The sequence below is a fragment of the Solanum dulcamara genome, chromosome 11, assembly GCF_947179165.1.
Source record: "Solanum dulcamara chromosome 11, daSolDulc1.2, whole genome shotgun sequence".
In the NCBI taxonomy this organism is placed as follows: domain Eukaryota; kingdom Viridiplantae; phylum Streptophyta; class Magnoliopsida; order Solanales; family Solanaceae; genus Solanum; species Solanum dulcamara.
In genome coordinates this window covers 52,245,314-52,387,214 of record NC_077247.1, presented here as the reverse complement: position 1 = coordinate 52,387,214, position 141,901 = coordinate 52,245,314, and the positions used below count along the sequence as shown (strand labels likewise).

At 33.4% G+C, this 141,901-nt stretch overlaps 10 protein-coding genes and 1 pseudogene across 15 annotated transcripts; 5 read left to right on the top strand and 6 right to left on the bottom strand.

Annotated features, from left to right (window-relative positions):
- The first annotated feature begins 7,095 nt into the window (after nt 1-7,095).
- Nucleotides 7,096-17,848, top strand: LOC129872060 (serine acetyltransferase 2-like). Its single transcript, XM_055946911.1, has 10 exons — nt 7,096-7,621; nt 8,486-8,683; nt 8,776-8,835; nt 9,288-9,383; nt 9,492-9,516; nt 9,695-9,789; nt 15,825-15,991; nt 16,090-16,163; nt 17,125-17,184; nt 17,537-17,848. The coding sequence occupies exons 1-10, from the start codon at nt 7,364-7,366 to the stop codon at nt 17,569-17,571; spliced, it is 1,068 nt and encodes a 355-aa protein (XP_055802886.1). The 5' UTR covers nt 7,096-7,363; the 3' UTR covers nt 17,572-17,848.
- Nucleotides 17,849-18,968: 1,120 nt separating this feature from the next.
- On the top strand, nt 18,969-32,420 carry LOC129872291 (protein GRIP). 2 transcript variants are annotated; one of them, XM_055947226.1, is made up of 23 exons: nt 18,969-19,221; nt 19,384-19,427; nt 19,909-20,417; nt 20,654-20,769; nt 21,775-21,944; nt 22,477-22,570; nt 24,999-25,085; nt 25,180-25,260; nt 25,520-25,645; nt 26,306-26,414; nt 26,490-26,569; nt 27,899-28,027; nt 28,123-28,223; nt 28,540-28,673; nt 28,772-28,869; nt 28,942-29,061; nt 29,192-29,219; nt 29,323-29,381; nt 30,822-30,893; nt 30,969-31,016; nt 31,254-31,359; nt 31,491-31,549; nt 32,045-32,420. In XM_055947226.1, the coding sequence occupies exons 3-23, from the start codon at nt 19,916-19,918 to the stop codon at nt 32,153-32,155; spliced, it is 2,430 nt and encodes an 809-aa protein (XP_055803201.1). In that variant the 5' UTR covers nt 18,969-19,221; nt 19,384-19,427; nt 19,909-19,915; the 3' UTR covers nt 32,156-32,420. The 2 variants fall into 2 exon arrangements, with proteins under 2 accessions (XP_055803201.1, XP_055803200.1); XM_055947225.1 differs by lacking the exon at nt 19,384-19,427.
- A 1,679-nt stretch (nt 32,421-34,099) lies between these two features.
- LOC129873921 (phosphoserine aminotransferase 2, chloroplastic-like) lies at nt 34,100-35,792 on the bottom strand. The gene has a single exon (XM_055949113.1). It carries the CDS (start codon nt 35,687-35,689, stop codon nt 34,376-34,378), a length of 1,314 nt encoding a protein of 437 aa, XP_055805088.1. The 5' UTR covers nt 35,690-35,792; the 3' UTR covers nt 34,100-34,375.
- Nucleotides 35,793-38,747: 2,955 nt separating this feature from the next.
- LOC129872379 (G2/mitotic-specific cyclin-2-like) lies at nt 38,748-42,251 on the bottom strand. Its single transcript, XM_055947366.1, has 11 exons — nt 41,983-42,251; nt 41,747-41,888; nt 41,580-41,636; nt 41,365-41,410; nt 41,126-41,263; nt 40,894-41,016; nt 39,999-40,088; nt 39,697-39,918; nt 39,507-39,605; nt 39,237-39,415; nt 38,748-39,135 (listed from the first exon to the last, which is right to left on the bottom strand). Exons 1-11 carry the CDS (start codon nt 42,035-42,037, stop codon nt 38,991-38,993), a joined length of 1,296 nt encoding a protein of 431 aa, XP_055803341.1. The 5' UTR covers nt 42,038-42,251; the 3' UTR covers nt 38,748-38,990.
- Nucleotides 42,252-47,023: 4,772 nt separating this feature from the next.
- LOC129872376 (uncharacterized) lies at nt 47,024-60,505 on the bottom strand. Of its 3 annotated transcripts, none has more exons than XM_055947362.1 (14): nt 60,197-60,504; nt 60,022-60,106; nt 59,601-59,711; nt 59,312-59,409; nt 59,120-59,203; nt 58,582-58,718; nt 56,692-56,764; nt 56,562-56,607; nt 54,884-54,993; nt 54,552-54,659; nt 54,394-54,453; nt 54,052-54,113; nt 52,056-52,368; nt 47,024-48,131 (listed from the first exon to the last, which is right to left on the bottom strand). In XM_055947362.1, the coding sequence occupies exons 1-14, from the start codon at nt 60,266-60,268 to the stop codon at nt 47,316-47,318; spliced, it is 2,175 nt and encodes a 724-aa protein (XP_055803337.1). In that variant the 5' UTR covers nt 60,269-60,504; the 3' UTR covers nt 47,024-47,315. The 3 variants fall into 3 exon arrangements, with proteins under 3 accessions (XP_055803337.1, XP_055803339.1, XP_055803338.1); XM_055947364.1 differs by having other exon boundaries at nt 60,022-60,122; nt 60,197-60,265; XM_055947363.1 differs by lacking the exon at nt 59,120-59,203 and having other exon boundaries at nt 60,197-60,505.
- Nucleotides 60,506-64,310: 3,805 nt separating this feature from the next.
- LOC129872378 (ubiquitin domain-containing protein DSK2b-like) lies at nt 64,311-72,154 on the top strand. Its single transcript, XM_055947365.1, has 8 exons — nt 64,311-64,777; nt 66,194-66,958; nt 67,585-67,799; nt 67,932-68,045; nt 69,267-69,325; nt 69,691-69,716; nt 71,546-71,638; nt 71,725-72,154. Exons 1-8 carry the CDS (start codon nt 64,528-64,530, stop codon nt 71,871-71,873), a joined length of 1,671 nt encoding a protein of 556 aa, XP_055803340.1. The 5' UTR covers nt 64,311-64,527; the 3' UTR covers nt 71,874-72,154.
- A 33,494-nt stretch (nt 72,155-105,648) lies between these two features.
- Nucleotides 105,649-109,996, top strand: LOC129871946 (catalase isozyme 2). Its single transcript, XM_055946768.1, has 8 exons — nt 105,649-105,795; nt 105,930-106,026; nt 106,916-107,193; nt 107,640-108,416; nt 108,854-108,943; nt 109,096-109,163; nt 109,272-109,365; nt 109,717-109,996. The coding sequence occupies exons 1-8, from the start codon at nt 105,781-105,783 to the stop codon at nt 109,774-109,776; spliced, it is 1,479 nt and encodes a 492-aa protein (XP_055802743.1). The 5' UTR covers nt 105,649-105,780; the 3' UTR covers nt 109,777-109,996.
- A 689-nt stretch (nt 109,997-110,685) lies between these two features.
- Nucleotides 110,686-122,715, top strand: LOC129874490 (phosphoinositide phosphatase SAC6-like). 3 transcript variants are annotated; one of them, XM_055949784.1, is made up of 21 exons: nt 110,686-110,787; nt 111,731-111,897; nt 111,991-112,074; nt 112,539-112,666; nt 112,770-112,861; nt 114,221-114,278; nt 114,430-114,486; nt 114,566-114,599; nt 114,717-114,797; nt 115,059-115,165; nt 117,598-117,684; nt 117,780-117,857; nt 118,079-118,149; nt 118,235-118,333; nt 119,170-119,269; nt 119,868-119,976; nt 120,079-120,151; nt 120,665-120,758; nt 121,153-121,245; nt 121,832-121,898; nt 122,372-122,715. In XM_055949784.1, exons 2-21 carry the CDS (start codon nt 111,750-111,752, stop codon nt 122,500-122,502), a joined length of 1,791 nt encoding a protein of 596 aa, XP_055805759.1. In that variant the 5' UTR covers nt 110,686-110,787; nt 111,731-111,749; the 3' UTR covers nt 122,503-122,715. The 3 variants fall into 3 exon arrangements, with proteins under 3 accessions (XP_055805759.1, XP_055805758.1, XP_055805757.1); XM_055949783.1 differs by lacking the exon at nt 110,686-110,787 and adding an exon at nt 110,861-110,994; XM_055949782.1 differs by lacking the exon at nt 110,686-110,787 and adding an exon at nt 111,554-111,653.
- LOC129874492 (dirigent protein 19-like) lies at nt 121,410-124,240 on the bottom strand. The gene is made up of 2 exons (XM_055949785.1): nt 123,357-124,240; nt 121,410-121,706 (listed from the first exon to the last, which is right to left on the bottom strand). Exons 1-2 carry the CDS (start codon nt 123,932-123,934, stop codon nt 121,703-121,705), a joined length of 582 nt encoding a protein of 193 aa, XP_055805760.1. The 5' UTR covers nt 123,935-124,240; the 3' UTR covers nt 121,410-121,702.
- A 402-nt stretch (nt 124,241-124,642) lies between these two features.
- Nucleotides 124,643-126,127, bottom strand: LOC129873743 (dehydrodolichyl diphosphate synthase CPT3-like; annotated as a pseudogene).
- Nucleotides 126,128-126,779: 652 nt separating this feature from the next.
- On the bottom strand, nt 126,780-133,570 carry LOC129873068 (rab escort protein 1). The gene is made up of 9 exons (XM_055948069.1): nt 132,733-133,570; nt 131,760-131,882; nt 130,974-131,073; nt 130,042-130,080; nt 129,719-129,950; nt 129,555-129,630; nt 128,841-129,039; nt 127,412-127,498; nt 126,780-127,207 (listed from the first exon to the last, which is right to left on the bottom strand). The coding sequence occupies exons 1-9, from the start codon at nt 133,446-133,448 to the stop codon at nt 127,121-127,123; spliced, it is 1,659 nt and encodes a 552-aa protein (XP_055804044.1). The 5' UTR covers nt 133,449-133,570; the 3' UTR covers nt 126,780-127,120.
- Nucleotides 133,571-141,901: the final 8,331 nt, after the last annotated feature.

The following is a 141,901-nucleotide window of genomic DNA, read 5'->3' as shown; positions in this document are numbered from 1 at the left end:
GGATTGAAAATCTGCCCAGATCAAGTGAAACAAAAGATCTAAAAGAGTTCACGATTTGGTGTGTTGATCCTCAAAGGACGGCTAAGAATGTCCATTAAAAAGAGAGAACCAATGGGGTCGTTTTTCAAGTACGAATAGAATGATCTAAAGGGGTTGTGCAACCTAGAGAGATGGTCATATCTTTTTGATGAATGTGAAATCAAAATTCAGTTTATTTGAAAAATAGGTCAAACTTAGGAGAGACCATTTGAATGGTTGAATTGTTGATTTCGGTTTGATCTTACGAAGGAGGAAGAAAAATTGATTAACTTTCAAAATTTCAAGGAGGGAGTAATTTGTTTCAAAAAGATAGAGTATATAATTAAAAAATAATTTAATTTTATCTATTATAATAACATAATTTACTGGTATATCTCAGATTACATGTTTTTAAACAAATTTTAAATTTTATCTCTTATTAAACTAAAAAATGGCAGTCCGGTGCACTAAAACTTCCTATGTGCAGGGTCCGAGAAAGGGTCTGACCACAAGGGTGTATTGTACGCAACCTTACCTTGCATTTTTGCCAGAGGCTGTTTTCAAGGCTTGAACCCATGACCTCTTGATCACATGGCAGCAACTTTATGAGTTACTCAAGGCTCTTATTAAACTATTTTACATAAATTAAAATAAAAGAAATAATTATTTATGTAAATAAATAATCTTTTATATCTTGAGAGAAATACTTATAAGTTTATAACATAACATATATCATTGCCATTTATTTAGGGTTGGGAAAAGAGGAAGGGGGGGGGGGGGGCGATTTACCATTATACTACTTGAAATTATTTGAATGTGTTTCCTGTTACATTTTTTATTCATTAATATTTTTATGATTAGTGAATGATTTTATATTTGCCTTTAACATTAATGACACATAAAATAAATGGAATCTATATGTTCAGATCTTTAAGAAAAAATATTTAAATTTATCCATTAACTTTTGATTGTGATCTAGAGTTAGGGTCACAAAATGAAAAATCGGCACGATAACATGCCAAAATGTTTTTTTTATTGACATCAAATAGGCATATTTGCCTTTTTTGGGTTGTAGTCCATAAACCTTTTTTTTTCTCTTCATTAAAAAAGAATAGTCACAGAAACTTCATCTTGATTGCTTTAAACATTTCAAAAAATTTCTATACCCCGTATATTTCTCCCCTTTCTTCAAATCTTCTTATCTCTTCGTTAAAAAAATATTTCAACAACCCCTACCACTTTAAAATATATCTGACATCTTTGTCCCCTTTCTTCAATATCTTCTTCTTTTTATGTTAAATTCAATAGGTAAGATTAATTCTTTTAAGAAATTTCTCAAAAATTAAGATTATAATTTTGATTTTCAAGATTCTTCACTTGTGATATTATTTTCAACACATGCAAACTCACTTCGATTTTAAAATTTTAAGTTCATCACATGTTAGATTTTGTGGAAACAAAAATTGAAGTAATTGTATATTTAAAAAATAAGAAACGAAGTGAAAATACAAATAGGATAAAAAGATTGATTATTAAGATTTTGTTTTCACGTTGAAGTGCCATGGGCTATGAAGGTATTGGTGAAGAAGAAGAGTTACATGTATATATTCTGATATATTTTATGAAGGATTGGTGTATATATATATTCTAATATGTATGTTTGAATTAATAAAATATACATTCATAAACACATTTTGTGAATTAACAAACTATGCATTCAGTTATAACCAGACAAACTTTTTAGATAAACCTGTTGTGAAGAATCGCTGTTAATGCATTATTTTCATTTATGTATACAAATGATGAGAATGTATACATGTAACACATACATTAAGTAAATTCATTTTAGATACTCATACATATTATATATATAAAAAATATGTATACGTTTAATTTAATGTAGACAATTTTATGATATCCATGTAATCTTTTTTTATTCAACAAATATATAAACATTAAGTTAATGTATGCAAAAAGTATATGTCTATGTTCAATTTAATGTAGGTAATTCTATGATATTCATGTGGTTCATGTATACATAAATATAATGAAATTTGTTTATCGCATATAAAGTAAATTTGTTATACATATATATATATATATATATATATATATATATTCAATTCAAGAATATAACTTTAATGAATTTAATATAGTGTAGACTAAATATGTTGTAAGCATTTGATCCATGTATACACTGATAATTTGGTATACATTTATTTGTACTTAGATTCGTCAAAAGAGATTTTTTTTTAAAAAAAAAAAGAAGAGGGAGAGCGAGAAAGAACGTGACTATCAAAATACTTAATTTTTGGGATAAAAGATAAGGGAAAAGGGGAGAACGTAACCTATCAAAATGCTTAAATTAGGTATTAAAAAAATTCATCCCTTAAAATGGGTTATTTTTGTTAGTTGGTTATTTAGTGCCAATTAAATGAGTTTTTCTTTTTTTGGAAAAACTATACAAAATAGACCCTTTAAACAAATTATTTATTACTTCATATCCACCACAAAATAATTTCTTCCAGTATCTATTCGGCCCAAACTAATTATCCTATACCCCTTTAATTATTTTGCGCGCTGACGTCATGCTGATGTCAGCACCCACTCTACATGATACCAATATAGTATCAACATACCGGCGGAATATCACAAAGAATGTATTTACTAATTAGTTTAATAAATAAGAATGTGATTTTAATAATTTTCTCTTAATTATTTTATTTTTATTTCTTAAAAAAAGAGCTCAATCCTATATGATACCGATATGGTATCAATATATTGTTATGGTATCATTGAGGATTTTAAAAGTGTCTCATTAAGGATTTTCAATATCATGATAGTATCATTCATGTAATATTAAATGACTTAGGAAAACCTTTATGATACCATCACAATATATATATTTACTATGATGGTATCATTCAACATTTGTATGAAACGTTCCTTAATGATACCATGCCAGGCGGCCAGCATATGATGATTTCATAGAAATGTAGCTAAAGAATTGAAGTAAACATCAATAATACCATAACAGTATATAGATATATTGTGGTGGTATCATTAAGGACTGAAGCAGTCTCAATGATACCATGCCAGTATATTGATACTGTGATAGTATCTTGGTTGCGAATCTCATGCTTTGGGGTATGAATTGTAAAGAAGTATTTATCTGTAATTATTTTGCTTTTATGAGACATGAGTTTAGTTTTTCCCCTTTTTTCTTTTGCTAATTATTTTTTACTATCAAACTGCCAATATTTTGTGGATGTTGTACTTGTATGTCAATTCCTCTCACAAAATTCTTTGCTTGACCCAATAGATTCACGGCCCCAAGAATTTTTTTTAGCAACGTTGACACTTCGAACAACATATACTAGCCAATAATATGTTATAAAGAGCAATAATGTCTAATTCAATTGAAGGAAAAAACAATAATGTGATTGAACATCAATGTCTAGGAATTCAGAGGCCAAGTTAGGAGCCTGGATATGAATTCGATTGAACTTAGTATTTTTTCTCAAATAATATATTTGTGTTAGAGAAATTTATTAAATGTATACAATCATTAGGGCATTAGGTTAGTGCCATAGGGTACGTAAACGAGAACATATCACATAGTTTTGTACTGGTCAATTTTGAGTCGTCGAGCGATAATTGCTCCATCTCTTAAGAAAGGATGCAGGAGTCTGTCTTATAATAAAGGGGGTACTCTCTTCTCTGATGTACACTACTTTAGAACTCAGATCATTCTACATAATCCATAAAATATAAATTATGAATTCACCTCTATCTAGAATATAGGTACAACATGCTTGATCTGCTCAACACTTATTGCTTCTGAAAAATTCAGTTCATTTTCCATATCGATATTCTGATTATAGAGCAATCTAACACATGATAGAGAATAACTTCATTGAAACAATATTCGAGTCATAAATAAATCTGTTGATACTTTACAATCTATCTGGAATATAATTAAGTGGGGGCATAATTGGTAATAAATTAAGTGTTTTTGGTCCTTTTTTTCTTTTCTATTCCTTTTTCTCAAATTAGTCAGTGCATTGTCATATAGTGGTTTAAGAAAATAAAGAAACAACACAAGTATGATATGTTACTTTGAAATTTAAAATGGTAGGTATATAAAACAGAAAAAAAATATGTTTATTTTTTTCCATGACATAAATTTTGCAACAAATTAAAAGGAAATGTATTATCACGTGAAAGGCAATTTTCAAGCCAAGTCTATGGCTATGAATCTCATTCATTAACTCTCTCTCAAGAAATGTTGAATATTCCAACATTTTTTGGTACAATATAATATGTCTCCTTGTGTATTTCTTTATATTTTATTTGGCTATGGCTATGATTCTGTGTACTTTTTGGATTATACGTCTCCTTTATTGAATTCATTTGATATAGAAATTCATTCTTTTATTAGGAAAAATGTAGGAAAAAATATATACGAAATTCTAACCATCATTCATTTAATTATTGGTAGGAATGACAATTTTGATAGTATCTATCAAAACTTTTTTATATTTTTATTTTTGATAAAAGGATATATATTAAATATAGTTAAACAGTTATTACAGCGTCATTATTAGTACTAGAGATTACAGACAGATTGTCAAAACATACTTACTTATTACATGTAAATCATAATAATAGTTTCGTAGATAGAATTCAATCCAGTCTTTTTTTAGCTGTGCCTCTACAGCCTCAAAAGGAGTTAGCAACAAGTGCCGCTGGTTGGTCATTGTTAGCTTGGAACCTAATTTGGACAAAAAGTCTGCTGCTTTGTTAGCTTGGCAAAAGCTATAGCCGACCACTAGACTATCCAACTTCTTCAAAGTTAACCATGGAGAAACTCCAACTTTTTTCATTTATTTTCAAAAAAAATCTACGAGAGAATTCTTTCGTAATCTTAATTAAGATATCCATTCTCCTTTGAGAGACAAATAAAAATAAAACCTTTTTAAACAAGTTTTTTTTTTCTTTTTTTTTTGGGTGCGTGTCCAAAGGGGGAACAGTAACAAAATTGATTAGAAATCGTAGTTGGACGTGATAGAGAAATGATGGGGGCTATTTTGTGAATTCAATATTAGTAATGTCTCTTCCAAGCCATTGTCATGAAGTATTAGGGAACAATAACTAACGGACAAATTAAGAAAATGGCTTTATATAGGGGTGGTTAGTGGTTACGTGATAATGTTTCTTCAATTGATTGATATTTTGTTGTCTAACAGAGCTACAGGTAAGTGGAAGACCTATTAAAATTCTACAACTTGTTAAACATATATATATTGTTTTGTTTCATTTTGTCTGAACTTGTTAAACCAAGCATATTATTTAAGATTAAATAATTATAACTACTTATATTCTTAAAAAGAGTCACGACTTGGAAGAAAGAAATAAATTTCTAATTAAATTATTTCTAAATAACAAATTACATTTCAATTTTGAAAGAAAGTAAAAATTATATATTCTTTCCGTCTTAATTTACGCAACAATATTTTATTGAACATGAACTTTATGAAATAAAATATTAAAACTTTTGAAACATATATATTCCTAATATGAAAAGCTCATTTTTTTTTTGAATTTAATTAAAAAAATAATATCATATAAATTGAGATCGAACCGATAAAATGAAAGAGAGGCTAGTTTGTTTTTTTCCTAAGGTTGATCATATGAAAAGATAAAGTTCCCTACTAAAAGGACTTTGCGCAGGGGCATTGGTGGCACACGTGATGTCCACGAAGGGACACTAGAATAAGGTCATGTTGAAATGTATCTGGTCGTATAAACGATCAGGTACATCAACAGTACTCCCCTAACTGGGACTATACGGTACCCTGTATACTATAAAGTTTTTAAAAAGGGTATCATGAATTTCTTGAACGTTTTGTCTTGCTAGTGTGATTATAATAAATCAGAATAATAGTAATTATATTACTATAATTACTATTTGTTTCTTGTTTGATTACTTGTGATAGCAGTTCTCATGTCCCACCAGCCAACATTAATAATTGCAACTATTAAATCTCCCTCTATTTTCTTTCCACACTAATATTTTCTGCATATATCAGCTTTGTTATATCGTTTACATTTTCAAAACAAATAAACAAGTTTTTCTTCATTTAAGGATACTAAAAATAAGTCTAAGATCAGATTTTGATCTAATCGATCTATTGAAAAATACAAGGGAAGGCTATTGAAGATATCCATCCGTTATATATTACTTCCACCAAATTTAAATTTGATTCAATGAAAAAACTAACCTTAAAATGAGTCTCAACAAAATGAGTTAATACGAATTTTCATCATTTACTTGACGCTTGAAACCTTTGTTGGTTTGGTGCAATGAGGATCAACTTTTTAGATAAAAAAATTGTTGATTTATTTATTTGATTGAACTTAGTTCACGAGAAAGAGTCCTTAGGTTTGATCTATAATTTGTGTGATAGCTACAAACTAAATCTTGTACATATAACTAGTTACGAATTTATTAGTAATTTATAAACTTTCTATTTTTAATTAGTTAAAGATGAATATCCTTTGAGATTTTCATTTAAATTATTTATCACTATGGTCTATAACATTATAAAAAATTGATTCTTTTGAATATTTTTTAAATACTAATAGTGTCATATGTGAATATTATTTATTATCCTTTTCTATCAATTTATTTATTTGATTTTGATTTAATACAGAATTTATAAAAATAATTAAATAAAACTTTTAGATTTTGAATGTTAAACTAAAGATATGTAAAATATAGTAGAATTAAGAGTCGCGAGAAACAAAGACCCAAAGAAAAAGTAGGATAAACTAATTGGAGTATTATATATACTCCTTCCATTTTTTTTAAAGTGAATTTTTTTTCCTTTTTAATCTGGTTTAATTTTAATTTTTTCACGTGACATATTTAAAACTACAAAATTAACAAACATTTTGATACATTTAATATAATTTTTTTCTTAAATTTGGGATGGTCATTCTTTGAGCAGGAAGAGTAAAAAAAATTCACACCTTTATTGCTATATTTGATTACATTTGAGAGTATAACTAGTCAAAAGAAAGTTCCTATGGTCCAAAAACATCCCAGATTTGCGTCTTTCTAAATCAACCACACCATACGCAATTCCAAAAATGAAAAGTTTCTAACCCCACCCCCACTCGTAGAAACTGAAAGAAAGTGTCTAGTGTGTGTTTATCACCATCATCATATGCTTCTTCTTTCTTTCTCAACGCTTCATAATTGCATGCACCCTATAATGGAACCCTAGGACTACGGTGTTCCTTCTATATATCAATACACTAAAAATAATAAATCTTTTGAATGGCTTGTTCTTGTTTGACCGACGGCACTTGGTTCGCTTTTTCTCAAATGCGCACCTCCTTAACAACCACCCTACAGGTGGAAGATCCACAACCCAATTCCGTCGGCATGCCCGAGTACCGCTTAGAAAAAGTATTCCCCGTTTACGCTGTTGGCGTTTCCGAACCCGACCCGAACTTGATCGTCTCTGTCGCTAACACCGCTTCTACTCTTGGTGACCCTATTTGGGATGCTGTTAAGCTTGAAGCTAAGCTTGAGGTCTCTTTTTTCTTCAGAAAGATTCTACCTTTTTCTTCTTTTAACCACTGTGTATTGACCAACTAGTGTGCACCTATCTGTTTTAATACTTATCCTTGATGCTTTCACAAGAATCAAGACATGTGAACGTTTAGACAGATGAAAAGAAATTACGATTTTGTTAGGATTTGAGGTTGCTTTACACATAATTTGACCTCAACAGAACTGTTTCATTCATGATACAAATAATCAGTTTTTTTCATTTCTTTTTTGCTAATATATAGTCTTTCTTGGGATTGGATTTACGTTAGTGTTATAGTTGCTAAGGACTTATAAATTAATATATACTGGAGTAATAGTTTAATCGTTTGAAGCAAGTTACTTATTCTTGTTTCCAGGTTACCCATTCACATGTGCTATAGACAGTCACTTGGAGCTTTTACTTTAAAGCTATGTTGTTCAGACCCTTCAAAAATTCTGCTTTTGGAGTCATATTCTATTTTTAAGAGTCTGAGCAACATAGCTTTTAAGTTATCTGATAGATTAATTTTCAACACTGACAGTGGTGGATATCAATGAAACTCAAGCTCTAGTACTCTTATGTTAGTCTTAGATCAAATGGATGTTTTCTAGTGTCTGGTGTTTGTAAGCTTTGATAGTGGAATTAATGTAACAATTTGATAGTTTGATAGGGGAGTTAATGTAACAATCGTTTCAGCTTTCCTTCATCAAGAGAACATGTGTAATAAAGATCTGAAATCTACTATGTAAATTTAGGAAGCTGGATTCTCTCGATTTGTTAGTTTTGTATAGACTTTGAAAATGTTATAATTAAGCTGATAGCTTTGTGGAACCATTTAATGTTGTTTCTATTATGCAATCCAGGCAGAGAAAGAGCCAATATTAAGCAGCTTCTTGTACGCGAGTATTTTGACACATGATTGTTTGGAGCGGGCATTGAGCTTTGTTCTTTCCAACCGGCTGCAAAATCCTACACTTTTAGCAACTCAATTAATGGACATATTTTCTGATGTAATAATGCACAATCGGTGCATCCAATGTTCTATTCGACTTGATTTACAGGTGCCCTCGCGATTCTATGAATCTCAAATATATTCTATCTTTATATTTTTTGACAAGGACTAACAGTTCCTATTGTCCCTTCTCCTTGACAGGCATGTAAAGATAGAGATCCTTCATGTTTGTCATACTGTTCTGCTCTTTTGTACCTTAAGGTGCTGTCTTTTGGTCTTTTATTCTATTTAGATGATTGTTGTTAATATTTTTGTTTTATTTGTTCCTATCTCTTCTTCCGTTGGGACCTAATTTTTTTCCCCTTTATTTTGTTGAATATTTGCTTGCAGTTACATCAACTTCTTTTCTAGATGCTAACAATTAAAATGCTAAATCAACTGAACTTGTAAAGGAGCCTCATTAAGTTTACCCTTGGTGTTTATTTGTTCTCCTAAATTTTTAGCAAGGCAAACTATCTTTTAGCAAGACCGTTTCTTATCTTAATAACCTCCATGCTTCATATCAGTGTTTCTTTATCACCGGCTTTTAGTTGATTTATAGAGAGAGGGACATATGACAAGAGAATTATGGTTCTCAATCTACTGAGAATTTTGCTTTTCTGATATTTGATTGCAAATTGTCAAAATCCTGAGATCAAAACTAATCTGTTTAGGGCTATCATGCTTTACAAACACATCGAGTTGCACATACGCTATGGAATCAAGGACGCAAAGTCTTGGCATTGGCGTTACAAAGTCGAGTTAGTGAGGTAATCTTATATCCTCTACTTGTTGATAGCCATCATTGTACTTTTCAACAGCACTGGACCTATTGCTCTATGTTGCTTCACTGTGATGTAACTGTCACTTCAATACAGGTTTTTGGAGTTGATATACATCCAGGTAATCATTCAGTTTCTCCACCCCATTATCTGCACCAAATGATATGGCTTCTGTTCTATTCCTGTCAGTTAAATTCTCACAAGAGTTACTTTTGTGAAAACTACCAGTCAATTATCTTATTAGTGGATCTACATCGATAATTATGACTAGGTTATACCTGTGTTTGCCTATAAAACAGCTGCCCAAATTGGAGAGGGAATTCTTCTGGATCATGCGACTGGTGTTGTAATTGGTGAAACCGCCGTCATAGGGAATAGAGTTTCACTTATGCAGGTGAGTTATGCCAATCCTCTATGTTGGGTGTTGGTGTGTCATTTAATACTAATTTCCTGCACTGTAGATTATGTGATTGAGGGAAGGATAAGATAATTAAGCTTTTGCTTATTCACTTTGCCTTCATATTAAAAGATCTAACTGAAATTTGAGTATCATGGCTATGGTAAAATTCAAATATATATAGGACTGACAACAATTATTAGAGTTCTTCGAGCATGCAGTTTTAACAGATCATTGATCAAAAGTTTCCATTGTCTTGTATTGGTACTATTTTTTATTTTATATTTTTTAATTAACGAAAAAATTGAAATTCTGCTATTGTAAAGGCTGGTACAGATGTTGCACAACTAGATCCTTTTTCTTTGGAGCTTGTCAGCAATGCTTTCCCAAGCCCTCTATGTGATTGTTTGAATCCGAGTAGATGTTCAGGAGTACCTTGCAATGAGTGGAGTGTGTTTTAAGTTTACTTTATACTTTTAAATTTACAAGTGAAAATTCAGTTCGTCATCTGTCACTTTTCAATCGTTTATCCTTATATGTCTTGAAATTTTTGAAAAACCCTTTCAAAAATACTCTAGAACATCCTTCTCTCTCCTCCCAACAACGAATCCTGAAAATCTTTTTAGCAAAATTTTCCTTGACGTCTGTTCCTACATAAGTCACCCCACCTCCAGAGCTCTGCCAGTTCATGAGGTGTGGATTCTTCTGCTTGAATTTGTTGAGGCAGGTAGGGTATACCATCTAATTTATGTGGCATGTGATGCAGAGAGTATAGATACAAGAATCAGTTCATACACCCACCAGAGCGCAAACGTATTTGTGGACACGAGGGAAAGCCTGTCAAAAGATTCTTCACATGAGGGCAATAGTATAGTTTTTGTGTAGTGATTTCTAGTGATGTCTTGAGGTGGCAACTAGCTGGAATCCTTCTATGTGAAAGGAAACGGATTCCTTATGATCTATTACCTAAAGAATTCATTACATCACGTAGAATATCATCAATCTGTGCTATATAAGCTGGGAAACTTGAATCTCATGGGAAAGTTCATACTCCCTCTATCTTGAAGATAGTCCAAATCTCCGTTTTGGTCTGTCTCAAAGCAGTGTCCACTTTTCCAAAATGGGAAGTTAATACACTTTGCACAACAAGAAGTTTGGATGCTTGTTACACCCATCTGTATTCCTCCATCTTATTCTTCTATAACATTAAACTCAAAATACGGCTCACATGTCCTTGCAACAAAATACTAAACAACTAGTATTTTTAAAGGCTTGTCCTAATAAGTGCAAAAAGTCTTTTACTTGTCATTTGACAAACTTAAACTTTTGAACCCCTGTATCGTATAATGAAGCCCATTTATTGGCTCCCAGGTACTGAGCGGGTAATATGTAGACAGTCCACCCCTGTGAACCTGTGCTCTGACCAGCTTAAACTTTCAATCTCCGAATCCTAATATGAAGCTCATTTATTGCCTCCCAGCTGCTGAGTGGGTTATGCAAAGAAAAGTCAGCAAAGGAAAAGAAAAGTAAAAAAAAAGGGCACCGTCCAAGAAAAAGAAGAAAAAGTTTCAAAAGTTGCTGCCTCTTTTGACAAAAACGCGTAGAAAATTAACGCGTAATTTTTTTTACGCGTGTTTGTTTCCTATAAATAGAGGGCCTCGTTCCCTCATTTAATTCATTCAAAAAAGGAGAGAGTAAGAATACAAAGAGAGTTATACACCAAGATAAATATTATAGTCTTGAGTGTCCTCTTTAGTAGTTGTTCCTTTTATAAAAGAGAAGTGTTTATTGTTGTTTTCTCCTTATATTTGAGAGCAGTGTACTCCCATATTATCATAGTAAAATCCTTCTACCCCGTGGTTTTTCCTCTCTATTTGTTTGAGGGGTTTTCACATAAAATTTTCGTGTTTAATTTATTTTCATTATAAAACATAGTTCTCTCTACGCTTACAAACTCTCTCTTCAATTTTTCTGCGCTTGCTGCCAAAACCAACAACACCACGAGGTGCGGAACACTCAGGCGAACAAACCCCAGTTAACTCCTCTAAGATCTGCTCAGCCACGCGCTGTCACGCGCCGTCAGAAGCCGCAAATCTGCGACGCCACGCGCTGCACGCACCGGCGCGTGTGGTAGTTTCCGACCATTTTTTGACTTCGTTTTTTCTCCCAGGGTGGTCGCCTCTACATTCCGAGGCTGACCATATATTTGTATCCAGTTTTTCGGCGAGTGAACAGTGCTCCGGCGGTGAACAGTGTTTTTCCGGCAGTGAACAGTGTTTCGACAGTGAACAGGTTTTACTAACTTGGAGTTGGTACCTCCAATAGCCCATTTTCGATATTTTAGCCTATAAATATTTATTGCATTACCAAATTAAGTACCTATCTCACTGTTATTAAACAATTGCTAACTTGTGCTATACTATTGATCGTTCGTTTATCTGAGAGTATCCTTTCAGTAGCGTATTTCTGCGTTTCTGGCTTTAGTGAGCGATGGTAGACTAGGGTCATGTTCTCGGTTGGGATCGAGGGCCAGGGTTGGGAGGGCTAAGGGGGCTGAGGGAGCTTTTAGATTGAGAGTAGGGTCTTGGAATATTGGGACCTTATCGGGAAAGTCCATAGAGTTAGTTAAGATTCTTAAGAAGAGGAAGATTAATATAGCTTGCGTCCAAGAGACTAAATGGGTAGGACCTAAAGCTAAGGAGGTGGATGGGTACAAACTTTGGTTTTCGGGCAAGTCGAGGTTTAAGAATGGAGTAGGGATCTTAGTAGATAGCGAGCTTAGAGATCAGGTGGTAGAGGTTAGGAGGACCAATGATAGGATGATGACGATTAAGTTAGTCGTTGGAGGGCTCACCTTGAACATTATTAGTGCCTATGCGCCGCAAGTGGGGTTGGACGAGGAGACAAAATGGCGCTTTTGGGAGGACTTGGACGAAGTGGTGGTCAGTATACCGCCTACTGAGAAGCTATTCATAGGAGGAGATTTCAATGGGCACATTGGGTCTGTTTCGACGGGCTATGACGAGGTGCATGGAGGATTTAGCTTCGGGTGCAGGAATAGTGGAAGAGCCTCACTCCTGGATTTCGCAAAAGCTTTTGGTTTAAGGGTGGCCAACTCGAGTTTCCCAAAAAAGGAGGAGCACTTGATAACCTTTCGTAGCTCGAGGGCGGCGACGCAAATAGACTTCTGGCTCCTTAGAAAAGATGATAAAAGCCTCTGTAAGGACTGCAAGGTCATACCAAGTGAGAATCTTACGACCCAACATAAACTATTGGTCATGGACTTGGAGATAAGAAGGAAGAAGAAGAAGAGGGTCGTGGATGACCGACCGAGGATTAGGTGGGGTCGTTTGATTCCGTCTAGTGCCCTAGAGATGGGGGAAAAACTGATGGCTATGGGGGCGTTGGATAGTAGGGGGGATGCGAGCAGTATTTGGGATAGGATGGCCAACTGCATTAGGAAAACAGCTAGAGAGGTGCTGGGGGTCTCACGAGGCCGCCATGGTAGGCACCGAGGGGATTGGTGGTGGAATGGAGAAATCTAGGGAAAGGTAGAAGCAAAGAAGCAGGCATATGTAAAGTTGGTAGATAGCAAGGATGATGAAGAGAAGCGAACGAACAGGAAAAAGTATAAGATGGCGAATAAGGAGGCGAAGATGGCAGTTTCGACGGCTAAAACGGCAGCCTTTGAACGCCTTTATGCAGAACTAGAGGACAAAGGCGAGGATAAGAAGCTATTTAAGTTTGCCAAGGCGAGAGAGAGGAAGGCACGCGACTTGGGTCAAGTGAAGTACATCAAGGACGAGGATGGTCAAGTACTGGTACAGGAATCCCGCATTAGACAGAGATGGCAGTCATACTTTCACGAACTCTTGAACGAAGGAGGGGACAGAGACTTTGTGTTGGGAGCCTTGGAGCACTTGGATAGGCGTCGCGACTTTGGGTATTGTAGGAGAATAAAGGTTGAGGAGGTTAAGGGAGCTGTTCGTAGGATGAGCAGGGGAAAAACGACCGGACCTGACGAGATCCCTGGGGAATTTTGGAAGAATGCAGGTAGGGTAGGATTGGAGTGGCTGACTGCGCTGTTTAATGTCATTTTCAGGACATCAAAGATGCCGGAAGAATGGAGGTGGAGTACAATCATTCCCGTGTACAAGAACAAGGGAGACATTCAAAGCTGCACCAACTATAGAGGTATCAAGCTGCTAAGTTACACTATGAAAGTGTGGGAAAGGGTGATGGAAATGAGGGTGAGGAGTAGTGTGTCTATTTCAGAGAATCAGTTTGGATTCATGCCGGGGCGCTCGACTACAGAAGCCATTCATATTGTAAGGAGATTGGTGGAGCAGTATAGGGAGCGAAAAAGGGACTTACACATGATATTCATTGACCTAGAAAAGGCCTATGACAAAGTTCCAAGAGAGGTCCTATGAAGATGCTTGGAGGCGAAATGTATACATGTGGCGTACATTAGAGTGATTAAAGACATGTATGATGGAGCTAAGACCACGGTAAGGACGGTAGGAGGGGACTCGGAGCACTTTCCTGTTACGATGGGGTTGCACCAGGGATCGACTCTTAGCCCGTTTCTATTCGCCCTGGTGATGGATTAATTGACAAGACAAATACAAGGTGAGGTGCCTTGGTGTATGTTGTTCGCGGATGACATAGTCCTGATTGACGAGACTCACAACGGAGTTAACGACAAGCTGGAGGGCTGGAGACAGACGTTGGAGTCTAAAGGATTTAAATTGAGTAGGACCAAGACAGAATACTTGGAGTGCAGTTTCAGTGGCCTGCCGCGTGAGGCTGACGGGGAAGTGAGGCTTGGTACCCAGGCCATTCAAAAGAAAAGAAGCTTCAAGTACCTTGGGTCTATTATACAGGAAGATGGAGATATCGACGACGATGTTTCACACCGTATCGGTGCAGGGTGGATGAAATGGAGGCTCGCCTCCGGAGTGCTGTGTGACAAGAAAGTGCCACCAAAACTCAAAGGCAAGTTCTACAAAGTGGTGGTTAGATCGACTCTATTGTACGGGGCAGAGTGTTGGCCAATCAAGAAACTTCATGTTCAGAAGATGAAAGTCGCGGAAATGCGAATGCTGCGGTGGATGTGTGGGCATACTAGGATGGATAGAATTAGAAATGAAGATATCCGAGACAAGGTGGGAGTGACATCGGTGGAGGACAAGATGCGGGAATCGAGACTGAGATGGTTTGGGCATGTGAAGAGGAGAGACACAGATGCTCCAGTGCGGAGGTGCGAGAGGTTGGCTATGGACGGTTTCAGGAGGGGCAAAAGGAGGCCGAAGAAGTATAGGGAAGAGGTGATTAGACATGATATGGCACAGTTGCAGCTCACCGAGGACATGACCTTAGATAGGAGGCTGTGGAGGACTCAGACTAAGATAGTGGGCTAGGTGGCCTATCTTTTCTCCATAGTAGTCGTAGTTGCGCTCATTTGTTTATTAACATTTGATTTTTGCATGGGATTACTGCTTATATTAGTTGGCCCAGTTTACTTTGGGTATCCTATTTTATCTATAGTAGTTAATGCTCCTTTATCCCCGATCTTTCCTACCCTGACTTTATCGCTCTCATTATTCATATTTTTATATTGTTTTCTATATGCTTGGCTTTACTGACCTATGTCTTGTTTTCCTTGTTTTCCTTGTTTTTCCTCCCTTGTTCTTCTCTCTTAAGCCGAGGGTCTTTCGGAAACAGCCGCCCTACCTTTCAAGGTGGGGGTTAGGTCTGCGTACACTTTACCCTCCCCAGACCCCACATGGTGGGACTATACTGGGTTTGTTGTTGTTGTTGTTGTATTATCATATCAAATTTTAGTTGTGGTGCTTCCTCCCCAAACAGGTTATTGTAGACCCCAGGCTCCTCCTCTTGTATTTGTATTTAACACAGCATACCTTATTATTCATTCTCCACATCGTGTCTGTAGATTCATTCGGTGGAGATGCTTGTCGGTAGAAATTCTGTTTAGTACTCTCTTTTTAACCTGAATATATTTTGCACAGGGTGTAACCTTGGGAGGAACTGGGAAAGAAATTGGTGATAGGCATCCCAAAATAGGTCAAGGTGCACTTATTGGAGCTAGTGCAACTATACTTGGAAATATAAGAATAGGGGAAGGTGCAATGGTTGGTGCTGGTTCCCTTGTAATGAAGGATGTTCCACCCCACAGGTTGAGTATTTATATATTTTAAACTTCTGGTTTATCTGTAAAGTAGTCTGATAAAACATGATATACTGTTTGCAATGTGCCGTCCTTTGGTTTTACAGTATGGTGACAGGAATACCAGCAAAGGTGATTGGTTATGTAGATGATCAAGATCCATCTTTAACTATGAAGCATGGTATGTCAAAGATGTTTGCTTTAGTAGCAGTATATTCTTTTCTCTCGTAACTCGCTCTATTGCGGTTAGTTATATTATGATATATATGCCACATATGCATGTATCTGTCCTCTCTTGCAAGAGTAAACTCTTTTGTACTATTTACTTGAGGAATAAGGAGGAACAATATGATGGATCTTCTTTATTAGGTTGTTTGGGTCTTGGAGGATGGTAAAAGGGGTATATTCTCTTACTCTTAAGAGGTTTTCCTGGATTATCTGATTGGAGTTGCTTTGTGTAAAATACATATGCTTGTCTACATGAATATGGGAACAATAAGGGGGATAAAAGTGATTCAACATTTAACCCTACTAATAAAAATGAAAAAGAAAAAAAGAGATTCAACACTTAAATCCCTTCCCAAGTTTTAAGTAAGCGGCACAATAGGTTTGGAAATATGAGAGAGAGAGAGAGAGAGAGTCTCCAAGTAGTTATTGAGCAGATTGATGTTATCCTTTTTACTATAAAGACACGGAGATAATGTCATAACATGAGTGAAGCCAGAAGGTGCCATGAATTAAAACAAACGAGATCCTAGATGGTAACTTTAAACAGAAACATAAAGGTGTAATACAATTGTAAAGAAAACGAAAGGCCGTGGACATATATGATCAGTACTCATCTTTATTCTTTACTCTATCAAATTATGATGATGTTTAATAATGTCGGAAGTAAAAGTCATAATGAGAAGACTTTCTCGATAAAAAATGTTTCTAATTTCTTTGAATTAGCAAGAGTTGACATATTAGACCCTGAATTCTCACCAGTCTAATATCCTGATGGCTCATACTGACTGTTATACTGAAACATGTAGTTTATAGTGATTGCTCATGAGCTACCAACAGGAAACTTTTACTGGCTTCTTTTTTCCCTTTGCGTAGAAGTGAACTGCTCATTGCTTTTTCACTGCCATATTTTGCAGATGCCAGCAAGGAGTTTTTTAAACAAGTAGCCATTAGCTGCAAGGAAGCAAGATCCAATGGTGAGATTTCATTATGCCAGTATGTTGTTTAAAGTAGGGATATATTCACCTTAGTTGGAACAAACCAAGAGTCATCCATTTGGGAGTCAAGCTTTGCCCCTACAGCAGCTTCTGCCTGGAAGCGAGCTATATCCTCTTTGCCACATCCAAATCAATGATAACGATGTTATAGATATTCCAATTAGGGGTGCTTCGTAAGTATATCCTATAGTACCTTTGCTGTTTCCAGACTCCTGTAGTCAAATCTGTTTGAAAAAGTTTTACTTGCCACTTTGAGCAGTCATTAGTGTTCAAGTTTGTCTTCATATTAGTAGCATCACATAATTCTTCTCTGTATCTCTCTTGTTGGCAGGAGCTGTTGCTTCAAAAGACGATGGCTCAACATGAGAGATTAATGAAGACACATCTTCATTTGACTTAATTAACCCCAATTCACTTCAATGTGTGAAAATGGTTTTAGTGTTTTCACCATCTTTAATACTATAGGATTTCTGAAAATAGAAAAATAAAGCTCCTTTAAAGATTGATCTTCATTCAATCGACGTGTAATGCCATGTAATGTGTGCTGATCTAAATTATGTATTTCTTTCTCCAGGATATTGTCACTTTGTATATTTGTTTGAATTGGTTCTCGAATGAAATATTGGGACATTCTGTTTATTAATGTTCACTGTGGATTCAGCCAGTACCTATATAATATCATCATATGTAACTTTCGCGCTTTCAATCATTCAGGTGAATGTAACTACTTCAAAACTGTCATATACCAGTTCTCAAACTAACTTTTTATCTCGGAGAAAAAAACAACTAATCTTTTTAAGAATTATTCAATATTTTCAACCTGTACTATTAATGTATTATTAGATCATCTCCCCGTGGAAATAGAAAAGGAAAAGAAAAAAGAATTACAGGTAGAACAGACCAGACAGAGGTTCTAACTTATTTATTTATTTATATTCTTACAGCTACTTATTGAGTATTTTGAGAAATTTGCCATAAGATAAGTTCGATTTGCCGACAACTACGTTTCTTTGCAAAAAATATCATATTAATCAAGTGTAGTAACTTTTAAATGGATACTTATAATTTATTCGATTTTAACTTATTACATATTTTTATTATATAATAATATGGCTTTGTGCTTTTTATAAAATATCTCAAGTAGCTCATACTATCATCTTACACAAAAAAGTACAAATAATATTCTTTTATTAATCAATTACACAAAAGAACATTACAATCAAAATAGTCGAAATACTAACATTACGTACTAATGTTAATTTATATATTAGCAATAGTAATAATATACATAAATTATATATGGTTTTTATTTTAATTTTCATCCGGTGTCTAGAGTCTGTATTGGAGCCTTCATGTAAATTCGGATTGCTCATTGCAGAGCTCATTTAAGAGTGACACTCTCAATAAATTTTTCTCTATATTCAGAACTCGAATTCGAAATCTCTAATTAAAAATAAAACAGTCTCAAAGTTATACATATTACTGTATTCTTCAATATAATATTTAATATTTTAATATTTCTTTTAATGAAATAAAAAAAAACTTAAATAATATATACTATCAAATATCATTATCAAATTGATAATTAATAATTCAATATCGTACCATCCCGCCCCTAACCCCTTGCCTAAAGAATATTTTCGTTAGTAACTACTAACATCATCTCTAACTCAACACTAAATTTTATATTAAATTCTATATTTGGAATTTACACCAAGAAAGTTGTAAAATGACAAATAGAACCGTAGATCCTATGCGGGAAGGTGTAGCAGGGAAAACGTGAGACTGCAAGCTCCCCCGCACCCCACCCCCTCATGCCCTACGCGATCTCAGAATTTTGCTTCCCCTGCTTTTTTCACGCCCTTTGCGGACTACTGAGATTTCTCCATTGATACTCATCAATAATAATAAAAGGATTTATTGATATACTTATCAATTCTCTCTTTTTGCCGCTTGTGCATTTTACCAGCATCTAGATCTGCAGTTCCTCACTGCTTCATCCATATTACTTCATAGGTCAGCCCTTTAATACTTTCCAATTTTATGTAAATGATGCTTCTGCATACATTTTTGCTCGTTTTTCTATGTTAGAGCATTGGTAATTTAGCTCTGTTGATGAAATTTGACGTCGGTGCAATTTAGTTAAGCGTAGGATCTGGTTGATACTGTAATCTGCAGGTGTTTAATGTCTTTGCAGCACAAATGTGAATTCAACTGTTGAAGTAAGCCTAAATTCTCTTCTGGGATTTTATCAAATTTCATTTTCTTTGCTTCCATTAGTGGAAAGGGTATTACATATATATATGCTACTGGTGATAAACCTCAACTACTATCGGGTTTCCAGTAGCTCATTGGAAAAAAATGGAGAAGGGGGCAATTTCCTGTGTGTTTGCGGAAACTAAAACTATGATCAATGTGAGATGGTGATAAAAAGATAGTCTGTGAAGTTTCGAATCTTGTACTAGCTTCGGTTTAATCAAATTAGCTTGCACGATGGATCTTACTATGAGACTTTTATTTTTATCTACTTTCCAGGCTTTGGCAATCAAAGTAGGATTTATTTTTTATTTTGTTGATATAAGGAGCTTTCGTAGCCAATATTTGTGTCATTATTATCGTGATTCTTTAATTTCAATGCTGAGTTACGCGATCAATTTATGTGGATTATTTTATCTTGTGTTTTGTGATTGTTACTCATTGCAGTTGATGGATGAAACAGTTTAGTCCCTACTTCTCAGAAGCAGAAGCGGAAATAATGGAGGGAGATATTAGTAGTGGGGCTGCAGATAATCACACGGAAGATGCTAGCAAAACGGAGGCACAGTTCAATAACTTTAATATTGAGAGTAATCATGTAAAGGAGAATGGAATTTATGATAGCCACCAACATACAGGTGATAGCCATGATGATCTTGTACAAATGCTCGAAGAACTTAATTTCCAGAATGAATATCTGAAATCTCAGATTGTGGGATGGCAAAACATCAACACTTATTCTGATGACTCTGGTCAACAAATTGAAACTGTTGTGCATGAAAATGTGGCAACTGATAATTCAGAAGACCTTAATGAGAAGATCAAATCTCTGAATACAGAACTTTTGGAGGAAAAGCAAACACGAGGTGCTGCAGAGGAAGCACTAAAGCATCTCCAAACTCTATACTTGGAAGCTGACACAAAGGTCCAAGAGTTGTCTGTCAAAGTTGCTGAAGGTTGTGATTTTCTTTGATTCCATTTTCTTCTTTAAATTTCTTGAATTCAACATCAGATATAGAACTCGGGTTTGTAATTGTCAAAAAATATAGAACTCGGGTTTGATGATAAGTCCTAAAAGTGTGGTGATGTACTTTCATCGGTAGTTGCAGATTCTTTTGGTTTTCTTTTTTTTAGTTGCAGTTGATAAAGCAGATATGCTATTCTGAAGTCTATAAATGGTTTGTTTGAATAGTACAACATAAGATGGATCAGGAAATAAAAGAACGTGATGAGAAGTACTCCGAGCTAGACTCGAAGTTCAACAGACTTCACAAACGGGCAAAGCAGCGTATTCAAGAAGTCCAGAAGGTAAATTCTGAGATTATCCTCTTTTATTTGATAAGTCTGATTTCTTTCATTAATTTTTCATCAAAACTTGGTCAACTTTACAAAAGGTGTTTTACATCTACAAAACCTTCCGAATTCTAGCAAAACCTTCTATAGATAACAGTATATTCTACAACAGCAACAAATGAAACCGGAGAGAACTTTTATTATAGATGTTTTTCATCTCCTTCAAATTTTACTACTCTTTTCTTTCTTAATCGTCCGAAGATGCAATAGGGGCTTCTCTTCCATTAGTCTTTCTTCCTCATATCCATCTTCATTGTCCTTCAGCTTATTGTTGCTTTTGCACAAGCGTACCATGGACCGTAACTATGACATGAAACTACCTACTAAAAACGAACAAACAAAAAGAAATACGAAGCAGAACTACATTCTAGAGGAAGATAGTCTGCTCTTCCCTATAGGTTAGGTATTGGTGTAAAGTTACTTACACTCAGTAGACTCTCCCTTAGCTTAAAACAATTGGACTATTTCACTTGTGACTCTGCCTTTCGTGAATTACAGTGTTGTGAACTGGTTGTAAGAGCTGCTGATTATAATTTGATTGTGTCCTTGACAAAAACAAGTCCAAAAGTAGAGCACAATTGTCTGAACTTGAAAACAGCTAAGGCTAAGCATGAAAACACTGTTTGAATGAAGTAGAGGAATCACGAAAGTGGTCATGATGTGGTCTTATTTTCTTCTCCTCCTAAAGCATTCATGTAGGTCCTGTTTGTATAGAGGATTGGGTGACTTTTGGTGAGAACCGTATTTTGTAGGTTTCTCCTTTTTTGTTATACCACTTGTATATCAATGAATTCTGTTACTTGATAAAAAAGAAGAAGATGTGATTGAATTTAGACATTGAGATAAATAATGTGGTGGACAAGTTATTCAAGTTGTACATTAATTGTTTACAATTTTTTTCATTTTTAAAGCAAGAATCACGATAATTAACTTTTCTTTGTTGAAATTCTGTTTCTTTAGGAAAAAGATGATCTTGAGGCCCAGTTTCGTGATGTCAATGAGAAATCTGAGCGCGCGTCCTCTCAACTATCTGCATTGCAGAAAGAGTTGGAACGCAGTAGACAACATGCTCAGGAGGCATTGAAAGCAATGGATTCGGATAGGCAACAGTTACGCAGTACAAACAACAAGTATGTCCTCCTTGTGAACTTAGTTGACTCTGCTCCTCTACAAGTGAATTTGATGGATTATCTGTTTGTGATTTGGATTAGCTTTGAAGAAAAAGAAAAAAGAACAAAGAGATATCATCAGAGCTACCTGTCGAACAACTTCTTGATTGAGCTACAACATTATCCCTTGAGCTATTCAAGTGTCCATATACTAAATGAGAAAATAACTTTTTAACATAATCACCTAGCATTTTGTCAGTCTGTCTCATCTTTTTCACGTCGAAATCGCTCACTGTAAAAATAGAATATGTTTACTCTTTTTTTGATGGAAGTCAAGTCTTTATTAAATAGTTGCATTAGGCTTTGGAATTGTCAATTTTGTTTAGATACAAAGCTTGTTCATGTCAACTGGTCCCAGATGTTCTATTGATTTTGTGATATCAATAAATTCAGTATTGCTTTTCTGAATTTGAAAGTTTTCTTTTAAGTTTTCTAGTCTTAAGATGCTTTCTATCATTATTTATTTTCAGTACACAAATTTGTTGATTTTTAGGCTCAGGGACAACATTGAAGAGCTGCGCCGTTCCTTGGCACCAAAAGAGATTGCTCTGGAGGAATCACAACAGGCACTTTTAGAGAAAGAGCAGGTGTGCAGCTGTGAGAAAGTTCACATCTTGTATCAAGTTAAATGCCTATAATGAGATAGTGTCGATTGTTTAATAGTTTCCTGAGTCAATCTTATGTCCTTACCTGTCTTCTAAGTATTTCTTAAATCCTTTTGGTTTTGTATTCAATTTTATGTACATAGGCGGTGAAGCTCTAAGTTGAAGCAGGAATATACCCTGCCACATTGGCAATCCCACCTGACGCACACACACCTGGGAAAAAACAAAAAAAGAAGAGACAGAAAAGAAGAAGATGAAGGTGGAACAAGGCAATAGGAAGAAATAGGACTACCAAATAGGACTGGGTTGTACCAATATTGCAAATCTACTTATCATGTTTGGTAAAATAAAGAAAACTTGACAATCCATAAACCTTCTGCATCACAGGTTAAAAAGGGATAGGGGAACGGAGGGGAGATAGGCAGTAGGCCCTGTAAATAAGGAGAGAGTACGAGACATTTAGGATGCTGTACTGGTCTGGAGGAGAGGATGGAGACAGTGAAAATGCACCATACATTTTTTCCAATATCACTGTAATGCACACTATTTTTCTTTATCAGTTCTGCATAAAAAATCTATCCCTTCAATCTACTCCGTAAAGCATCAATGACGGGCTATTTTTGGTGATTCGGATAAATAGCTCTGCTTACATTACGTCAAGGCAAGCTCTTATTAGCTCAATCTGGATCACCATTTGAGTTATCTTCACTTCCTCAGCATAAGGTTGTCAAAAGATCCAAAATTACTCTTAAAAATGCAGTGTTATCCAAAAATTAATACTAATGTCGATGTTGAAAATTTGAATTTGACATCAAGAAGTTTCAACTTCCTTGAAGCGTAGTGCAGAAGCCCTTTGACTTTTACTGTGGGTAAATTGCTACAATAGAAATATCAGTAGTAAAACTGAAACTAATAGGACAAGATCAGGCTCCAGTTTGAGGTGCACTCTGAAGAGGAGGGATGAGTAGAAATGAGTCTTTGATTATTACTTATTAGCATCAAGGTTGTGTTGAATGCTAAATGTTTCTATACCCAAAGCTGGTAGTATGTAATAGATTTTAGTGTTATTGGAGGCTTATGAAGTGTTATCCTTCCCAATGTCATTTTAATGTCGAGAAAGCTATTACGAAGTCTGTTAGCCTAAGTAATGTCGGAGGAATTAGATGAAAGTTTTCGGACTAGTAAATAGACAAGTTGATCTCCCAGAACCCATTAATAAAAACAGAGCAAGTTGATTTGGCAGATTGGCATTTTTAACTAATCTCTCCCTCACTTTTTTTCTTTTGTAAGAAAATTGTTGGTTAGTTAACTATTCAATTTTTTTTCACTTGCAAAAGGGCTTTTTAAAGTTCTTTTAATTTGTAAAAAGATATTGTCAAAGGAGAAATTGCTAGGAGAGTTCCAATTCTCAGCTGCGGCTCTGAGATGGTGCCCGAGAAAGCTTGTTTTGAGAAGAAAGGCAAGATTGAAAATAAAAAAGCATAATGTAAGAGAAAAATTAACTATAAACAATAAAGCAGTGGACTGCAAATAACTGAAATTTGTGAAGTAAATCTCATGTCAATCAAGTTAAGAACTGTTTTTAATCTCTAAATATACATTTTTAAGTTTCTAGTTCAGATACTTGCTGGTTTACATATACTAAATTCTAGCTTATGTACTTATTACTAAAATATTAATGCATAATTTTTTTAAACAAATCTGTGCATCACTTATCATCAATATTTATCATTTTACTCACTTCAAGATAGAGCCCATGGGTAGTCATGTTAGCTAGCCAGCTTTTTAGTTTCCGATTTTAGTGTTGCTCCCCTGTGTCATTACAGATAATTTTAATTCTTTTGAGATCTAGACAATATTAATGATACTTGTTCTTATTTGTACAAGATATCTAGTAAAAAGAATCCATTTCCCCAGTTACTTTTTTAGTTTTTCCTTAATAATTGCACTTCATGTGTGGTGACGTTTTATGATTTATTGTGTTTTGCATTTAGTCATCTGTAATATATTGCCAGCTGCCTAGCGGGGTTCGGATTCAAATTAGTGTGAATCTCTGCAGTCTTCAAGTGTAGATGGAGGTCCACAGTTTTATTCCAGTAGCAAAGACACATTTTATCTTTTAAATGGCCTCGTGTGCTTTCTTTCTTTTAAATGAATAAGATTAAATTGAAGTTTATCAAGGTCTACAGAGATGCTTATTTTATTTTTCAAGTAGAAATAGAAGATAATTTGAGGACCAGGAATCTCAGTTGACAGAAAAGGCTAGAAATAAAATGGTTGTTTAATTATGAAACCCAGGATATGTGTAAAGGTTCATGGCCTATTGTGGGTATATTTGGTCTATGTCTAAGTTCTCTCTCTGAAACACCTCTGGAACTTAAGAGGATCTTTGCTGAACCTTGGTTTGCAGAAATTGGAAGAGATGCGAGCATTGCTGCTGGCAGCAGATGAGAAGAGACAAGCTTCACTTGAAGACCTTTCTTCAAAGCACCAGAAGGTACAAGGGCAGTATTACTGTTGCCCCGGTGCTTTAGCTTCCTTCTTTAGTTCTGAATGGTTAATTTCCTAAATAAATTGCTCTTTTACATCAGCAAAAAGAGAGTCTGGAAGCTCAAATTGCTGAGGCATTGGCTGAAAGAAGCAAAGCAGCTGAAACAATCTCATCTCTGCGGGTAATGATTCTATTCCTAATTGTACACAGAGATGGATGAATGCAAGAGACATAAAACAACTTCATCTTGCTCATATATATGTTGGTAATTTAATGAGGTATAAATGATCTGAAAAATGACATTTAATGAGATTTATATTTCTTGCTCAGTGGATTGTTGGTTCCACGGAATTCTCAGGATCCTGTCTATTATGTATTAGTTGTTCAAATTTTGTATCTTCTGGATATTTGGAGTTCTAATCGTGTGTTGTTCCTTGTAGGCTCTGATTGCTGAGAAGGAGTCTAAGATTGCAGAGATGGATGCAGCATCCACTGGTGAAGCAGCACGACTTAGAGCTGCTGTTGAAAGAGTTAAAGGAGACATTTTTCATCTGAAAAGCGAACACGTATGAGCTAACACTTTTTCCAATTTGACCGTAAAAAGTCATTCAGAATTGATGCTTATCGGAGCATGTCAGTCATTCAAACATATATTATTCCAAGACTATAAGTTGCTAAAGTTCCTCCCCTTATTGAGATTGCTAATTAGAAAAGGAAGTTTCTACTTCACTTGCAATCAAGCACCAGATCACAAGCTTAATTGTTGGGAATCCTAAATTATACTTGTTACTCTCTGCTAACCAAAATCTCTTTACCAACACATGCCTTTCTAATTAAGTAGAGGTAAAAGTGGTGGATGAAAGTTCAAGATGCTGATCTTTTAAACAATAATGTTGCAGTTGCTAGCAGTCATCTTAATCTTGATTCGAGAGCCAGTACGGGAACATTGTTAAATATGTCCTGGGAATTGCCCCTTTTTGATTAACAATTTGATGTCTCCCCATAGGGGCCGATTCTCAATCTCCCATGATGTAGTCTTTCATAGTCATATTTGATCATATGCCCACTATAACTTGTGGTTTGATCAAGCGTTTTGTGTAATGGAGCAAATAGCTAATCTAATTAATTTAGCACAACCATTTTCTAAATGATTTATTCTTGTCTCTGGCAAGATGTTTTATCTGCTTTGTTTGGTTCTTACTTCTGTAATGTTTTGATGCATTTAGGAGAAAGAAAAAGAGAGTTGGGAAACCACCTGCCATTCACTCAGAACAAAGCTGGAGATTGCTGAGAGTAACTGCATCCGTGCCGAGATTGAAGCAGCCAAATTTAGGAGTATAATTCTGTATTCTGGTTGGTTACCTTCTTTAGGAGATGAATTTGGAGCTCATACTTGTTTTCTCGTTGTAGGTCAACTGGAGTCACAGTTATCTGCTCAGTCTCAGGTGTTAAACTTAAAAGAGGCTGAATTGATGGCGGCCAAAGAAGAGGTGATTCTAATCTCTTATTTTTCTTACCTGTATTTTTCCTCTCACAAATGTTTCGGCCCGTTTGTTTTTATTAGATTATGACGTCTAGATCTTTATACACATCTAAATATTAAATATTGCATCTAGATCTGAACGTTGAAAAACTAACACTGTTTTTTCAGCATCTGAATGCTGATAATTTATCTTTATTTAAAACCTAATAACTATAGAATTCAAATAAATTACTACTTATAAATTTGTATCCACAAAATATTGGAAAATATTTATTCACAGGGAGTTAAATAAATTGTTTATTTGATGAATCACACTCTAAAAACTACAAAGAAAGGCGGTGGTCGGCGATAATAGTTGTAAGGTGGTGGTGGTCATGATTGTATGGGGGAGGTTGCTTATGATGGTTGTGCTATGGTTTCCAATTTTGGTCAGATAGAAGTTAGTGGTAGAGGTGGTTGGTATTGGTGGTTGTGTGAAGGAGGCGGTTGGTGGTGGTGACTAGTTGTGAAGATGCTTGGTGATTGTGGTGGTGGTCGGCTATGGTGTTTGTGCAATGGAGGCTGGTGGTGGAGGTGGTTGGTCAGTGGTAGTAGTTGACGGTTGTAGAGATGGTTGGTCGGTGTTATCCATGCATCTAGAATTTTTATTGATGTCTAGATATCGAGATCCTCCTGAGGTGACAGATTAATTGGGTATTGGCATTCTCCCAACCTATCGGCAAAAAGAATTATTTATCAATTGGATCTATGCACTTCTCTTATTTTCTTCTTGAAATATGTGCACCAATTGCATATTTGACATTTTACTAAAAGAATCATTTGAAGCGAGAAAAGAAACAAAGAATCTGCAAGAGGTACATATGTTTAGTTTGCCTTGATAGTATAGTACTTACTGATTTAAAGTTATTGAGACTTCAGGAGAAGTTTTTTCTTCCAATTGCTAGACTATGCTTCTGTAATTACCTTTAACAAAATTTTGTATCTCTATTTCCTGTGGCACAGTTAAGCCTTCCTCTTCTGAATGGACCCATTATCGAAATGACATTTTACACTTGCCTTTTAGAAAAATAAGCAACAAGATGACTGCTATAAAAACTATGCAATGATAGAATCAGGCAAGTTTAGGATGTTGAATAGCTCTTTTTAAGATGAGTCTAGGATGCTGAGTAGCTTGTCATTGACTTTAATTATTCCTTCCTTAAGAGTTTGGTACTAGAGAGAGTTTGTTGCATGAAGAATGGTTGATATTAATTACTGGGAAAGAAGTAGAAAAGGTTGACACAAATGTTCTTTGCTTTATGTATCTCATGATTTCCTCTTCTTTGGTATCTTGCAGATCAATCGCATTCAAAGTGAATTTTCGTCTTACAAGGCTCGTGCTCACGCACTTCTTCAGCGAAAGGATGCTGAATTGGCTGCTGCTAGAGACAGCGAACAGCTTAAAGCACTAGAGGAAGCATTGAAGGTACATGCTTGCTGCTGTAACTAGTGAAATGCTTTGGATTAACAGTTTAACATTAAGGTCGTTTAATGTTAACATTAATAATTTTGCTCTTTCAGGAAGCGGAGAACGAGGTAATGTCAGTCTCTTCTGAAAGGGATAAAGCCCTTCAAGATCTAAACAACACTTTAGTTAATCATGAGAAGGAACTTTCAGACAGGTAATCTGAGTTTGATGACTTGTTCAATGTCCACCTAAACACAAACCATATGCAGTTTATTTTTCGTGTGCTTTTTCACACATTCACAATATGCATCCTAGTAAATCAGGTTGCACGTTGCTGTCTTCTTCGTTTTACTGAATATTAAGCTCACACACATTGAAATGGACACACTCTTAAGTTCATTCACTCCCTAGGGCAAAATTATTTTAAATCTAATTTGTAGTAGTACAATGAGCTTTTTACAGATTTGATTTATCTTTTTACTTGCTGAAAGAGAATGAATTAACACACTTTTCCATCAAATCCTATCCAGAGATGAAGCTCTTCGTGCTACAGAGCAACAGATCAGAAACATGGAAATGAAGCTCAATTCTGCTTTTTCTGCCCACCAAAAAGAGAAGGAAGCATGGGAAATTAGCCTTCAAAATGTAGAAGAAACATGGCGATGTAATTTTTTAGGATGATATAATAATCAACTTTCTATTTATGAATTGTCATTTATTTAGCTTCCAAATGGAAAAATAATTCTAGATACTGTTTTGCAGTGAGATGTGATGCATTTAAAGTAGAGAGTGTGGTTACCTCTGGTGATAATGTTCAAAAAGAACTAGAGGACCTCAAACTAAGCTGTAAAAAACTGAAGGTGCTGATTTATAATCATCAATATGATCATAACACTTTTTAGTTTGGTGACACTGAGTTCTTTAACTTGTAGGAAGAGCTTGATTCTTTTCGTGACCTTGCTGATAAGATGATTGAGGAGAAGGACAATGAAATCTCTAGACTTCTAGATGATAACGAGAACCTTCACCACAAACTTCAGTCTAAATCTTTTGTAAGTGTGGAGCAGTCTCCAATCACCTATTCATACTGGTCATTCATGAATCTGCTTTAGCAATGCACCTATTTAACATTTGTATTTAAGCATTCTTTTAAAATAGTGATTTTATTTCTGCAAATATCAGGCCGATCACAATGGCAATTCCAATACAGGTATGAGGATCTTCAGCACCTTTTAGCTCATTCTACAGTTTAAGATAGTATTCTTTAATAGCTGCTTCAGTGACTAATATTGCTCTTGGAAATGATTGTACAGTATATGACAAGCAGGATCCTCTGAATTCGACTACCTCAGCTGCGGAGCAGCAGATTCTAGTATGGACAATTTTCTAATTACATTACTGTGCAATATTTTTGTAAGTTACTGCATAGGGGGAAAAGGAAATCAAGGAGTGAGACAGAGATAGTATAAGTGGCAACAGTTTTAAGTCCCACCCAAACATGGTCTGGCATGCTTTATGCAATTCTTTGAAGTCCATAGTCGGATGTCAGGGGGCAGACATTGCAGTTCTATTATGTGTGAATGCTTAGGAGTAAGACTGATTTCTGTTTCCCGAATCATTTGAGTTCATGCAAAAGGTCTGGTGACATAAGTGAGGAGTAAGAATTTTTGTGTTCTTCCCCTTCTAATGGGCAGCCCGGTGCACGAATCATCTCTTGTTCAGGAAGGGTAGGGGGAAGGGCCATATCCGAAGGGAGTGTAATGTAGGAAGCCTACCATGACACATGCATCATTGGCTAATTCCGCAGGTTGAACCCGTGACCTATAGGTAACACGAAGACAACATTACTGTTGCTCCAAGGCTCCCTTCTTCTTTCCACCTTATAAAGAAGTAATTCTCGGGGGTTTGGAAGTTATTAACATAATAAAACGTCGTAGGTACTTGAGGTAGTCCTTGCCAAGCCACCATGTGTAAGAAAATTTGTTTGATAGTTAGAACGGGCAGGCTGAGTCTCAATAAGGTAAATGTTCTGTGGAAGTCTTGTAAATATCTGTTATTGTGTAATTATAGACGGCCAAATGATTTCTTAACCTTGAGGGTGTGTGGTGGGTTCTATAATATAGAAGATGTGGTGGAGTGAGTTGGATCCCTCAACCAGAGGTCGAGGTTCAAGCCCAAGGAATAGAATCTTTTGATAGTGAGCGCTCTACTCCCCTTAGTGGGCCTACCTAGAAGGAACCTGGATTAATTAGGTTAGTGAGTTCTGGATACGGGATAATTAAACTAGAACAAAAAAGATGGTGGATTCATAATGGAGGTAAAAGGGTCCGGGTTTGTTTGTCTGGCATATTCAAAATGCAAGTTGGTAAGCCATTGGATGACAGTTTAACAAAATTCAAATCTGTAACTACGAGGGAATTATTTTGGATCATCTATCAAAAGCTCCGTATCTGGAGTTTAAGTCGGCATTTGGACATAAAAATGTGATATATTTGAAAGAAAAAAAGTAGTATTTGAAGTTAAGTCGAAAAAGTTTATATGGAAATGTAGTTGTCTCTGGACATGCATTTACCTTGGGAAAAAGTTAAAATTTTGTGAATGGATATGGGTTTTCACTTAAATTTGAAAAACTCATCTTCAAAAAAATTTCAGAAAATCAGTCCAACGTATAACCAAACAGTGTTTTGGAAAAAAAATTGAAAAAAAAAGAAGCAAAAATACCCTTGGTTAAGAGCATTAGTTTTTAGCATTCAGAGACTCCATTTCTGTCTCACTAGTCAATGCCACTACTTAAAACGTCTTGATGCTTCAGGTTTTGGCAAGACAACAAGCTCAAAGAGAAGAAGAGCTTGCTCAGTCACAACGTTATATTCTAGCCCTTCAAGTAAGTTATTCTCTCCGAGAACATCAATATTCTTAAGAGATAGTTCCCTCATTAGAGTCTGATGTCTTGATTCAGGAGGAGATAGAAGAGCTCGAACGTGAAAATCGTCTCCATAGCCAGCAGGTATGTCTTTAAATAGAAGTCTTGTGTCTGTCAATATATGGTGTAATTTTTCTCAATAACTAATTCTCTTCTTTCTTGGGGACTGGAGGGGGGCTTGAGTTGTTTAGCTATTGGCATAATGTTTGAGCGGGCTTAGGCAGCTGCTTCTTGGCTTAGACAATCATATGCTCTGCTGTCCTTTTTACTTGGACTTCTTATGATTTGGATTCCATTATAAGTTTGCCTTAACGAGTGCAGGAAGCTAAGTTGAAAGAGGAGCTTAGGAACATGGATAGATCACAGAAGAGGGAAGGGGTAGATCTGACTTATCTTAAGAATGTCATTTTAAAACTTCTCGAGACAGGTAACTTTTCAGTGTTACAGTGGTAACGTTTAAAATTTGTTCCCTGTAAAAGCAGAATTTTCTTAGTTGAACTTAATGCTTCCGTAGGTAATTATTTACATCCTAATTTGCTTGTGATAAATATTTCACAGGCGAAGTGGAGGCTCTATTACCTGTGGTTGCAATGCTTCTTCAGTTCAGCCCTGAGGAGGTGATATTCTTGTTTACAATTGCAGTAGTAAACTACTGTTTTCATTTTTAAAATATTGATGATGATTCTGACAATATATCTCAGAAATATTCATGAATCTATTAGGCCTACTCCATTAAAATAAATACATGAAGACTTATTGTGACTTGGTACCTTTTAGCTCATATGGCATGGGCAGGTGTATGTATTTCCATTGCAGGTATAGAGAACTTATTCGGATAATCATCTTATTTTGCTATTAAATGCAAAATCTAGTTCTATCAAATGATTAGAAATTGAAAATGTGTTATAACTTGATTAAGGTTCAAATAAATTTAATTGGAAGGCATATGCAGACGAACCTTTTTGTAGTTATCGGTCTCATGCTGATATTTACTCTGTTAATTATCATATATCAAAAAAAGGGCAGCCCGGTGCACTAAAGCTCCCGCTATGCGCGGGGTCTTTAGTGTAATATAACCTGAAAAACTCATGAGTTTACACACGCATTTGCAGATGCGGAAGTGCCAACAAGCATATCGTTCCTCTATAGAAGCTCAAGCCAGCCCAGCAAAAGATACTTCAGGATCTGGGAGCTCACTGTTTTCTAGATTCTCATTCTCTTAACAGCCATTATGAGGGCTGCAGAGATGCTACCCAAATGTGTCTAATCCAACTTCAAGTGGATTGGATAGCCTGGAGCGGACGTGGAAGGAGAGATGCAGTAGAGGAATTTTTTTGTGCTCTTATGTAATTAACAAAGAAATGCCTTGTCCGAAGAATTTTTTTGTTGTATAGAAGTGATGCAAAAGAAGAACAAAACACACAAGGAATGCGAGATACATGGGGCATGAGTAGGCATCCCTTGTCGTTCTTCACATGATTTGTATACCAGAGGTATTTCGTTCCTACTTTTTTTTTTTTTGGTTTAATTGGGTGTAGAGGAAGGAGGAAGAGCACATTTGTTAAATTCATTGATATATCCATGTTCCTAAGGAGGAAGAGCACATTTGTTAGAAATTGTAAAATTTTGGTAGTAAATATTGCATAATTGAAACAAGTATGAATGAAAATCTATGGAACTGGTGACTTCCCTAGAACTTCAATTAGGTGCAGCGTATTAAGAAATACTAGCATCTTTACAAAGATATATATATTTAACCATATTTTGAGAAGAGCCACTACCTTCTTAACTTCTTCATGATTATAGTTTTTGTTTTCATTTCTTTTTCTTTTTTCCCATAACTGTTCCCATTCATCCTTTGGGAGTCGGTTCCACTGGAACTGAAACTTTATCTCGTGTTCAACTCCTTTTTCTTAAACATTTTGAGGGTTATGATTTAAAGGTTAATTAAACTAATCCAAAGATGCAAAGTGATATACTTATTCTAGAAAGACTTTCTCTTTTATTCTTGTTCTTTTCACATTGAATAGGTCTATTGATCAATTCCCGTTTAGAAAATAAAGCTCATGAAAGGCAATATTAGAGGTGGCTGCCTCATTTTTCTAGTAAAAAATCGTTTTGTTTTGTTTTCATGTTAACGTAGAAGGAAATGGGAACTACAAAGAGGAGGCTAGGTAGGTGGATCAGTTGGAGCAGCAACAAGCCAACAAGTATATGTATATGCTAGAACCACACATCTTCTAAATTCATTTATATTATACGAGTGGTTTGCCAAAATCTCAGAGGAAGGGAAAAGTGAAAACGACGATCTCCCAATATTTATATCAGTTAAATATGAAAGGAACTTGAAAATTTTCTATCTATAGTTGGAATTTCAAATTTGAATTGCAATCTAAAAATTGAGTCAAATCCGTATGTTATACATAATTCATCATACAATGTCTTTAGCCAAGCAGTAAACATGCCACTTGCTGAGGCCCAATCTACCTTCCATTGTTGTGATTGGCAACCAAGTAGTCCATCAACATTGCTCACTATATCTTTTTTTATTTCTACGGTAAATGCAAGGAAGTTGGTCTTGAGTTGTGGTCTCATATTTAAATATCTAAAATCAGGAAGATGCAAACAACTTGGTTTGGACTTGTAGACTACATCTTAAAAAATGAAGCATTGACAATAGCACGTCACTTGTAAAGCTTCCATCACAGTCTAGAGTACTAGTTGAGGTTGGTGAGATAGACAACGATTGGTACCTGAATGTTATTAGAATTTGACAAATAAGTTTTAATAATTTGAATAAGTATATTAGACGTCCAATACAGGCCAAGGTTTCTAACTTATTCCACCAATTTACATTAATTTATTTCTTCTCTTTTTTAAATAAATAAAAAAAAAAGTAGTGTTGTTCAGAAACAGAAAATTATTCGCCGTGACTCTCTTACACCTAGCTTGACAAAATAAATGAATTTTTTGGAGGTTTCGCTATGTGACAAGTTACAAGTCAACAACAGTCGAAAACAGGGGAATCAAAGGTGTGAGGCTCTTTCATGATTCAGTAATAATAACAAATAACATGGCACGTCCAATATTTAAACATTAGAAGATTTCAGCTTTTAATTATTCAACCATACTGCAATTTTTCCTCATGCTGCTCAACAATGAACTCAAAATCCAAAAGAAAAACGTTTTTCCATTAAACTTCTAATAGTACTGAGTAATAATTTTTCATATTTCTAAAAAGCTCCTAAAAGTACACAAGAATCAATAGGACCAACACATGCTCAAGTGTTGTCATTCACGTTACAGATTCAGCGCATCATTTCGACTCTTTAACTCAAATAAACCAACTGAACATAAAGACACCAAAAGAAAATTGTAAGGGGTTGCAAATATTAAAGCCAAAAGCATAAAAGAACAATATAACCACAGTCCACAAGGAGATATCAACCATGTTTAGCTTGGAACTCCTTCATGAAAGCTACCAACTTTTCAACACCAGCCAAAGGCATAGCGTTGTATATTGAAGCCCTCATTCCACCAACAGACCTGTGTCCCTTAAGCTGCACCATCTTCTCTCCAGCAGCTGTCTTCACAAATTCAGCCTCCAATTCTGGTTTAGCCAATGTAAATGGCACATTCATCAAAGACCTCACTGATTTCTCAACTGGACAACTGTAAAATCCATTGCTAGAATCAATAGCATCATACAGAATCTCAGCTTTCTTCTTGTTCTTCTTTTCAACCTCTACCAATCCACCTTGATCCAACAGATCTTCAAATACAAGCCCACACATGTAAATCCCATAGCAAGGGGGTGTGTTATACAACGAATTGTTCTCAGCATGGATCTTGTAATCCAACATCACAGGTGTACTTTCCTGTGCATTTCCAATCAAATCTTTCCTAATAATCACAATTGTAACTCCAGATGGACCAACATTTTTCTGTGCACCAGCGTAAATAATACCAAATTTAGAAACATCTACTGGCTTTGAACAGAAATTGGAGGACATATCAGCAACAAGAATGGTTTTTTCGTTAAGGGGTGTTGGGTAATTCTTGAATTCAACCCCATGAATAGTTTCATTGGCGCATATATGCAAATACTTGGCATCTGCGTTTTGTCCCAACGAATCGAAATTCGGGATCTTGGTGTATTTTTCTGATTTGCCACTCCATATGACATTGGGTTTGCTGTATTTAGCTGCTTCTTTGTAAGCCTTGTCACCCCATGAACCGGTGACGATGTAATCAACGGCGTCGTCCGGTGAGCAGATGTTGAGAGGAATGGCGGCGAATTGGGTGGTGGCCCCACCTTGGAGGAAAAGAACGGCGTATTCTTCAGGGATATTAAGAAGGGTTCTCAGATCTGATTCTGCTTTTTGAATAATGGAAAGGAATTCTTTGCCACGGTGGCTCATTTCCATGACGGACATGCCGGAGCCGCGCCAGTTTACGAGGTCGGCTTGGGCTTTTTGGAGGACATTTTCCGGGAGGGTGGCGGGTCCGGCAGCGAAGTTGAATACCCGATCTGAGGAGGTGGAAGGGGTTGCTTGGAGGGGGCTGGTGGTTGTGGCGGCGGAGGCTGAGCAGGTAATGGACATGGATTTGTAGGTAGAGGTCAGGGTGGTGGTGGGATGGACATGGGTGGTGGGGAAGGTGGCGAGATGGGTGGCGGATTTGAGGGTTTGGTGGTTGTGGTGGGTGGTTCTGTTGTTAAGGAGGAAAGATTGGGTGGTGGCAGCTGACATAGCCATGGCTGCAGATTGTTGTTTGCTTTTTTTCCCTTCGGGGTTCTGTGTTGAGAGGGTTTGGGAGATGCAGGGGAAAATGGAGAAGTTGGTGTGTTATTTATACCAGGAAAATGTGGAAAAATTTGAGAAATTTACGACTTAATTATTTTCTTGTATTTGATAGTCTCTTCGTTTCAAAATAAGTTGTGCTTTGGCTTAATTTGGTAGGTGGGATAACATTTTCTGAAAATTTATTTTTAATTTTTTCTATGTTTGGGTTGATCTTCTAGGAAAATAAGTTCATTAAAAATAAGGCAAATGACTTTTATAATAAAAGTATGAAAAATAAATTATATGAGTAACGTTTCAAATTTAATGTCTTTTCTCCACCACCCAACTCTCACCCCTTGACCATCCCACCCCTAAACCTACACTTTCCAATCCTTTTCTTCTCCACAACATTTTGCTCGATAAGATATAGATACTTTTGCGATAATATTTTTTTATTTACTTACCAAAATACTGAAAAATAAATAAAAGACTCACTTATTTTTTAAGATAGCATTTTCTAGAAAATTATTTTTGTGGAAAACATTTTCCTTCGTACCAAACACACTGCAAGAAAAAATTGATCTTATCCTTTCAATATTATCCTTATCTACATAATCAAGAATCATTATTTTTCTTTGATTAGGGGTAAATTAGTAAAAATTACTTCTTATTTTCTATAACTTCATTCAAACTAAAAATAACACTTATTTTAAAACTAAAAAAATTCTTAAGGTAGAAAATATTATTCCAAACACATAACTAGTAAACACATCCTAGATATAGTGAGTTTTTTTATTCATCAAATAAGCATAGTCATCCTATAAAGTAGATTCGGGATTCTTATCAAAAGGAGGAAGGAAAATGAAAAGGTGAAAATGTAATTATCGAGTAAACCATTGTATAGTAGATTTCTACTAATATTATTAGATTATTAATTTTAGTATAGATTCGAATTTTTAAATGAGTGTACTACACATTTTTATGTGCTTTCTGATTTTTGTTTTTGCAAATATAATACAGATCTAGTAATGTCTTCTATTTTGTTTAAAGTTGTCAAATTTTGTTCAAATATGTGTAATTAGTCCAATTCGTCGAAATTTAGGTTTGTTAGAGTTAGAAATAAATACATTGATGAGTCAACTTCGACACAACTAAGTTAGAATTTTGGATCAATTTGACATATTTAGGTAACTTAAATTGATTAACAAAATACTTTATAAAAAATGAAAAATAATTTTTGACCAATAATTTCATCAACCTTTTCTCTGAAAAAGAAAGAAATTGATTTTAGTTTTAATTTTTTATTGAAATAAATGCTAAGAAAGAAAAATGAAAAAATGTTTTTTGGATTTGACATATTGAGATATAACTAATTATTATTTTTTTTGCCTAAACTGATTCAATTTTATTTTTTTTGTAATAGGAGAAATTATATTGCTCTACCGAGAGTATTGTAAAATATTTTCGGAGTGTATCGATACATAGTTAAGAGCCATTATTTGGCCTAAGTTGTTAATATTACATGGTTTAATACGCCTAGTATAAATAATTCCTATAGTGTTTGCCTCAAAAATATCTACAGCATACACCGATAAAACTTTCAATAAACTTACTTCTTCCAAAAATAGGCACATAGCTCATGGTTTAAACTGATTCATCTTGTTTTGACTTTAGCAATTTTTAGTCAAATTAAACCATGAGTCATTATGTGCTCAGTTCTAACCCATCCAAATATGGTACGAAGGTTGGAAGAGGTCCAAAGGGGCTAATGTACCCCCAACCACTTGAAATTGATTCGTAGAGGCCTTTTTTGTTTTCAAAGTACACTTTCATATTAATTGTTCGCTTTATTTTTTATAATATTTCTTAGAAATAATAAATAAAAAGAATATTTTTATCAATTTATTCGTTATTTTTAATTCACTTTATTTATGTGTCTAATTCATTAATACCAAATTAAGAACGGAGGAACCATTTTTAAAACTTTACAATATTTCTACTGTAAAATGAATCAATTTAAGGATAAAATGAAAAAATAATATAATTCTATCTTGATTATTTAAATTAATAATTAATTTGGGATAAACTTTTTTAATAATATAGATAAATAATATGAGACGAAAAGGGTATAACAAATGCTAAATATAGACTATTTCGAAACTAAAATGTAAAGAATAAAATAAAAATTAAAAGTAACTTTAACCCTTTCCATTTTAATGCCTCATGTTAAAAAGGACAAGTAACTGGAGGGCCCCCAAAAGGTAGGTAAAATACTTTATTAAAAAGTATAAACGAGGTCGGTAACAACAAGCCAAGACCAACTTTCAGTGAACACTTGCTAATTACGTGAATGCTAATTGAGTGTTTTTTAAAAATTATTTATTGATTTTAGTGATATTTTTTATTTATTATCATTTATAGTAATATATATATTAATATTATGATAAATCTACACTTGTATTAAAAGTGAATTATGCATACAATATAAATGTATTATAAGTGTTTTAAAATATATATTATGTATGTGTAGTAAGAAACTAACATAATGTATTATAAGTCTATTAAAATATGTGATAAATGTATTATCCATCTATAAATGTATTATAAGTGTTCAGAGTGAATGCATGATTACAATTTTACTAGTGAGTTATTAAATGCATAGTATTTGCTACTTCCTCAGTTTAATTTTACATGTAAAATATATCTCTTCTCGTCAATTAGATCGTATTATATGATTACAATTTTATTAAATATGTTTTTTTATTAGGGATGTATTTTATTAAATTAAACTAACTTTATTGTGATGTTTTGAAATTCAAAAATTTGACTACTATTTTATTTAATTATTTAATATTAAGTGCAGTATGAGAAAATAATAAAAATATCTTGATTTGCTAATTTAACAAAGAAAAATGAAACAGAGGGAATAAAAAGAAAAAAATTGTATAGAACCGAGTAAGATAGAATTGTGAGAGAGTAGAAGCTAGTTGGGCAATGGGCAAATGCTTCTAATTTTGCTTGTGCTTGCAAATGAGAAAATTGTGACTTTTTATTTCTGTTTGTAAATGAAACTGAAACGAAAATCCAGGAATATATGTTCAAATGTTGAACATAGTAAAAGTGCAACAACAATGAACTCTATAAAAGAAATAAATAAATTCCCCCGGGGCAACCACAGTTGCTAAGTTATCTTTTCCTATAAATTCTCCATTACCCCCAATATATCAGCAATTGCATATAAAGTTAGTAATAACTGTACATGCCCCTTTCTCCTCTATTGTTGAGTCTGCACAAGAAAATGGGCAGGCTCACACTTTGCTGCATACCCAAATTTCGATATGCTGTATTTCCTATGTACCCCTGTTAGTTTTCCGGTTGCTGCTTTCTTGTGGTAGCCCACAATCGATTTCGAGCAATCCCTAAACAGCAAAAAAAAAAAACAGAAGAAGAAAGAAATAAGTAACTAAAGGTTGAGAGTTGAGTTAGAAGATTCCTCAAAATGGAGAGTTCGTAGACTTACAAAAGTTGATCTTCCGAGTAACTTGTATGCACCTCACACGTCTTACTCCACTGCTGGACACCATAGAGCGTGGTCTGAGCTGTATAGATTGCTGCAGCAGCTATGAAGGATGGTGGAAACTTGAGCATTTCGTACTCCACAAGGCAAAGCTCAACCAACATGAAAGACAGCAGCTCAAGCTGTTTAAAGCCAAGAGTAAAAAAGTTAAAGAGAAAAAGTTACGTGCAATTTTCAAAAACAGGTATGATACATTCATTGAGAGCTACTAACCTTCCTATCACATTGAGCAGCCTTAAGATATCTTTGCATAAAAACATAGGCAGTTGGAACAGACATATTAAACTGCAGTGTGTTGAGCATCATTCTTTCCTGCATGATATGGAAAGAGAACGTCTTTAGTTATATACTAAACATAGAGCAAAGTATTACTAATGGCAGCTATTATGAGACCAGAATATACCATTTCAAGAATCTCCTTCCTTGTATAGGCTTTGTCCGAAATCAACACAAGATCCTCCACCAGTGGAGCATGAATTTCCTCATACTTGCATGCTAATAGCATTGCAACCAAACCGACAAGCTGGAGCTTCTTTCTAACAATACCTTGCTTCTCCAAGAATCGGTCAATCAAATTAACGGTCAGGAATAACGTTTCTTCCCTGAGCTCAAACTTGTGATGCACCTGTTAATCAGAAGGAGCAAGTATTAATTGCCATACTTTGAACAAAGTTATTAACTTAGCAGAGGGAACATTTACCATACCTCAATTAGCCAGTCTATTAGGATAGACCGCATTCTCTCGTTGATGTCAACCTGTTGTGCCATATAGTTTGGTGAAGCACAGCCATAAACCTGAATATAATGGACAATGATTTAATCATTCCCAACATATACATTGACGCTATTCAACTCATAAAACTTTGTTCTGATCCAGTCCAGTGAAGGAACTACCTAGGCATTTTACATAGATGGAAACTACCAAACAAGTTTGAGAACCCCAAAACAATATGGTTTCTATTTACTCAGTACTTTACTAATCATATAACATGAAATTGTCAAAACTTTTGTGGGTATTAGAAGACATGCCAAAAGAACTCTTGAATTAGCACGCTGAAAATGTTTTGTATCTACCCACCTAGTATTCAAAGAGATTCCATTTAAGCAACAACACAACATACCCAGTGACCAGTTTAGTGGATATGTGATACCTTTTACATCAATCTTTTTTAGATAGTGAAGTCTGAAAAGGGTAGAGTGTGTCCGTTTACCTTACCCCTCCCTCAGAGGTCAGAGGCTGTTTTCGATAGTCATTCTTCCATTTTAGCCTTTTTAAATAAATCCCTTTCACATTTCCATTTTAGTGAATCTAAAATCATTTTCATAAAGACTTTTCACTAAACATAGACGCCACCATTTGAAATCAATAAAAAGCAAGTATAGGACTCTATCCTAGTAAAGTTGTATAAACAGTGGAAAAAAGTGTGATATGTCGGATCTAACTAATGATTTTTTACAACTTTTTAAACAACTGGTATCATAACCTTACTAACAATTGAAACTCACATCAGCAAAGCTATAAACATTTAATTTAGCAGCTAATCATATAAATTAAGGATCTATGCAACTGCTAACTAGCAAGTTACTGAGCTAAACTCACCTCCATTTTTCTGTAGTTAGCAAACAAATCTCCCACATACTCAACAGCTGCAAGTGGATTCTTTGAATCATCGCCATCGATATCTATGACAGCCTCCTCAAATATATCTTCCATTTCAACCTCCTAAAAAATTAATGATGTCTTTAATAGATGTAGTTTGCATGATTTCCCAAACTATGAATTAAAACACTAATATTAATTGATCGTTTTCGAACAGGATTATTTTTGTTACCATTTGATCCTTGTCATTTGTGACTCTTTCTGTTTGTTCCAAAGACATAGGGACAGGCTCATCATTAGCTGTCTCATTTTCCTCCACATCCTCCCATACGCTGAAACTTTCAGCTGCTACCTTAGGTTTCTTGTTTTCCTGTTAAAAAAAAAAACAAAGATTATTATATTAATGTCCCAGAGTTATTTATTAAACTTTATAAACTATATATCTGTGTTTCATTAAGAGCTTGTATGTACCTCTGAAGAATGTTGCTGGGAGCTAGCTATTTGTGCAGCAAATTTCCTTCATTGACAAATTAAGTTATATTTACATATCAGTTTATTGAACACCAAATTCAAATTCAAAATAAGCAAAACAAAGATCGAACAACAACAACAACCTATCCAGTGTAATCCCACGAGTGGGGCAAAACAAAGATGGAACAACATTGTAATATTTATTAATGTCTTACCTCGTGATGGGTCGATGAGCACGATCAGGAAAATTCTTGTCACAGATTCCATTTCCACTGAGAACAACAAACTCACCAAATGAGCTAAAGATTTAGTACCAAAAATGATAAAGACTCAACAAGGTCGAAGATTTTAATCTAAAAGATTAGAGCTGAAGATTAATTACTCAGATAATCCTCTCTTGTTAACAACACAAGGATATCCATGACCACCCACTAAATTCTGATTAATCGCGCCCAAAACCCTCCTGTTGCTTCTTGTTTCCACTCCAACAAGCTTTCTGGTAGCCATTTCAGCCCCACCTTTAACTTCACAATGAAAAGGGGAAAAAATTCAGAAACTCATTTATCAAAAGCTAGGAACTTTCACACACACAAAAAAAATCTGAGCCAGATTTTATACCTTGAACATTTGATGGCTTAATCAAGGTAGGTTTGTTCTCATCAGTGCTAGCCATTTCTTTTTCTTGAAAACTGAGAAAACACCCAAATCAAGAATTGTAAAATAAATAAATGAATCTTTAACTCTCTTCTTCAGTTACCCCCTCTCCAATATTGAATCTTGATCAATCTTGATTAAGAAAAAGCAATGAAGAAACAAGAGAGCTGTATAGAAGTGAGAAAATAATGGGAATTTGTCTGGTTTTAAATTAAAATTAAAAAAAATACACTACACAGATAGACAAAATCTCTCACTTATATTCAAATGAAACGGCTAGTAAAAAAAAAGAAAAGGGGCCGTTGGATCCAATTAAGCATGACTTTTACAGTCCAGCTAGTAACAACGGTCACCTAAAAGCTGATTTGTCATAACAAGTAGACGTTGCTTTCAAATTAGTGTAAGAAATAGATAGAAGTAGTGTAATAGTAGAATTATCATAATTAACTTACTTTAATTAAATGTTGAACTCATTTAATAATCTAAGTTATTGGGGTTTGCACTTTTAGAAGACCCATATAATACAGGACACGTCATAGTCATTCTATACGCTCTTGCCCACTTTACACTTTTGGGCTTTCTGGGAATAGGGCTCCACTTAATTTGGCTCCTCTTACTAATAATAGTTTCAAGAAAAAATGATGAAGATTTTTGTTTCAAGAATGTGACAAAATATGAACTATTATTGCACTAAATTTTGTGTGTGAAATGACTTGTACCCTTTCCTTTATTTGTCTATGTTTTAGTGTTAGTTGAAAGTGTGCATATTACTTATGATTAGTTAATTACTCTATCAGTTCATTTTTTACTTGTTCAGTGTTAATTTGGCACATTTTTATTATATCATTCTTTAAATATAATAAATTTAATAGTTCAAAAATAATTATAGTTAATAATTGGGGTAAATTAAGTGACAAATTATCTCTTAATTACAAGTAAAAATGAACAGAGTGAGTACTAGTTAATCTTTCTTGTTCGTACGCAATTAGTAATTTGTTGAAATATATTTGTAATTTCAATCTCAATTGTGTGTAATACGTTATTTAGTAATTTATGACAACCTGATTATACACTCAAAGAATTACTTATAGATGAGAAAACCCTATCGTACCATTATTATGACATGTGATGATTACACAACAGACTTACTAAAGAAACGCATATTAACGTAATTGAAAGTGTGATTATAACTTATGATTGGTTAATTAACTGATCTTTATTGTTCATACTTAATTAATGATTCATCAAAATGTATTTAGAATTTTAATTTTGATTATGTTATCATAAAAATTTATAATAACCTAATTATAAACTTATGTAACTTTAAAATGTGATAACACTACCTAACGTATTGTTATTACGGCTTGGATGAATTACGTAACAAACGACTTATGAAAGACAAGTGCATTAACTTAATTGAAAGTGTGCTTATTACTCATGAATAGTTTATTACAAGTTAGTCTTTGTTGTTTGTACGTAATTAATTAATGATTCGTCAAAATGTATTTATAATTTTAATCTTGATTATGTATAATATGTTATTATTTAGAAATTTATGATGACGTGATTATAAACTCATGTAACTTTAAAATGAGATAATCCTGAGATACAATCATTATAGCATTAGATGAATTACGCAATAAACAACTTACTAAAGACAAACACATTAACTCATTATAATAACTTTTAAGTGAGATAATCCTACCGTTCAAAATAAATTATGCTTAGAAAATGACTTACTAAAGATAAGTGTATTACTTAATTGAAAGTGTGGTTATTACTCATGATTAGTTACTTACTAATTAGCATTGTTCGTGCGTAAGCAGTTAATGATTTGTGGAAATGTATTTATAATTTCAATTTTGATTATGTATAATATGTTAATATCGAGAAATTTATGATAACGTGATTATAAACTTGTGTAACTTTAAAATGAGACAATCCTAACGTACAACTATTACGACATTAGATGGATTACACAACAAACAACTTACTATTAAATACAAATACACTAACTTGAATCGCGATTATGATTATAAATTCATTGTAGTAACTTTTAACTGAGATAACCTTACCATACAACAATTATGACACTGAACAAATTACACATCAAACAACTTACGAAAGACAAGTGCATTAACTCAACCGTACTCAATATACAATACTTAAAATTGAAGAAGCTAGTGGAGAATATTTCATAAAAACTTTCAGGCACCTATAACGAGTTATCCGTTAAAAGTTATGACAATACTGTTCACAACTCATATTAACTTTATTAAATGTGACAACCCATTACAATTGTTACAGCACAACGTTAAATAATGTCAAATTAATTTTCACATTTATATATAAAGGCAAGCACACTGCACACACATCTACTTGAACCATGTTAGCATTATTAAAGTTGGCTTGTACTTGTTTATTCATCATATTAGTGAATTTACTTGAGCTTCGCACGATTATAAAAGACATCATTTTTTGTAAATTTAAGTGAAATAAAATAGATAACTTGTTTACGTTTACGTGTAGGCACACAAATTTAATTTTGAAAGTAGATTAAATCACACTAAAAGAAGTTAACATAATTACAGTTTAGAAATATGAGTTCACACTTATAGTTGATTATCATGAAGTTAGATACATTTACAACCTTAATGGTAAAATTTAGGAATATTAAAGAAGTCGAATAACGTAGCTACGGAATAATGTCAAGCCATGTATGCACAAATAGAAGAAAAAGAAGATTAAACAAAAAATAAATAATTCATTAATTAATACTCCCTCCGTTTCTATTTGTTTGGCTTGATTTGAAATACGAGGGTCAAACTAGCTAATGTTTGATGTGAATTCAGAAATAAAAAATTTCATTTGTAAGAAAATAAAAGTATATATTTAGAAATTACATAAAAACATTATACGTCACAATAATTAATTAGAAAGTATTTGAAAAAATTATGGTCAAAACAAATACCATTTGACTCTCCAAATATAGCAATTAAGACACAAAAAAATTGACTTGTTAAGCATTAATGAAGATTCAACGCAGTAGATACACTATAAATTGATAGATTTTATAAATACTAGCTAACCAATTCTTAATTCGAAATTCAAATTCCTGGTTTTAACTTTTATATTGATTTAAGAGTAAAGGAGAACATAAAATTCAAATGTTATAAACGAGTAGTTTTCCCCCTTAATCTTATCAATTAGAGAGATGCAAAAGTTTTTTGCATAATTGTGTAGCACAAAGAGTATTTTAAGGCAAGGTTTATGACATTATTTTCTGAACATGATAGAATTTTTTAATTTTTTTAATCTACTTACAAGTGTAATATCTCAAATCATACCAACTATTAGTATTACAAAACAAACATGAAAGAAGTTCAGGCGTTTCTTAACTTGACATATACTAAAAAAAATTAATTTATTATTTCCTCCGTTTTATTTTACTTGTTATATTTTTTTTTCTCACCTCTTAAAAGAATATTAACTAAAAGGATAATATTTACTCTTAATTTTCAAAATAACAATTATTTTAATAAATACGACGATTAAAATGGATAGGAGGAAGTATAATGGTTTTTTACTACTGCCGATTGTATTAATTTAAAATCCTCTTGCAAAATCACTGTGTGCCTTTTGGTCTGCAAATTATTTTTGAAATTTACTATATTTATTATTGTCTTATATGTGTACTTATAATTACTGTGGCAGACATGTTCCGACGTAATAGTTTATATAATGTCAAATTTTAAAAGTGGATCTCCTCTGCAGGGTTGAATAAAAGTTAATCCAATCATTTTATACGAGAGGGGAGAAACTTTCTTTTAAAAAAAAAAATATTTTTTATTCGATATTTGATATCTATTTAGAAATTTGATGAATTTGAATTCGTGTCGAGAAGTCTTACTTTAGAGTAAAGTGTTCTTTATCAAAAATGATTTCATACCCTAGTCGGACACCATAATTATTAAAAAGTTTCACTTTAGAATAAAACGCTTCTGATAAAAAAAGACTTTATATTCAAAATTCAAACTCAAAAACTCTAAAGATGGCATGAGAAAGTTCCTTCCACTTTCATTATTTTCACTAAGATGTGAATCCTTTTCATTTCCTCAACTATACTTTTCCTCCTCTCTTTTTTCTGTTCAAAATGTAATCAATCCTCACTTATTATCCAGTTGTCCTCATCAACACTAATAAGTACCAAATTCTTAAAAACATTTTCTCCGAGACTTATTCCTACATTGGAAATTTGAAATTGTGGGGAATAGGTTCTGACACAGCCTGAGATATTAAGGACCATGTGTGAAATTGATAATCTGTTAAGGCACGTGAACATTTATTCTACTATTCTTTTTTGAGGAAATTACAAGAAATTGCAAAAGTTAATAGTTATTATGTAAGCTATAGTTTTGATTAATTATTAAATGCGGCTATAATTTAAATAATTTTTTTATTTACTTTGTATAATTCAATTTCTAATTGTATAAATTCAAAATTTGAATAGTTTAATTCCTAATTATATAAATTCAGAATTTATATATGCACGCTTTAGCTATTTGTATACGATTTGTTAATATATTAGATTTGTATAAGTTATGAATAATTCATATCTGTAAAAATTCAAAATTGTATATAATTATCATGTTTGTATATAATTTGTTGATACATTTTGATTTGTAGAAGTCTGAAAAATTTTAAATGTATAAATACAGAATTTGTATATACTTACCATGTTTGTATATTGGTAAGCGAAATATACAAACGAAGTTTTGAAAAATTCCTAAATGTATAAGTATAGAATTTGTATATACTTACCATGTTTGTATATTGGCAAGCGAAATATACAAACGGAAATAGCCGTAGCAAACGAAACTAAAGCTATGGAGCGTAATTAGACAAACTATAACTAATGAGCATAATTAAGATACTTATAGTAGCTATTTGTGAAATTTTCTTTTATTTTTCATAGTGAAGGCCAGCAGTAAAAAACAGTTGACTCTAGGGGAATATAATCAAACACTGAAGACAGCTTGCCATGAAACGAATGACAAGAAGACAGAGGAGAGTACTTCAAACATGAAAATGGACTACTATTAAAATCAAAGCCTACCATTTGATAATGATAATTACCATGTCACAGTCAAAAAATGGCAATTGCGACTCATTCTTTTGCCATGTACATGAGAGCTAGACAGTCCTATGGTAAAAAGGGGTAAACAAGGTAAGACAGTTCTGAGTTTTGCTCTTGCTCCTTTTTGAAGAAGATACAATTTTACGATACAAAGTTAAACTCACCTCCTGAAAAGATCTGAAATTTTTAGGTTTCCTGCTTTTGGTTTACTCTTCTCATCCAAAACCAACTTGACCCCCTCCAAATCCTGTTTTCTGCTATGTAATGGCTCACTCTTTTCCTCGTTCTGTTTTTGTGTGGAATCACGCTTCTCTTTCAAATTGTGCTGCTTGGTAGTCCCACCATTGTCAACATTGCGTAAAAGTTTCAAATGGTTTTCTGAAGTCTGCCGATATTTATCGCCTCCATTTCGCTCTTCTTTGTGAGGCGGCATTTGATGCTTGACCCTTTCAAGCACCATTCTTGTTCCATTCTGCGGTAATTCACCATGCTTATCCTTAGTTTTCTTCTTAGTTACAGCATCCCCGTTATCCAGTTTCTGACTAAGAGATTCTTTATCATGCTTCTCAACAGCCTTCTCTTGGGATTGCTTGGCAATAACCGACTTCCGCTTCTCAGCTCTATTGTGTTTAATTTCAGAACTTGCATTGGGCTGATTATCATCTTCACACACGAACTTCCTTTTATTGAACTTCACATTTCCACCCATATTCTTCTCCGTAGCATTTTTACTCAACCGAGCATCAACTTTAACCAGGGTATGTTTGATCACTTCACTGCCTGGAATGACCCCAGGAGCTATAGTATCAAGGATGACTTGACCGAGAACGAACCTTGTCTCACACGTTTGTCCTATCCCAAGCAGAGTATAATCTATCACAATACTATTCCTCCTGGTTTTGAGAGATCTAACATCTTCTATCAGAACGTCAAAAATTACTTCAACTACCTTCCTTGTGTTCTTAGATACAAACACCTGAATATAAAATATCTCATTAAATAGTCAATCAGTGTCTACAATAATAATAGAGCAATCACCAACGATGAACACTTCACCAAGAAATTGACAATTTTTAGACACTGCTTGTTGTTCTACTTTATTCAGAGCACGAAGAAGAATCATGGCTAAATAGGGATACTGTTGGCAGAGGGAGGAGCTTCTGCTAAATCACTATCTCTTTTAATGTAAAGCTGAGGTGATTTCCCAACGAATATAATGAGGCTTTTTAGATGTGGAGAGAGTGTTAATCTTATTCCAAGTGCAACTCATCCGAGAAATACCTAGAAAAGTTGAATGAAAGGCATATGTTGAAAATGTAACCAAATAAAGAACACTCTCCCACAAGGGTGGAAAATATGAGGCTGTCTTAATTGTAGGAAATATAATGATTCCACCTTTCTCGACATGTCAACTTTTTCGAATTTATACGAAGCTCGGGGCTTGGAGATTCCCTGTGATGGTGGGCCATTATGTTCCCATTATGTTCCTTGTCTCCCCTTAGATGAGAGGGATAGAAAACCGTGGATAATCTGCTCCCTGTGCATATGAAAAACTAGTTTTGCTAAAACCAAAAGATGGTCTGATCAATCAATACTACTTCAGATCCTATGTAAGCAGAAGGCAGTGTCGTCTCGACCATAAGACCACTATAGCAATCGCTTGGGGCCCCAATTCTCCCAAAAATGTATGTACATGTACATATATTATTAAAAAAAAAATCATGTATTGATAAATTTGAAAAAAACTTTTTGGATAGAAAATATAATAATCTTTTACCTCATTCAATATAAGGATTGTTGTAATAATTCAGAATGGAAAAATGTTAGTTAATTGTACCATCGTTTCTTATGTGGTCATCTGTTTTGTTGCCTCATTTATTCTAACGATTATCATGAACCAACATTATTATTCTTAAATTTAACTTTTTTATTCCACTTTCTCTATTTTAATTCTCTCAGTATTGAATATATTAAAGTCTCTCATACGGTCAAACCTACTACATTACGCAAAATCTATCGCTCTATGTTTATGAAGAGATCAAATTTGTTTTTTTGGTATCTTCTTCAAATTTCAAGCACTAAAACTAATCAACACTATTTTAATATCATTATATCAACTTATCAAATTCAGCTCAACATTATTTCGATATCATTATATAAACTTTTCAAATTTTCGAGTTCGGTTTTATTATTCTAACTTTATATTATATATTTTTAATTGAAAATTTACATTGTTTATATTGTTACTTCATAATTTCCACATATATCCTACCTCTTCAGACCTCCTTTGTAGGATTACATTCAGCATGTTATAATTATTCAATTTATATATGTCAACTAAAAAAAATAAGGCCTCTTTATGAAGTTCGGCTTTAGGCCCCAGACCTATTGAGACGGCCATGGCAGAAGGGGGTTTAAATCATTTTAAGCGCTCTTTTGCAGTGCATTGCACCAACTTCAAAGAGGTTATAAACATCTTAATGTTAACGTATAAGCAAATGAGGTATTGTATGGAAGATAAGGCAAACTGTTTCGACTTTATCTCTGGATAAGTCGTCGAACCAGACCACCTGCAGATCTGCAATCTAGGATCCTACCAATACATTATGACCAAATGTAACATGGAATAGCAAGCATCCAAAAGCTAAGAAGGCTTTTATTGAAAGCTTTAAAAGAATGGGAGAAAGGGGGACGCATGAGTGTTGGATGATGAAAAGAAGGTAGAATTGATCGGTACCTAGTGATCGATACTTTTTCTTTTATAGGTAGGGTTGGGCAGAAAGTCATTGTTCGTTAGACAAGGACCACATGAGTTTAGATCTCAGTAGAGGCCAAAAAAACTAGGTGATTTCTTTCCACTTGTATGCCTTGGAGGGCACCTGGGTGGAGTTACCCAGTACTGGTGCTAGGTAGAAGGTACCCAGTGGAATAGTCGAGTTGCATACAAGTTGGTACCACCGCCATTAAAAAAGGATGAGCAAAGAGATTGCACAAGGAATTATAACTCAATAGAGTTTCAAGTCACTCTAGGTGATTTCTTTCCATTTGTGTAAGCCTGGTGTGAGCTTGGAATGGAGTTACCTCGTACCTGTATTGGTGCTAGGTAGAAGGTACCCAGTGGAATAGTTGAGTTGTGCACAAGCTGGCCCAGATAACACCGTCATAAAAAAAGGGATTAGCAAGGAGATTTCACCAAGGAATTATAATTCAATAGAGTTTCAAGTCAGACTATCGGTCATAGTCTGCTAATAAGTAAAAACTAGAGAAAAGACATAAAGGGACACCTAATATTGTCCCGAATTTTTATAAAGACACCTTAACTGTATGGGCGTCCTATTATCCCAAAACAATTTTGAACTGATATTATTACATCATTTTTTGTCCACCTAGCATAGAGAGTGTATGCACTTTCTTAAAAAGCGTGAGCAACCTAAAATAATGAATATAATTTTATTTTTACAAGTATTTTGTTGTAAAATATATTTTCTTGTTTTTCTTATTATTTTAACTTTTTATTCCTTCTTATTTTTTCTTATTCTTTGTTCTTTCTTCTTCGAAAATTCATTGTCATCTCCATTGAAACTCCTCACTTTCAATGTCACCATTTTTATCACAACTCCACCCTTCTTCTTTTACAACTATTAGTTTAACTCTCTTCAATTTTAAAACTTTATCTAAATATTTTTTACATTTCGAACAATTTGATAAACTTATTAGATTTCAAGATAATTAGGAGGTATCATTTAGCTTTTTTATCCGAATTTCAATCAAACTTCTTTCAATTTTTGAGGATTCATTGATTCTCTCAAAATTATCATTTCTAATTTTGAAGTTATATGAAAATGAGATAAATTAATTGATGATACCTTAAAAATTTTGAATTTGCTTAGAAAAATAATTAATTTTGATATCAATAGCTCAACAAAGTCTAGAAAAAGTAAAAAAAAAATCACTAAGAAGAAAGGCAGTTGGCTAAAGTTGGCTGAAGAAGAAAATGGGGGAGGGGGTTGAGGGTGGGAGGTGAAGAAAAAGGAAGAAAGAAAGAAAGGAAATAGGGGGGAGGGGGGCTGCTTGAACGTGGGGGTGGGTGGGTGGGTGGTGTGGGGGTGGGAGGTGAAGTGGAATTTAAGAAGAATTCAAAATTAAAGTAAAAAAAAAAAGGTCAAAAACTCTGAATAGCTAACTCTCCCTGTCCTGTTTTATATGACATGTTCCACTTTTGGACTAGTCATAAGATATCATCCGTCAACAAAAACTTCTGAGATCAGGTATTGCATGGCAGATACTTCGACTTGTTTTGTCTTTATCCTCTGAGGAAAATATCCAACAACCACATCTCCAGATTCTGAAATCTGGGATTCCTACCATTACTTTATGAACAAGTGTGATATGGATTAGCAAAAAGATTTCACCAAGAAATTATAACTCAATAAGGCATTCTGTGCATCATACTCTGCTTACAAGTAGAAACAAACAGAAAATGCTCTTACCTAAACAATGGAACTCCTACAATTAGCTTATTCTTCCTGTCCAGTTTGATACGACACCGTTCATCTTTTAGAGAAAAATAGGCTAGTTATATGTTATAAAAGCTCACATGTTATGTGTCAACAAATAGATACTGAGATTACACTTCGATTAAATCAATTTTCCAGTATTATTCAGAAAAACTGACTAAATCAGTGCCCACTTTCAGATGAAAAATGGAAAAATTGACTCACAGGTGAAAAGAGTTGCATTCAAATGGACATACTATTTTTTCACATTAATCTAGTATTACTCCAAAGAGTGACAAGGGTACAGAACAAATATATTGGGTGCTCAATTAGGTTAAAACAAAACCCATACGAGTTAACAAGTTGACTCAAACTAGATCTAGAAACGAAGTAGGTTTACTTACCAAATCAGAGCATGGGGAACCTGGGAACTTGGACATTGCTTTCTGGAGGCTGTCCTTATCAGTCAAAATGTCTAGAGAATTTTGCACTAGCACTGCCAGATCTGTAACTCTTTCCACAAGCTCATCATCTGATGTGGAGTCTTGGGAATCTGAAATTTCAGGTGCATAAATACATGCAGCATCAGAATGTCTTCTAGCAAATTCAACACCTTCCTTCCAATTTCCATGGTACAACACAGAAGCAAAAGTCAGGACGACAAATGCCCCTTGAGGATCAGTGATTAGTGCTAGATGGAATGCCAAGAGTGCAACCCTGCTCACATACATCAATCAAAAGGAAAAATATTGTCAAGAATTCTAGTCACTAGAAGCCAATTTCTCAACACTAGCTCAAGCCTGAATCATCCAATAGACCTTTAAAAGGTGATAACACCAGTGATCTGAAAAATAGTAGACCAGTTTGATTGCAGAAATCCAGATTATGACTTAAGAGCTGTTATGCTGATAGTGAACTATTAACATGACTCCCCAGGTTTCATATGGCTGGATGTAGTCAAAATGCACTATAGAACCATGACAATCTAAGATGCATAAGAAAGGATGATCCCAACTTAGGCTTTTGATATAGGAAGAGGCAGCACGATGTGCCATAGAGATAGTCCAGAATGTGAACACAATGTATAAAGACAAAATGAGGATAGCTTGATTTCTGTTCAATATGACTTACAAGTGAATTAAATATCACCCTAAAGGTCTCTCTCTCTCTCTCACACACACACAAAAAAAAAAAAAAAAAAAAAAGACAGCTAGGTGAAATCAGGTTTTTAGCCCTTTGCTTGTATTGTTTTTATTCTCCAAAAGTTCAATCGCCTTCTATTTCTTCACCACATTCATCACTGTATTCAGTGTGAATTCCCTTGGCATGTGAAGTGAAATGCAACTTGCCGAACCAGAAGAGGTGTTTCCATTTGCCAGTGCTTATAAAACAAGTGGCATTCACAGCAGGCCTCTGATTGACGAGAAACCTTAAACAAGGGAGATCTTAAACCAAAAACAACTTACATCAGAATGAAAGAGTAGTAGAAGATGACCACAGGAGAACAAAATCTCAAAGATGGGTGTTAAAAACTTTACTTCGAAGCATAAAAGAAATCAAAAGTTAACTCCAAATATTCTAGCCTAATGTCACGGACTTAGACTTCAACTAAGACCTCCGTGCGGCACTTGACAACTTACTCACGAATCTTTCACGATCTTGTAATCTTTCCCCCATCTTCATGATCAAGTGGCGGGTCATGACACTAAGCTATAAAAGCACTGAACCTTCAGTTAACCAAAAAATGATATCTGCTGCAAACATCAACACTCGGGACCATAAGAGAAAGAATACTTCTCCTATAAAGCTATTAGCTATGATGATAGAACAAGATAGGTTAAAAACCCAGTAGTTTAGGACTTTAGGTATATAACTCCCCCCAATAGTTTGGGGGGAGGGGGTTTATATTATTCACTCAAGTAATATTTTTCTATTTAACTTTTTTTGCCCCCATGCAGGATCGAACTCAAGTAATAGAGGTTTGAAACAGAGGTCCAGAACCATCGAAAAACACCTCATATATGAATACAGTGAAAGTAAACACCATAAGGATAATAGCCAAAGAAAAAAACCATCACTTTAGAAAGAACAACGCAAGGAAATGAAACAACATTAATGACTAAAAACAAAATCCAGCAGAGCTATCAAGACTGTAGTAACCATATTTCTGAAAGAGATGTCAAATAAAATGGAAAAAGTTCAACCCTACGAGAGAGCTGCTGCAATATATGGATTACGGTAATTGCAGTAATTGTTATAAGGGTGAACAAAGCACCCATCTCGAAAAAAAAAAAGAACCAAAAAATATCAGTTAAGAAGGCCCGATGTGATACTTAGCTCAACAATATATCAACTTACACAAACTATCTCCACCAATGGCTAGAAATTAACTCAACTTACCACAAACTATGATGAGAAGGTCGATCACAGGTGACTAGTTGATCCAAACTGGAAAATAGTTTCTGCAAAATATTCAGACCAATACATTTAATGCGTGAAACAGTACTAAAAACTCAACAAAACATGCATAAGGCGAAAAGACAAATATGCCCAGACAAGTGCATGCATGTGCTCACATATGAGGGGAAAAGCTAGACTTCAGGAGGATGCATGAAAACAAGCAGTCCAGAGAAAATATGTAGACAAATATGGGAAGAGTTGACATCAAATAAGTGAGGAAGCACATAAAAGGAATTGTATAAGTTTATGGAGTAAAAAACTATACAAGATAAGAAGATATACCATCAGCATAACAGAACTTTCACTCAACTGTTTGTTAGACTGTTGAGCAAGGTGTGCGGCCTGTAAATGACACATTTACTCAAGTATAAGCTACTGTCCTGAACCAAAAATCATGGAATTCACAGCATACCAAAATGAAATGAAACAATATGACATACATGAAATGGTAGCAGCATTCCAAGGATGTTGTATCGCTGAAGTAAAGAAAGAGAAGGCTCTGCAGCTCCATAAGACAGCATATAGTTGACTTCCATCATTAGTCTAGGCTGCACAAGAAAAAATTGAGGCCATGCAGGAAAAAACTACTAACCAAGAAGCAGTAATAGAGAAAGATTCCATTGTGGTTAGGAACCTTTTTTAGCATCAGGAATGTCAAGCAATGAGAAGAAGGCATAATAGCATAGAGAAAGCTAAACCTTAGGAGGGTTAAAAGAACAAACAGAGGAATTAAATAAGTTAACAATTGTTTACATGAATTCATTGTTCATACCTTGTTCAATATCATTATGGACGGAGAGAGTTTGTGCATAGCAACTTCAACCTCCTTTGAAAAGGACAACTTGAGGCGAGCAGCCAGTCTCAAGCCACGCAAGATTCTTGCTGAGGACAAAGAAAATCGAGGATCAGTTCCATCAAAAATTATAAAAGGAAGGCATTAGGGTAAATTCATGCGAATCGTCTTCTATTATTTCAATTCAACAGCCCTATGATCTCCTCCTCAACTTTTAGAAATGCATACTCTTAACTAGTAAAAAGGGCAGCCCGGTGCACTAAGGCTCCCGCTATGCGCAGGGTCCGGGGAAGGGCCCGACCACAAGGATCTATTGTACGCAGCCTTACCTTGCATTTCTGCCAGAGGCTGTTTCATACTCTTAACTAGTAAATCTCTTAAAACACTTCTCATGTTCACCTGACATAAAGAATGATATTCAGGTGGTTCACGATATTTGTAGTCGATGGGATAGTGTTTTCTCAAAGCACATAAAGAATCTTATTTTGTGATTGATGGAATGAAGAATATGACCTTTTCCATCAAAACTTTTCACCAAACTCTTCAGCTCATCCTGTTACCTCCATGTTTATGCCTAATTGCACATTCACCTCCCCAATCCACCTAGAGAGCATTATCGCCCGCATCTTCAAGCACCACTCTGCCCCTTTTCACCAGCACGCTACTAGCACTCTTTCTCTCCCCCAACCAAGCGACACAAGCAACAAAGACAAACTTTCTCTGATGAAACAACAAGGCCCATTCAAAATATCCATGTTCCTCATTCCCTCTGTGGACTTAAGAAAACACCTCTCTCATCCCCCCCTTTGACAATAGATAACCCCACTTCAGACGCAATCTCAACGAGAATGATCCCTCCACCATATATTACTTAAAAATACAATCCTGCATTAATGATCTAATACAGAGGGATCCCTTTCTTCACAAACAAGTTATGCAGGAGCTGTAATACAAAGATTTGTAAAACAATAAATTATAGTTATTCTAAATATTTAGGGCGCATCTAGAACCGGTTTGGATGGGCTTAAAAAAAGTAACTTTTATGTATGAAGTGCTTTTAGAACTTTGAAGTGATGAAAGTTATTTTTATAAATAAACAGTTGAGTGTTTGGATAAAAGTGTTTATGTTGAAAATAAGTGTTTGAATTTTAGGGTTAAAAGAATAAAAAGGGTAGTTTGTGAATTTCGTTAAAATATAAGGGATATAAAAGTAATTTCCATGGTCAAACAAAATGGTTTTAAGCACTTAGAAAAAAAAGTTAGAAATCCTAACTTTTCATTTTTGACCGACTTTAAGAACTTTATGGCTTAAAGTTACCATTAGGCAAACACGTCCAAAAGCTAAAAAAGGGCTTTAGCCCATCCAAACGGGCTCCTATTTTTGGTCAGATATTTGACGTATTGTATTAAAAAACTGGACATACCACGTACAATCTAAAACAAGTATTAGACTTTCAACTGAGTAACAGTTATCCTTGACTAATATGTCACTTCTTTGACATCTTCAAGAACTATATAACAACAACTAGGTTCAATCTCAAATTAGTTGAGGCTGGCAGTATTAACAAAAAACAACAGGATCAATATCAATGTACAATGCATGAAATATAGTTCTAATTCTCAAGTCAAGGCACATCTCTAAAATAGTTGCACTTACCACAGTCCTCTTCAAATGACAAGTGTGCCGGTACCAAAGTCCTTAACTGCATAAATATGACAAAAGACATTGTAAATTCCAAAACACATCAAAATGAGACCTTCACATATTTGAAGTAAAATAATTTCACCTGTAAGGATTTTAAGTCCACTATTGCATCGGCATAATCATAGATTGTATTCACGGACGGATCAAAAAACAAACTGTTTCCACAATTTTACAAACACAAAAATGAGTTAATTAAAACCACAATAAATTGTTTCTACAATTTCATAAACACACAAAATGAGTGAACTAGCACGACATATCCAAAAAAAATTAAGAGATCCAATCCATCACCAAAAAGATCAAGAATATCTATAAACTAGAAAAAAAATATCGACTTTTGAACTACAGACGAAGCATGTATTGACTGTAATAATGTGTTGCTTACCAGAATAGAAAACTGTGGAGAGGTTCTTCAAGAGATAATGATTGGGGAATCTTAGTAGCTCAGTTGGTTGGCTAACTGAACTCCCACCTTGTTGGTGAGGGTTCGATTCCCCACATTGTTATCCCCTCCCCATTTCCCCTTCCCCTATCCCCAATTTTTTTTTTAAAAAAAAAGAGATGATGATTAACATGCAAAAGGTCTCCCCAATAATATTGATCCTCAATAGTTCAATCAGGATAAGGATTAGCGGAGAGGTTCTAAACAGTTCTGGAAACTAAATTTTTTTTCCAACAACCTATATTGCTTTCCGATAAGAATCGAGCCCTTTTTTCCTTGGGACATATTTTGTTTTTTAAAACTGCTTCTTTTTATATTATTTTGGCTGTTCAAAAATAAATTTTGTAACAAATAAAGATTTTAGGAAATTTTAATATATTTTATGTTTTCAGATTTTTCTGTACAATGCAAATGTTCCCCAAAACAAAACTCAAAAACGCATTGGTTTCCGAAAAAACCAGATCAACAACATACTCGATTTCAAAGTTACCAAGTTCAAAAAAAAAAAACATACTCGTTTTCAGAACAACACCGCCTAAGGACATCTTCAGTTCTTCATCTTTTATATTACACCCTGTTCTAAATGATAAGATCAAACTGACAGAGTCAAGTGAACCAGTCATCTTGTATAGCTACAAGAAACAATTTGCCTAGAACACCTATAATGAAGCCACCAAGCCAATGATTTCTCATACTTCAACTTACCACCTTGGAGTATCCAATAGTAACTTCCAAGTTCCAACTTCTTAATTGGAGCTCTAGACATGGCAATGCTTTTCAATCTCAATCACTTTTCTCATCCAAAAGGATGTTGATAAAGCTTGATGATTCATCCAAAAGTAGGTATTCAAGCATTTGTGATGTCAAAAGGGACCCCACATAGGGAATCAAACATGAGATATTGTAGCATCACCTCCCAAGGATCCCACAAGATGGAAAACACAAGGACATTGTTGCACTACCACTGCACTAGTAAACTACTCGTTGTATACCTTCCCTCTGTTACTAGTTAAAGTTATGATTCTACATTGCAAATAAGCACCATATTAGGTTTCTAGATATTAATTGAGGACCACAACATGGAGCAATCAAGCATGGCAGTGCACAGCATAGAACCTACTTCTGCATGTCGGCCACCTCTATGCCGCACTGCATTCCTCCATTTTTCTATCAAAACCTTTACCCACTATCTCCTATAGTTCTGTGATTATTATCTTTTTCTTTATCTTCTGCGCATAGATAAACATAATTACTCAAATAAAATGTAAATGTGTGATTAAAACAACAATTTTGTTATGAGATCCAATTTTTCAGCTTTTCTTAGGGCTATGGCTGCCTAAATAGATATTCATTTTGGGTTGGTGGTAAGAGGAAGCAGACTGGGCATTAGAAAACAAGACAAATCGAGTCCACCAGTAGAATTGAACAACCTACGAAGCCTTCCAGATATCCCTTTCCCAGGGAATAATTTACAGAACAGAAATTAGATTTAGCTCCATTTTCTTAAGGGAACAAAAAATAAAGAGATACCTGTTAACAGTGAAGTCTCGGTGCATGGAATCCTTCCAGAGAATGAAATCCTTCTGATGAAATTTCTTTGGCATTTTAGGAACAGAAAGTTTCTCACTTTCTCCGGTTAGTTTTGCCCTAGTATCAAAACTTGATACCTGAGAGAAGGAAACCCGAATTCTTCAGTAATTAAAGTTGTATAGTGTGTGAAAGATGATAACCAACACATCTAGCCATCTAAGAGAAAGAGACTTCAGCTCTATTGTCTGTCCAATATAAGTTCAAAAAGAGGTCAGACACCAATGGAAGTTATTCAATCAATGTTCTCCTTTTCTTAAACAATGAATAATTTTGATCAAAATAATAAATTTACAAATAAATTTGAACAGTAAGACTAAACCACTTCTCACGTGGCAAAGCACTATAAGGATTTTCATTTTACAGCAATTACCTACTTATAACAAAAAGATAAGTATACAAATGTGAAATAGACCATGCCCATGCACAGACATATAAGTATAGAATGTGCAACAAATAAATAGCATAAAGCTGCACCAACCTCCACAATAGAACCATTGACATGTACTACACATATTGGAAAACGTCGTCCAACAATTAATGCACGATGAAAACGCCTTTTTATCTATGACAAATAGAACAGACTGACATAAATATCGAATCATGGGGACGAGTAGTTGAAACCAAACATGACTGGATTATTATTAGGATACTATTTGAATGTATCTTGGACCTGTGGAAGCCTTGCAGTTGTGACTACATCAAAATCTTTTGGTATTTTATTGAGAATTAGATCTCTGACACATCCACCAACCAAGTAAGCTTCAAACCCTGCATATTGCAACTTTTAGTCAAAGGCTAACCTTCACGCAGTGAAATATCTAAATATGAAGACTCATGCAAACTTAGTGCCAAGACAAGGGTCAAAATTTATCCTCAAACCATTGACAACGAAAATGTGCTTAAGCTAGTATCTTATTGTGTGGCTCTTTATCCAAGCAAACTACAATTGTAAGTATCACCTCCACTTTGGAGACCCTTCAGAACCGTCCATGCAGATGCTGGTATCATGGAGTTACTTATCCCAAAGTCCCTTGAGTAAAGCTTCCTCCACTTTGAGAAGTCAATTTCACCTGCATCATCATCATCATCACAAATCATAGTGTTGCCACTCCTGGACGCAATGGAACAGAATTACCTTCTCTTAATGTGTGTAGAACATTATGACACTCGACTTACCGGTCACGTGCTTGTTAATACTGATTTATGGAATTTATGGCAAATTCTTGGTGAAAAACATCAACTTTATAATGTTTCATACTAACATCTCATGCTTTTTTATGACCTTTATTATAAATAACATGTTCCATGCAACAGAGACTGCACAAGAACGAAGAGAGAGGGATAACTTAAGAAAAAGAAGAAGGAAGAATCAGTGTTTACCAGTCTCAACCACGGACCCAGGACCCATATTAGCAGAGTGCTGTTCCCAATGTTTGCCTTTAGAATACGTGTTGTGATTAAATTTCTAGAACATGGAAATTCTACAAAAATGTTATAAGCTGTTCGACAATTTGCCTGAATGAAATAACATTCAAGAACAAGTTAAACTTAGCACCTGAAAGGCAAGAAAGGCTTTGAAGCGCGACAGCAAGGAATTGCCTTTGGTTTGTTGGACTAGCGCCGCCATGAATTTTATTTTAATTTAAAGAAACATGGTTGCCGTTTGAGAGTGAGATCAAGAAAAAGGCCCCTCTTTGGCTCTTTTTGATCTCTCGGCTTTGATTTAGCCACTTAGGTCACACGGTTGGGTCACCGCTTAATATCAACAAAGCAGCTTTCGGGACGTTCGATTTTTGGGATTCAATATTTTTTTACAAAATCTATGCTTAAATTATCAACAATTTGGCACTTGATATGCGTGAAGTTAACGAGTATGAGTGAACACATCGAATGGTAAAAATTACTTTTATGCCTGAGTTCGTCACGAAATTTTCTCCTAAAAAAAAAAAAAGTTCAAACATCAATATAATTGTCATATTTTTTGTGTGTTTTTGTTCTAGATATTTCGATTAAATAAATTTTCAGAACATAAATATTTTTAATAAAGACTAATTTATTAATTGAAGATTGTCTAAAATTGATGACAGACAAATGACATTTATAGCCTCATAAAAGAAATTGAAGACTTAAAATATATATATATAAAATAAGAGTTTTGATATTTGATGATAGAAAAACACGATATATAAATATTGTTTATTGGTTCATATCACTGGGGATTGCAATCATAATCCTCCATATATAGTTAGAGGTTCAAGACTTTCTAACTCAACTTGTTCACATGGGTGGAGTTGTTCCATGAGCAATTAAAGTCATTTCTATAATAATACTGTTGTCCTTCAAATATCATATTAAGCAAAAATTGGGCACTGCTATCCCTTTTTTTTTTCGAGATAATCTTGTTCCATTCATTTTCATATTTTTTTCCTCACACTTAATTCGATTCAATTTCAAATATATACAATTTATCATTTTTCATGTCAACAACTATAAATAATTTTAGTATAGTATTATAATACCAATAACATGGAAATAAGGTTAACAAATCATAACAAAGTGTTACAATTTAAATTTGATCTCAATATTCAAACTTTAATTATGATTTGTTATTACTGGTCGAACTAGTATCCATTTATCATATGTAAGTCATATTAATTAACATTTTAAAATTTCATTCATTATAAATGAGATGACGCAATAATAACAATATGTCTAGTGTAAGTTTACAAGTGGGATCTAGAAATGATAATATGTATGCAATCTCATTTCTATCTTGTGAAATATAGAAATATTGTTTTCAATAGATTTTCGACTCAAATAAAGCATAACAAAAAAATGAAAAGAAATCACAGTGAATGAGCCATGATAAAGATAAAGGAGAATAGAACAATAGTCATCACATATAATATCATGATTGGGCAAATAAAATGACAAGTAATAATAAAATCAAAGACTAAAATAATATGAGTGTAATAATGATGCTACAAATAAAAAAAATTAGATGATGGTCGAATACCTACTAATTTTCTACGTAGTAACGTAATGATTTTTCAATAAGCGTTATCAATATTCATAGAAGAAAGAATAAAAAGTTAATTATCACAATAGTAAACAAGACATATTCTTGACCTATTGACAGGGGCGAATCTATTAAGACCCAAAGAAGTGCCACGCCACTCACAAGTTTAGACGGAAACTCTATGTATATATAAATATATCTATAGAAAATATATACAAATAATAGACTTGACATCCCAAAAACAAAAGGAATTTGTGGTGCTAGTGGTAAAGGGACAAATGTTTGTGCTTTAAGTTATGGGATTGAATCTTGTTAGAATTTTTTTATTTTTATTTTTTTTGCAACAACCAGGCACGATTTGTTTTCAACTACATGAACGCTTTTTTGGTTTTTGTTTTTTAAAGTTTTAATTGTTGTTGGCTAATTACAACAACAACAACCCAGTGCAATCCCACATCGTAGGGTCTGGAGAGGGTAAAGTGTACGCAGACCTGACTCCTACCATTGTTGGCTAATTATTAAGTATTAATCAATAATTATTTTTAACTTTTAACTTTTTTTTATTTAATTAAACATAAAGAAGATTTTTGTCCTTTTTTTTTTCTCTTCAAACCCTCGCTCCTAGTAGAAAGTTTTTGTAATATTTAGTAATATTATTGAAAATTTAAATTCGTTCACTTCGTGATCTAGTCAAATGTCGAGTGTGAAATTTTAGTATATGTAATACATAAATTTTTATTTTATTACTATTCATATTTTATTGATTGATTTTTCACATAGATCGAACAGATGAATAATTTGATTTGAACCTAAAATTGATTTAATCGATAAGTCTATTTGACCTCTAGAGACTCTAAATCATGGATCCGCTTTTGCCTATTAATTTAGTTTAGACTTGAGCTAAAAGAGGACTTAAGTTTAATAATACTTAACCACAAATTCAAGTAATAAAACAATATATTTTGCCACTATTTCAAGCAATAAATGTCATATATTTTAAAAAATATGTCTAAGTTGAGGTTTGAATGTCCAAACTCAAAGAACAAAGTTGGAAGCTAATTCAGCACAGTAGTGTGAATAAAATCAAATTGAAAATCGCACCAAATCATTAAAAAAATAAATTGACTCGTGATTTTGTTTAACTTGATTTGATATTGGGAAAAACAATAATAAATTTGGGTTGGTTTGATATTAACTTTAAAAAGTTAACCTGAGACAAAATCAATCCGACATTATATATATAATTTTAAAAAATTATTTTATACTTAAAAATATATAAATATTAACTTTAGAATCTAGTTAATAATATTTGATGTCGTTATGTTAAATTTTAGAATCTATAAAATTATTTTTTTTAATTTTACCTTTATTTATATAAAATTATGTTCTTAATATAATAAGATATAAATGTCTCATGTCCAAAAATGAAACGATGGTACTGTAATATTGTCCACGCAACAAGAACTAGACTACTAGAGTCCGTTTGGATTGACTTATAAGATATTTTTAATTTTTTCGATTGTTTGATTGGTTAACTTAAAGTTATTTTGTGCTTAAAATAAGCCATAATAAATAACTGAATTTATTTGGATAAACTTATTTTAAGCAACTTATAAATTGAAAGTAGCTTATAAATCCACAAAAAAAGTTGAACTACATCTACCATTTTTTTAACTTATAAATTAATTGAAATAAATTCATCCAAATAAGCTCTTAGCACGGTTAAGAAAAGAAGTAGACAATTAGACAGAATTATGTTCAATTTAAGCCACCAACCAATAACCATATTGCATTGCCCTCAGAGCCAGTGGAATCCCACCATTCCTTAATGTTGTTCTTTTCTGGTTTCTCCGACTTTAAGGCACCTCCGATTCTTATTGGGTATTTTAAGTATTTGTATTGAAGGTTAACTAATTTGAGTTTGCATCACATAATTTTTTATATTTAAAAATCAAATTCAAAATTTATAATTAAAGAAAGAGCAATTTTATCCACAACACCATATTATTTAATTATATTGGTTGTTTTATTATTTTTATATTTTAATTTATTTGTCTAATTTTTTAAAAAATATATATATTTTTTTAAAAATACCTCATTCTAAATAATTACATTCTATATTCTACGTGGCATATATAAAATTATGAATTTTAAAAAATATTTTAATATAGTACATATATTTTTAATTTAAAATTACTAAATATATCATTTTTTTTTGGTATCAAGTCAATTTGAAATAAATAAATAAAAATGGAGGGTGTATTGGACTAACAATTCTAATATATCCATTTATTTTATACCACAAAGTCATTTATTTTATAAAAAAAATAGTTCACCTGTTTCACTTTTAAGTATTTATCTATTTTGCACATTTTTTTAGAATTAATAACTAATATGAGTGCATAAATTTCATATTAATTGCTGTACAATCTTAAATTTTAAGAAATAATTTAAAGAATAAATAATTAATACTAAAAATAAAAGATAAAAAGATATTTTTATATGTTAAAGATAATAAGTAAAAATAAATATTTATCTGTAATAAAATATAAAATATGTCTAAGTAAAAGCAAAGGGAGGGAATACATTGAATTTTACATATTTCCCAAATTGGAAGAGTATTTTTGGTTTTCATTTTTCACAATATAATAAAACGCAATAAAAGAGTCTCTGTCAATAACATTTCTTTATTATCTCGCTTCACCAGTTTCGCCCTGAAATCGTGAAATCATCTGAATTAGGGCTTCTTCATCTTTCCGTTTGCGATCAATCGGCGATTTCGAATTCATCACTGTTCGTCTCAGGCTACAATTCCCCGTTGATTAGTCGATAGACCTCCCGAATTGTTGAAGGGGAGGAATTTGAGTATGGGCGGCGGTGATAATAGTGCTGCGGCGGCTAAAGAGGATAACGAGAATAACGCCACCGGCGATCAAAAAGTTACAATTAATGTCCGATGTTCCAACGGCTCCAAATTCTCCGTTCAGGTGACTCTAGACTCAAGCGTTGGATCCTTCAAGTCCACCCTTTCTCAGCACTCCGACATTCCTGCCGAGCAGCAGAGATTGATCTATAAAGGCCGGATCTTAAAGGACGAACAAACCCTAGCAAGCTACGGTAATTTTAATTATCCCCATCTATGTTTCTATTTTGATTCGCGGAGGACTTGATTGCTTCTGCTTAGTAGATGTACCGTATAGTCCTCGAAGAGGTCCCTGATTTAAATAGATAATTTTTTGCGTCATGGGGGATTGGTGACAACTGACATGCTATTTTGTTGATTGTGGTTATTGGCTTTTCTGTTAATGTATAATAATTGCCACATGGAAAGGCTACTCCTGGCTTAGAAGTTTTGATATTTGGGTGGGTTTATCTATTGATGGCCAGAAAGATGAATTGATGGACTTAGGTTGGCTTCTGGATATGTAGTTTCTTTGCTAATGAATTCAGTAAGAAAGAGTTGTAATTCTCTCCCTTTGCTTATCAACAAAAAAATAAGAAAGAGCTGTGCTTGCCACTATTGATTGTCCAGTCTTGAATAGAATGCACAAACACAAGATGTTAGCCAAATTGGAGAATGATTTCATAACTGGAAATAAGGGGGGATGTGTGGATATATTGACGAGCAAGTAATGAATATGGAGACACATATTAGAATGGGTAGTGGACTATGGGTAGTGGACTAAGTATGGCTTTGTATGCTACTATTCCCTTGTTGACTACCTGAGATATTGAGGGGGATAAACTAAGGAGTGATGAACTGAATGTCTTTGGGAAGTTCATTGATAAGTGGGCCTAAATGTTGATAGCAAATCAGTGAAAAGTATATTAGCTGATCAATAATCTTCAATAGTTATTATTGAACTAAATCTTTCATTAAAATTCTTCTTTTTTCTTGCTCTTCAAGAACAATAGTTAAATGTATGACCTTTGATTTTGGTTGTAGAATTGTATGGAAGTATTGCCACAAAGTAAGACCTCTACTTAATGCTTTCTCCGTTTAAAGGGTGCAGACTTCAGTTCATACTTCATATGGTGATGATAGCTAATGATGAAAACAACTTCCGTTCATATGAATGAGCATCATCTCCAAAAGTTGGATAAGAAGTGATAATATATATATTGGCAAGTACTATAGTTTAACAGAAAGGTCTGGTGTGTTGACTTACCATGCAGACCCTAGATATCTAGTTGAGAGTTGTGTTCAAGGCAACATTTTGCGAGGATTGTACTCTATAGAAACAAGGTGCTGATGGTTAATAGTGATCTCTAAAAGACCAGAACAGACTAGAAGGAGGGTATTAGAAGTGTAAAACGCATGCGGCTTGGGGATGAAAAATGGTTCCTCTTTCCAACTATTGGGAATGGATGGAGTATCTTGTGCTCTGCTCTGTCATTAGTTAACATCTAATTTTGCATTATGTTTTACATGGTTATATTCTTTCTCTGTGAAGTATGTGTTTGACGTGTTACCAGGTTGTCACAGTAATATTCTTTTATGTCTTGCTCATCTTCTTTATATGTGGTTGATAGGTCTTGAGGAAGATCATACTGTTCATTTGGTTCGAGGTTTTGCACCAGCTGCCGCTGTCAATACTGCAAGTGCAGTCAATACTGGAAATCCAAATGCTAATCAGAATGCACCCTCTGATGCCGCTCCAAATGTAGGCGGACCATTTGCTGGATCGGGCCTTGGGGCTTCATTGTTTCCTGGTCTTGGAAGTGGCGGCAGTGGTGGTGGTCTACTTGGAGCTGGCCTTCCGGATTTTGAGCAGGTGCAACAGCAGTTGACCCAGAACCCCAATATGATGAGAGACATGCTGAATATGCCTCTCGTTCAGAATTTAATGAATAACCCAGACATCATCCGTAACATGATCATGAACAATCCTCAAATGCGAGAGATCATGGATCGTAATCCTGAGCTTGCCCATGTTCTCAATGATCCTGCTACTCTTCGGCAGACAATGGAGGCTGCACGAAACCCTGAACTTATGCGTGAGATGATGCGTAATACTGACAGGGCAATGAGCAATATTGAATCTTCTCCCGAGGGATTTAACATGCTGAGGCGCATGTATGAAAATGTCCAAGAGCCTTTCCTAAATGCAACAACTATGGGTGGAGATGCAAGAAGTGATGTGGGTTCAAACCCGTTTGCAGCTCTTTTGGGTGCCCAGGGTGCGGGGCAAGGAAGAGACCAGTCAACTAATCCTCCAACTACTGGTTCTGAGGCTACAGCTAACACACCTGCTCCAAATACTAATCCACTTCCTAATCCTTGGGCTTCTGCTGGCAGTAAGCTACTATCATATCATATCCTTTGATTGTACGAGCTTTGCTTGCTTTAGACATGCTTAATTACTTCACCTCTTTATTTTTTGGGGATAACGGTGGTGTCCGGGTTGCACACCTCGACTATTATACTAGGTACTTGCTACCTCCCACAAACACATGTAACGGGTAACTTTGCCGCAATGGCTTTGGCAAATGAGAAGAAATCACCCCATGTTTTTTTGTCTCTGCTGGCCTTTGCCTCTTCTTTGATTGAAGTCGGGTTTCACTTATAGTAGGCAGCGACTTCTCGTCCTCTTGTGCTTCTGCAAACTTTTATTCTTGGCTGCTTTGATTGGCTGTGAACTACTGGTGTAATTTGTGTTTTGAATTTACACACCAGGGGTAGCATTGCACACTACAAACAAAATGTTAAGTTCTCATAAGCCTCCCATGCTTGATTTGCAAGAATTTTCATCCTCCATGCTGTATGCATAATTCTATGTTTCATTTAGGAGCTTTGAAGCAGGTGGTATTTAGACATCAGGGCATTTCATAAGTTTTCTTGTTGGCTAGATACAACAGATGGTTGTGCTTTTGTTATTATGTTCTATTTTTATTATTTTTTTCCTCACTTTGACTTTTTGCAGCTGGAGCTGGCCAAACTAATACCACTGCTAGGTCAAACACTGCTGGGGAAACCAGGGCACCACCGCCTTCTGGCTTAGGTGGACTTGTGCTCCCAGATCTTGAGGGAATGCTGGGTGGCATGCCAGATGCTGCTTCACTAAATCAGATGATGCAGAACCCGGCCGTCTCACAGATGATGCAGTCTCTCCTCTCAAATCCTCAATACATGAACCAGGTATAATTTGTGACTTGAAGCTTGCTTGCAGTCATCAAATTTACGTCTTTATTTCCCTACTTTATTTCTCTTCTTTTATTTTCATGGAAAGCTTCATGTCAAGTTCTCATTCAGTAGTATCTTGGTGTTCAGATGCTTGGGATGAATCCACAGCTGAGGAACATGCTTGATTCCAACTCCCATCTTCGAGAAATGATGCAAAACCCTGAATTTATTCGACAGATGACTTCCCCCGAGACAATGCAGGTAAATCATGTCTGGTTGCTATCTTTATCTTGCTTCCCTGAAGTGTATGGTGCATTGTGTATTGAATATGGTGCTTGGCCAACTGATTCCTCATAAGTGTGCTTTTCACTAATTTAGCTTCATTACCTATTTGTGGATGAGACAAGCCATGTACATGAACATGTCCAATTGAGATGACGCTAAATCATTAGTTCAGACTGTTGGTCAAAAGAAGTCATAAGCTAACTATGCGTGTCAAAGGGGAATTGTAAAAAATCAATATAGTGCACTTGGTACTTTTTTGCTTTGGATTGGGCATTTATAGATCCACTTTTATACCTCTCAAAATCACTGAATTTCTCCCATTTTCCATGACAAAACTTGCCGCGTATTAGTCGATCCCATTTCCTATAAAATTAAAAATTAAGCTGTGATGGTTTCCAATTTCTTGAAAGGAAACTTCAGATATTTGAAACAATTGTTATGTTATACCATGGAACTCTATCTTTAGAATTATATTTAACTCATAATATTGCCTTCTGATTTTAATTTCTCCACCAATTAAAGCATCAATTTGTGAATCTTAACAATATCTCTCTCTTAGATATATTGCATGTTCTCTTATCATCTTCCGATTTTCTATATATTGGATACAAGAGTCATGCTTTCATCCAGATGTAGAAATTTGCATTTTTCATTAGACCGACACTCTTTTAAGATACTAATTTACTCAAGCCAATAAACGCAGGGAGTCCTAGTTTCATCCAAGTGTTGAAATCGACTTGCTTGTCAATTAAACTAAGTGTAAGATATCCCTTGTCAAAAATAAATAAATAGTAAGCGTAAGATATCAATACACTCAATGGACGTCACCGTATGTGTGTTTCTGGATGTGGCTATAACATTTACCAAAACTTAAGGTGGTAAGTCTTAGTTAAATTTGAAATGCGAAATATTAGGCGAAGTCCTAAATTTTAAAGTTCCTTCCACCATTGATTTATCTAGAAGGACCACTTTAGCTTTAAAAAGGTAAAAAGTAACATTTCACTGTGGAGCTTTGTGCTTGTGTAATGATATAGATATAGATTTTTGCCATGAGGTGGGTTTGGATGGGCAACTGTGAAACTAGGCTTTTTGATTCGTCTGAACAAATAGCTTGACAAGTGTATTTTCTCATGCTATAGTGTATTTTGGTTCGTAGTCCTTATGCGTCCTTTGACTCTGACTTTTGCTTCTTTCTAGCAACTTATGACTTTCCAGCAAGGGCTTTTGTCTCAACTTGGTCGACAACCAACAAACCAGTAAGTTGATACCTACGTTTTGTAAGTTCACTTGTCTGGAGTTCTGCATGCTTCATGATTTATGTTACAAGTTCTGCATATCTTTCGTAAATCCCATTAGTCAGCATCTCTTGTATACACTTGCAATGAACTCTTGTCAGCATCTCTTGTATACACTTGCAATGAAGTTGTTAAGCTACTCAGACATATTCTCAGATTTCAATTTTCCAATAGTAGAGAACCATCTTAATTCTTAATTAGGAAGGAAGAAGGGCATGCTTAACTTTTTCATGTTTCAGATCTTCTTTATGGTTGTTGGATCATTTTGGATAACTTTATGGTATTTCTGGCTTCATGCTGAGATGATGTCTTTTTCCCTCTTGCAGACCGGGTCAGAATGCGGGAGGTGCAGGTAAAATTTTGTGCCCTCGAATACCTCAAACCCAAACCCCTTACCTGCAATGTTACCAGTGATGTAGGTTATTTCAATAAGTAATCATGTTGTAAATTGTTATCTTATCAAAGAGCCGATATATTTTCATTGCCCTTGTTTTGAAAGTTTGTTCAAGACTAATTTTTTTGTGCAAAAAAGGTCTAGTAGTTATGTGATGGAAGGATGCTTACCAAAGTGAAAAGTAAATTCTACTTTGAATGCTGCGTATTTAAAGCTCAACATATCCACAGATGAGTGTTGTAGACATGCGGATGTTTAAATGGATGTGTGGTCATAGAAAGATTGGATAAGATTAAAAATGACCACATTCGCCAGAAGGTTTGAGTAGCATGCATTGAGGATAAAATGAGAGAAGGTTGATCGAATATTTATTTTTAGTATTACACTCAAGGGTCATTTGGTTGGGAACAATTTAACCCACAATGTTTATGGGATAACTTATCCCATCACTATGACATAAATGGTGGGATAAATAATTCAAGGAACACCTAATACCTCCAACCAAACACAAGATAAAATAATCCTGCATTTTATCCCGGGATTATTATACCTTATACCTCACACCAAACGACTCCTCATAGTCTCTGGAGTCTGCGTACTGACCAGACCAGGCCTTGATAATAAGGTCCTTTCAAACAAAATCAAGACAGAAATGAGGTCGAAATAGCTAGTTATATTAAAAGCATGAAGGGGCTAAATTAAATGAAATATGTCTTTTTTATACATATGTTTAAAAAGTACTACCTTTGTTTCATATTAAGAACCAATGCTCTTAAGCCCAAAGAGTCGGGCGGAAAACCCTCCGTTCCTGGTTCTGCTGTAGTTTTTGGAATAATTACCAGCCAAAATTATCTTTTAATTCCAAAACTACTAATTACTGTTGTAATGGCAATTTGAATTATATTGATTGGGATGGTATGGTCATGGCCTGCATCAACCTAGAGATGCAGCGGTCGAATTATGTTGAGTGGAAATATTAAGAGAGGACGGTGTAGACCTAAAATCACGAGTTGTGAGAGACCTGCAATTTTTGGAATCATTGCGGACTTGGCTTAATACATGACACAAGAAATATGATTCGATACCAAAACTAGGGTGGAAACTGTCTAAATTCTTTTTCTATCCATCGACAGATTCTCTTGAAAGGAGTCTTGACGCTATGTTAAGGGTTGCCACCTTGTTGAGGTGATGAGTTTAAGGGAAAGCTATTGGGGGTGGGTGGTATAGGTTTGGGAAGGCTATTAGAAGGTTTGGGGGTGGTGGGGACCACAAGGGTATGTGTGTTGTAGGGGTTGGAACTAATGGAGTGGTTTAGTTTCTCACTACATCCCTGTCATGTGATCTGATAATTGCCTTTCAAGGACTAAAGTGCCTCCCAACTTATTTGTCTAGGCGCTAGCCAGTAAGTTCAGTCTATTGGCTAGATATGGAATCTGAACATTGGATGCATTCATCAGTTGCTGCTACTTTCTAGATGAAACATCATGTAGATAGTAGTTCCACTTTTGACACACACATGAAATCTAGTTGTACTAACATATACTCAGCTTCAGTGAAGTCTTTCAGCATCCCTTATTGAAATTGCTGAGATATGAAATATAGCTATATTATGATACAGTCGCTTCAGTACAATCCATCCTTTATATCCTCCATAAAGGGGAATGTATGGTCAGTTTTGATTCTTTCGTGTGATATATAGTACAGTTGTGAAGGACAAGTACAATGCTATTTTTGCATACTGCTGTTTAGTTTGACTCACATCATTACGGTTCTTTTAATAATTGCAGCCCTTGACAACAACATGGGAATGGAAATGCTGATGAATATGTTTGGTGGACTTGGGTCAGGGGGTTTGGGTGGTGTCCCCAACAGATCCAATGGTTAATTTTTCTCCTCTGTATTTAGTCAAACTCTCCCGCAAATTTTAACTTGCTCTCACCTTTTTCATGTTGATGTCTTGCTGTAGTGCCTCCGGAGGAATTGTACGCCACTCAGCTAGCACAGTTGCAAGATATGGGTTTCTTTGACACTCAAGAAAATATCAGAGCATTGGTTGCCACTGCAGGCAATGTTCATGCCGCAGTAGAAAGACTTCTTGGAAATCTTGGACAGTAATGTTTTTATCATTCTCTTTCATATGACTATAGCTTCTGATGGGGACAAAGATGAAGTCGGTTTGTTTGGACATGACGAGCATCAAATCTTAATTGGAAGGAGCATTGAGTTTTAGTTGGAAATATTTATTTGAAGTTTATTTTTGAAAAGGACTCTCTAACTGTTGTCTCCCATTCTCATTTCCCTTGGACCAAAAACAAAAGGAAATTGATGGAAGAACCAAGTTGTTTTGTCCCTTGTACATACAATGTTAAAATTGGTATATTATAATTTGTACTTCACTTCTGTTTAGCATCTCTTTTTTGATATGCTAGACTAAAGGGATTTGCTTGATGCTAGTCAATTCTTCTGTGGCTGTCTGTATTTCTCTGAATTGCTTATTCAATTGCGCATCAAGTTTTTTGTGTTCTATGTGTTGTTTTTGTCTCTTCTTTGAGTTTGACGATTTATTTTGCTTGGAATATGAAATTACTTGTAAGGAAGAATGAGCGGGCTCTCCTGATTTTAGGCAATTGATGCTTGCTGATCATTGGTATATGGTTTAGTATATTTGTGTATTCAGAGAGAACCCTCAGTCTAGCTCTTGGCTTGTGCTAGTGTAATGCAGTTCTGGAGTAGGTGAGTCCGGGGAGCTGAGTAATATAAGAATGTAGTAGAAAACTGGTTAGTCTGTTTCATAATAGAAGCAATAACTTTGGCTATTTTCTGATTTTTTTTTGAGCTGAGACTAAATTCTTCATGGCTCTTTTCAAAAACCAAATTTCCATATCCTAAGATTTTCATCTTTCATTATCTCAGCTCCATTTTTCTTAATTTGAAGTCCTTCACCTCTGGTTGAGGACAAGGAGGGTAATAATTTATTATCATCATTTTCATTCCTTCTTCAAAAAGTACATTCATATCCTCAGCTTGCATCCCTAAAGCTCTTGCCATTTTGTATATAATTTTCACGGCGAGTTCCATAATTTCTCGAGCATGTTCCAGTGCATCTCTGGATATTCAAAGAATTTAAACATAACTATGTCAAGCAAAGTGGAACAGATAAATAAATTTTTTACGCAATGCTAAAAAGATGTTCATACGATATTTTATCTATCAGGTCATTAGTTTAATTGCATGTAAATATATATACTCCCTCAATATCAAAACGACACTTTCTATATTTAGTAAAATTTAAGCCAATTATCCTGACATATTTAAGACTGCAAGATTCAAAAAACATTTTGATATATTACACACTTTTTTAAATTTAAAATCATAAAATTTTATTTTCTTAAACTATGTCTTGAATCAAACCAAAACAAATGAATTGAAACGAGGAGAGTACTAAACATGAATCGGTAATCAACCAAGGAAAAAAAGTAAATGACAAGTAACAACTAGTTAAGCTATCAATACTATAAAAGCTTTTTATATTTTTAGTATAAATGAACTAAATCTTTCACTCAAAGGTCATGTAATTCTATTTTGTTCTTAGCTTGTTTAAAAAAGGACGATCTTTTTCTAATTAGTTTGAAAATAATATAATTTAAGTATTTTATTTTATTTTAAATATTTTTTTATATTAGCTACATAATTTTTATAGCATATTTTAATTAAATTACGAGTTTCAAAAGTCTATCAATCACACAAATATTATAACACATTCATTTAAAGTCATAAAATTTTAAATTCTCCATTTTTAACTTTCATGTGGATCTTCTAAAATCTCTAGAATAATCAAATTTGAGTATTGGACCCTCGCAAGAATGCAATTTATTCGGGAAAAAAAGGACGTGGTACATGATATAATCATAAAGTGACTTCTAATTTAAAAGAATAATTTAATCAACTATTATGAATTTTTTGATGAGATACAAGTAGCAAGTAGAAAATGTGAATGAAAAACTCTCATATAAATTTAATTAATCACATGCCTCAAAATAATAGACTTCTTCTACGGGTAAAGTATTAAACTTTAACTAAAACTAAAAAACTGAATATTCTACTTAATTAATTATTATACAATTAATTAAACAACTAATTATATTCTAAAAAACTGTAGCGTTAATAGATGCAACATCCAACGAGCTTGTCCTTCAAACTACTAATCACTCCTTTATTTTTAATGAGAGAAGTTGCCTTAATTGATAGGAAGGGTTTTACCCTAGTATAGAACTTTCTTTATGAAATTAGTAGGGAAAGTGACCATGTAAAGCATGTCAGCACAATATAATCTAACTTTTGTTCTTCAGATATATACCACAAAAGTTTGCCCTAATCCTTCAGCATCCCCTTCTTCTTGTTCAAACTTCTTCTCCTCTTGGATCCACTGTTAGCTCGAAAATCCTCCCATTTCTGACTTCACTTTCTCCACCAATGATGAATTCACTCCATGCATGATTCATCACCTGAAATTTAAAGACATAATATATACATAAAGAACCTCCTAAACTTGACATGTTTTCTTTAGATTTTCTTAACTATCCGTAGTTTTAATCATCCGCCTGAACTTGCCTATTTGATAGCCTTTATCCCCTTAGATGTTGATGTGGCAAAGACTATCAAATAGGTAGATTCAGAGGAATATTAAGACTACTGATATATAGTTTAGGGGAGGGGGGGGGGTATGAAGAAAACACATAGGGGATCTTTAAATATTGTGCCAAATTTAAAAATCATTCTAATAATTAGTAGTCATCAAAAACCTAAAAGGGATACATTGTTTGATAAATCATTGAAATAAATGAGTTTTACGGTATATATATATGCAGTTTGTTCACATTATTAGTCAGGTCATTCAAAAGATATCTACCGACAAATATCCTTCAAATGTAAGATTCATAATCTTTAAAAAATATAAATTAGTTACCTAGTACAACACATAAATGCATGTGAGATGTAACCTGACCTGATGATGTAAAAATTCTATCCGAAAAAATCCACATCCTTTGCAAGCAAAATGAAGTCTCACAAGTTTTGAGTCATCGTCATCACTCATCTCCATCGAAATATATATATATATATATATATTCGATGGAGTTTTCTTTCTATAGCTTCCTCTAAGAGAATTACTTGTTTTAGAGAGAAAACTTATATATTGAGATGTGAATAAGTTATCTAATGTACTGTTATATATGTTAGAAAAATAGATGAAGATTAATGAAGAATGAAAAGATCATTTGAGACGGTGGGATATTATAGATTTTAAATTGTTCTTGTTTTGAAAGGTTGCATGGTACAATTTTTCACTTAAAAAATGATTGTTTAAACAAAATAACAAATACATTTATATGACGTGAATGTTAATGAGTATAAAAGGACCAACACACATGCATCCACAAGATAATTAATATCTATATATAGTATATACTCCTATAAACTATGCTATGATGAATGAATTTGAGCTTATTCAAGATTAATGGGAAATACCTCAAATGAAAAAACAATAGTTTTTTTATGGGAAAAATGAAGAAACAAGAAAAATAGGATAATATGATTCATTGAGTAGACATTTTTATATAGAGCCATGAAGAATGTGAAAAGACAATGTAAAAGTATTACTATCATGGAAGCTGAGCAAACAATAAATACTTGAATGTGAATAGGCTTATTATAAATACGATAATATATAGTAGAAAAATTAATTATGCCTACAATTACTACAGTTAGATGAAATAATTTTCAACATTTTCCCTATTCAATAATATAAAGAATTAATAATTTAATGAAAGGTATGAGCTGTGACATTTTCGAAGGGTTGTGACTGTTCTGAAAAGTTGTGACTTTTCTAATAAGGCACAATAAATTAAACACATGTTCATACTATATATCCTTTATTGGCTATAAATGAAGGGGCCATTCCCCCACATTTTTAAACTAAAAAATTTCTAAGTTTTCTGTTCTTCTCTTCTTAAAAATCTCAAGTGTGATATGCAGTCGTTGAGTAAGTTTAAAGTTCAGCAGAATTTGAACACCGTTTAACTTGAATTTTAAATTACTATAATACCCCAACTAAAAACATTCAATTTAGTATGTATTCTATATTTTATAGCTATATTTATTTATTTATATTATATTAAAAGTAGAAAATCCAACAATATAATAATAATTAAGCAATGAATTATAGTGGAGGGAGGAGAGGGTAGATTTAAAGGTGTAACCAAGAGATTTTATGAGTGACTTTTTTATTTTTACGTATTACAATTAATTTTAAAATGAGAAAAAAATTAAGTCATAAAAAAGGAGAAAAAGATAAATCTAATTGGAGGTTATAGAGGGAAGTGTTATATCACCTTATATTTACCTAGATGTATATTATAAATATATATATTCAAATATTGATTTCACAACTTTCTATGCACACAGTAGTTAGTAATCATAAGAAAGTTTATATCCATTATTCATAGGTTCGGAACTTATACTTTATTATTTCATTTATAATCATTTACTTAAATTTTTGATTTAATAATATTGACATTATTATTAAAAATAGTGTACTACATAATTTGACATTCACGTGCAAAGTATGTGCATCAAAACCGATATATATATATATATATATATATATATATATATATATATATATATATATATATATATATATATATATATGATAATTAATTATTAAGTAGGGAAATGAAACAAGCTCAAATGGATCGAAGTTGATACAATGATTAATATAGTTAACCATAATATTTTTGAGTTGTGATATACTAATTGTTGTTGTTAAAGAAAAAAATGAACAATCATTCTCTACTCAATTTATAATAACATTGACGTGGACCCTATATAAAATGATAAGAAAATATTATAATAATTTTTATATTCAAATATTCTTTGTCAGTTTGCATGTAAGTCAATTCATTAATGTAATAATCCATAATTGCTTTTGAAAAGTAGTTTTAACAAATTATAAATTTTAATAAATGTATATATCCATTTAAATTATATGGCAAGTAAATCTTATGAACATTTGGCACGAGAGTCAACGTTTTACTAGATATAACAATAGCTTAGATTGAGTGAAATAGAACTCCTTCATTACTGATTTTTTCCATCCCATCACTAATCAGCAACACTAATCTTGTTTCTTCTTTCAAATTCATTAAGCAAACATCGTTTACTTAAATTTTTGATTTAATATTATTAGCATTTTAAAAAATAATAATATCTACATGATTTGACATTCACGTGCAACACACGTGCATCAAAATTAGTGAATCAAAATATAAAATAACATTGACGTGGAGCTTATATGTAATGATAAGAAAATATTATAATAATAATAATTTTATATTTAAATATTCTTATTAGTTTGCATGTAATTCAATTCATTAATGTAATAATCCATAATCAATTGCTTTTGGAAAGCAATTTTAACAAATTATAAATTTTAATAAATGTACATATCCAATCAAATTATATGGCAAGTAAATCTTAGGAATATTTGGTCAAATTATATGGCAAGTAAATCTTATGAATATTTGGCAAGAGAGTCAACTTTTTACTAGATATAACAATATCTTAGATTGCAAGTGAGAGCTATAAATAAGACTCCTTCATTACTGATTTTTCCCATTCCATCACTTATCAGCAACATTAAACTTGCTTCTTCTTTCAAATTAAGCAGCCATGGCTTCACCAGCAGGATCTAGCAATAGTGCTTCAATTAGGAAAAGGTCTGCCAAGGATAAAAACAATGTAAGTTTCCCTAATTTGATTATCTAATGATAGGTATGTAAGAAATTCTTTTTGTTTTCAAATATATAAAATATTTTTTAGTACTTTTTTGAGGAAGTAAACTAAAATTATTTTACTCAACAATGAGTACTTCTTTTGTGCAATTTATGTGTCTGATTTTAAAACTTTAATACTGTTTAATTCTAATATCTAACATATCATGTTAAAATCTCTACAAAATTCATATATTACATATATATTTTGAATTTTTAAGATCTCCCTTACTTTGTTAAATTGTCAAATTAAGACATAAAAAAATAAATGAAACGAGTGATGGTTCCCTCCAAGATTCAATGGCTCAACTATTTATATTTTTTCTGTAAATTGATGATATGATTTTTTATTTATTTTGGACATACGAAGAACAAGATCAGTGGTGATGAAGAATACACTTCTTCACCAAATGTCATGAATCGAACTCCACAGCCGGCTTTTCCAAGTGATCCCACTCCTCCTCGTGTAAGTGTAAGAGTGACCACAGGAGGCACTGCCATTGATTTGAATGCGAATCCCTTTTATAATCACGGTGAACATGTGGTGTTACAAAGGGGCCAGGGTCTCCCCTTGTTCACTTGCAGTGAAGAAATTAAAACACCTACTGGACTCCGGGCTATAGCAACGCGGAGACGTGATGTGCCTGATGAAGGATCACGCGTATCATCGGTTGGAGGACTCATTCCATCGGCTGAAAGCACTTGTAACGAGAAAGATGAGGTGTCTGAAGAAAAAGACACTCATCCACCTAAGTACCAGTCATGAAGAAAAGCTGCTACTGGAGTACCATGTTCAGATATCTCAACCTTCCTCCGATCCACTGGAGGAAGATGATGAAGTTTATTTATTAATCAAACCTTGAACAATTTTAATTTGCTATTTTGTTTGTTTTTTATGTGTTGAACTATCGAACAGTTGCCCTACTTTGAATTATTTATTTATTTTTGATATTTTGCAGTGTTTTTATTATAGTAGTTGTTTTCATTTATCTCTTTTTGTTTCAATATAGTATATATATATATTCCTTTTTATAATTACTAGCTAGCGCATAGCGCATTATGCAGGAACAAAATGCGACTCCTAGTATATGTATTAGGATGGAGATATGGAGAATCCAATTTCTTTGTAAGCTGATATATATGTTTTGTAGAACTATAGAGGACTTTTTCTCACCTTGTGTATTATTCTAATAGCGTCTTGTAAACTATTTTGTACAGTCATTGTGTTGTTTGGAGGTTTGGTCATTGTCCCCCTCCTCGTTTTGTATGTTACAATTAGATGAATGAATAAAAAGACAAGCAACTCGTGTGATGCACGGGCCCAACAATATGATTTTCTATTTTAACTAAAGTATTTTAGGAAAGAAGCTGTGTACAAATACTACATCTCATGTATTATATTATAACATCGTGTACAAAATTATATTCTATATATCATGACTATAGTTATAATTATATATAGAAATTTGAGTGTTAGGAAACTAAGTCATCACTTCTAATGTTGATTGAAAATTTGTTTTATTCTTTCCGAGATTAAGTAATCTCAAATACATGTGATGAAAGCTTTTGAAGGTGAAAATCGTTCAACTTCTCTATATCGATTGAGTAACCTGCCAAATATAAATTGTAGTATTAAGTTACTCCCTCCGGGCTATATATATGTGTAGTAGTATCATTAGATGATGTGGTTGTTAGAATCTGTCCAGATCTCAACCTTCTTCCACCAGAGGAAGATGATGACGATTATTATTAATCAAAACTCGAACAATGTAATTTGCTAGTTTGTTTTTTATGATGAAGATTGTCCAATCTGGAAATTCCCTTCTTTTTTTCCAAGTTTTTATTATATTTTTTTAGTGTTTCTTTTTGATATAGTAGCTATTTTCATTTATTTTTTTTGTTTTGAATATAATTCCTTGTTAGTTTATATAATTACTACCTTGTGTATTAACCTCATGGCGTTTTGTAGACTATTTTGTACCATCATTGTGTTGTTTGGAGGTTTGGTCATTCCCCCCCTCCTCTTTTTTGTCTGTTACAATACTAGAGTATGTGTATATGTTTATCCCTTAGATTTTCTATCATAATTAATCAATGTTTATTACTTAGGAAAAAATGGAAAGAATGTACTTAATTACTTCATCTGTTTCATATTAGATGAACTCTGTTGGTCTGACATAATTCTTAAAACAACTTTAATTAAAGGTGTATTTTATTAAATTAACTTTATTAATGATGCTTTGAAACTCTAAATTTGTTTAATACTACTTTGGTATTATTCAATACTAAGGATAGCATGGAAAAAAAGTTATAAAACTTTCTTAATAGGTAGTTTGTAAAGTGTATAGTGCAAGATAGTCAAAACGCGTTTTGAACGCGTAGTCAACAAAACGCGTTTTGAATGCGTAGTCAACAAAACGCGTTTTGAACGCGTAGTCAAAAAGGGAGGTTCAATACGCGGATTTTACGCGTTTCTAGTTTCCTATAAATAGAAGACCTCTTGCCCTCATTTATCATATCCCAGAAAGAGAGAGTAAGAATACAAAGAGAGTTATACACCAAGATAAATATTGTAGTCTTGAGTGTCCTCTTTAGTAGTTGTTCCTTTTACAAGAGAGAAGTGTTAATTGTTGTTTTCTCCTTGTATTTGAGAGCTGTGTACTCCATATTTTTATAGTGAGATCCTTCTACCCCGTGGTTTTTCCCTTCTATCAGTTAGAGGGGTTTCCACGTAAAATTCTCGTGTCTAATTTATTTTCATTATTTTCATCATATCAAACTTTAGTTGTGGTGCTTCCTCCCCCCAACATATAGGTAGTGTAAACTTTATGCTAAATAATATACATATATTATACATACTCATGATGTATATGCATATACATATACTGTACATATCTATGTATTACATATACAATTGAAGCATATTGATAGTGTATACTTCATCCATTATTAAACTAGATGGACAAAAAAAACATTAATATAAGTTTTCCGGATCAAATTAGAGTTTTGGGCATGCATTCGGAAAAAAGGAACGTGGTAGCTATATAAAATCATAAAGTGACTACTGATTTAAAAGGATAACGCATGCAGTCAAATGTGGGGTTGTGCTTCAAACCATTTCTTACTTTCCCTTTCTCCACTAATGATGAATTCACTCCATGATTCTCCAACTGAAATTTAAAGATAGAATACTTAAAACACCTGATGCAACAAACACTATCAAATAGGCATATTCAGCGGGTGTTAGGATTATTGATATAGTTTAGAAAGAATATGAAGAAAACGCATCGGAGGTCTATAAGCTAAGTATTCTGCCAAGTTTAAACCATTCTAATAATTAGTACTCATCAAAAACCTAAAAGCAATGTATCTTTTGATACATCATTGAAATATATGAGTTTAAGTTACATACATTATCGGTGTATTCTTTTTATACTATCAGCCTGCAGGTCATCTAGAATGTATATACTGACAATTATCTTTAAAATGTGAGATTTATAATCTTGAAAAAAAAAGATTAATTACATACTACTACGACAAATGTTTGTGAGATGTGACCTCATGAGCTGATGATGTAAAAAATTGTTACAAGGACTCTTGAAATCAATTGAATATGACTAATATATATATATATATATTGCTTAATGATGATAAATTGATAAAATTAATGTAAATGCCAAGTAAATTTGGATGACTCGGAGAAAACAAAATATGTGGTGTTATTTAATTGGATGCTCTTTTAACTTTTTTAATATTTGTCTAACACGCGATGAATGCTTATATTGGATAAAGTTTTTGTGTTTAAATAGTACATGAAAAATAGAGTTGGAGGGTTAAAATGGAATAAGATTGAGTTGAAGTGCCAAAATGAAATTTTGAGGCAAGTTAAAGAGGGTATATATGAGTTGTAATAATTTTTATATTCAAATATTCTTTTCAGATTGCAAGTAATTGAATTCATTGATGTAATAATCCTTAATTAATTGTTGTTAGAAAGCAGTTTTAACAAATTAGTAAATTTCAATAAATGTATTTATCACTTCAAATTATATGGCAAGTAAATCTGATGAATATTTGGCAAGAGAGTTAACTTTAGATGGCAATTGAGGGCTGTACATAGGACTCCTGCACTACTAATTTTTCCCATCCCATCACTCATCAGCAATATTAATCTTGTTTCTTCCTTCAAATTAAGCACCAGCAGGATCTAGCAATGTAAGTTCTCTTTGTTTTCAATTCCAATATGAGAAAATTACCAAATTAAATTAACTATCTATACTTTCTTCTTATAATTAATGATGATTGGTTATTTTTCTTTCTTTAATTTGAATATATGAAGAACAAGAGTGGCAGTGATGATAAAATGGTCAATGTTGCTTACAAGGAGAAAGATGATGATGAGGTTCCTACAGGAAATGTCTCTCATCCATATCAACCCTTGTCTGGGAATATGATGCACTCCCATCCAAATCCATTATATATGCTCTAGTAAGAAACAAAATGCATATATATATATATATATATATATATATATATATATTAGTGGGTTCAAAATACTTATTTATAACTGAGTCTTTTAAAATATAAATACAGGATTTGCCTCAATATGCTTGAATGCTGATATGCCCATAGAAGGAGGAGGTTTTGGAGGAAAAAGCAAAAAAAGAGGCACCACAAGGAAGAGAGGCTGCTGCTGCTGCTGTAGAACCACGTCCTGTTGTGGTTCCTGCTGTGAAATATCGTTTACCACATCTCAACCTTCCTCCACCAGAGAGTGATGATGAAGATTATTATTAATCAAAACTTTAATAATGTTATTTGCTATTTTCGTTTTTATGATCAACATTATTATTAATCAAAACTTTAATAATGTTATTTGCTATTTTCCTTTTTATGATCAACATTCTCTACTCCCCTACTTTCAAGATTTTATTATAGTATTTTGTTTTATGGATATTATCTAGTCTTCTTTTTGTTATAGTAGCTATATATTTTCATTCTTCATATTTTTCTTTTTGCTTCAATAATTCCTTGTTTTACTTTATATAATTCAAAGTTAATACAAATGATTCACATAGTTAACTCTAATACTCCCTTAGTTTAAAAAACAATCACATGTTTTCCTTTCATTCTGTTTAAAACAGAATGATCTATTTTTTTTTCCGGCAACACTTTAAATTTTACTTTACACGTGACATGTTTAAGGCTACAATATTAAAGGACATTTTTGTACAGTTGCCATAACTTTAATTTAAGACCATAAGATTGAAAAATCTTCTTTATTTTTTTAAACTTCGTGTCAAGTCAAACTAGGTCATTCTTTTTAAAATGAGAGGAATAACATTTTTTAGTTAAACATATATGAAAAAATTAATATAAAATTAAATAATTCTCAACTCAGTATGCTTTTATTTTTTTCCTTGATCATTAGTGGACCAAAACATATATTAATAATAAGAAGATATTGTAATAATTTTTATATTCAAATATGAAAAAACTAACATAAAATTAAATAATTCTCAACTCAGTGTTTTTTTATTTTTTTCGTTTGACCATAAGTGAACCAAAACATATATTAATAATCAGAAGATATTGTAATAATTTTTATATTCAAATATTCTTATCAGTTTGCATGCATGTGATTCAATTTATTATTGTAATAATCCTTAATTAATTGCTTTTGGAAAGCAGCTTTAACAAATTATAAATTTTCATAAAATTACATTAATATAGTTATATGGCAAGTAAATCTCATGAAGAGTTAACTTTTTACTAGATATACAATCTAAGAGCTACAAAATCTATTTCTAGAGAACATACACAGTTGAATATATTTTAAATTACACTTAATTCTGTAAGGTTCCATAGTACAATTTTCACTGTCCCATTCTACCTTTCCACTGGAAGTTGCGTTATTTGGCCTAATTTGTGATTTATTAGGATTGGATTAAGATTTTTAGAGTCCATTTAAAAAACAAAGATTTTTTAATCTGGTCCGAATATGCTTGCTGATTTGTGCGGCTTGAACAATTTGAATTGAGCCGGTCAGTGGGCTAAATAAAAAAATAATTAAAAAATAAAAATAAAATAGAGTATTAAAAATAACAAAAATGCAAACTCAAAGGCTATTTAAAGTTTGAAATATTAAAATTTAGAATCATGAAACGTGATGTACTTAGTATTCCTATTACTACTGTATCATCAGAATCATCATTCAACATTGATGGAAGTGTTCTCACCACGTATAGAAGTTGCATCCATCGTGAAAATATTCAAACACTTGTAGCTACTCGAAATTGGTTAACAATTTTTCTCATATTTTTTTTTACATTTAATTACTATACGTAGTTCTTAAATTTAGTTATTTTTTAATGTTTCACTAATCGATATTTCATAGAAACTGTAGATGAAAATGTTGATGTCTTGTCGATATTTATGTTATTATTTTAAAATTATACATTAATTTAAAAAAATTATAAAAAATATACTTTTTTAAAAAGTGAGTTGATATGGCACGACCCACGCCCACGTACTGGTTGATTAGGCTAGCTATTTCTGGCCCACAAAAAAATGAGCCAGCTTGATCTTGCCCATCAAATTCCAAAGTCGATATGGGCTTAGCTCGAATAGGGTGTATCAGCTCATATTAACAGCTCTACTTTCCGTAAAATGTTATTTAAATAAATTTATTTTCACTAATGGTATTTTTCAGAAATACAGTTGTTTTAGGGATATAATTCCGTTTTGGAAAAATGATTTGATACCTGAAATATTTTAATTAGGACATAGCTCAGTTAAAAATTGGTGTTTGAAATAGAAGAGTGTTAGTGGATTTTATGTGATAGAACTTAGGAGGATCCCGTCTTTCTAAGTGAATGGAATTTTTAAAAGAGACTAAAAATGATATAATATTTCATATGGATATTCAATTATGAGTTATTCTCTTCCAATATCACTCAATTTTTTTTTTCCAAATCATTTAACTATAAATATTTTACCTACAAAATCATCCAATCTATTTAATTAATTTTTAATCGCTAAAAATATAATATTTTGACCCTTTTATTTTACTCATTTTCCTCCTAAATTATTCTCTCTTCTCCACACTATTTCTCCTAATACGTTCTTTTTCTTTCCGATGTTTATAACCCTCTGTACATGAGACCACGAACAACAATTTCAATTCACATTTTCTTTCAATTTTTTTTAACACCTTATCGGACTAGAGAAAACAGTATATTTATATATTCACTTTAATTGCGTAAAAACATCTTAATGGACACCAACTTATATACATAGCTGAACTAACCAACATTAACTAAATGAAAATAAAGAAATACATGGAGTAGGTATATATATATATATATATATATTTAGCCAAACAATCAGGAGGCAGGCTAGACCATACCTCAATTACAATATAAAAGGTGATTTAATGACCTCCAGCTCCACCTTTATTTTGGTTCCTCATATAACTTCCATCAGTATTAAATTTTCAGTTGTTGCATATTGGTATGCTCCAGTTGATCATAATGAAGAAAATATATTATGCTATTACTTCATAAAATGAAACACCCATCTGTTTGGGGGTTATTGCAAAAATATATGATATTTATTACTTGCAAAACACTTTAATTTTACATTTTTGTACATTGCTATTTTTATTGTATATATTACAAAAGTTCAACTTTTAAAGGGCAGCATAAAGGGTGTTCAACTTTGTAGCGCTAGTTGCGTATTTTAATTTTTTGTGGGCTTCCTACTTTATATATATACAACAACAACAATAACCCAGTGAAATCCCACAACGTAGAATTTGGGGAGGATAAAGTGTACGCAGACCTGATTCCTACCAAGGTAGGATGACTGTTTCAGAAAGACCCTCGGCTCAGTAAAATCATAAAAAGAAGTCAGATAAGGATAAGAAGTTCAAAGCGATATGGTAAAATAAATAACGAAAGCAACCCAGATAAAATAGAGCAATCAAAGTACAAAAAGTAATTAATAGATAATAACAGAAATCAGACCACAAGAAATTATAGTGCGCTAATACGCCTACTAAAAAGGAAGAATAACGATACTATGAACTAGCCTTCTACCCTAATGTGGGTCCTCCACACCCTCCTATCTAAGGTCATGTCCTCGGTAAGTTGTAACTGCGCCATGTCCTGTCTAATCACCTCTCCTCAATATTTCTTTGGCCTACCCCTACCTCTTCTGAAACCATCCATGACCAACCTCTCACACCTCCGCCCTGGGGCATCTGTGTCTCTCCTCTTCACGTGCCCCAAACCATCTCAGTCGTATTTTCCGCATCTTGTCTTCTACCGATGACACTCCTACCTTGTCCCGAATAGCCTCATTTCTAATCCTATCGCTCCTGGAGTGCCCACACATCCATCTCAATATTATCATTTCAGAAACTTTCATCTTTTGAACATGAGATACCTTAACTGGCCAACACTCTGCCCCATAAAACATAGTCGGTCTAACCACCACTTTGTAGAACTTGCCCTTAAGTTGTGGTGGCACCTTCTTGTCACATAGTACACCGGAAGCGAGCCTCTGTTTCATCCACCCTGCCCCAATACGATGTGTGACATCATCGTCAATCTCCCCACTGCCTTGCATAATAGACCCAAGATACTTGAAATTACTTTTCTTTAGGATGACCCAGTCAAATGTGGATCGACGTTGATTCAAATATATAGTAAAGCATAATAATATTTTTGAATTGTGATATACTAATTGTTATTGTTCAAGAAAAAATTGAACAATCATTCTCAACTTATTGTGTCTTTCATTTTTTTTCCTTTCACCATAACTCCATAAGTGAACCAAAACATATATTAACATTGACGTGCATCCTATATATGATGATAAGAAAACAGGCCAAACACATATATATAGTCTCTTTAATTTGTCCTTAAATTTTATTTTGACATTCTAATTCAACATTGTTTCATTTTAATCGTCCAACTCCATTTCTAATGTACCAGTTAAACACAAAATATTTAAGGGATAGATTAATGAAATTATTCACTTTTTAAAATGAGTGAGGGTCCTTTTAAAAGTTAATATTTTGACATTTTTATCATTAACAATCTTCTCTCCTATGTAATTTCTTTATCTACCTCCTTTTCTATTTAACTTTCCCTATGCTAAAGATAATATTCTTTTTAATTTAATTTATATAATTCCTTTTTTGCATATAAAATTTAAAATATTAATTATATTTTACGTTATAAAGGACTAAATAAAATGTTAAAATAATATGTAAAGAGCTAGATTGAGGAGAATGAAATCATATCAAATTTAGAATTATAGTTATCCGAATGAAGTCAAATATTTTGTTGATGCCACATAAATTAAAAAAAAATGAATATTTTCATAGTAACATAAACTCGATGTTCATATTAACTTGTGTCACTAATCGATCTTGACAATAAATTTTGTAATCAATTAAATATAGCTAATTCATATATATATTCTTATATATCTTAATGATGATAAATTGATATAATTAATGTAAGTGTCAAGTAAACTATATTCGGATGACTTGGAAAAAATAAAATATGTGGTGTTATTTAATTAGATTTTTTTTTATCTTAATATTTGTCTAACACGCGATGAATGCTTATATTGGATAAAGTTTTTGTGTTTATAGTACATGAAAAATAGAGTTGGAGGGTTAAAATGGAATAAGATTGAGTTGAAGTGCCAAAATGAAATTTTGAGGCAAGTTAAAGGGGTGTGTATGAGTTGTAATAATTTTTATATTCAAATATTCTTTTCAGATTGCAAGTAATTGAATTCATTGATGTAATAATCCTTAATTAATTGTTGTTAGAAAGAAATTTTAACAAATTAGTAAATTTCAATAAATGTATTTATCACTTCAAATTATATGGCAAGTAAATCTTATGAATATTTGGCAAGAGAGTTAACTTTAGATGGCAAGTGAGGGCTATAAATAGGACTCCTTCATTACAAATTTTTCTCATCCCATCACTCATCAACAACATTAAACTTGCTTCTTCTTTCAAATTAAGCATCCATGGCTTCACCAACAGGATCTGGCAATGTAAGTTCCCTAATTTGATTATCTAGCCTCACTACATGTATACGAACAAATTAAATTAACTATTTATACTTTTTTCTTATAATTAATGATGAATGATTGTTTTTTTTCTTTGAATTTATGAAGAACAAGAGTGATGATAATAGAATTATCAATGTTGCATATAACGAGAAAGATGATAAGGTGCCTACAGGAAATGACTCTCAGACACATCAACCCTTGTTTGGGAATATGATGCACTCCCATCCAAATCCATCATTCTCTAGTAAGAAAGAATGCATATATATATTACTAAATAAAAATTTATTTATAACTGAGTGTTTTTAAAATATAAATACAGGTTTCCCTGGAATACATTTGACCGTTGATCTGCCCATATATGGACCTCAATTGCATCCTGACCCTCTAGTGTCTAAGGATGGATCTACTGATGATGAAGAACAGAAGGGCGAAGCAGAGGAAGTTTCTGAGGAAAAAGAAACAAATGAGACAGCACTAGTAGGAGAGGTTGCTGCTGCAGAACCACGTCCAGCTATACGCGGCGACGTGGTTCCTCGTATTCCAGATCTCAACCTTCTTCCACCAGAGGAAGACAATGAAGATGTTTATTAATCAAAATGTAATTTGCTATTTTATTGTTTATGATGAACATTCTCTAGACCCGTACTTTCATGCATGTTTTTAATATATTTTGTTTTATGGATACTTTCTAGTGTTATAGTACTGTAGCTATTTTCCTTTTTCCTTTTTTTGTTTCAATATAATTCCTTGTTTTAGTTTATATAATTACTGCCGCATAAGGCAATGCGAACTATAAATGCAGGTTTACTAGTTTAACTAAAATAATTTAGTAAATAATTTGTGTACAAATACTACATGTCATGTGTTAGTTTACTGTATTGAAAAATATTAAACAGTAACAATAACTTTTGAAAGTAATAAAAGACAGAATCTGGAATGAATTTGAAAATAATAACAGCATATGAAAAATTATTGTAAGAACAAAATCGAACCCACTGAATACACAGTGTGTCCTTAAGGAAATTATTCCCCTCAAAGTACCCGAGATTTTGGAATCTTTCCTCTCAGGATAGAACGATTTACTCACCAAAGTAGAGGTACTGCAAATTTTTGGTCACTGCGAACCACTTGAAGACTGTATATCACACGAGTTTTAGGAAGTGCAGAAAGAAGAAGAAGATGTTATTTCAGAAATTTCGTATGGAACATTCTGAGGAAAACCATATATATATAGACTGTTTACACCTTTTAAGAAAAAGGCACCTGTTGGGAAAAAGTTTGCCTGTTCAGAAAATATTTGCAACTTTTCGGATAAAGTTGCAACCTTTCAAAAATTCATTGAAAAAACGGAGGGAAATATTTTTAAATTAATTCGGAAAAGAAACGGGTCACGGATCACTGGTCAGGATTTTTTCACTTAATTAATTAAATAAATAAATAATATTAATTAATTAAAATTTAAAGGAAATTTGGTCCAAAAAGATTATCAATCAATCATTTGACCAAATCCAAATCCAAATCCAAATTCGAAGCCGTAGCCGAAGCCGAAGCCGAGCCGAGCGAGCGACGACGACGACGCGAGGGGGGACCCTCTTCTTGACCCTTTAGCAACATGAAGTAATCAAGACCTTCTTTTTGTCTATAACCTTTAACCATAAGTCTTGCCTTATATTTATCAATAGTGCCATCAGCTTTCATTTTCCTTTTAAATATTCATTTTGATCCTAACGGTTTATTTCCAGGAGGAAGATCAACCAATTCCCATGTATGGTTATTCAAAATTGATTGAATCTCACTATTGATTGCCTCTTTCCAAAATGTTGAATCAGATGAAGACATTGCAGTTTTAAATGTTTGAGGCTCATTTTCAAGCAAGAATGTCATAAAATCTGATCCAAAGGAAGTAGATATCCTTTGACGTTTGCTACGCCTTGGATCCTCTTCGGTTGGTTTACTTTCCTTTGGTTCTTCTCGTGGTCGTTTAGATCTTTCACTTGAGGACTCACATTTAATTTTATACGGATAAATATTTTCAAAGAATTCAGCATTATCTGATTCAATTACCGTATTAACATTAATTTCAGAATTGTCCGATTTGTGAACCAAAAATTGACAAGCTTTGCTGTTTGTAGCATAGCCAATAAAAACACAATCCACAATTTTTGGTCCAATTTTTACCCTTTTGGGCAAAGGAACTTGAACCTTTGCTAAACACCCCTACACTTTGAAATATTTGAAGTTGGGTTTTCTTCCTTTCCATAGTTCATATGGAATAGTTTGTGTTTTGCTGTGGGGTACTCTGTTGAGTATTCGATTAGCTGTAAGGATAGCTTCCCCCCACAAGTTCTGCGGTAAACCAGAACTTATTAATAAAGCATTCATCATTTCTTTTAATGTTCGATTTTTTCTTTCCGCAATTCCATTTGATTATGGTGTGTAGGGGGCAGTAGTTTAATGAATAATTCCATATTATAAACATATCTTTTCAAAAGGAGATTCGTATTCTCCACCCCTATCACTTCTAATTATTTTTATCTTTTTATTCAATTGATTTTCCACTTCGTTCTTGTATTGCTTAAATGCATCAATTGCTTCATCCTTATTATTAAGCAAATATACATAACAATATCGAGTGCAATCGTCAATAAAAGTTATAAAATACTTCTTCCCACCACGAGTTGGTGTAGACTTCATATCACAAATGTCTGTGTGAATCAATTCTAAGGGACTAGAATTCCTTTCAATAGATTTATAAGGATGTTTAGCATACTTAGATTCAACACATACTTAACATTTTGATTTATTGCAATCAAAGTTAGGCAATATATTTAAGTTAATCAGTTTTCGCAAGGTTTTATGATTGACATGTCCTAAACGTGAATGCCATAAATTATTTGACTCAAGTAAGTTAGAAGAAGCTTGAACTTTATTATCATCAACAACCATTATATTTAGTTTGAAAAGACCCTTAGTGAGGTAGCCTTTTCCTAGATACATTTCATTCTTACTGACAACTACTTTGTCTGAAATTAGAACACACTTGAATCCATTCTTGATAAGACGACCGGCAGACACCAAATTCTTTCGCATTTTTGGAACATGATAAACTTTGTTCAGCGTCACCACCTTGCCAGATGTCATTTTCAGAAATACTCTTCCATATCCTTCAACCTTAGCAGTTGCAGAATTTCCCATATAGATCGTCGCATCAGATGCTGCAGGGGAATAAGTAGAGAAGGTTTCTCGGACTGCACACACAAGCGAAGTAGCTCCCGAATCAAGTCACCATTCTTTGGGATTACCTACTAGGTTGCATTTTGATAGCATTGCACATAGATCATCCATACCTTCTTCATTTCCACCATATTGGCTTGTCCCTTTCTCTTGTCCTTTTTCGAAAGACGACAATCTGGAGCTTTGTGGCCAACTTTTCCACAATTATAACAATTACCCTTGAACTTTTTCTTGTTCTGCTCCTGATTCTTTCCAAAAGGTTGCTTTCTTTTCTTATTCTTTGGAGCAACATCTTCAACGATGTTCGCTCCCATAATTGTTGAATTTCCACGCGACTTTTTTTCTGCTGTTTTGTTATCTTCCTCAATCTTGAGATAAATTACAAGATCTTCCCACTTCATTTTCTTGCGCTTGTGCTTTAGATAATTTTTGAAATCTCTCCACGAAGGAGGCAACTTTTCTATCATCGCAGCCACTTGAAATGCTTCATTAACTATCATACCTTCAGCAATAAGGTCATGAAAAATAAGTTTTAGTTCTTGAACTTGGGTTCCAGCAGTTCTGCTATCTATCATTTTATAGTCTAGAAACTTAACAACCACAAATATTTTCAAGCATGCGTCTTCAGTCTTGTACTTCTTCTCAAGTGCATCCCACAATTCTTTAGAAGTTTTCACAACACTGTAGACATTGTACAAATCATCATCCAAAGCACTTAGGATGTAGCCTTTGCATAGAAATCTGCCTGTGTCCATGCCTCAATAATCATAAATTTTTCATTGGCCGGCATATCAGCAGCGGGCATAGGAGGGTCTTCGTTGGTGAACTTCTGCATACCAAGAGTGGTAAGCCAAAAGAACACCCTTTGCTGCCATCCTTTGAAGTTGGCTCTAGAAAATTTTCTTGGTTTTTGTGCCGGTGGCACAGAAGTGCGGCTTGTTGTAGCAACAGTCGCAGAAGTAGTAGCAGTATCACTTATCATTTCTTTTCACTGTCAAAATAGACAAACTGTCTTAATATTTCAGAATATCAGGCCTTTTACAAAAACAACGATGAAGTTTTTATACTCTTCAAATCATTATACAAGTATGAACTTTAATATTCCAATGAAGTTTTTATACTCTTCAAGTCAGAATATTTATTTCATATGAAGTAGAAAATCACACAGGTTTTAGTCTCCAAAAACAGAATACAGTTTAATCAGAAAAATAAAAATAACGATAATTTCCTTAAGATTGTTAGTTTACTGTATTGAAAAATATTAAACAGTAACAATAACTTTTGAAAGTAATAAAAGACAGAATCTGGAATGAATCTGAAAATAATAACAGTATATGAAAAATTATTATAAGAACAAAATCGAGCCCACTGAATACACAGTGTGTCCTTACGGAAATTATTTCCCTCAAAGTATCGAGGTTTTGGAATCTTTCCTCCCAGGATAGAACAATTTACTCACCAAAGTAGAGGTACTGCAAATTTTTGGTGACTGCGAACCACTTGAAGGCTGTATATCACACGAGTTTTAGGATGTTTGCCTGTTGAGAAAATGTTTGCAACTTTTCGGACAAGGTTGCAACCTTTCAAAAATCCATTGGAAAAACAGAGAGAAATATTTTTAAATTAATCCGGGAAAGAAATGGGTCATTAAAATTTAAAGGAAATTTGGTCAAAAAATCATATCAATTGACCGAAGCCGAGCGAGCGAGGACGACGACAGCGCGAGGGGAGACCCTCTTCTTGATCATTTAGCAACATGAAAGAGTGCTTCTACTTTTAAGTAGGAGACTTTTCCTTTCCACCACCTATGTGGGACCAAAACTTATTTAATAAAGCAGGAGATAACAGATCATTTTTTTCCTCCACTTCTTTTCCCCTTAATTTCCCATTCAAACAATCTATTAAACTCAACATCATGTATTATAGAATCATATATCTTCAAATTTAAGTGTTTTATTTTATTTTAAATATTTTTTATATTAGCTACATAACCTTTATAGCATATTTTAATTAAATCACGAGTTTCAAAAGTCTATCAATCATACAAATATTATAACACATCCATTTAAAGTCATAAAATTTTTAATTCTCCATTTTTAACTTTCATGTGGATCATCTAAAATCTCTAGAATAATCAAATTTGAGTATTGAACCCTCGCAAGAATGTATTTATTCGGGAAAAAAAGGACGTGGTACATGATATAATCATAAAGTGACTACTGATTTAAAAGAATAATTTAATCAACTATTATGAATTTTTTGATGAGATACAAGTAGCAAGTAGAAAATGTAAATGAAAAACTCTCATATAAATTTAATTAATCATATGCCTCAAAATAATAGACTTCTTCTACGGGTAAAGTATTAAACTTTAACTAAAACTAAAAAACTGAATATTCTACTTAATTAATTATTATACAATTAATTAAACAACTAATAATTCTAAAAACTGTAGCGTTAATAGATGCAACATCCAACTAGCTTGTCCTTCAAACTACTAATCACTCCTTTATTTTTAATGAGAGAAGTTGCCTTAATTGATAGGAAGGGTTTTACCCTAGTATAGAACTTTCTTTATGAAATTAGTAGGGAAAGTGACCATGTAAAGCATGTCAGCACAATATAATCTAACTTTTGTTCTTCAGATATATACCACAAAAGTTTGCCCTAATCCTTCAACATCCCCTTCTTCTTGATCAAACTTATTCTCCTCTTGGATCCATTGTTAGCTCGAAAAATCCTCCCATTTCTGACTTCACTTTCTCCAACAATGATGAATTCACTCCATGCATGATTCATCACCTGAAATTTAAAGACATAATATATACATAAAGACCCTCCTAAACTTGACGTGTTTTCTTTAGATTTTCTAAACTATCCGTAGTTTTAATTATCTCCCTGAACTTGCCTATTTGATAGCCTTTATCCCCTTAGATGTTGATGTGGCAAAGACTATCAAATAGGTAGATTCAGAGGAATATTAAAACTACTGATATATAGTTTAGGGGGATATGAAGAAAACACATAGGGGATCTTTAAATATTGTGCCAAATTTAAAAATCATTCTAATAATTAGTAGTCATCAAAAACCTAAAAGGGATACATTGTTTGATAAGTCATTGAAATATATGAGTTTTACGTTAGATATATGCAGTTTGTTCACATTATTAATTAGGTCATTCAAAAGATATCTACCGACAAATATTCTTTAAATGTAAGATTCATAATCTTAAAAAAAATATAAATTAGTTACCTAGTACAACACATAAATGCATGTGAGATGTAACCTGACCTGATGATGTAAAAATTCTATCCGAAAAAATAAACATCCTTTGCAAGCAAAATGAAGCCTCACAAGTTTTGAGTCATCGTCATCTCCATCGAAATATGTATATATTCGATGGAGTTTTCTTTCTATAGCTTCCTCTAAGAGAATTACTTGTTTTAGAGAGAAAACTTATATATTGAGATGTGAATAAGTTATCTAATGTACTGTTATATATGTTAGAAAAATAGATGAAGATTAATGAAGCATGAAAAGATCATTTGAGACGGTGGGATATTATAGATTTTAAATTGTTCTTGTTTTGAAAGGTTGCATGGTACAATTTTTCACTGAAAAAATGATTGTTTAAACAAAATAACAAATACATTTATATGACGTGAATGTTAATGAGTATAAAAGGACCAACACACATGCATCCACAAGATAATTAATATCTATATATAGTATATATACTCCTATAAACTATGCTCTATATGATGAATGAATTTGCGCTTATTCAAGATTAATGGGAAATACCTCAAATGAAAAAGCAATAGTTTTTTTATGGGAAAAATGAAGAAACAAGAAAAATAGGATAATATGATTCATTGAGTAGACATTTTTATATAGAGCCATGAAGAATGTGAAAAGACAATGTAAAAGTATTACTATCATGGAAGCTGAGCAAACAATAAATACTTGAATGTGAATAGGCTTATTATAAATACGATAATATATAGTAGAAAAAATAATTATGCCTACAATTACTACGAAATAATTCTCAACATTTTCCCTATACAATAATATAAAGAATTAATAATTTAATGAAAGGTATGAGCATGACATTTTCGAAGGGTTGTGACTGTTTTGGAGAGTTGTGACTTTTCTGATAAGACACAATAAATTAAACGCATGTTTATATTATATATCCTTTATTAGCTATAAATGAAGGGGCCATTTCCCCACATTTTTAAACAAAAAAAATTCTAAGTTTTCTGTTCTTCTCTTCTTAAAAATCTCAAGTGTGATATGTCGTTGAGTGAGTTTAAAGTTTAGCAGAATTTGAAGACCCTTTAACTTGAATTTTAAATTACTATAATACCCCAACTAAAAACACTCAATTTAGTATGTCTTCTATATTTTATATTTATATTATATTAAAAGCAAAAACTATAATAATATAATAATAATTAAGCAATGAATTATAGTGGAGGGAGGAGAAGGTAGACTTAAAAGGTGTATCTAAGAGATTTTATGAGTGACTTTTTTTTTATTTTTACGTATTACAATTAATTTTAAAATGAGAAAAAAATTAATTCATAAAAAAGGAGAAAAAGATAAATCTAATTGGAGGTTATAGAGAGGTGTTACATCACCTTATATTTACCTAGATTTATATTATAAATATATATATTCGAATATTGATTTCACAACTTTATATGCACACATAACTTAGTAATCATAAGAAAATTTATATCCATTATTCACAGGTTCGGAACTTATACTTTATTATTTCATTTGTAATCATTTACTTAAATTTTTGATTTAATAATATTGACATTATTATTAAAAATAGTGTACTACATAATTTGACATTCACGTGCAAAGTATGTGCATCAAAACCAATATAATATATATATATATATATATATATATATATATATATATATATATATATATATATATATATATATATATATGATAATTAATTATTAAGTAGGGAAATGAAACAAGCTCAAATGGATCGAAGTTGATACAATGATTACTATAGTTAACCATAATATTTTTGAGTTGTGATATACTAATTGTTATTGTTAAAGAAAAAAAATGAACAATCATTCTCTACTCAGTTTGTTTTCATTTTTTCCTTGACCATAAATGAACCAAAATATATAATAACATTGACGTGGACCCTATATAAAATGATAAGAAAATATTATAATAATTTTTATATTCAAATATTCTTTGTCAGTTTGCATGTAAGTCAATTCATTAATGTAATAATCCATAATTGCTTTTGCAAAAGCAGTTTTAACAAATTATAAATTTTAATAAATGTATATATCCATTTAAATTATATGGCAAGTAAATCTTATGAACATTTGGCAAGAGAGTCAACGTTTTACTAGATATAACAATAGCTTAGATTGAGTGAAATAGAACTCCTTCATTATTGATTTTTTCCATCCCATCACTAATCAGCAACACTAATCTTGTTTCTTCTTTCAAATTCATTAAGCAAACATCGTTTACTTAAATTTTTGATTTAATAATATTAGCATTTAAAAAAAAATAGTATCTACATGATTTGACATTTACGTGCAACATACGTGCAGTGAATCAAAATATAAAATAACATTGACTTGGAGCCTATATGTAATGATAAGAAAATATTATAATAATAATAATTTTATATTTAAATATTCTTATCAGTTTGCATGTAATTCAATTCATTAATGTAATAATCCATAATCAATTGCTTTTGGAAAATTTTAATAAATGTATATATCCAATCAAATTATATGGCAAGTAAATCTTAGGAATATTTGGTCAAATTATATGGCAAGTAAATCTTATGAATATTTGGCAAGAGAGTCAACTTTTTACTAGATATAACAATATCTTAGATTGCAAGTGAGAGCTATAAATAAGACTCCTTCATTACTGATTTTTCCCATTCCATCACTTATCAGCAACATTAAACTTGCTTCTTCTTTCAAATTAAGCAGCCATGGCTTCACCAGCAGGATCTAGCAATAGTGCTTCAATTAGGAAAAGGTCTGCCAAGGATAAAAACAATGTAAGTTTCCCTAATTTGATTATCTAATGATAGGTATGTAAGAAATTCTTTTTGTTTTCAAATATATAAAATATTTTTTAGTACTTTTTTGAGGAAGTAAACTAAAATTATTTTACTCAACAATGAGTACTTCTTTTGTGCAATTTATGTGTCTGATTTTAAAACTTTAATACTGTTTAATTCTAATATCTAACATATCATGTTAAAATCTCTACAAAATTCATATCTTACATATATTTTTTTAATTTTTAAGATCACCCTTACTTTGTTAAATTGTCAAATTAAGACATAAAAAAATAAATGAAACGAGTGATGGTTCCCTCCAAGATTCAATGGCTCAACTATTTATATTTTTTCTGTAAATTGATGATATGATTTTTTATTTATTTTGGACATACGAAGAACAAGATCAGTGGTGATGAAGAATACACTTCTTCACCAAATGTCATGAATCGAACTCCACAGCCGGCTTTTCCAAGTGATCCCACTCCTCCTCGTGTAAGTGTAAGAGTGACCACAGGAGGCACTGCCATTGATTTGAATGCGAATCCCTTTTATAATCACGGTGAACATGTGGTGTTACAAAGGGGCCAGGGTCTCCCCTTGTTCACTTGCAGTGAAGAAATTAAAACACCTACTGGACTCCGGGCTATAGCAACGCGGAGACGTGATGTGCCTGATGAAGGATCACGCGTATCATCGGTTGGAGGACTCATTCCATCGGCTGAAAGCACTTGTAACGAGAAAGATGAGGTGTCTGAAGAAAAAGACACTCATCCACCTAAGGACCAGTCATGAAGAAAAGCTGCTACTGGAGTACCATGTTCAGATCTCAACCTTCCTCCGATCCACTGGAGGAAGATGATGAAGTTTATTTATTAATCAAACCTTGAACAATTTTAATTTGCTATTTTGTTTGTTTTTTATGTGTTGAACTATCGAACAGTTGCCCTACTTTGAATTATTTATTTATTTTTGATATTTTGCAGTGTTTTTATTATAGTAGTTGTTTTCATTTATCTCTTTTTGTTTCAATATAGTATATATATTCCTTTTTATAATTACTAGCTAGCGCATAGCTCATTATGCAGGAACAAAATGCGACTCCTAGTATATATATTAGGATGGAGATATGGAGAATCCAATTTCTTTGTAAGCTGATATATATATTTTGTAGAACTATAGAGGACTTTTTCTCACCTTTGTGTATTATTCTAATAGCGTCTTGTAAACTAGTTTGTATAGTCATTGTGTTGTTTGGAGGTTTGGTCATTGTCCCCCTCCTCGTTTTGTATGTTACAATACTGGAGTATGTGTATATGTTTATCCCTTAGATTTTCTATCATAATTAATCAATGTTTATTAATTAGGGAAAAATGGAAAGAATGTACTTAATTACTTCATCTGTTTTATATTACATGACCTCTGTTGGCCTGACACAATCTTTAAAACAACTTTAATTAGAGGTGTATTTTATTAAATTAACTTTATTAATGATGCTTTGAAACTCTAAATTTGCATAATACTACTTTGTAATTATTCAATACTAAGGGTAGCATGGAAAAAAAGTTATAAAACTTTCTTAATAGGTAGTTTGTAAAGTGTATAGGTAGTGTAAACTTTATGCTAAATAATATACATATATTATACATATTCATGATGTATATGTATATACATATACTGTACATATCTATGTATTACATATACAATTGAAGCATATTGATAGTGTATACTTCATCCATTATTAAACTAGATGATGTGGGGTTGTGCTTCAAACCATTTCTTACTTTCCCTTTCTCCACTAATGATGAATTCACTCCATGATTCATCAACTGAAATTTAGTACACCTGATGCAACAAACACTATCAAATAGGCATATTCAGCGGGTGTTAGGATTATTGATATAGTTTAGAAAGAATATGAAGAAAACGCATCGGAGGTCTATAAGCTAAGTATTCTGCCAAGTTTAAACCATTCTAATAATTAGTACTCATCAAAAACCTAAAAGGAATTATCATATCGTTTGATAATCATTGAAATATATAGATTTAAGATATATACAACATCAATGTAATTGTTTGCACACTATTAGTCTGGTCATCTTAAAAATATCTACTGACAAATATATTTAAAATGTTAGATTTGTAATATTGAAAAAAAAATGATTAATTACCTAATAAAACAGATAAATATTTGTTAGATGTGACCTGACCTTATGACGTAAAAATTTGTTACGACTCTTGAAATAAATATATATCAGAAAAAATTTCCGTTCTTTGCAAGGAAAATGAAGCCTCTTAAGCTCTGATCATCGTCTGTAACTGGAACTTGAGGCAATATGGATGACAACATCATCACAAATATGTATCGCGGTGAAATATTTATTGAGATGTTAATAAATTATGATTTGTTATATATGTTAGAAATATATATAGATGAAGCTTAATGAAGAAAGCGAAGATTTGAGGCACGGGGGATATTATTTCTGTCTCAAAAGAGCGACTGTCTACAACACTCCTTTTAAGGATATAACAAGCATGTTATCAAGTTGAACTAGAAGTGATCGATTTGGACTAAAATGAAATCTTTATTTAGGGTGAATACACACAATTGAATTGATTTTAAATTGCACTTTTTCTGAAACGTTGCATAGAACAATTTTCACTGAAAAATGATTTTTTAAACAAATTAGTCTCACTCATTCTACCTTTCCACCTTAAACACGCTATTTAAATCAATTTATTTTCACTTATGGTATTTTTTCATAAATACAATTATTTAGGGATATAATCCGTTTTAGGAAAATGATATGATATATACCTGAATTTTTTTAATTAGGACATAACCAATTAAGCTAAACATTGATGTTTGAAATGGAAGAGTAGTAGTGGATTTTTATGTGATATATGGAACTTATAAGGAGGATCCCGTCTTTCTAAGTGAATGAAAAGTTTTAAAATAATTATGAGACGACAAGATAATATATATAAACTATGTTAAGATGAATAATTTACGTGTTATTCAAAGATTAATTATTAGTTGCGTAGTTTGGCACGGCTAACTTCTTTGTAATATAAATACATATAAGATAAATAATTATTAAGTAGGAAAATGAAAATAGCTCAAAGGTGGATCGAAGTTGATATAAATGATTCCTATAGTTAATCCTAATAATTTTTTTGAATTGTGATACATTAAAAAAATTGAATAATCATTCTCAACTCAGTATTTTCATTTTCTTTTCTAGACCATAAGTGAACCAAAACATATATTAATATATTATCATTGACGTGGATCCATTATACGATAATAAGAAAATATTGGAGTAATAATAGTTATATTGGAAATAAAAGCCAAATGTACTTTAGTACTATTGAAAATAATTTAATATATTACTCATTATATTTTTTGTTCAAATATATTCATTCGATTACACTTTCAGTTCAAATATATTTCTCTCATTATATTTTGAGCACAAATTTATCCATAATTTTAACGGAAAGACATGTGATAAGGCTAGAATCAATAAATTTTTAAATATTCGATTACTTTAGAAACCACCCGTTCAACTCATCCCTAAGTTCAACGTGATGGTTGATGCCAAAATTAAGCTTGAAAAGGCTTGCGCCCAAGATTTGTTTCCTGTGATGATCGATATTTTTTCATCGCAGCTTGAATTCAAAGCGGAGGGAATTGGTTAAGAACGGGTTAAACAAGTGGATTTCTAAAAAGATGAGGGATGAGTCACTTGAAACGAAATTTTACCGTTAAAATTAAAGACAAATTTATATTAAAATATAATTGGAGGGATATATTTGAACTAAAAATATAAGAAGAGATGTATATTTAGACCAAAATATAACATGAAATATATTTAAATAATTTCCAAAAATTCATGGCTATATTTGACTTTTTTCTATTTTTGTATTCAAATATTATGAGCTTGCATGTAATTCAATTCATTAATGTAATAATCCTAGATTAATTGTATTTGGAAAACAGTTTTAACAAACTATAAATTTTAATAAATGTATATATCAAATCGAATTATATGCAAGTAAATCTTGTGAATATTTGGCAAGAGAGTCAACCTTTTACTAAATATAACATTAGCCTAGACTGCAAGTGGGAACTATAAATAGGACTCCTCCATTACTGATTTTTCCCATCCCATCACTCATCAACAACACTAATCTTGCTTCTTCTTTCAAATTAATTAATCAGCCATGGCTTCATCAACAGGCTCCGACAACAGTGTTTTAATTGAGAAAAGTTTCTCTAAGGATAACAAGACCGGCATTCATGAAGAACAGACGTCTTTACCAAATCCCTATATTAGTAAGAATAACTCTTTTTATTTAATGGTTTCAAAATATTTATTTATAACTGAGTGTTTTTAAAATATAAATACAGGTTTTCCTGGAATACATTTGACCGTTGATCTGCCCATATATGGACCTCAATTGCATGCTGGCCCTCTAGTGTCTAACAAGGATGGATCTACTGATGATGAAGAACAGAAGGGCGAACGAGGGAAAGTTTTGGAGGACAAATCAAAAAAAGAGGCTGCTGCTGCAAAACGAGAAAAGGAAGCACAAGTAGAAGAGAATGTCCGGATCATGACTAAGCTATTGCGTCAAGTGTTTTGTGATAGACCACGCACATCATCACGTAAGCGGTTGTGTGATGTGTTTGGTGATGGATACGTTCCACGTAAGCGGCCAATTACAACGGTCAAACCAGAGGAGGGTGTTGGGGACAATTTTGCACAAGAACAACAAGCACAACCAGGAGAAGCTGCTGCAGAATCAAGTTCAGCTATACGCGACGACGTGGTGGTTCCTGTAGTGAAGTACTACCATTGTCCGGATCTCAACCTTCTTCCACCAGAGGAAGATGATGAAGATTATTATAGTTAATCAAAACTTGAACGTCAATGTAATTTAGTATTTTTATTTTTGCTATAGTTTAATTTGTTTTATGGATATTTTTCAATGTTCTTTTTGATATAGTAGCTGTCTTCATTTTTCTCTTTTTGTTTCAATATTACATATATTCCTTGTTAGTTTATATAATTATTGGCGCGCAAGGCAATGCGCACTATGCAGGAAGTAATTGGTGTATTTGAAATGGCCTCAAGAATGGGCACACTATAGAGAACTTTTGCTAACCATGTGTATTATCCTTATAGCCTTAATTTATCGACTATTTTGTACAATCATTATGTTGTATGGAGGTTTGGTCATTGCCCCATCTCTTTTTATATGTTATAATTAGATAGATGGATAAAAAGGCAAGCCCTTGTGATGCACGAGCCCAACAATATATATGGTTTTCTAGTTTAACTAAAGTATTTTAGTGAAGTTGTGAAATGATCTGTTAGAATTTTATACTTGATTTCAATTATAAACTAGACTCTTTTATTTCATAAAGTTTTAACTAGACACCTAAATTCAAATAAAATAGAAATTTCAAACTCCTTTGATCATTAACCAAACTTATGTGACATTAATTTAGCTGAGTTTAAAAAATGTGTATTATACACGCGAAATAAGAACATGAATTGATTTAAAAATTTAAGAAAATTGAATTTAAAGAAAACCTACATAAAAGACAAAAGGCAAAAAAAAAACCTTTCTTCTTCAAAACCCACTCTCTTTTTGAAAAATAGCAGACCTCCCCATCTGCTATATCACTATCCTCTCTATTACCATTTTTTTTTTGTAATCTCACTTTTCCTCATTTTTCAAATGAAAACTACACAATAAAAAAAAACTCAACAACAAAAATAATTAGAAACGAAAGAAAAAAAAACTTTTGCTGCTACTAATTGTCTTTTTATCTTTTCAGAAGCAAATTTTTCTAAAAAGCAAAGAATTTTTTTTATCTCTCTTTTTAAATTGTAAATACGGTTTCAAATTTTTTACTATTTCTTCACCTTTTAATTTCTTCTTTCAAGTTCAAAGTTTCCTTTCTGTTTCAAGCTTTCTGATGTCAAGTTTAGTATTAGGAGTAGTAGGGTTTGAGTGTTTTCTTCTATTAACGTTAATATCAGTTTTGATGAAATTATAAGCTCAAATGAGACTGTTAATGAACTTGCTTTGTGTAGGGTTTTTGAGTGTGGTTTAGAACCTTGAAAGGTGGAGGAACTAGGTGAAAATTATTTTTTAAAGTACTTATTTGCTTAATAAAATGAGTATATAAAAATATCATTCTGGATTAAATTAATGAGATGAATATGACGTGAGTTGTTTTTTAAACGTGAATATGATGTGTCATCCACGTTAGATCGAGTGAGGAACACACTCAGGCAAAAGGATTTAAAATTTCTATTTTGTTCACATTTAAATGTCTAGTTAAAACTCTGTTCTAATTAAAACTCTGTAGAGCAGAAAGGTACAGTTTACAATCATATACAAAATTATATATATTCTTCAGTTTACAGTCATATGCAAAATTATATTCTATGTATCATAACTATATATAGTTATAATTAAATATACAAATTTGAATTAAGGAAACTAATTAATCACATTCTTCTAAGGTTGATGCAAATTTATTTTAATCTATATATCCGAGATTATCTCTCGTTTGTAATCAATTTTTCTAAGAGTTTACTAAAATGAGACTCTCAATACAATCAAAACTTCAAAGCATAATAATTCACTCTAGCCAATTTAACTCTTTCAATCATCATTCATGCATGCAGTCTATTGATCTTCTTATTAGTCGGTATGAAAAATATGTATGATCGACTACTTTCTGAAAGCATATCAAAGACTAAAAAGTTTAAAGATGCAAAATGTAAAGTGTGACCCAAATCTGAGTCCAAACTCAATCGTTCAAACCCGGCCCCCTCTAAGATAACTTTTGAAGTTAAAGTTAGGCCTAAAATCCTAAAAGCAATTTTGAAATTCCAATTAATGTGGGGTCTAACACTTATTATACAAATTAGATCCTTAATTCACTAGTAGTACTATGAGGGTTTGTTTGGTCGATCGGGAAACAAGTTATTGGAGGATTAGTTTCAAGGTTGTTATCCATCTTTGGTGTGAGATAAAAATAACATTATAATTTTAAGATAATTAATTTTGAGATAAATTAATTATTTCACTATTTTATTTTAACAATCATAAAATACCAAACTAGTTAATTACAAATATTTTCCTTTTTGGTACGTAATTCACATGCTCTTTCCGTCCCATATTAATTAATTATTTTTCATTTACACTGTGCTTAAAAAATCATAAATAAGATGGTCAATTTTACTAACTCACCATTTATCCATATTGATGGACATTAAGATAATTTTTTTTAAAAAATATGCTTAATAGCATAGGTCTTATGAATAGATATAAATTAATTAATGAATTCTTGGAAAAAAAACTTTATGAAACTTCTAAATTTGTTTAGACTTCGAAAGAATATTAATTGCACCGATAAAATGAGAAAATTTTAATTAATCTTATCTTAATTTAATAAGTAAATAAATAATTTGAGACATCAAATATATAACTTTATTAAGCTAATCAACTAATATGGTACAGAAACAAAACAAAAAGATTTTTGACAATTGCTCAAGTATTCTTTGCCATTTAATTCTTGTAAATTCATAAACCACCACAATGTGTTTCCTCTTAGATGTTTCACGTTTTTATAGTTAATTTTTAATCTGTACTTTCCAACTACATTGACGTGTACGCTTTCTCTTCCTCTTTTTTTTTTTTTTTTTTTCTTCTTCCTCTCTCCAATCCCTCCAAAATCCAAACAATAAATATAATAGCAATGTGAAAAGGATCTTCACGTACATTTTTATACTGACAATTATGTTTCTGCTATTTTCTTCTCGTTGGCAAATGTTCGATGTTACATTTTTTTGTGGCTCTAAATGACCCCTTACCCTTTTTTTCTGCCTTCAGTGGTATCCAGAAGCTTACATATATATTTATTCTGGCTTCTTGCTAAAGCCTGGATGCATCTGTAATTAATAAAACAAGATAAGGAAACCCCCTCTCAATTCATTATGTTCTCATATTTTTTTTCAAGTATTATCCAAAGTCCACTATTTATCACCTTCACAATAAATATAAATAAATTCTATTTGGACCCACTTTTTTCTACTAGTGATTTCTAACCAGCAGCTGACGCCACTAATTCTGGGCCATTTAATATTTTTCCCGTAAAATTCGGAATAATTCTATTGAGAATATATAATAATTTAAAATAATTATTCTCGTCCACATTTTGCAATCTAAGCATGTAAATAACGTCTCACTACGTTGTCAAACATTAGTATATTTTCTCTCTTTTTTTAGTTAGGGTAATTTATTATAATCAAATATTCTGTCCGTTTTTAAAAAAATGATCTAGTTTAATTTGGCACGAACTTTAAGAAAATAAAGAAAATTTTTAAATCTTGTAATTCTAAATTATAGTTATGTCAAATGTATCAAAATATCATTTAATTCTATAATTTTAAACATGTCACGTGAAAAACTGAAATTAAAGTATTTTTCATCTTTTTTAATACAGACCAAAAAGAAACATGGGTTATTGTTTTAGAAACGGAAAGAGTAATTAACTTTCTTAATTAAACATCGGGTAGAAAATCCCAAAAAAAGAAAAAAAGAAATTCAATATAAATTGAACGTGCCGGCCATTCCCTCCTCTTATTATATTCATTTCAAGGGACGAAGCCGATTGGTTAAGACCACAAGTCCCCTTCTCTTCTCTTTTCTTCTCCCTCTTTTTTCTTTAGTTAATATTCTACTTTTCTCTCTTTAGCTTTCTAATGGATCCTTACAAGGTACACTACTTCTTCTTCCCTCCAACTTAGCTTTTGTTAGATAATGGTACTGTTTGTTATATTATCTCTTTACCTTATTTCTAATTTTCCTATGAAACTTATATGTGTATGGTCCTGTTGATGTTATAATGCAGTACCGTCCGTCAAGTGCTTTCAATTCACCATTCTGTACCACTAATTCTGGTGCTCCTGTTTGGAACAACAATTCATCTCTTACTGTAGGTGCAAGAGGTATCACTCTATTTTTTTTCCTTTAAAATCATTTTAAATGGAAATTTCTTAGATTGACTCCTGTCTCCTGTCTGGTTAGGGCACTGAAATGTGCTTTGCCAATTAATTTTTAAGGAGTTGAACTCGGAAGAAATGGTTTTCTAGTCGTTTGTACAATTTTTATCTTCATTTGACATATGAAAAGACCATTTTCTTCAATTCAAATTGTGAGATCTCATTTCCTCGTAAACTTATTGTCGAACATATTATTTGGCCCATGGTTGGTTAATTAGAAGTTTCTTCCATTTATTTATGCCTATGGCATATGTTCTTCACTAAAATTATTAATATTAGATTGTATTGTCAAATCTAACCCTTTTGGTCTCAGATTTGAAAGCAATCACCGATTATTTTGGTTTCCCACAGGTTTTTATACCACTCTTTATATACAAAATGGATGGATTCTATGTAGAAGTGCTTCTTCATCCTATATATACTTATCCATCTGTTTACTGACTTGAAGATTACGTTGTGAACCTATTATGCACGTTACTTTAACTCTGGAAAAAAACTTACCCCTGAATATATTGGTATATTGAAACAAATAGAGCTTTGCATCTTGATGATATTTCAATTTCAGTTCGAAAATAGGTATTGTTAAGTTATTCTTCAAGATGTTTGCTAACATAATTAGCATCCTGTAGGACCAATGTTAATTTTACATAGAATTTAAGTTGTACACACTTTCCGTGTAAAGAATTTTTAGACTACCGGTGAAATTTAACCGGATATAGATCAAAAGTTATTGCCCTATCATTTCTATATCAAACCTGATATGGAGATTGATGTTGCCCTACGATAGATTCTTTTACATATTTGTGTCTCTGGCTGCTCATAATTTTCTTTCCAGGTCCCGTGTTGCTTGAGGATTACCATTTGGTAGAGAAACTTGCCAACTTTGACAGGGAACGTATCGCAGAACGTGTTGTTCATGCCCGAGGTGCTAGTGCCAAAGGGTTTTTTGAAGTTACTCATGACATTGCTCACCTTACCTGTGCTGATTTCCTTCGAGCTCCCGGTGTCCAGACTCCTGTCATTGTGAGATTTTCTACTGTTATTCATGAGAGGGGTAGTCCTGAAACTCTGAGGGACCCTCGTGGTTTTGCTGTCAAGTTCTACACCAGAGAGGTATGCCAAACATCAATTTGACGAGTTACAGCTACTATAGTTGTGTACCTTCATACTTCAATTTCCATATACAGACTGGAGTATGCATGTTTTAATGATTCCCTTATTGGCACCCGGCTTAATAATAAGTACCTCAATTGAATGTTGCCTGGACTGCTTCATGGACGATGTTATGTTGCAATTCAAAAATACTAAATGGAGTTCATTTAATTTTTTTCTGTAGTGTATCTGCATTCCGTAGGGATCTATACTAGGGACTATAAAGCCCTGTGATATTCAATACCTTTGTGAATTTTATGCTGCCTAATTTTCATGATTCACGCCTGTCTTTACGTTGTCTTTTTGAGAAATGATCTCATTGCTTTTCAAATATGCCTGTGTTTGTGTTTGTTGATTGCATTTGAAGTTAATCCTTAATTACTGCTCAATTTGCAATATACCACCAGGGAAACTTTGATCTGGTAGGGAACAACTTCCCTGTCTTCTTCATCCGTGATGGAATGAAGTTCCCTGACATGGTCCATGCTCTGAAGCCAAATCCTAAGTCCCATATCCAAGAGAATTGGAGGATCCTTGATTTTTTCTCTCATCATCCTGAAAGCCTGCACATGTTCTCTTTCCTCTTCGATGATATTGGTATTCCACAAGATTACAGGCATATGGACGGGTCTGGTGTCCACACATTCACATTGATCAACAGGGCTGGGAAATCAACTTATGTGAAGTTCCACTGGAAGCCCACATGTGGTGTCAAGTCCTTGTTGGAAGAAGAGGCAATTCGAGTCGGAGGAGCAAATCATAGCCACGCTACTCAGGACCTCTATGACTCTATTGCAGCTGGAAATTATCCTGAATGGAAGCTCTTCATTCAGACTATGGATCCAGATCATGAAGACAGATTTGACTTTGATCCACTTGATGTGACAAAGACTTGGCCAGAGGATATCTTGCCTTTGCAGCCGGTGGGAAGATTAGTTCTGAACAAGAACATTGATAACTTCTTTAATGAGAATGAGCAGCTAGCTTTCTGCCCTTCTATTGTGGTTCCAGGGGTTTACTACTCAGATGATAAGATGCTTCAAACTCGTATTTTCTCCTACTCTGATACCCAGAGGTATCGACTTGGACCAAACTATTTGCAACTTCCTGCTAATGCTCCAAAGTGTGCTCATCACAACAATCACTATGATGGCTCTATGAATTTTATGCACAGGGATGAGGAGGTACGCTCTCTCTCTTTCCATAACAGAACATATATATCCATGAATTTTATGATCTTAATCTTTTTAAATATTTTTTACACCATCAGGTTAACATTCTCTTATTTTTAACATGTATAACAATAAGTTACTTTTCATAGCAAAGGTGATATAGTAACTTAAAAGATAGGGAATTAGCCAGATAATTTGCACTGATATTGTAAAAGTTCTTTACATGTTAGTATATATAACTTAATCCTATGCTAATACCACACAATACCGATACATTATTGCAGCAAATGGCGTGCCTTTAGCTTAGTGTAGAAATTCATGCACATTGAAATAGTTCGTCTGATATGTAGACTGTCGTGTTATATAACTTCAGCTTATTTAATGTCTCGGTTTATTTATGTTTTAATTATGGTGTTACTTTATAATAGTTAATGCATGGTTAATTACAGATCGACTACTTCCCTTCAAGGTATGATCAAGTTCGCCATGCTGAGATGTATCCTATTCCTTCAAGAGTTTGCAGTGGCAAACGCGAGAAGGTTTGTTCCTTTTTACCTATTATCTAATTACGCTTCAAGCTGAATTAAGACTATAACTTCTGAAGCAGTGTAACTAGATATCCAGGAAATGCATATTGAAGTGGACCCTTAATCCAACATAAGACTTATTTTAACTTTGAAATTTCTTACAGTGTATCATACAGAAAGAGAACAATTTCAAGCAAGCAGGAGAAAGGTATCGCACATTCGCATCCGACAGGTAAACATGATTGACATATCTTAAACTGTGGTGTTGTTAAGTTACATTCAGTAGTTCTAAACCCCATCTCCTTCATTCTGTTTGATATACTTGTTTTTTCATTCACAGACAAGAACGCTTTGTTCGACGATGGGTGGAGGCCTTGTCTGATCCTCGCATCACTTATGAAATACGCAGCATTTGGATCTCATACTGGTCTCAGGTCAGTAGTCCATCATACCCTATATTTATTTGTGTTAGGCAGAGGTGGATTTTAGGGTAGATTCTGCTGGTCCAACTGAACTCGTTGCTTCCCATTCAAACTATGTATACATGCAAAACAAATTTTAAACATATACGTACATATCATAAGATCGCACTCATTCTGAACCTACCGACTCCACGAATTAGCCTCTAACCTATTAGGTCAAATTTTCTCAACTAGACTATCTTGGCAATAGATCAACCTTGACTCCTGTTAACTTCACTTAAAGTCGGAAAATAATCTCAATCATGTCATATAGCGATGAGTTATTCTGTTAATATCCTGACAATGTCAAATGGATTACTGCAGGCTGACAAATCTCTGGGTCAAAAGCTTGCTTCTAGGCTTAATGTGAGACCAAGCATATGAAGACAAAACTTTTAATGGTTTCAGAGGAGGTGATCTCAATGCGAGAGTTTTAATAACTCATTCCAGTTATATAGCAAGATGTATAATGTGGTGGACGATCATATAAAGATGAAATAAGGAGAGCATTCCCAATACATATGCATTTGTTATTGTGTTGCTGTTGTAATATGAATGAATGAAGCGATGGAAGTTACAAATAATATTTCTTTTCTTGTTCTAAGTAGTACTTATTTATCAATTTTGTCTTGAATGTTTTTGGTTCCTAACATGTAGCATAAAGTTGTAAACATGCATTTGTTGCACCGAGAAGAAAATGTGATAATTATGTAGTAAAGTCATATTCCCAGTAGCTGAGTGACCTGTCAAAAGGAATTTTGGCGTGACATAGTTATAAAAATTTTTATGCGTGGCTGTGTCTTCTTTAAGTGAGTGAAGTGCTTCACGGATGTGGACTACAAATGATTCTTTTTGAGTAAACTGAAAAATTTATGAGAAAACATTAGATCACATTCTAAAACCTAGTAAGTTATTGCAAATATTAATTAAACAACAATTTAATATTATATTTGTAAGTAGAACAATATATAAACAAACGTTAAACCCGACCTAACATTATGAGAAAGTGTAATTTTCAAGTGTTATATTTGCACTGACTTATAAAAATAGGAACGAAATCTAAATAGTGGCATATAAAGTACATTTGTGTAAATCCCTAGGACTCGCAGAGAGACATGAAATATTGGTACTTGGCGGATGAGTCAAATCTTTTTATTTTGATTGTGATTTAAATAAAAAAATCTTATTTTTTAATTTTTTTTATATATTAAGAAATTAGTAAAATATAAAATAAATCAGAATTATTGATAATTTAAAAATTATATATATAAAATTTAAATCTCTAAATCCAAAAGGCTGCGTAAGATTAAACTTTTTGAGTATATAAGAAAGTGGCATGCAGTATTATAGGCCGTTGCAGCGACATCTAAGGCATAGTTCGGTATTCCGTTAATTGTACGTGAATCGCCCTTTGTATCTCTCTTCTTTAATGCCATCTATGTTTTTCCGCCCTAATAATAGTGAAAAACTGAAGCCAATTCTACTTTTTCTATTTTTTCTTCTTCCCTTTTTACGATTTTCTTGATCTAATCCCTCCATTGACTGTAGATTATTACTTCCTTTTTTCCCTTTTCGTTTATCCTGGCAAATTTTCTTTCTCAGGTACCTAAATTTTCACTTTCTTTAATTTAATCATCGGTTATATGGGATTTCTTGATGAGTTTTAATAATGTCCCTGAAACTGGTCGCCCATAAAGGAAATAACAATTCGGAAATTTCCATGTCAAGAATGTGTTAGATAAGTTTCTTGATATAACGATCTTGTTTCCTAAATCTTGGTTCAATGTCTGAAATTTTCGAAGGGGAAACCTAGATTTGAGTTGTTCTTGAATATCTATCCAATACAAAGAAGAGAAATTTTATGTTTTCTCTCTCATTAATGATTTTTAGTCCAATAGGATGGAGAATCAAGAAACTGCTAAAAAGGCAATTGAGTTGACGCTGAGTTCAAGAAAATATAAAAGAGTTTTGAATCTTGTGTTCTTTGAAATGGACTAAAAAGGAATGTAAGACAAACAAATTGAAAGGAGGGATTACTTTAATGTTTTCCGAGGAAAGAAAGGACTTTGAACTTACACACATAATTCTGCATTATTTTGTTCTGTTAATTACCTAACAGAGTTGCTCTGTTTGCGCTAATAATTGCTAAGGATGTCACAGAGCTTACTGATGTTGACACATCCATATATATTACTTGTATAAACGTAGCTGCATTATGTCTACATGTGTTGCAAGTATCAGAGTTTACAATTCTTGTGTTGGTATGTTCTATATTTTGCATATCCCACTTAAATTGATTCGCAAAGGTGATTGTTTGGTAATCAACTTTTTGTTTCAGTGTCTGTAGCATTTTAATTATGATGGAGAAGGGAGATCCTTCACAGAAACTATATACAAGGATGCGACTTTGGGAATTTCCAGATCAGTATATTGTTGAGCCTACTGATGGATCCTGTGGTCCGTGCTTGGAGATCAGTCGTGTGGATGGGTCTGTGAAACTAATAGGTTGCGTCTTTTCCTCTTTATGAATTTCTTCTGGACTTAAACTATTTATTAAGCTAATGATATTTTATTTCTGGTAATTGTTCTCTATGTTAGATGAGGTTCCAGAATGCAGTTCGGTTCGTGTTCCCAAAATTCAGAAAATATTTGGTGTTATAGGCATACTAAAGCTTTTGTCTGGTAAGTACTTTTAGGAAGAGCTAAAAGATCAAGATTTTGTTTTTATATTTCAATATAGCAGGTCGGCCCTCTGACATACATCAATAAATCTCTACATTATCAGAAAAATGTCCATTCTATATGTCAAGAGTGTATCCTTTGCTGCTCATTCTCTTGAAGATTTTGTTCCATAAAACAATCATACTCATATAGAAAGTATATACCAATGTCTTGGTCTTGCTCGATTATGCATTTGACGGGTATCTTACATCTCAACTTTTGAGCAAAAGCAGGACTATGAAACTTATGACAAAAAGTTTATCATGTCATTGGAAAACATCTTTTTGACTATTATCCTTATCTCAAAAGAAGAATGAAAAGACATAACATGGTAGAAAGAAGTTGGAAGAGAAATATCATTTAATCATTTGATAGGTATCAATTGAAGCTTGCTCTGATCTAGTGTGTGCTGCTCTTGCATTCAGGTTCATATGTACTGGTCATTACGGACCGTGAATGTGTTGGATCTTACTTTGGGCACCCTATCTTTAAAGTTTCATTGATGAAATTTTTTCCTTGCAATCAGTCTCTCAAAAATTCCACTGCTGAACAGGTAGGTCTCCGATTTCCTATCTAATTTCCTACCCTATTTCTTTTTATTCTCATGCTGGTGTCTTCTATTTCTGTTCCTATGATATTGCTTTGGCTTTTGGCAGAAAAACATGGAAGCTCAGTTTTCGGCACTGCTTAATGTCGTAGAGAGGACTCCTGGTCTTTACTTCTCTTATGATGTCAATATAATATTGAGGTGAATTGTCTTTTCAACCTTCTGACTGCTTGTATGTTGCCTTTTTTCTTCTTTCCTTGTCTTGGGGTACCATTAGAAGTTAACTAACAGCCTAGCTGTTTATTTCAATTAAGAACTACTTACTAACAGCCTAGCTGTTTATTTCAATTAAGAACTACTTATTAAAATAAAATATTATCATTATAATACTACTAAATTGTGTTTTATTATTTTGGAGGATCCTTTTTTCCTTTTTACCCATTGACTTTGTACGAAAAGTTTATTTGGTATAGTGGAGGAGATGGTGTCTCGAGCTAACCAGCAGTAGCAGTTACATAAATTTAAGCCCTCAAAGTCTTCTTCCTGGTAGCCGATGCTTATTTGTTTATCCTATGCTTTGAGATGCAATTCTACTTAAAGTTGAGTATCTGCTATCGGGCATATTGCTTGTCAATGCTGGATGAGTTGTAGAACACTAACTGTCACTTGAATATCTTTTTTTGGGGGGATCCAATATGTTATCTCTTCATCAATGCATGAACTATGAAGTTTAACGATGAGGAGATATTACAGTGCAGATCCAGTAAAGGATCCTGTACTGACCTGTATGGTATTTTTATTTTATAAAACTTCTACAAGGATGACTGTGATACCAGTAAAAATAAATAATAAGAATTAACGATGACCTTTGATATAAATTTTTATCTTGTTATGTGCTGAGCTGCAACCATGTGCAAAGAAAAATAAGTTTCAGAGGTAAAGCCTATCTCTTTTGATCACTTCCATTTCAAACTTCAGAAGGAATCAACATATTATTCCACACTTCCCCTTTTGTCCTTGTGACTAACAAACTCTATGCAGCATCAGTCTGTAACTTTACCAATTGTCCTTGCAGAATAAACTCTAAGAGCCTTTTTTTTTTAATGTTCGGCTAGGCACACAATCCATTTTCTTACATAAGTATATATTTTCAAAATTCGAAGATTAGGACTTTAATTGTTTGTTCTTTATGGAGTCAATTGGTAAGTGTATACCAGGTTACTTGTTTGAACTCCTCTATGTTTATCTCATATCATTGAACCCCTGAGAAGATTTTAGGTTACTGACCTCAACAACATATTAAGGCAATTTCTCTTCTTTTTTTGCTCTTTTTCCATCATCTTTTAGTATGGACCTATTTAGGTTACCATTTTAGAGGTGAATTTTATGAGTTAAAAGAACTTTCAAATATGTATCATTAATTTCAATTTGGAAGTGTTACCTTCTGCAGCCCACATGGAATTTAATTGACACATTTATATTGCTGATTATCTTTCATCTGATTGCTAAGATATCACGGTGCAGTGCTTAACAGTAAGAAACTTATGGTTCACACTGCAGTGCTCAGCGACTGCATGATTTGGGTGATGAATCCAAGATGCTTCCTCTCTGGAGACAAGTAAGTACTTTAGACGTCCTACTGCTGAGATGGCGTAGCTCTGATTGCTTATATTCATCTAGTACATGCAGTAGATTTCTTGCTTCCGTTATATCTTAGTTGGTTGACTAACAACTGTGATTCAAATATTGCTTTAATTTATTTTATGTAGGCGGACCCTCGATTCGTTTGGAACAACTATATGATGGAACAGCTGATAGATAACAAGGTCAGGTATCTATGTGCTTTAGGTTCATTTTATTCTCCCATTAGGGTTTTGACTCATTTGTTATGCCTTGCATTTACAGCTTGAACCGTTCCTGCTTCCTGTTGTCCAAGGCAGTATCCTTGTAATTCAGTTAAATACATAAAATTTCTCAAGTTGTATAGCTACTTTAACTCCTGCATAATGATACTTATTTTTTGTTCCATTTTGATGTATGCCTTAACTTATCTAAGGTTTTCACAATTTTCAAGCTGCAATTGGAAAAGACATTATTGATGTTACGCTGATTGCAAGGAGGTGCAACAGGAGAGCTGGTATTCCTTTTTTCTTGTTGTTTTTTCTCTTAACTTTGCAATTTGACAAAGCACGGTAAATGCAAGTAATGAACAAGGTCGCAAATATTGTTATGTGTTTTATGTATAGTCATCCATTCTCATTAACTTGCATATGGACCGAATGCAAATTAATTAGAATCCATGTTGCAAATTGCTTCATGTTATTTAGGTCTTCAGTTTATTTTATTTTACTAGTCTAAACCTATTCTCTTGGTTACTGCAATTGGCTCGTTAACGTAGGCACTCGAATGTGGAGAAGAGGGGCTGATTCTGATGGATTTGTTGCAAATTTTGTGGAAAGCGAGCAAATTATCCAGTTGAAAGGGTATACAGCATCATTTGTTCAGGTACACTTGTTCAAAGTTTGATTGTGACTTTTTTCTACACTAACAATCTTGTTGCTCATGAAATACCCTTTTATACATATGTAGATAACTGAGGGGGGTGTCTAAAAATTCTGTCACAGTAGAGTTTTGTTGAAACTTGTTTTTAGTTACTGCAGTAGTTTTTAGCAAAATAAGTTGTTTAGTTTAAATGAATTTGAATTTTGAATTTTAGTTAGGTTGTTTGAGTTGTTAAGATATTTTAGGTTGTTTTAAATTTCAAATTATGCAGATTATATGTTTTATGTTGGCTATTTAAAGCCTCTCAATGCTTGATAAATTTATTGAAAGTTATTCAATCCATTGAGAGTCATTTTAATCCCTTTTATGATGCCCCATCTTTTAAAAAAACCAACAGTGGTATCAGAGCTTTATTGATCTTACGGGGTCTGTGAGTTCTTTCAAAGAACTATCATACCATTTTTAACCCATAAGGGCTACCTTTTTAACCCATAAGGGCTATCCTTTTAACCCGTCAGGGCTATCCATTTTAACCCATCAGGGCTATTTTCAACATACAGGCTGTTTTAAACCAATTTTCAACCTAAAAAAAGGATGTCAAGCAGCAGTCTATCTTTGAATGCCCAAAAAAGTTTCACTGACAAAAACTATCAGATTTGGTCAGTGAAAATGAAATCATATTTTATGGCTTATGCCATATGTGTTGTTGTTATGGAAGAAAAATACTTACAACAACACTTCGTAAATCCTACAATTGTCCAAATAAAAACACTTTCAAAAGAAGTTCTTAACAAGACAATGTCGTGGCGAATGTTTTTGAAGCACAAAATCAAAAGAAGAAAAAGAAAGAAAAAGAGAAAGATCAATATCCAAAAAAATATGCAAGTTCAAAAATAACCAAGAAAAATTCAGCATCAACTGCTAGAGCAAAAATTGAGGAGGAGCAGTTTTTAAAATTGCAGTAACTAAAGCAAAGGAGGAGTGTTAAAACTTACTTTTAGTTACTGCAGTAGTTTTTAGCAAAATAGGTTGTTTAGTTTAAATGAATTTGAATTTTGAATTTTAGTTAGGTTATTTGAATTGTTGAGATATTTTAGGTTGTTTTAAATTTCAAATTATGCAGATTATGTGTTTTGTGTTGGCTATTTAAAGTCTCTCAATTCTTGATAAATTTATTGAAAGCAATAGAAAGCTATTCAATCCATTGAGAGCCATTTTAACCCCTTTTATGCTGCCCCATCTTTTAAAAAAACCAACAAGTTTGATGTTGAATTGATATTGCTATAAAATGTTTAAACTAATAATTCTTGTAACTTGTATTACTTTCTCTATGTGCAATTTGTGAGTGTGTGTTCCCTTTCTTTTTAATGATAGAAGGGGTTGAACAAAAAGAAGAAGAAGGAATCAAGAGTACTAGGGTGGAGAACATGATGTCGTTAGAATAAAGAAATAACTAAATCAATTATCAAGACGATTTATGGTGTTCGGACCATTCTATATAGAAATCTTGCTTCTAATGTACTACATTATGTATTTGACATATCAAAGTTTTCTCGTGAGCTTACTGATGAAAGAACAGTTCAATTCTCAGTACAGGACCTTTCAGATGAAATGTACACTTTGGTATGGCAAAGGGCAATAAAACTTAATCCTCTGCCTGACAATAACACATCTTCCATTTGCTAGAGCTTTCATTAGTTACTTTCTAAAGGTTTATAGCTCACCCTGTCATAAGGAAAAGATCGAATCCTCAAATGAAGTAGCACTCGGACTATGAAGCAGTAGATAATATCTCACATTATCAGCATTTTTGTGTGTTTGTGTGTTTATCTCTTTAACATTCTCTTGTCAGGTTTCCTATCACCTATTCTTTACATGTTAAATAAGAAACGTACAAGGGTATTGATTTCCATGTGGGCCAGGATGAGCTTCTTTATTTTGATATGTTTGACGAGTCTAATTTGACTGAGTTCAGAAGCTGTAGAGCTATATAGCAAGATATGGGTTTAGCACCTCCCTCACGCCCCGGCCTGCAATTGGAGCATGAACAATATAATATGGGGGCCCAATATCGGGTAAACCAAGAATTGGGATGGCTCTGACTTTAATATTGTGATAAGAAAATGGACCTTGGACCTAACTCAACCTAAAAGCAAGCTCATGAGGTGAGAATTTTTCAAGAACATATAACAAGATCAAGTCCCCCATCCCACCACCATATAGGACTCAACAATATGGAAAAGTGAATCTTTTGGCTAGCAGAGAAAGGGAAGGTTGGGAAATTCTACATTCTTAAATTAATGCTTGAGATTTGCTGAAACATCCCATATTAGAACGCTTTGTACTGTATGTGATAGATTCAAGTGCATGTGTTCTTTTTTTCACTTTTTGTTGAGGCATTCTGTTATTTCATTAAAATTATTGCCTTTTTGTAGGTCAGAGGGTCAATCCCATTACTATGGAATCAGATTGTTGATTTGACATATAAGCCCAAGTTTGAGATAGTGAGAATTATAGAAGCAGTTGAGTAGCACTCTCCACCTCTTTTAGTTTCTCGATTCTATAAAACGCTTAATGTGCCTTTCACTCTTAATACTTTGTTGGTAACATTCTGCAGCCTAGAGTTGTTGAGCGGCATTACTTGGATCTGAGAAAAAAGTACGGAAATGTTCTATCAATTGATCTTGTCAATAAGGTATAATATTTCAATTAATTCTTGGTTTTCCAGACTAGATCTATTTGAAAACATGGCTTGATTCTCTTTCTTTTGTGCATGTGTAATGATAGTTCAAAGGCAGTCTCATCTTTGATCTTTTAATGTGATATGTATGAAAGACATTCTATGTATATTTGCATCGATATATCTAGACAATTTTACCTATCGTCCTTGACTTTTTTATCCAAAACTCTTATCAGCATGGAGGAGAAGGACGCCTAAGTGAAAAGTTTGCAAATGCAATGCAGCATGTTGCTGGTGATGATGTGAAGTAGGTTTCTAATTATCGTTCTTGGGGTAAACCATATGGATCTTTAAGTACCACACTTCATTCTAATATCTTATGACTTTTGTAGATACTTGCACTTTGATTTTCACCACATATGCGGGCATGTTCATTTTGAGCTCCTTTCTATCCTCTATGATCAAATTGAGGATTTTTTCATTAAAAATAGGTATGTCTCGTCCGAGTGTAGATCTACATATAAGCGCACACACACGCATATTTACCATCTTGTATAGAGTTTCAGTTTCCTCAATCCCTTACTAGTCATAAAAAATGTGGGATTACATGAAACTATGCTCTTAATTTTGAATCTCATCTACCTGGGGAGGGTCGACCGTGGAGCTGGGATGTGCGCAGACCCATTCTGTCCAGAAGCCATTGGGCCAGGTTTGGTCTGTAAATCGTGGAGGGTTTGGTGGGTTAACTGTAATGAATTTCAACTTTTCTTTTTACTCTTTATTCTTTCTGGGAGGACAGGTAAACCAGTTAAACCTGGCTTGAACTTTGTAACCAAGAACTAGTCAAGGAATCCAATCTAAGTCAGCATGTTGTGCAATTAAATACATTGTCACGACTTTTATGTTACTCTGTCATAGAAGGAACTATTAGAAACAAATAAGTGAAGCAGAATGTGCCATTTCATGTTATACATCTCTAAAGCAAAAGATTATGCCAAAACACCTGTATGCGTGCAGAGGCAGCAGCACTAGCAGCTAGGAGAGAGCTCTAATTCTTATTTGGTTTTAAAATTGGGGATAAACTGACTGAGTCAGGAAATATTATGAGAAAGAGAGAGAGAGATGGGTCAAATTAACAATTAATTGCATGGTGTTGTTTAGAGACTCTAAATTTGCCTCCATCATAAAGTAATAATTTCTCTTTGGTTGTTTGTTAAGAAAGGAGGAACAGATACACTTCCTCTACCACGTCTGTTTCTTGTAGTATCTAATTGTTTTTTCACCTGACCTTGATGTTAAACTTGGATTTCTTTTTCTTATGGTATAGGTACTTTCTATTAAATGAAAAAGGTGAGAAAGTTGAGCTGCAACTTGGAGTTTTGAGGACCAACTGTATCGACTGCTTAGACCGTACAAATGTAACTCAGGTATCTTCCCTCCTATGGAAACATTACTATCATTGGTGCCTGATGTGGATGCATATAAAAGACAAGTTTCATTTCTTAGTTCAGAGAGGAAAATACTGCCTGTGCATATTTTTCAATTAACTCTTAAGAATTGTTGATTGTGGAAGGATACAACATAATGGTCAGTTAGCTTTCAGTTTCAAAAAAAAGGGGTCAGTTAGCTTTCTCTACTTACACTTTAGGTGCCTATTTGAAGCTCCTTCACTAGCTTCAAGATATTCAGTTGACAATTTTTCTGTACTAGAGATGATTTGCAAGTTCATAATCTGTACTGCCTTTCTGGTTCTAGGCAGGCTTCTAGAGAATGTCCCGACTGGGAATGAATGTTATGTCCTAAAACTAGAAAGTTGGAAGATTCACTCTGGCTTAATATTTGACACAGTTTTCTTTTAATTATTCATTTTCTGGTTGTGGGAACTGGGATCAGGACAGGGAGGGTTGATATGTTTGTGCCTTGGGACTTAAATCCCTAGAGAAGCCTGTACCAACTTACACCTTTGGATCCACTTTTTTTTTAACTTCTCATCACACTGCCCTTATTGATGATGTTTGTTTTCAGAGCATGCTAGGTCGCAAAATGCTTGAATTCCAATTGAGAAGGCTTGGTACTTTCGATGCTGAAGAATCTATTAGCTCACACCCCAACCTTGATGAAAGCTTCAAACTCTGTGAGAAGTTTTTTGATATCTGTGTTAAAGCTTCTATGCTGGATAGATACTAAGCTTCTTTACCTTGACCTGCTCACCTTATACCTTAAAAACTATTTGCAGTGTGGGCCAACCATGGGGATGATATAAGCATCCAGTATTCTGGTACTCCAGCTTTAAAGGGAGATTTTGTCAGGTAACAACTTTCTTGTTCTGCTAAAAGAAGATGGTATCATAATTCATATGAAGGCAGCATTAGTTATCTGGAACTGCTAGAAGAGGGTAGGATATTAGCATGTTAATAGATAATTTAGATGTGAAAAGTTAGTCTAATTTCATATTTCCATATGTGCTAAAACGTATAAATATTTTCATATACAAAGAATATTTTTGGAGAGTGCATTAATATAAATACATACGTCAGTAGGATTCAGACCCTGACAAAGCTCCTAAATCAACGAACATTATATAACCAGCATTGACTTTGGTACTAGTTTTTGGCTAATTACATTCATATTAAGAGTAAGAATCTGGGATTGGATCTTTAAATGCCAACTGCACAATTCCATCGATAGTTTATCTCGAGATCATCATGGATATAGCATACAGCTTTATAAGTTATAGTGAACAAATTGATCTTATGACCTCAAGCTTTTTCTTTCATCGATCAATGTCATGACTAAAATCTACATTGTTGTTTGATATGCAGATGTGGTCACAGAACAGCCCAGGGGATTCTCGCTGACGGATGTAATGCCCTAACACGATACTACTTGAACAACTTTGTTGATGGTACTAAACAGGTAATGATGCTTCTTACTAGCAATTAGTTGTTACTCAGGTCTGTACGTCATAACTCATATCAAGTTGGTAGCGTTCATTATGTTCTTTCACTTGCAACTTGGTTTCATGCTAATCTGCCAGTTAAAATTTTGGAAAGCGTTCTTTAAATAGTACTAAGCTTCATGTATGCCAACCATCTGCAAAGTATTAACTGAACCTATTATCATCATTTGCAATGTGCTGCCATTTTATTGGATTAGTTTTCTTGTTGACTACTAGGAGATACTCTAATTAAGAATGTTCAATCTGTTATGTGTACCAGTATCTAGTTTGGAATTGGCTGCAACGAATTTGAGCTTCTATATTTCCAATTTGGACACTGAATTCGTATATGCTATTTTCTATATCATGAAGGATGCAGTTGATTTATCGCAAGGACACTATATTCCGTCTGTCTCTCGAGATATAAAATCATCATCCCAAAAAGGAAGCATTGAGACTAAAGCTGTGAGTCTCATTACTTATTCTGCTGTGATCATGCTTAACATGCTCATATTTATCAGATTCCTGTGCTTAGACAATATTGACATTCCAAATTATTGACTTCACCAGTGTCCTATCAAGGTTTCTATAAAGTAGTTTAGGTGACATTCATATTTCCTGTTTGTAACAATCCTCCTCTTTATGCTTAAACTTGGATAACGGGGCAAAAAACACGAGTTCACATGAAATTATCTGTAAATTTAGTAAAAGAATATTAGATAGATTAAAAAAGAGAAAATAATTATAGAATGATATTTTATTGCTGCACAGCAGAAAGGTTATTATGGGGTATGTCATTAGTTGGTGAATCTCTCTTTTAAGGCCATCCCATCACGCTTCGGGATATGTCATTAGTTGGTGAATCTCTCTTTTAAGGCCATCCCATCACGCTTCAGTTATTGCTAATCCTTAAAAGTCACCATCAGCTGCAAGTACATGCCAAAGAATTTAGTTCATTGTAAGTTGGACACTCAGGAAAGAGTGTTTAAGCATTACCATTCATTGTAATCAAGGTCTACACTTGCCTAACAAGTATCTTATGTGATTACAGTCATTTCCACTGGCATTGGCGCTAATATTGACTGGGTTGTTCTTTGCTATGTTGTCGCTAAGGAAAGGTGAGTAGGCATAATTTGATGTTTTCCTTATTGTACTCTTCAATAATTATCTTTGAAGTTCTGTTAAAGAATCAAAATCCTTTTAATTCCTTTATTAAAAAAAAGGAAGGTAATAATGGTCTAATAGTTCTTCAATCATATTTTTAATAGTCAGGTCAGTAATCTTTAAATTAACTTCATCATAATAAGGATTGAAGAAAAAAGCTCCACTAGGAGTATGTTGCAGTATCTCAGCAAAATAGGCAAAACTATAATATTCAAATGACAAATAATTTAATGCCCTCTAATTTGCGGTGTCTTGATGTTTCTGTCTTTTCTCTCTGAGTCTTTATGTTAAATTCTGGAGGATGGCAAATCTAGTCTTTCCTCTTTGCTTATTATGTTGATAGATGATATGACGTGTTTCATGATCTTTATGTCTTTTGCTCTTAAACCTTACCCATGTTTCCTGTTTTGTACTTCCCTATCTATAGTTCGACATGATTTCCGGAGTCTGCTATATGCAATGGTTTGGGCAAGCATAAGTTTGGGCATAGCTGCATTTGTGAGAGCCAATGGTCGAATGTTCTGTAACAGGCCTAGCCTGCACCAATCAAGGCGTTGATTTTGGGTTCAGAATTCTTGGTAGTAGCTATGTTTGCTAAAATTGACAGATTTTTCATATGCTTTGTAAATTTTTTGGTTATTATGTGTTCTTTACATGTCTTTGATAATTTTCTTTTTGATCATTCATTTGAAAGGCCCTAGTTACATGATTATCTGTACATTGACATGGTTATGAGTTGATATTTATAGAAATTGAATCTCGGCTTCGGTATGATTTGGTAACTGTTACTGTTACTCTCTAACTTGTCTGATCTCTTTCTTTGTCCTTACTGATCATTTCTCCTTGATGCATTATGTCAAAGTCCCAAAGGAGGGCAAAGGGTGGTCAGCTAGTTCAGAAAATGTTATGTTATGTAGCCATCCTACGCAACATAGTTTTTTTTCTTTTTTTTATGTCATGTGACCGCACTTCGACTATTCTATTGGGTATTTGCTACCTCCCATCAAATAGGCACTAGGTAACTTTACCCACCAATAAGAAGAAATCACCTAATGTTTTTTCTTTGTTGGAATCTGAATCCTGGTCTCTCATGATTTTCGCCCACTTCGTTGTCCATTACACCAACACGATGTGTATTCAAGGAAATATTGTTTCTACTAAATGAGGTATATAATTTGGTGAATTAGATTTACTAGAATTTAAATCACAACATTGTGGCATCCAGATGAAGTATTTTTAGGGTAAACACCTTGCTTGGCCTGCTGCATCTATATTCCTAATAATGCTTCAAAATTTATTACTAAACATGTGATTTTAGAAGGCAGGAACATAACAAGTGATAAGTGACAGTTTCTGAGATAAACAGCAGAAATATGACAGTTGCAAAGAGATAGCTTTGTAGACTTTAATACATGGAATGACTTGGAATGGCATAGGGAGGCCAATAGAGGTGAAACTGGATCTTATAAGTAACAGTGATCCCAGACAGATCCACTGGAGAAGATGTCACGTAACCTTGAACAAACAGAAAATCACCAGTGCCTCCGACAACAGGATGGTTAGATGGCTTTGTATTGTGTGTGCCTCCCACAACTGATATTGAGCCTTTGTAATACTTCATCTTCAAAGTGATCTTAGCAACAGATATGCTCTGCAGTCCGTTCAACGAGGATGTTATCGATGTTCCTTCAGCTGTCCCAACTATCTTTGAGTTTGAGTTGGCTTTTAGAGTTAAGGGATCTTGGAACACATATAAGGTGCCAAAAGGGGTCGTGGTTTGGCTTATGGCTGGTCCTGCAACACCATTCACTATAAGATATGCTGTTTTATTTATGGTTTCGTGTTGAAAGAGAGTAAAATGGATAGATTTGAGTTCATGGTGGCGGTGGTGGTGGTGGTGGTGGTGAGAAATTGAGCTAGACTTACGAGACAAGAGAACGAAAAGAAGAAGATAAGAAAGAAAAGAAGAGTAGCATACAGAGAGAGCCATTGCAGTCTAACAAAGAGATATGATTCTAATGAAGGCTTTAAATAGTTTGTCTAAGAATGTAAAGATTATTACTACAACATTTTTTCCTTTTCTCATAACAGTAGTATTTGTGACAGTCTCCCATAGTTTTCACCTACTTCACGAACCGGAGACACACCATTGTCTTACCACAGCCTTTGGACATGGAATTAATGAGTCCTGCTGTCGCTTTACTTGAAGTTTTAAAGTCTCCAAGCAAGAAGACTGAAATGGACAGGGTCTCAAAAGTATTTTCATGACACACCATTGTCTTACCACAGCCTTTGGACATGGAATTAATGAGTCCTGCTGTCGCTTTACTTGAAGTTTTAAAGTCTCCAAGCAAGAAGACTGAAATGGACAGGGTCTCAAAAGTATTTTCGTGAGTGGTAACTTTTAGGTATAACGTCATTATCATGAAGAAAATGAAGTCAATAGACCAGAGTTTTTCCACCTTGCCCACCAGGGTACCTGATGATTGGATTATTAGTCATTTATCTTGACAATTTGGCACGGAAGGGCCAAATTCTTGGTCAATATTAATATGATTAATCCAAAAAGAGAGAAATTTCTTGGTGCAAAGAAATGAAACGACATCAAGGCTAAACCTGAGCTTCTAATTACAGAAAAAATGTAATTAAAGGAACAAGCACTCTATAATTTTGAAAGAATGACTGATCATCCTTAATATCAGAGTCAATAAACTTGGAGATATTTCCTTTGAAATATTGTGGACATTAGCAATGTTGAATAATTGCAACTACTGATCTGAGGAAAAACACGGTAAAATACATGTAAACGACTCATAATAGCAATGAATTTACAACTGCTTCTTTTCCTTCTCCAAATGAGGATACAGTCGCTGGAAGTTCAACACTGCCCATACCAAGTGCCGTAAACCAATCTCGGGAAACAATACCTTTGGGGAATACAGTAAGCAGTTTGTAGTCTGCCAAAGAAGGAAATTGCTAATGTGAGGCGCACCTGAAGTTCGGATCAGAACATCAGGATCAGGTGCCAATCCCATGTATGTATGCCTCTCTATATCTACCAGCTTTATGACATGACCTAGCTCCAATTTTTCTTCAGTTATTTCTGCATTTTCAGATTGATTCGCGTTAAGTTCTTGGATTTCGTTCCATTTCTCTTGGCAGGATGCTTGAACGGCATGCATGATCTCATCAGTAGAAGTGTAGGCCACACAAATAAGGAGATTACTCTAGGTGTTGTTGGCAGTGGCTTGCATCGCCTTCTTAGCTGCAACTCTAACTGGCTCGTCAAGAAGCTTTAGGTTCCCCACGAAATGTATTCTCACTCCATATTCGCTGATAACGCTTTCTTGCTTGAGTAGTCCTTGGATTTTCTCCATCAAGTACTGAACTTCCTCTGGGCTGCTTCTGAAATAATCAATGCTGAATGCATGTATTGTCATGTATTTGACACCCAATTCATAGCAATACTTGAGCATGGACATGAGAGCCAAAACTCCAGCTCCGTATCCAGTGCCCTCAGCAACACTCCATTGTTTGGCATAGCTCCATTGTTCATCCAGAATAAAGGCGACGTGGTTTGGAATTGGACCTACAGATAAAATGCGGAACAGAAATCTGCGCATGTTGACGAATAAACTCCCAACCAACCTCCATGCTAAACCATCAATCGTCTTCAACATTTTTCTATTCCCAAACCAAATTCAAATAATGGAAGGTAAAGTGTCAGAACCTGCAGGCAACATACATATCAAAAAGAAAGAATATTAGGACCCCAGTCATAGACGATTCAGAATGCATCAAAGTTTCCAAATGCTTTAGGATTTTTATAGACAAACATCAAGAACCATGACGAATTAAGATCACCATTCAAAGGTGGTTTCTTTTGGGCCAAGACCCCGATATTTTCTCAGACTCGCACCAGTAATATGGGATTATACTCCAGATAAAGATTGCATATAAAGTAAAGAACGATAAACAGTGAAGAAAAAAGAGTAAACAGAGAGGTATATTAGACAGAAACACTCGAAACATGCCGTTGGAGAAGGTATTGTGTGCCCTCAAATGGACACTGAGCTGGCCGAAATCTGGTGGTGATGCTTTTAGCTAAGTAAATGTAAGAGCTAGTCTCCAGTTCATTAGCAACATCCTCCGTGTAGGCGAATTATAAGGGCCTGCATTTACATCACAATGTGTTTGACATATTTTAACTTATACAAAATTTAAGAAAATAATGAATTTTATGATCCTCAATTAAAAATATAACAATATGTCATATATGAAAATTTGAAATTAATATAGTATTCTTTTTTAAACAATTTATTAGGATAAATAAACTAAAATGGAGTGAATATTTATATGCAAGTAGTAGTATATTCCATTAACGATTGGCCTTTTTTCTGTCAAAATGGAAGTGCGGCAGAGACGTTACGGATACTTCCCACTTTAACTCTTCTTTTTATACACTCTCTTATTCAGTCAGGGATTGCCAAGATGGAAGTTGGAAGTATACATATGATGTAAATCCCTGAAGTTTTTACAGAGAGAGGATATCTGCCTCTTCAAGTTTATAACATGCAGCTTCAATTCTATTTACTTGTAGTTGTAATAATTGAATATTATTTTTAAAGTGAGAAATTGATCTAGATCTAATTTTCCTTTAAAATCTGCTGAAATTAATAAAGTGGCATATTTTGTATACGGAGGGGAAGCACGCGAGATACAGATACAAAGCTAGCCTACATTATTGTACAAGAAGTAATTAGAGATATTCCTTAAAGAAAAAAAGCTCAGGAATTGGGAAGTCTCAACTTCAAATCAAAAAAAGCAAAAAATAATAATTGCAAAAGTAGACAACACCTTTAGCAGTTCAAGCCTCATGTCAAACCTCTACATTCAATCCAGTTAATTGTAGGCCGAAGAAACTCGAACACTATCGATATTACTCTTACAGCAACAAAGTATTTCGAATAAAACACTAACATTGGTATGTAGGGACCGAAACCACTTCAACTATATGATCGTCGCCATTGTCAGTGCGGGGCACATCCTACCCTCTCACCCCACATGTGCGATTACTCTGCGTGCGAGTTGTTGTCATTGTCAATGCAAACTGTAATATCCTGCCACCCTCCATCATTTAAAATGAAAACATATCCAGCAGCATCAATATTGATGTCTAATCCTCGAGCTCTTGGGCAGCACCCTCCTCCGATGAGGTTGATTTGGGAAAGAATTCTTCACCAGAATACAGCTCTTGAAATATCTGCACAAAATAGCACAAGAACACCAAATTGGGATAATGTCTGAGTATCTACCCTTCTCCTACATCACTATAAGCCCTTGTGAAATGAATGTAAACGGGCCATGGCAAAGATGAAAGAAGAAGAAAGGGGGCGAGGACAGGGGGGAAAGAAGATAGGGACCTACATAGAGGAGGTCCATTTAAGAAAAGCGAAATGCATATTACCTTTTCTGTTTCACCCAGAAGATCATGGTAATATGGACTCCCGTCTGGCATGGGGGTACAAATGATGTTATCTAGTACATCCTGAAACTGATGGACAAAAATTGGAAAACTATCACAAACTCAGGGACCATTTGGTAGCATGACGGATGAATTGAGATTATTAGTTCCTGGATAAATAATTAATTATTTGGGGATTGTACGGTCATCACAACCTGATATGGTGTGTTTGCCGTTTGGTACAGTAGGCTTAATCATGATGTGCCTTAACAGTAACCCAATCTTGCAGTATACACTACTGGATTAAATTACCAGTCCAAGAGTAGTCTTCATGCAAAACAAGTGCTTTTTATGATCTAAAAGAGACTAGACTTATTAACTACTCTACAATATTTGATTTTCCATCACAAATTCATCTCAGTTCATCAATCTAAAACTACTTATCTATAATTTTCAACCATGAAGTATACAATGTACAAAAGAAAAATCAAAAAATGGTTTAAAAAGTAGATAACAAGATTGTGCATAGTTAGCAAAATTTATATATTTCAGGACAGAGAAAAAAAATTAACAAGATATTTGAGGAACAGGAGAAGAATAATGAAGTGAAAACAGAAGAAAATGGAAGGAGAACGAAATACAAGACAACAAAAGGAAAGAGACGGTGATCAGCTGAATGGAGGAAACAAGAGGAGGAGATTGGAGGCAGGAAAGGGTATATTTCAGCTACATGGCTTTTTTTCTCTCTCAGTTTTTTTTTTTGAGGAAGGGAGATCAGCCCGGCGGCAGGGTGAAGCAATCTGTAGGAAAGAGGAGTCGTCAGAGGTAGCACGATGTGACTAGAAAGGCTCTGTGTTGGAGGGAGATGGAGAGTAAGAAGGAAGAAATGAAGCAAACACTACCCCTAGCCCTATTTATAAGTGGGGATCAGAAGGGTAATTCTCACACTTATCCATGGGATCTAATCCCTGGATATAAATACCAAAGCCTTCCTCTGAGATAAAACAATGAGAAAATTGGGTGATAAGTAATCAAAATGCTCCACTCTGACATCCAATTTTACAAAAAAGACCGGATTGATAAGCTTCAAGAATGATTAATTTCTGTGTCAACCGACTAATGAACTATGCTAAGTACTAATATACATGTTAGACATTCTATATGATAAGTTGACAGCCTATATCAAAATGTGCAGAAGATTCTGAACAAAGATAATTCAAAACCCTGAAGAAACAAAATTGACGGACTGCAAAGGCCCAAAAGTGAAAGGGTCATGACAGCTGTTTCAAAGCTTTTACAAACAAATAGCAACATTAAAACCTTAGCAAAATGAAACAAGAACCGAGGAAAATCCTTATAGAAACAAAATGGAAGAGCAACAGTGTAGAGCAAACCAAAAACAAAACAAGGTATAAAAGGGTATAGCAGATACCTTAGCAAGTTCCTGAGTATACAAGACACTCCAAAGTAAAGCAGGCTTTGCATCCCCTGTTTCACTTTGGTCCTCTGCAAAATTATTATTGCCAGAACTTCCAGAAACGGGAATGTGAAACAGCACATTGATGGCTGCATGTAATAGCTTCTTGCCCTGAACATCATCCTCACATATAGCTGAAAGATAAGTCAAAAACCTGAAAGAGAAAGCAACGGACCGATTGAGATGGGGTAAGAAGATACTCAAGGAATTAACCAAAAATTTGTAACTCCAATCCATTCAACTAAATAGTATCAATTACTTCTATATTTAGATATATTCACAATCAAACTACTGAAACCACATTCTTAAAGTTGTCAACATGGTTTCAAAAGCTTAACAGGGAATATTAGTTATAGGTAACTGAACAAACTTGATAGATGTCTGAGGATGACTTAGGTTGAGTTATATATACAACTTGTGCATAACAACGTGGTGTCTATTAATGTAATATTTTGACTTTTGAATAAAGGTAGTTAACTTGAGCAGTAACATTCTAAAAGTGAAAGACAAAGGTAGTTAACATGAGCAGAACATTCTAAAAGTGAAAGGCAGACTAAAAAGCACATCCTAAGAAAGATAATGAATTCTGAATTGTGATATGTTGAGTCAGAAGATCATATAGCATAAGAAAAGTGGTGAGTAAAATAGACATTAAGCAGGTGAACTCACATTCCGGAGGGGCAAACAGCAACATTGCTACTCAATTGAAGCACATGAATTGCTGTGACCTGCTCAGGGAAGAGAGCTGGGGGGGGAGGGGGGGATTGATAAGGTAAAAAATTCAAATATTTAAAGCACTTAAAAACAAAAAGTGGGTTAGGAATCTATCTTACATCTAGGAGGAAAAAATGCCAGACAATTGGCTACATCCAATTTCAAAGAGTGCTTTGAGATGCATATACTCCTCGCCATCTTATCAGTTGTATTTCGCGAGCCAAAATCATGAGCATCAGGGGAGGAATGAGGGGGTGGTGGTTGAACCACAAAAGATGGAGCTAATATAAGCTTATGGCTGAACAGCTCTTGTTCAGAAGCCAAGCAAACACCCTTGTAACTCCCACTAGCCTGTGAAGTAATCAAAGCGACATGTCAACTCATGAACTTTACAAAAGTCTAATTAAAGGTTTATAGGAACAAGAAGAGCATCACTTTGAACCTTGTCCATAAGGAGAGAATTAACAGGCATCCGAAGAACCTGGAAACCAGTTGAAGTAAAGATAGACAATTAGCCTCTGGGAAGTTACTAATGATAACAACAATTCAAAGAATTCCAGAAAATTAAACATCAATTAACGACTATTGAAGAATGGACACCATAAACAATGATTCATATGTTCAGCACAATAAGAACTTATTTTTGCAAATTTACGGATACAACTAAACAATGAATGACAAAATCAAGACAAATAGATTTTTTTTATTACAGAAAAAGGCTAACAGAAGAGAAACCCGATCAAGATGATATCTTCTAATTGACACATAAAAACCTGAACTCATTCAGTTGTCAAAAAAATTAAAGTTAAACTCATTTAGCAGTCGTCAAAAGTAAAGAATAATTAAGTTTGTTTGAAAAGAGCTTCTTTCAGTACTACAAGTAAGCTCATCAACATTTCTAGCTGTAAAACAGTAGGTTTAACTTGCAACCCATCACAAACGTATAGCTAGCATTCTGAGGAATAAAAAAATAAAGCCAGCAACTAGCTACAAAACTGTTCAATAGACTTTGCGGCTAGAGCTAAGCTTCCTAAGTTACATGCTGGGAGAGCTGATACATCATCCAACTGAAAATTTAAGACCTTTAGTAGCGCTCTTCAGTGCTATGCTATGCGCCTCTCACACTTCCGTATGAGAAATTTTCACAAAACACGAACTCTTCTCTACTTTGAGGATGATGGCAGGATGGTGAGAAAATTATACAACCAATATGAAAAAGGACCACAAACATAACGCATATTTAACATATCTTTTACGCTCTACAATGAATTAACAACACGAGGGGAAAGGGAAAAGAACCTCACTGGAACCAAAATGCAAACTAAGTGATAATACGCTGGAGTTATCCAAGAAAAAAGATGTTAAAAGACGTACATAAATGCATCCTTTGACTGCAGCACGACGACAAAAGGCCTGCGGAAGTTCCCCTTGACCATAGATGGGGTAAATCATAGCACCAGGTGCATTAGGAAACCTAAAGTTGAGAACAATGGGAAAACTATAAGAATTTGATTCATGAAGAAGGAAGCTTAAAATCATAAGATATCAAGGCATATAAAGATAACTTTCCATCTCAGTAGATCAATTCTTATGATTAGCTAGTCTCAAGACTGAATCTCATTCTCTTTTTCTGACAGTTCCAATTAATGATTAACTGGATCTGCCTTGTCAAAAAGACGAACCCAACTATACATAGAGCTCTCCAGGTTGACTTTTGATCTCTCAGTTAAGCATCTCACCACTACAAGATCAAGGTTTTGACTTAGCATAAATGCTCGGGGGAAAATTGGCAGACATGAAAACACAAATGATGGGCATTCCAAGGTTAGACCTGTTTCAACCACACATGCAAGCATAACCTAAGCATCCATCCTATTGAACTTATTTTTTGATATAGCAGAGATGCAAATGAACAATGAAAATAGATTAGCCTAACAATATTATTTTCAGGATTTCCATAATTTGGAGCATGAATCTCAGTTGTAGACAAAGGGGAAGCTAAACAGCAAGTAAATGGAAGAGGTACTTTGATGATTAGTATACAACTATTTATGTACAAATGAACGAAGTACATTCATTATGTGTTAAAAAAAGATGGAAGAGGTATTTTCATGATTTCTACATGACTGTTTTAAGTACAAAGGAAGGGTGAGAGTAAACCTGCCAACGGATGAGTGATAAAGGGCCAATTGATCAATACCATATTTTGTCTTAAGAACACTTTTGCAAACATCTCCATTCTCTTGATCATAATCTGCCATTGCTATTGCATATAGAACAATCCTAGAAAACATAAAAAATAAGTTCACTAATAAGTCAGATGAATTAGCTCTACCTAACGTATAGTAAAATATTTACTCCAAGTGACGTACCAAATTCTGGACAGACAACCGTAAACAGTTAATATTCAAAATCCATTCAAATTCTGGATACACAACCATGAACAGTTAAAATTCATAAGCCATTCGCATTAGTTGAAAGCAATGATTCGTAGACCATTACAGTAGACCATTATAACATTAAGGGAGTACAAGTTTCATTAATAAAATAATCTAATCTATGCTTTTGTATGTCAGAGAATTCTAATAAGCATATAATTTACACCACAATTTATTTTATTTTTATCACTTACACCACAATTATAAGATCCATGTCTAGACCATGGTCCATGGGAAAGACGTAGTACTAATTTTTCAACAAACAAAAAGAAGATGCAGTAATTTATCAGAACTCCATTGCAATAGCAGGAATCATACAGTCACTACATTGATGTCATGGAAATCAGAAGTAACATATAAAAACACTAAACTACTTTGGTCTAATAACAGAACAAACAATTATCCTCCCAGTTCAAATTGTTTATAGTATAGTATAATATATTATATAAGTAAATGCTCTACTTTTGGCATGCTTTCATTCATCTAATGAAAAGCTTCCTAATTCCTAGTAAATTTTTTATAGGGCTTCCTACTTTACTAGGCTGAGACATCACAATCAACTAATGCTACATCTTCCTACTGTCTATGGAATGGAACAAGCATACAACATAAAGAAACGACATCGAAACCAAAAAGGAATAGCAGAAAACAGGAAACTGTGACTAACAGAGAGAGAAAGGCGATTCGATCTGTACGATTTTAGCTTTGGAGAGAGCCCCATTTTGCTTAAAAACTCCACAAACGGACTCTCTAAATCCTGCTCTGAGATGCCCTTACTTTCGTTACTCTCCCCACCATCAGCAGCAGATGCAGCTTCAAGATGCCCTTGTACCAGCTTGAAGAATCTCATCAGCTGATTCTTCTCCATAAAGCTTAGTTTCCGATCCTTGAATATTGCGCTACGCGAGTCAGGTACATTCTCCAAATTTCCCTCTTCATCACTGATAAAACTCCCATCTATGCTCTTGAATTCCATGTACTGATTCACCTCAGACTTCAAAATTAGATCAATCATAGCATCTGCACATAGCAAAACCCTGGGCCCACTCAAATCAATGTTGAACTTTCGAGATTGTTCCAAGGGTTCCGAGGAGTAAGAGGTGATTTCAACGGAGGAGTAGAGCGGCCGGGTAGTGAGAAAGACCTGAGTATAACCCGAATCCATGTCGGATTGTGGAATTGGGAGATTGGAGGATGATTGAGATGATTGGGATTCGATGTACGAAGTGAATTCCTGAAGAGGAAGCGATGCATAGTGGCTACCGTATGAGGGGTTAGGGTCAAGGTGAAGGACTGATTTTCCGGCGGCGGAGGCAGCGGCGGCAAGTATGGACTCCGGCAGGCCGGTGCCAACCACTATAAGGTCGAAGTTGGATGGTTCAATAGGAGGATACGACGTAGTTTCATCCATCAGCACGGCTTCGTCTGGACGTGACGCACGAGTAACAAATCCAGCAACAGCAAATTTTTAGACCCAAGGACCTTTCATAACATTAGTGGACTTGTTTCTCATTTTCTCCCGTTTTGGGGGTATTCAAGAAAAAACAAATGAAAAATAGAAAACTAAAGTGAATAAATCAAATATATAATACATAAATATAACACGTTATAAATTGACATTTATGTCCTCCAATTTTAAAAGTATATATAAATAAATATTTAAATTTATATAAATTTAAACAAGTAGATACATAAAATATGAATTGTCACATAGAATGTCAAATATAACACGTGTGTCTATTTGTTCGATTCTATACAAATTTAAGTGTCTACTTGTACATATCAAAATTGAAGAACATAAATGTAAAATAAAACCAAATTATAAACACATTTATGTATTATACCTTAATCAAATAATTTAAAAGTTAGCAAAAAAAAATGTGCATTTTGTTTGATATTAAACCAAAAACTTATATATATAAAATAGTATTTCCAAACTATGTTTATACATCACATTCTGATTGTAATGTAGTAATTTAATATGATTATTATAAACAAACAATTTTTTTGACACAAAGTGTAATTCACTAGTCCTGCCACATTTCATTGAGATTACGGTGTTTGTTAGTGGTAAGAAGTAATTCTTCCAATATACCTCTATTAACCCATATTTTATGAATCACATTTCATACACAAATTATACCGTTAATTTATTTTGAATTCATAATCTATACCGTTAATTTATTTTGAATTCATAATCTATATCAAAAATATTATACAACAATCATCTTTCATACAAATATAATATTGTTAAGTATGATTCTGAAAAATTATATTTTTTAGAGTTAATTTTGAAAGCACAATCCATATTAATTTTTCTAAATCACATAGGATACCACATTTCATATCAATATTATATGGCAAGTACACTTAATTATATAGTTCATTTTGAAACCACAATCGATACTAATATTATAGTTTACTTAATTAAGAAATCATACTTCATTCCTTATTATTCAATCAAAACACCTATTTATATATGAACGGTACAAACTATATAGTTTAATTTATTTTTTATACCACAATCATACAATGCTTATTTATTATTAATGTTATTAAATAAGATTCTCAATATATTCATTATATCTGTTATTCTTGCAATCATATTTCAAACCCTTATAATACATTTCATATATTACATGACAAGTGATGGTCAAAGCAATGGAGTTTTTCAAGGGGAGCAGAGAATTTCACTCCTTGATTAGGAGGTTAGAGCCTTGATTATGAATAAGCCGTGTATATGAATAGTCAGGAGCGAGGTTACGAGCTGGTGGAGACAGAAAATTTGGACACTGGTGACTAGTTGAAGGTGTGCTCATTCCCCGAGAAAGGAAAGGGATAGAAAGGAAAGAAAGAAGAGGATTCTTGGGTAGTATATCAGCAGGTTCATCGCACAGCTCACTCCCTTTTGCGAGCCGTTTAGTATAACCGCCACTTCAAATCAATTGAATCAATGCAAGCAATGTTGTTCCCACATGCTTATTCATTCATAACCAAAGCTCTTCAAATAAATCTCCTCGATACTTGAACTTGATTCTTTAAAGCTGGGAACTCCATTCAATTAGCCAGACATAAGCTTTGCTCATTTTCTCTTGATACGCTTACTTTGACCCTTTAAATTTTTCAAGGAGTAGACACGGACAGGAAAATTCTTCAATTATAAAATCATGATTCATACCATTATCATACAATTAAGTATCTATAAACATTAGAACTATAATAGTTTAATTCACTAGTCCTACCACATTTCGTTCAGTTTACAACATTTATTAGTGATATAAAGTAATGTTTTCAACTACATAAAATTTTCACTATACCCTTTAACCCCTCCCCCCCCCCCCCTCATTCTAGCAACCATATTTCATACAAAGATAATATTAAAATCTCCTCCCTCAGGTCTAATGGAAGATGGAACCTAAATAAACTCTCATTTAACCTCCCTGAAGACCTCATCAGGATCATCACTGATAGCTTCTTGCCATCCACCACCAACCAGGAAGATAACCTCATCTGGAACCTCTTTAAGGATGGGTTTTTCACCACCAAAAGTGCTCACAAGCTTATTCAGCAAGACCTTCATAAACAAAATCATGAGACTCATGTTGATCTTTCCTAGATCTGAAAAGTCCAAGTCCCAAATAAGATCAAAACCTTTATATGGCTATTCTCCCATTGCAGACTCCCCACTAGCTACTACCTTGACTTCATTAGTCTCAATGTTGATCTTGTGTGCTATTACTGCGGGAGGGACTAAGAGAACATAAACCATATCTTCTTCCATTGCACAAAAGTCAGATTGTTCTGGGTAAAGCTTGCTAATATTAGCTCAACAATGATCAGTATTGACTCCACTCTCCTAAATATCTCCAACTGGTATAGCACCTGGAAACTCCTCTCAAAAACCATTCAATAATTGGCTCACCTGGGATATTATCATCCTCTTTAGCTTCTGGGAGATCTAGACTAGCAGGAATGAAAACCTTTTTAACAAGAGGAAAAGCCCTACTAGCACATAACACACAATTGCTTTAGCTACTGAATTTCATTTCCTTTGCGATAAGCAAAAGAAGACTACAAACCATAAAATTCTCATTCAAATCAAATAAACACCTCCATATGAAAACACCTTCAAACTCAACACTAATGGAGCTGTTTCAAACTAGACTAGGGGGGCTTGGGTGGTGTGATTAGAAACCACAACAAAGAAATGTTTGTTGGCTTTATCAAATCGTGTGCCCACACCAACACTATGCAGGCTGAGTTACTGTCCATTTTTCATGGCCTTAGGCTGACTAGGGAAAGAAACTTAAAGCCTATTGACATCAACTCAGATTCATGCCAAGTTGTGTCAATGATTATTATCTCTGAATGCAAGTCTTTGATGAGGGAGTTGGAGGTCGCAACTATTAGGCATATGTTTAGAAAGGAGAACAGTGCTGCGAGTCCATTTTTTGAAGAAATTAGAATTTTTAAAGCCCATTCAAGCTATGTTTTGAAAGCTTTGTATGATGACACCAGTGGGGAGGTCTATATTAGAAAAATTAATCCTTGTAATACTGAATTTTGCACTACTAACTCTTCAGGCCACCCAGTGGCACCTGCTACTATTATGGGCATGCCCGAAATCATTGTATCTAACTTTCTATAGTTAATATAAATCACTTATTTTCTACCAAATAAAAACTATGTAAAAATTACTTTTTATATAGGTCATTTTGTTTTGTTCTATAAACACTAGAACTTACATTTATCGTGTGTTTTTTTTTTAAAAGTTGGTTTATCCTTTGAAATTTAATTTTTATATCACTAGGTATAAAAAAATATGGCAACGCGAAAATGTCCTGCAAAATCAAAAATACCCCAAAAAAACGATCATCAGAAACAGAATACTCGTGGAAATTAAATTCAAAATCAATAAAATTTCAATTATCGCAAAAATTACTATCAAACCAACAAAATCTCATACGATACAAAAAAAATAAAAACAACATCAAAAAATAAATTTGCAGGATCCCGATACCTTCGTGTTGAATCAATATTGAACACACGTTGCTACTTTTCATGATTAACTCAACAATACAAAAAAATAGAGAAAAACGCTGGAGAAAGTAAATAAAAAAAAAAGGCAGGAAGAAAGAGAGAGATTTATGAGATTTGTGATAATCAATTAGACAGAATGGGAGCTAATTAAGGGATTTTATTATTATGTCAGACACTCAATTTTGACCCTCCACAATACAAATTAGCTATCGAGTTTCTTTGAATTTTGAACATTTTTGAAATAATTATTTTTTTATAAAAACAAAAATATTTTCAAGTTATTCTTTACTATTTTTATCTTTTTATAAATTTTAGTATAATGTACTTATTTCTATTTAACTATATCTTTGATTATTATTTATGTGATTATTTAAAAAATTATCTCAAAAAGATTTTATTTTTAACTAAATATAATGTTAATTAAATTTTAGTTTTTTCTATAAAAAAGGAATCCCAATCTCCACATCGAAAATCCTTGAGGATTTGGGATTTTTTAAGCCTATATAAAGGCTCATATTTTCATTAAAAAGAGGGAAGAAGTAGGAGGTTTTTTAGCCACCCCAAAGTTAGAAATTTTCTTTACTTGGCTAGGATTTTGGACTCTTGTCCCCGCCTAAAAATTATAAATTTTTTTAGCTTTCAATCTATATTTTCCTTCGAGGAAAATAGGAGTTCTTATAACGTCGAACCCACAAAGATTCGAGTCTAAATTTTCAGTTTTTTTTTTGTGGATTGGTGTTCCGTCAAGCGCTTGGGTGGTGGAGTAGTCATCTTCCGCTCATCGTCTTCAGTCTTGCTACCCGAAAAGAGGTAAAAACTTTTTCAGCTTTATTTTATTTAATTATTTTATGTTTATATTTAGTTGATTCGTAGTCTTTTTTTAGCATGTATTAAGAATAGTTAGAATAATCATAAAAATTTCTTATAGTTAGCATGTGTTAGGATAAATTAGCTAGCATGTGTTAGGATTATTTCATGAAAGCACTTAATTTTGTTCATTATTTTTCCAAGTAGTTTTCTTTGATAATGTAGATTTTTATGTTTTCAATTTCTTCTTTTAACATGATTTAGATAATAAAAATATGCTTAAAATATTATTTAGTTAGAACTTTCATGGCCTAATTGATTTAATTCTTTCTTTAAAATTTGAGTTAGTATAGCGTATATATTAATTCCGTGTTATTTAGTTATTTGAATATATTTCTTCTTTCCTTTTCTTTGTCTACATATAATATATGTTGTTAGTCATTTCTAGGATGTCCATCAATTTAATACCTTAACATATCATGATATATTTCTTGGTTTAGCTTAAAATAAATAGATGCTTATGTAATTTTATTTTGGTGCATGTGATATCAATTTGAGTCCATCTCTGGACTCCATCCTTGCATATCGTTGAGTTTTGAGTCTCCCGTCATCTTGCTCGAATTGCTGAAAAGTTGATACATGAAAATGAAGCTAATATTCATGGTTTGAATATTGATATTGGGTTGTATACATGAAATACAAGTGGAAAATAGTGTTGTATACACTGATATACAGTATATATACAGTCCGTTACGCAAGAAAATAATATTGTATACACTGATATATAGTGTATATACAGTCTGATATACAACAGATACAGAAAAAAAAACAGGTGGTATACAGTGTGTATACAGTTCGATATACAGAAATAATGTTGTATATACTGTATACATTGTATATATAGTCTGATATATAGTGTATATACAGCTGCGATATACAGTGAAATTGGGCTTAAGGCCCAAAACGCAGATGGCCCAACAACTTAGTCCAGACGTAAGAAACTAAGTGTCGGACCATATTTTTATGTGTTATTTTATTATTTATTTATATTGATTCGGATTGTAATAATTTATTTACTTATATTATTTATGCTTAATTAGATATTAATTTTAATTTGTTTAACTTAATTAAATTCCCCTAAAGATAAACTAATTCATGTCAATTTACTCTTTAAATAATTTTCTACCTTTATTTAGTCATTTAATAAACTTTTACTTTTTTTTTATACATGTATATTATTTTCAATGTTTAAGTTTGATCATTTTAAAAAAAATAATTTCAAAGTCTTCATTTTCTTTTAAATTAATATTTTCAAAAGTTAGTCAAATAATTTTTCAAATTGTCTGGTAACCGCGGGTTAGTAGCCACTTTGAATGCTAGCACCTTCTCAACGTGGAAATAAGAACATTTTACCCATTTTCTCTAATTTTAAGACTTAAATCTATTAGGGTCTTTAAAATTAAGGTTTCTTGATTTTCGTTAAAAATTAAGTGGCGATTTTCTTTTCTAAAATTATTTTTTTTCACTAAAAGTTTAAATTAATTTTAAACTGTTTTTTCCGACATAATAGAAATTATGTCAGTTACACTAAATCTATATTTATGGAATGGATATATCTTACTTCAATTTCGGTATTATTTAGTTAATTAAAATTATTAATGTTTTTTCCATGAAATAATCATTTTTAATATTTAGTTAGATAGTGTTACAATTCTACCGCTATCTATGAAAAAATAGAAACTCATATTAGGATTAGCAATATCTAATACTTAATATGTCATTTATTCATTTTTCTGAGACCTAAAGAACTAATAGCCTAACACATAGCTATGCCTAATCATGATATAAACCAATAACCACTTGTTAAGATGGTCTCGGCTGATAACCAATTGGTCCAATCCAACAACAAAAACTTGGAGAGAAAATATAGAGATAGAATTCGGTAATCATAAATTACTAATGAGGAAGATTCCAAAAAATGAATATTCGCATAATTTACCTTTTCCTTTTTCGATCACCCTTGAATTTCTTGGAATCTCCAGCCTACATTAAATTAGTGAGTTAAACACCATGAAATTAGTTATACAAATAGTTTAGAACAATGGCAATATTGACCGGAACTTTAGGATCAGGTATAGCTTTTCTCTTCCTATTTTCATCGTCTAGGTGTTGTTCAAAATAGGTGTTGTTCTTTGAACAACCTTACATCGACAAGGCTGACATAAGAGTGACTCTGACACCATTTGTAACGACCCAACCCGCTAGTGATATTGTCCGCTTTGGACCTAGGCCCGTACGACTTTAAAATACGTCACTTGTACATAAGACATGCTTACTCATATACCCAACATCTCTCTTGTGTTTTGTCGATGTGGTAAGATAAGAAGTCACACATTGGCAAAACACACGAGAGATGTTGCGTATATGAGTAAGAAAGTCTTACCTACTAGTGACACGCTTTAAAGCCGTGCGACCTAGCTCAAAGCGGACAATATCACTAGCGGGCTGGACCGTTACAGTTTCTCTCAATATCACAACGTGGATTGCGATTTCATATTCATATGCACACATTGAACCATTCCTACAAGTTCCCCTCTAACATTGAAAACAGGGCCACGCGAACAACCTTCTCCACAAATAAGGTCATACATTTGTATTACGATTTACGGGAACCACAGGGTGAAGGTTTTTTTTCATATTTGTAAGACGAAAAATTAACAAATACCTCTTCATTTCAAATATTGCCCATAATTCTATATTCAGTTGTAGTCTCTAAGGCAGTAGGTGTATAACTTTTGCAAGTTACATTGTTCTTAGGCAATATCGACATTGCCTTTACACTCACATGCTACTCTACCCACCAAGAATGATCCCACAAAATTTTTAGGATTTCGTATATGCAATAAAGTTTGGCCCACTGACAGTGAATCACCATTGTTAAGTCCAACATATTCGCAACCATCCATATGTATAACCTGCAGCAATAAAACATCCCATTTCGGCGACTGAAAATTAGGCTCATCTAACCTCCTTACATCAACTATATAGGGAGGTTTTGGGTACAAATGAGCAGTAGTTAGTAACAATCCATCACTACTCACAGAGAAGGCAGTTTCAAATGATTCAAAATATTCCCCTTTAGCCATATGTCTAATTCTAACAACCCATACAACTAACTTATAACTATTGTATAAGTTCTGCATCTCAAGCACAGTTAGTGTGGTCTCAGCCCTAGCACCGGACACTTCTTTCAAAACCTTTAGTATTAAAAGTAAATTTATAGTAGTACACCCATTTAAGAAAAAATCTGAAGAAATCAAACGCAACTCAGAAAATATTTATCATATTCAAAGGTAGATTTGAGTAGTTTAAAATCTGGATTTCTTCTTAAATATGAAGAAAGTAAAACAGTGTTAAACGTTCTTTCCTTGAACTGCAGCTGCTATTTTCAGAGGAGGAAATCATTTGTTTTTTGAATACTATGAGACATTATGTCTGAAAGAAATTAATCCCCTTCCTTTATTTCATTAACATAATAAGTATATATACACCTAATACAAGCGTCTAATACAAGGAAGTTAACGATCTAGAAACTAAATATATACAATTTGTTACAAATCTGTCAGAATATATTAACATATATTCTAACAATGTCATATTTGTTCAAAGGACTTAGGGCTTTAGGGAGGAAGAAGAAGAGAGAAGACGAGCAAAGAGTACATTGAGGTAGGTAAAAGACGAGCGAATCAGACAGTGAGGTGTAATTTTTTACATATTTAGGAAGCAAATAAGGGCAAAATATATCGGGTAGTATTAAAAATAGTTTAAATATGCTCCTTTAATTAATATATGCTAAATGACTGATTATGCCGTTTCTTTCTTCTCATTTTGAGTTATTATTGGTCTATGGATGATAGATGCAAATAGTATTCTTATTTCTTGTTGTGTGATCAAATTACAGGGGATTTACTTGTAAGCATGTTTGTCGAAATATGATTTAATCATAGCCCTTTATTT

What these genes read in the sequence shown, in the direction of transcription:
- LOC129872060 (XM_055946911.1), top strand. Translation starts at nt 7,364, where the DNA reads ATGGCTTGTTCTTGTTTGACCGACGGCACTTGGTTCGCTTTTTCTCAA. An exon ending in AGCTTGAAGCTAAGCTTGAG is followed by an intron (nt 7,622 to 8,485) that starts GTCTCTTTTTTC and finishes TATGCAATCCAG; the next exon opens with GCAGAGAAAGAGCCAATATT. An exon ending in CAAGGAAGCAAGATCCAATG is followed by an intron (nt 17,185 to 17,536) that starts GTGAGATTTCAT and finishes TCTTGTTGGCAG; the next exon opens with GAGCTGTTGCTTCAAAAGAC.
- LOC129872291 (XM_055947225.1), top strand. Translation starts at nt 19,916, where the DNA reads ATGAAACAGTTTAGTCCCTACTTCTCAGAAGCAGAAGCGGAAATAATG. An exon ending in TAAGCTGTAAAAAACTGAAG is followed by an intron (nt 28,870 to 28,941) that starts GTGCTGATTTAT and finishes TTTAACTTGTAG; the next exon opens with GAAGAGCTTGATTCTTTTCG. An exon ending in AACTTCAGTCTAAATCTTTT is followed by an intron (nt 29,062 to 29,191) that starts GTAAGTGTGGAG and finishes TGCAAATATCAG; the next exon opens with GCCGATCACAATGGCAATTC.
- LOC129873921 (XM_055949113.1), bottom strand. Translation starts at nt 35,689, where the DNA reads ATGGCTATGTCAGCTGCCACCACCCAATCTTTCCTCCTTAACAACAGA.
- LOC129872379 (XM_055947366.1), bottom strand. Translation starts at nt 42,037, where the DNA reads ATGGCTAGCACTGATGAGAACAAACCTACCTTGATTAAGCCATCAAAT. An exon ending in TAAGCCATCAAATGTTCAAG is followed by an intron (nt 41,889 to 41,982) that starts GTATAAAATCTG and finishes TTCATTGTGAAG; the next exon opens with TTAAAGGTGGGGCTGAAATG. An exon ending in TACTCGGAAGATCAACTTTT is followed by an intron (nt 39,136 to 39,236) that starts GTAAGTCTACGA and finishes TTTGCTGTTTAG; the next exon opens with GGATTGCTCGAAATCGATTG.
- LOC129872376 (XM_055947362.1), bottom strand. Translation starts at nt 60,268, where the DNA reads ATGGCGGCGCTAGTCCAACAAACCAAAGGCAATTCCTTGCTGTCGCGC. An exon ending in CGAGACTTCACTGTTAACAG is followed by an intron (nt 56,765 to 58,581) that starts GTATCTCTTTAT and finishes TTGTGGAAACAG; the next exon opens with TTTGTTTTTTGATCCGTCCG. An exon ending in CCATAATGATATTGAACAAG is followed by an intron (nt 54,660 to 54,883) that starts GTATGAACAATG and finishes TTTCTTGTGCAG; the next exon opens with CCTAGACTAATGATGGAAGT.
- LOC129872378 (XM_055947365.1), top strand. Translation starts at nt 64,528, where the DNA reads ATGGGCGGCGGTGATAATAGTGCTGCGGCGGCTAAAGAGGATAACGAG. An exon ending in TCCTTGGGCTTCTGCTGGCA is followed by an intron (nt 66,959 to 67,584) that starts GTAAGCTACTAT and finishes GACTTTTTGCAG; the next exon opens with CTGGAGCTGGCCAAACTAAT. An exon ending in CTTCCCCCGAGACAATGCAG is followed by an intron (nt 68,046 to 69,266) that starts GTAAATCATGTC and finishes GCTTCTTTCTAG; the next exon opens with CAACTTATGACTTTCCAGCA.
- LOC129871946 (XM_055946768.1), top strand. An exon ending in TCTTACTGTAGGTGCAAGAG is followed by an intron (nt 106,027 to 106,915) that starts GTATCACTCTAT and finishes TTTTCTTTCCAG; the next exon opens with GTCCCGTGTTGCTTGAGGAT. An exon ending in GCAGTGGCAAACGCGAGAAG is followed by an intron (nt 108,944 to 109,095) that starts GTTTGTTCCTTT and finishes AATTTCTTACAG; the next exon opens with TGTATCATACAGAAAGAGAA.
- LOC129874490 (XM_055949782.1), top strand. Translation starts at nt 111,616, where the DNA reads ATGTGTTGCAAGTATCAGAGTTTACAATTCTTGTGTTG. An exon ending in CATACTAAAGCTTTTGTCTG is followed by an intron (nt 112,075 to 112,538) that starts GTAAGTACTTTT and finishes TCTTGCATTCAG; the next exon opens with GTTCATATGTACTGGTCATT. An exon ending in AACAGCTGATAGATAACAAG is followed by an intron (nt 114,487 to 114,565) that starts GTCAGGTATCTA and finishes TTGCATTTACAG; the next exon opens with CTTGAACCGTTCCTGCTTCC.
- LOC129874492 (XM_055949785.1), bottom strand. Translation starts at nt 123,934, where the DNA reads ATGGCTCTCTCTGTATGCTACTCTTCTTTTCTTTCTTATCTTCTTCTT.
- LOC129873068 (XM_055948069.1), bottom strand. Translation starts at nt 133,448, where the DNA reads ATGGATGAAACTACGTCGTATCCTCCTATTGAACCATCCAACTTCGAC. An exon ending in TATCACTCATCCGTTGGCAG is followed by an intron (nt 131,074 to 131,759) that starts GTTTACTCTCAC and finishes TCTCAACTTTAG; the next exon opens with GTTTCCTAATGCACCTGGTG. An exon ending in TTCTGGGTGAAACAGAAAAG is followed by an intron (nt 127,208 to 127,411) that starts GTAATATGCATT and finishes TATTTTGTGCAG; the next exon opens with ATATTTCAAGAGCTGTATTC.